General features: G+C 43.4%; 4 protein-coding genes and 1 long non-coding RNA gene across 10 annotated transcripts; 3 read left to right on the top strand and 2 right to left on the bottom strand.

The window, feature by feature from the left end:
- The first annotated feature begins 3,388 nt into the window (after positions 1 to 3,388).
- Positions 3,389 to 9,594, top strand: retreg3 (reticulophagy regulator family member 3). 3 transcript variants are annotated; one of them, XM_040189931.2, is made up of 10 exons: positions 3,389 to 3,622; positions 3,867 to 4,135; positions 5,157 to 5,263; positions 5,470 to 5,500; positions 5,600 to 5,726; positions 6,069 to 6,153; positions 6,669 to 6,806; positions 7,134 to 7,213; positions 7,367 to 7,499; positions 7,577 to 9,594. In XM_040189931.2, exons 2-10 carry the CDS (start codon positions 3,888 to 3,890, stop codon positions 8,122 to 8,124), a joined length of 1,497 nt encoding a protein of 498 aa, XP_040045865.2. In that variant the 5' UTR covers positions 3,389 to 3,622; positions 3,867 to 3,887; the 3' UTR covers positions 8,125 to 9,594. The 3 variants fall into 3 exon arrangements, with proteins under 3 accessions (XP_040045865.2, XP_040045866.2, XP_040045867.2); XM_040189932.2 differs by having other exon boundaries at positions 3,389 to 3,676; XM_040189933.2 differs by having other exon boundaries at positions 3,514 to 3,693.
- A 604-nt stretch (positions 9,595 to 10,198) lies between these two features.
- flii (FLII actin remodeling protein) lies at positions 10,199 to 22,637 on the bottom strand. 2 transcript variants are annotated; one of them, XM_040189929.2, is made up of 31 exons: positions 22,115 to 22,637; positions 20,994 to 21,104; positions 20,275 to 20,346; positions 20,032 to 20,112; positions 19,629 to 19,876; positions 19,365 to 19,468; positions 19,070 to 19,245; positions 18,780 to 18,937; positions 18,452 to 18,536; positions 17,892 to 18,039; positions 17,646 to 17,773; positions 17,427 to 17,537; positions 17,239 to 17,343; positions 16,894 to 17,073; positions 16,623 to 16,705; positions 16,331 to 16,405; positions 16,104 to 16,187; positions 15,810 to 15,981; positions 14,914 to 15,021; positions 14,637 to 14,828; positions 14,311 to 14,409; positions 14,018 to 14,107; positions 13,793 to 13,932; positions 13,337 to 13,568; positions 13,093 to 13,247; positions 12,889 to 12,949; positions 12,604 to 12,732; positions 12,327 to 12,433; positions 12,074 to 12,179; positions 11,900 to 11,965; positions 10,199 to 11,816 (listed from the first exon to the last, which is right to left on the bottom strand). In XM_040189929.2, the coding sequence occupies exons 1-31, from the start codon at positions 22,175 to 22,177 to the stop codon at positions 11,682 to 11,684; spliced, it is 3,804 nt and encodes a 1,267-aa protein (XP_040045863.2). In that variant the 5' UTR covers positions 22,178 to 22,637; the 3' UTR covers positions 10,199 to 11,681. The 2 variants fall into 2 exon arrangements, with proteins under 2 accessions (XP_040045863.2, XP_040045864.2); XM_040189930.2 differs by having other exon boundaries at positions 17,427 to 17,534; positions 22,115 to 22,593.
- A 117-nt stretch (positions 22,638 to 22,754) lies between these two features.
- Positions 22,755 to 28,190, top strand: desi1a (desumoylating isopeptidase 1a). The gene is made up of 6 exons (XM_040189934.2): positions 22,755 to 22,985; positions 23,309 to 23,330; positions 23,561 to 23,630; positions 24,395 to 24,504; positions 24,625 to 24,747; positions 25,130 to 28,190. The coding sequence occupies exons 1-6, from the start codon at positions 22,895 to 22,897 to the stop codon at positions 25,218 to 25,220; spliced, it is 507 nt and encodes a 168-aa protein (XP_040045868.1). The 5' UTR covers positions 22,755 to 22,894; the 3' UTR covers positions 25,221 to 28,190.
- Positions 28,191 to 47,730: 19,540 nt separating this feature from the next.
- On the bottom strand, positions 47,731 to 117,424 carry LOC120827762 (protein shisa-8). 3 transcript variants are annotated; one of them, XM_040190869.2, is made up of 5 exons: positions 115,760 to 117,424; positions 104,263 to 104,436; positions 90,552 to 90,667; positions 60,677 to 60,793; positions 47,731 to 53,517 (listed from the first exon to the last, which is right to left on the bottom strand). In XM_040190869.2, the coding sequence occupies exons 1-5, from the start codon at positions 116,326 to 116,328 to the stop codon at positions 53,003 to 53,005; spliced, it is 1,491 nt and encodes a 496-aa protein (XP_040046803.2). In that variant the 5' UTR covers positions 116,329 to 117,424; the 3' UTR covers positions 47,731 to 53,002. The 3 variants fall into 3 exon arrangements, with proteins under 3 accessions (XP_040046803.2, XP_077939660.1, XP_040046805.2); XM_078083534.1 differs by having other exon boundaries at positions 104,263 to 104,388; XM_040190871.2 differs by lacking the exon at positions 104,263 to 104,436.
- Positions 117,425 to 117,562: 138 nt separating this feature from the next.
- Positions 117,563 to 118,842, top strand: LOC144384508 (uncharacterized). The gene is made up of 2 exons (XR_013451290.1): positions 117,563 to 117,667; positions 117,867 to 118,842. It is a non-coding gene; the product is annotated as an uncharacterized LOC144384508 (long non-coding RNA).
- Positions 118,843 to 124,890: the final 6,048 nt, after the last annotated feature.

Here is a 124,890-nt window from a genome sequence, read left to right as displayed (position 1 = left end):
AACCGCTTATCCGGGGTCGGGTCGTGGGGGCAACAGCTCCAGCAGGGGACCCCAAACTTCCCTTTCCCGGGCCACATCTACCAGTTCTGACTGGGGGATCCCAAGGCGTTCCCAGGCCAGTGCAGAGATATAATCTCTCCACCTAGTCCTGGGTCTTCCCAGCACGAAGTCCTGGGTCTTCGCAGCACCTTCCACAGTATCTCTCGGGGGACCCGGGGCCTCTTCCCAGCTGGCCGTGCCTGAAACACCTCCCTAGGGAGGCGCCCAGGGGGCATCCTCACCAGATGCCCAAACCACCTCAAATGGCTCCTTTCGACGCAAAGGAGCAGCGGCTCTACTCCGAACTCCTCGCGAATGGCTGAACTTCTCACCCTATCCCTAAGGGAGACGCCAGCCACTCTCCTGAGGAAACCCATTTCGGCCGCTTGTACCCGTGACCTAGTTCTTACGGTCATGACCCATCCTTCATGACCATAGGTGAGGGTAGGAACGAAGATTGACCGGTAGATCGAGAGCTTTGCCTTCCGTCTCAGCTCTCTTTTCGTCACAACGGTGCGGTAAAGCGAGTGCAATACCGCCCCCGCTACTCCGATTCTCCGGCCAAACTCACACTCCATCTTCCCCTCACTCGTGAACAAGACCCCGAGGTACTTGAACTCCTTCACTTGGGGTAAGGACAGATTCCCTACCTGGAGTAGGCAATCCATCGGTTTCCTGCTGAGAACCATGGCCTCAGATTTAGAGGTGCTAATCCTCATCCCGACCGCTTCACACTCGACTGCGAAACGCTCCAGTGAGAGTTGGAGGTCACAGACGGAAGATGCCATCAGGACCACATCATCTGCAAAAAGCAGCGATGTGATCCGCAGCCCCCCGAACTGTAGACCCTCCTCCCCCCGACTACGCCTCGATATCCTGTCCATGAAAACCACAAACAAGATTGGTGACAAGGCGCAGCCCTGGCGAAGGCCAACCCCCACCGGAAACGCCTTCGACTTATTGCCGAGCACCAGAACACAGCTCTCGCTTTGGGCGTACAAGGATTGGATGGCCCTAAGCAAGGACCCCCTCACCCCGTACTCCCGCAGCACCTCCCAACAGTATCTCTCGGGGGACCCGGTCATACGCCTTCTCCAAGTCCACAAAACACATGTAGACTGGATGAGCATACTCCCAAGCCCCCTCTATGATCCTGGAAAGAGTGGAGAGCTGGTCCGTTGTTCCACGACCAGGACGAAAACCGCATTGTTCCTCTTCAATCCTTGGTTCGACTATCGGTCGAACCCTCCTTTCCAGCACCTTAGAGTAGACTTTACCCGGGAGGCTGAGTAGTGTGATACCCCTGTAATTGGCACACACTCTCTGGTCCCCCTTTTTGAAGAGGGGTACCACCACCCCGGTCTGCCACTCTTTTGGCACTGTCCCAGACTTCCACACAATGTTGAAGAGGCGTGTCATCCAAGACAACCCCCCAACACCCATTGCTTTTAGCATCTCTGGACGGATCTCATCAATCCCCGGGGCTTTGCCACTGCGGAGTTGTTTGACTACCTCAGTGACCTCCACCAGGCCAATTGACGATGATCCCTCCTCCGCCTCCAGCTCCGCCTCTACCAACGAGGGCGTAGTAGTTGGGTTCAGGAGTTCCTCAAAGTGTTCCTTCCACCGCCCGATAACCTCCTCAGTCGCGGTCAACAGGGTCCCATCCTTACTGTACACAGCTTGGATGGTTCCAAGCTGTGTACAGTAAGGTCCAAAAACACTTTGGTGCCGACCGAAAGTCCTTCTCCATAGTTACCCCGAACTCCTCCCATACTCGCTGCTTTGCCTCCATCACGGCAGAGGCTGCTGCCCTTCGAGCCTGTCGGTACACTGCAACTGCCTCTGGAGTCCCACCGGATATCATAACCCGGAAGGCCTCCTTCTTCAGTCGGACGGCTTCCCTGACCACCGGTGTCCACCACGCGGTTCGAGGGTTACCGCCCCTTGATGCACCTAAGACCTTGAGGCCACAACTCACAGTCGCGGCTTCAGCAATGGAGGTTTTGAACATAGACCTCTCTGGTTCAATGTCCCCTACCTCCACAGGAATGTGAGAGAAGCTCCGCCGGAGGTGTGAGTTGAAAATCTTTTGGACCGGGGCCTCCTCCAGACGTTCCCAGTTCACCCTCACTACACGCTTGGGTTTACTGGGTCTGTCCCGAGTCTTCCCCCATCCTCTGACCCAGCTCACAACCAGATGGTAATCAGTTGACAGCTCTGCCCCTCTTTTTAGCCGAGTGTCCAGAACATGCGGCCTCAGATCAGACGATACGATTACAAAATCGATCATTGATCTTTGGCCTAGGGTGCTCTGGTACAACGTACACTTATGAACATCCTTATGTTCGAACATGGTGTTTGTTATGGACAATCCGTGACTGGCACAGAAGTCCAGTAACAAACACCCGCTCGGGTTCAGATCAGGGAGGCCATTCCTCCAAATCACGCCTCTCCAGTTATCTCCATCGTCGCCCACGTGCGCATTGAAGTCTCCCAGTAGGACTATGGAGTCGCCTACTGGAGCCCCATGCAGGACTCCATTCAGGGTCTCTAAAAAGGCCGAATACTCTGAGCTGCTGTTTGGTGCATATGCACAGACAACAGTCAGAGTTTTCCCCCCCACCACCCGAAGGCGTAGGGAGGCGACCCTTTTGTCCACCGGGGTAAACTCCAATGTAGCAGCACTCAGCCGGGGACTTATGAGTATCCCCACACCCGCCTGGCGCCTCACACCATGGGCCACTCCGGAGTAGAATAGAGTCCACCCCCTATCCAGGAGTGTGGTTCCAGAGCCGAGGCTGTGCGTAGAGGTAAGGCCCACCAGATCCAACTGATAACGCTCCACCTCCCGCACAAGCTCTGGCTCCTTCCCCCCCAGAGAGGTTACGTTCCACGTCCCCAGAGCCAGCATCTGCTGCCCAGGTCTGTTCCGTCTAGACCCCCCACTGTCACTGCCACCCTTGTAGCAGCGCACCCGACCCTATCGGTTTCCTCCACAGGTGGTGAGCCCATGGGGAGTAGAGTGTTGGGCTGCCGCATCACTCCTTCGGGCTGTGCCCGGCCGGGCTCCGCGGTAAACCCGGCCACCAGACGCTCGTTGTCGGGCCCTCCATCTGGGCCTGGCTCACAATGGGGGCCCCGGGCTTCCTCCGGGCCAGGTAACTCCTTCCGTTTTTTCATGGGGTCTTGAACCATTCTTAGTCTGGCCCCTCGCCTGAGACCACTTTGCCAAGGGTAACCCTACCAGGAGCACAAGGCTCCCGACAACACAGCCCTCAGGTTCATAGAGACACACAAACCTCTCCACCACGATAAGGTGACGGTTCCCAGTGAAAATCTTAAAATCTAAAAACATATTTTAGATTTTAACCTAAAATATGTTTTTAGTACTGGCTTGTTGACACGTTAGTCAAACCACTTTGAAATAAATAAAAACAAACTATTCCCATTGCACCTGAACGCACCATGACGCGGACCCCTAAGCGACTCTGATTGGACGGTTAATGATTTAGAAAAACAGGTTACGCCATATTGTCAACGTCCGAGGAGAGCGCGTAATTCCTTCAAAAATGCCGAAATAGTACGTGTCATCTGACTTGCAAACATCGCCTCGCTGTCTTTGACGGCGCGCTCGGTTTGTATTACAACGAGGTGTTTGTCGTCAGACGCTATAGCAATGATACAGCTAGCCTGGCTAGCTAACAGCTAACGTCACTTCGGGGAAACCATTAGCGCAGATCTGCTAGCCGATGTTGTGAGCGGATCCGCTCCGTGGCGTCCCTCGTCTACCCGCTTCCCCACTTAATGTCTCTTCGTTTTGACAGGCAGACCGCACACTGCTTAAGATGGCGCACGTCGATGCAACGGAATACGCAGCAGCGGGCGACCGCTGTGTCCAGCGAGGGGTCTCCGTCGGCCTGCGGAGTCGACCGTGCTCCAGCGAGAGAGACGCCCGGGTGCGCGCTGTCAAAGCGGCTCTGCAGTCCCGCCTGGGGCCCTACGAGCCCGTCCTGACCTGCCTGCAGGCCGCCCTGGTGTGGGAGAGACCCGCGCAGTGCGCGCTGCTCTACGCTGCGGTCAACGTGGTGTTCTGGTGAGTTTTCAACCCGCTTTACTGCAGTGGGCGCGTGGACGGCGCGCACGTGGGTCGCCCTAGCGAGCCGCATTTAACTTCGTTAGACCCCTACGGAGACGGTTTGGTGCGACCCCCCCTATTTAGACACAATACAAGTGCTTCACCTGTCGGCTGAAGACGAGGCAGGTGGCTGGTGGTGCTATTTATAGACTCCACAGAGCCGCCGCGCGTTGATGGCGCGCGAGGCTCGTGCTTTTAGGTTAAATCTGTTACATTACATTTAACTCGCATGTGTTGTCCCTGCAGAAGTTGGAGGCGTTTAATGTTGTGGAGATGCAGCTTCCAGCACATATTATGCATAGTGACATTATGTGATAATTAGGTAAAATCCTTTAATCGTATAGGTTGAGGCTTCTCCCTCTTCCTGCACTGTGATATTATTTATCTCTATGTTTTTGTCATTTATTTGTCCAAATAAAAAAATTAACTCAATTGTCTTTGCTTTAAGATGTGCTCAGACAAAAGAAAAGACCTGTCAAAATGTGGTTAAATTAGCCAATGATCTTATTGTTTGTTAATCATCCCTGAAGGAAGAATACGCTGGCCTGGCCGGCCTGTTTTGTGGAGTTGAGGCATTCAGCATTTATTCCATTATGTCCCCGGGCCTGTGAGTCCAGCTGCTGCCCAAAGTACAATTAGTTGTGTTGTGATGTAAATTTAGGTTTTTAACTTGCTGTACTAATAGAACTGCTGCCCCAAATACCAACACACCTTAATCTACCAACAAACTCTTTGTTTTGTTAATCGGTTTATTGGCAGAATACTGTAACGTTGTTGTCAACAACACAGTTTGAACCCTGATTTCTATCCACTAACTAATGAGTTTTAACACATATCAGTGCCATAACTTCACCTTTTCTTAATTTTGGAATAAAGATAACCACTCGCAGGTCATGAATTGTATAACCTCGTGTCTCATTGCCACTGTGTGCACGGTCCAGGCTGTTCATGTGATTACCGTGTTGTCATTGCCCTCCAGGTGCTTGGCCCTGACCTCCCTGCGCCTCCTGTTCCTGCTGGCTGCTGGTCTGGCCGTGGTCGTCTGTGTTGATACCTGGAGACATAAGATCTGGCCGCTGATTGGAGGTGATAGAAGCTGCCCGTCATGGATCGCCTGCGCTGTACTTTTACTCTGCTTCCTTATTGCGTCATGTGTGCTGTAGATCATTCCTCAAGTTGCTGTCATGTTTTGTAACAAAAGATCAAACTAGAGAAAAGGCTCAACACATGCAACACAATTTGGACAATTTTTCATTGTTTGTTAAAGTGATGAATGTTCTTTCTCTACACAGTCAGGAACCTGGAGGAATCAGAAAATGAGAGGTTTGTTACTGCAACCAACCGCCTGAATCCACAATGCCAACAGTAATACAATAAGTAGACCGCAGAAAGGGTATTAACCCCCCCCCTGTCTTTTTCTAGCTGGGGTCTGGTGCAGCCTGGCATCCTTAGCGTGCCTGAACTGTGCCACCACATTGCTGAGGCCTGGGTCAGTGCAGCAGTTCTTGCATCCAGTGTGCAGCAGTACAAGCAACACAACCCTGGCAAGGTGAGGACTGCGTACACACAGCAGGAAGAAGAACAAAACTCCTATATCAATATGTGTCATATTATCTGTATTTGGTACGGTAACACATCTTTTATATTTAATGTGTTTAATGCAAAATCTCAAGTATTTGTTATATTTGCTATAGTATTAGTTTGAAAACATGATTTTTATTATCCTTACACTGTTCTCCACAATTCATCCAAGACTATGTTTCTAGGTATGGTGGTGATAATGAATGAATTTGTGAAGCTCAGCGTGCTGTCCAGCCCCGTTGGACGGCCGTAGATGGGACCGTATGTACCATAGTTGACCTGTAGTCTGTGTGTTGTTGCTCTGTCTCAGTTCTGCATCCTGACCTGTGGCGGATTCACCTGCTTGGCTGGGGTTGGAATTTACGTTCCTGGCTTGGTGCTGTCCTACTCTGCTGGTGAGTCCCCAGCAGTTCACACTACAGATCCAGGCTGCTCCACAGGCCCCCGTTGGCATGGAAACGCAGCGTGACTGATCCTATTAAAAAATACATGGCCGGCGAAACCAGATCCTTGGAGCCCCAGTACCAGGGCCGGACCTGTGTACCGGTGATTAAAGCTGTGATGAGGCACGGAAGGAAGGAGGGAGGGAGGGAGGGAGGGAGGGAAGGAAGGAGGAAATGTAACCAGACAGAAAGCTAAAGAGGTCAGACCGAGACGTCTAATCTCCTAACCTCTAATCAGTGTAGACTGGAGCTGCCAAAGCCTTCTACTCTGACGTCTGAACCAATCAACAGCTGCTCTACGTGTGGAACTCTTGGCGCTCACACAGCCGTGTCTGAAGTGCTGACCGTAATCTAGCAATCTGCATAAACGTTAACAAGCACAGCTCTTAGGATACCATTTTTGTGGGAAACAACCCCAGCAGAAGTCCTTCTTGTTTGATGATGACGTGTATGCTTTCTTCTCTCAGTGTGGGCTACTCTGCTGGCTCCTCTGGGAGCCTATCATAGGCTTTTCCAGCATGTGTGCATCAAGCTGGATCCAGTCCTGCAGAGACTGGACTTCAGTGTTTGCGGCTACATGATGTCAAAGCCGATTGATAATCAGTGTAAGTATTTTCTTTTTAATGCAAAATCCAAAACTACTGTTTGTATTTTTTTTCGTTACGTAAGTAAAACTTTCCCTTGGATTTTGGATCTTGTTGTTGTTAAGAGCGTAAGTCTTTCATTGAAGAACCACTCACCATGTTAAGCATCTTACTGCGTTAGATACCTTCAGGCTGCCCGTCCAGTTTCACTTTATTGACATATTGTTAATGCCCTTTGCTAAGTCTCTTTGTTTAGTGGCACAAAACCTTTTTGTTTTCACTTGTTGAACCGATTTACGTGGCACCGTTTGTGATCAAATGAAAACACGTCGTCGTTCCTCTGTGCAGTCCTGAGGAGGCCTCTCCGGGGTCTGGCCTCGGGGGAAGACAGTGATAGCGAGGAAGAGCTGGCTGCTTTCTGCCCCTCAGTAAGTCGCTTGAGGTTTTCTCTAATCCACTAGTTATTCTGTTAATATTTATATTAAGGAACATGTTACGATGCCCCAAAATATATTCTTTCTCCAGAAATGTAAATAACAGCTGTATAAAACATGCAACCTTTCCAATCTTGTGTCTCCTAGTTTGATGACGCTCTGAATGCTAAAGAACTTGCTCTGACCGACTCGGAGCACTCCGATGCCGAGGTGTCCTACACTGATAATGGGACATTTAACCTATCGCGAGGCCAGACCCCGCTCACAGAGGGCTCTGAGGGTAGGCGCCTGGCTATTCCCGATTACTCCCCTCCCGGTTTGTGGTCGTCCCTGACTGTGTCTCTGTTTCTGGGTCAGATCTGGACCGGCACAGTGACGCTGAGGAATCGTTTGCTCGAGACCTCCAGGGCTTCCCCTCCATAAACCCCGACGCCACCCTGATGGACGACGACGACGACGACACCAGCATCGGCCTGCCGAGTCTGGGTCTGTCTGGGCTGGCTAGCCACCGAGCCTCGGTGCTGGACGTGGACGGCCATCTGGACTCAGATCAGGACGATCTGGATGCAGAACTGTCTCTCAGTGGCCTGCCACCCGCCTCGGATTTCGCCGGAGACTTGGCCGGAGTCCTCGCCAGCAACATGATCCAGGCGGCGCTGGTCGGGGCGATGCAACCTCGTCCTCCTCGCAGCCAGCGCAGGGAAGGCCCCCCCAGGGCCGGGGCCCACCGCAGCTACCGCAAGCAGTCCAGTTCTGAGCTGGACACGGACTTGGACGGAGAGGACTTTGAGATGCTCGATCAGTCTGAACTGAACCAGATGGATCCCCTCGGAGGGGGAAGCACGAGACAGGGTGACGGCCAGGGGCCCAACTTCCTGTTCAGCCTGCTGGGTAAACCACAGTAATTTGTGTGTGTGTTTGTGTGTGTGTGTGTGTACCGAGGAGTGCAACTCCGTGGGCGGTGTTCATGTGATGAGCTTTGATCGTGTGAGGATTCCAGCAGCCCTGATTCTAATTGACATCAGATTATCACTGTGAAGAATTCTTTCATTTCTACTCTTTCCTCCTTTTCCTTTTTAAGCCTCGATCATCCAGACGTTTCCTTTTGTTGGCTGAGCAATAGAAACTACAACAACAAACGTCAAACAGTCCGACGTTACTATTAACCAGCATTATTCACCCATGTTGCAGTCTTTTTATTATGTGCATCCATAATTAACAAGGATACTTGTTAATTATTATCAACACGTTACACACAATCTTTTATACAACACAGGGCTATTTAACATGGGACCAAATATGGCTCTACTTCTAGCTGGCTGAGCCACGTCACGTCGACAAGGACACCATGGAACGGCATTCCACCGGAATAGTTGGAATGGCTAAATAACATCTCTTTTTATTAATGTTTATTATTGCTCTGCTGTAATCCTATAGATTTATTTCATAACAGGTTCACCAATTTAAATTTGTGTCATTCATGCTGTTGTCAGACAGAGACTCTCTCCCATAAAGAATGTGAAGAACACTTGCGTCAAAGTTTCAGTTCTTTCTTCCTCCTCTGCTGTTTGACATATGGGGACGTCTTCATTCAATTTGGAAACTAAAGTCCCGAGTCGTATGATATCTGATAACTCGACCTGTTGGCTGTTCATTGTGCCCCAGCTCACAGCAGGTGTTTTTCTTTTCCACGTGAGTGTGTTCAGAATATTTCCTGCATTTCCTTTTTGAAGCCGCTCAGTAGCGTATTTTGTCCTTCAATGAGGCCTCAGTTTCTTTTTCAAAAGTGATATTGAAACTAATATTTGTATTTCATGTAGTTGACCCCACTGCTGAACGTTTAACAGAAACATTGGATATCCTTCCATACGTAGATGTTTTACTACTTTAATAGGGAAACATGTTTACATCTAAATTAGGTATTAAGTCATTATATCTATAATTGTTAGTATATAAAGGTTTGGTGTTGCTTTTAAGTGCTGGTCAGCCTGGTTTCATGTAGTGGCAAATGCCACTGAGATTTATTCAACCGCAAACATGTGTTTTTATTGCTCTTTAATTATATTAAGTGATATTGAGGGGAAAGCTGTAGCAGCAAATATTATTTAATGCAATTGAATAAACAGCTGAATCCATATTAATGTGATGTAGTAGATAAAATGTGCAATGCTAGTTTGCTGGGAGTTTTAGGAAGGAAAAAAAGAGCAGGTCCTACTTTAAACAGAATGTTGCTGCTTGCTGCTGCAAGAAGAATCAGTTGCTCTGAATGATCTGTGGTCACTTTGCTGGGGTCATTTTCACAGTATCTTCTTCGCTGTAACTAGTTTTGATACGTTTGATGTGCAAATCTTATTCAATAAAATGTTTGCAAATAAGTGTCATTTACTATTATGTAAAAAAAAGATGTAGGGGTCTTATATCAAGAAATGTCAAAACAGCATGTTGGAAAAAAAGATAGTCTATTTAAAAAAAAAAAAAATTGTATGTAAAAAAAGGGGAGAAGTCAGACAAATTTATAGTATTGCATGCGAAGTATGTCCAAGCCATCAATCACCATTTTGTAGAAAAAAGGTAGACTAAGAAAAGTTCTATACAATGTTGGAAAAGATCAGTCAATAAAGTCATGCCATCAAATATGAGTAATCTACTCATAACAGATATAGTATTGAATTTTGGTGGGAGGAAACTCACACAGACATCACAACAATAAAGGATTACAAAACATGGTGTCATAAAAGTCACATTAGAAAAAAGTGACGGCTCAGAAATAGATTGCCAACTGCAGTGAGCTGCTGGTCCCAGACAGACCGATATCTGGAAGGAAAGGAAAGTGTCCCTCAGCCAGTGAGCAGAGCTGGGTTGTTATTTTTGCTTGCGTTTGGTCATCACTTTAAATAAGAGCTTCAATTAACATCTGAACACCAAATACGGCAGACGTACCGGTGAGGAGGAGCAATGAGACGACAGGTTGACTAAATATGTATTGTGACATTTTATTTGAATACAAAATACATAAATAAAGCATCTGCAGGCGGCATCAGGAGCATGTGCACATATGCATAGAGACACACACTTTATGTATCGGACTCAAACACACCATCAGACGTGTGCATGTGCATTTCAAGTATGAAAGAACTAAATGACGGTTGATGGAGCAATTTGAGAACCGTTAACGGATCTTGCTTGAACACTAAGGTCACGTGATAAGCAGCGGTTCTGTACTTAAAAGTTGACCCTGGAGGCACTGATCTAGAAGTAGTTGTCTAAACATACAATCAAATGACAGATTTGAGATCAGTGGAACCAGAAGTCACTATCTTTGCTAAGATATATCTCTCATATGGAACATAAGAACTCCCATGAAATTCAGCAGTCTCTGCGCTCTCCCTTTCAGCAACGAAGGAAATTACAAAGTCGACAACTTGAATACAGTCCCGGTCTCGTGTTGACTCCACCCATTGCATGTTCTAACACGGCTCACTAGAACTGGAACCAGCACATCTGCTCCAGATCATCTTAACCGCGGACCAGTTGGACGAGGTCAGACCGGGGACCAATCCGGCTCTGGGAAAAGGGCCAAGCCTCTTTCTCGGAAGGCGCACAGCGTAAAGACACCAACCGATGTACAAGCCGCACGCCAGGAAAATATATGTATAAACTGACATTCTTCAGGAAACTAATTATAGTGCTGTTTAGTCCCTAAATTATATATATATTAAAAAAGGAAGAACCCAAAAGCTGTAAAATCAACTTGCTTCAAACTTTCTTAAAAATGAGCAGCATAAGCAGTAACCAGCACACAGGGTCATTTTTTGGGGGGGGTCTAAGTGACTAATAGGACCAACTTTTTTCCCAAATTGATCCGGCAATACTGCTCTAACTAATCAGGACAGAGTTCAGACCAACTGCGGCCTGTGAGCGCCCGACGTCTACAGCACGTTCCATCAGTACGGGAACCGTGTCGGGGAAAACGGTCCATGTTTTGGATACCAAAGTTACCTTCTAGCCCTTCCTCCACGGGATAATATTGATCATGCAGCACAAGCCCAGTGAAAGCAGCAGCAAAGATTCATGTGTTCGGGGCATTCAGCTCCCTCGAGTGTCTTTAAAGCCTCTGTGCAGCGTAAACATTTTTATTTATCTCAAAACATTGTTCTCTTCTTTCATTTTACAACAGCCGTCAGACGAGCGGCTTACAAAGCTTGTAGAAAAAGAGTGATATTTTTGAGAAAGGAAACAACAGCAGTTTTCACTGATTGCGACGTCGTGCTAAACTTGAGCGGTTTGTTTTTTTTGTAGGCGGACTCGGATTTTAACCCGTCGGTTGAGAGGCGTTGAGAGTTAAAAAGCAGGGCTGAGCAGGAATTGGGCATATACATCATCCTCCTCCTCCTCCTCCTCCTGGTGGAAAATGGCTTGCCAGCGGATACACATGTATGAGACTTGCGTGTGCATGTTTTGTCTATGCAGGGGGGGTTTTGAACGCCCCCCAGGCGTGGAAGCAGCGATTGAAGCAGTGGGGCTCGTTCCCCTTTCGCACCAGTCTCAGCTTCCTGGGGTGTTCGGTGTCCTTGGCGCGCATGTGCTGGATGTAAACCTAAAGGAGGAGAGCGTTGGTAAGATGCACCACTCCGGGACAATTACTGACGACATGCAAACAGACTGCAGCTCCTCACTGACCTGGCAGGCTTTGAGGCTGAGTTTGATCTCCACCTGACTGGTCTGAGTACCGACCCACATGTACACCTGACGGGAGGCCAGGAAATAAGGAAAAGTATGTGTTAAAAACATCGTGAGCCCTTGAAAGGATGTAATGAAAGCAACTAGAGCGCCGGCAGTCAGACGGATTGTTACCTCCTGGCCGTTGTCCAGCAACATGATATCATCATCGGCCAGGTCGTCCTGACAGAAGTCGGAGCACTTCTCCGACACTGAAAAGTAACCCTTCTCATTTGAACACCTGAGGGGTGAGAGGGGGGGTATAAGAGATAGAGAGGGAACGTTGAGAATAGAAGTTAGTATCAGTAATCATTTTAATTTGTCCTTCTAGGCAAACTTCTAATTATGAATACTAAATCTTTTAACACTAATAATAATGTTCACCCACCTGAAAAGCCGCGCGTGTTTCATATAATCTGCATCTTCATCGTACGGCTTCTGAGAGCCAATCCCCACCCAGAAGAAGTTCTCTGGCTCCTCTCCCTCATTGATGACCTACGAGACACGCTTATTGAAATCTGACGAAATATTCTCTCACGCCAGACCTGAGACACATTAACGTAAAAATACAGAGGGGAAACTGCACAGAAGATAAAGAGTTCTTCTACTCACTTTACAGAGAGGTCAGTGTATCTTAATCTAATTTCTCACACATTTGCATGTACCTGTTTGCTGTACGTTTCATCAAACATGCAGTTCATGATGTCCTCGGCAAGTTTGGCTTCGTCGGGGTCGGCGGCTCGGCCCACCCAGGTGTAAACGATGCCCTGATTGTCTGTGCTCTCAAACGGGACCTGCAGAAAAACTACAACAGTTAATCCCCGACCTGGCAGACATTGTTGGTCTTTATTGGACTGCAAAAGTAGGAGGAGACGTCTCTGGTGGAACGAGGCAGCATTACGGTTATATTTCGATTTATTGTGATGCATAAAAACGGAAGAAATCACAACCTTGAGAATGAAGCAAAACTCTGAGTTGAGATTGCAGGAATCTGTTCCAATCTGGATGGTCCTAAAGAATAAAAACAATATGAAAATTAAAGAAAAGAAAAGCTCTTCCTCTGGGAACCCGACAACCAGAGGGACAGTGATGGCGTGCGCCAATCTGATGAATTAGAAGATGGTGGATGATGGTTAGAATATCAACGCGTCTACCTGCTGCAAAGTGCGCTGCCATTGGTGCGTATGTGGTACAGCGAGGGCTGCGCAGAATCCGTCTTCTGTTTCCTCTTCCCTTTGTGGATGATGAACTTCCTCTTGAAGTGGGACAGGAACTTGAGGTTTTCCTGCTGCTGGGTCATACGCACCACCTGAACGGCAAGAAAGGTTCAGCGTTATCAACTCATCAGAAAATAACTGTATCCAAAAAAAAGAAATGCATACAATTCTATCTAGATACCTTCAGTTTTCCAGGGAAGAGACTCTCAAACTTCTTCTGCAGGGAGAAAGTGAAGGTGAGCCAGCCCATGTTGGAGGCCTGCCTGCCTTGCCAGAAATAAACGACACACTGAAAGTCCTCCTCGGGCTGTTTGTCGTCGTCGTCCTCTGCTGTTGATCTTCGTCCTTCAACGCCGCCGCCGCCCTCTTTCTTCTCCTTCTCCTCGTCGTCGTACTCCACAGGCACCCAGTACCTACACAAGCAGTCAGATCAATGCCAGAAAATGTGCAGTTTCAAGTCGGTGGAGCAGTGTCTGTGAGGGCAAATGTAAATCCTTTTTTTATTGACAGGGCTGGACCCTGAATACTCAATTTTACGTTTTACAAAACCTATAATGAAAATACAAATAAAAAGAGACCATCTTGTAATGGCGTCACATTAAAGCCCTGTGCAGGCATGGAGCATGCACCTCCCTACCTGCAGAGGAAGACGTAGCAGTCCTGGGTGTGGAAGTGGCCAAACTCCTCCTCAGGCAGGCGAGCAAACTTCTTTCCCTCCAACACAAATCCTTCCATGCCATCCAGATCCTCGTTCCATTCCTCCATCAGTTGTTCAGCCTGCACACACAAGATGAATGTGCATGAAGTGAAGGTCAATCATGAGAACAAAAAAGGAAAACAGAAACGCTGCGTGGGTTGTTACCTCAGCAAGGGGCATGGCTGGCTGCCTGGGAAGGAAGAGCGCTGTGAGGTCAGCTTTCATCTGGTCCTTCTTCTCTGCGTCCTTCTTCACCTGAGAGGGACCGATTGCACGTATGAAGAGTGAGAAACACTCACACACAAGCAGCTCAATCTGGGTTGCAACGCACACACACCTCTTGGGTTCCTGGTCAGTGTATATTTGAAATTACTATTCTATGAGTCACTGGTGGCCACTGAGTGACTCATTGAATAGCCAAACTGACACACACACACACACACCTACAGCACACTGACCTTGCCCTGTAGGTTGTCGTTCTTATGCACCGTCTCGGCTGCTCTGGTGTAATCCACCTTCAGCACATCATCCCAGTTCTTAAACTTGGATTTAAACACCTGTGGAAAAAGAAGAAGAGCAACTAACATTAAATCATTACCACATGCCGAATGTGAGGTAAACTTAAGAACAGCCTTTCACCGATGGATTTACCATTGTACTGGAATTGACATAATAACAATAACAACGATAACCATATGCATTCGGTTCCTGGTCCCCCTCCTGTATTTTCATCACACCAGGATTGTCAAACATTCCTGAAGCATTTGAGGTGGTGCTGTATTACCTGGCACTCGGTGCCCTCCAGGTTGCGAGTGACGCACGCGTGTTTGGGCCGGTGCAACATGGAGCAGATCTCCTGACCCAGTTTTAAGGCCGCGGCTCGGACGAGACGTGGAGACTTCCTCCCGATCCAGATGAACACATCGGACCAGCAGTCCAGGATGTACACGCACTTGGTGTCCAGCAGAGTTTGCACCTAAAGACAGATGGAAAAAGTGAGGTTGGGAGAAATACATTCGGTGGCGTTTACGTTCCAGTGAATATTTGGCTGATGGACGGACCAGTCTCATCTCGGGCGAAGTGTCCAGTTTGATCTTGTGGTCTTTGTGCTCGACCGACAGCTTGTAGTTAATCTGCGGCAGCTCCAGGTAGCCCAGACCCAAGCCCACCTACAGGACAACGATAAGGGAAAGCAGAGAATTGGGTTCAGGATTAGCAGCATGCTCCTGTCCGCGTGTCGCACAGACACTTTGCTTCCGAATAACTTGAGCATAGGTCTAAAACAATAAAGGTCTGTTTTCAACTCTGTTAATTACATTACAAAAACAACAAAAAGTATAATGTACATGTATAATAAAGTACAATGAAAACATCACAATAAATGCTTAGTGATGGAATGAGGTGTATTAACCGTGCAGATTAAAAAAGTACCAAAGAAAAATGCTCTCTTTCCCCAAATTCAGCCCCTAATTCCCAATTCAATAAATTGCCAAAACAGGAGAATATTCCCGTCTGGTTCCACCACTGGATCATTTCAATTGAGTTCAGTTAAAAAGCTTGCTTAAATTCACCCAGACATAACAATAAAAGAAGAACAAAACATAACCCTAAAACCTACAGATTCTACCAGTTTACTGTGAGTTTAGTCTGTTTTTCAGACAAATGAGTCAGGGGGAGTTTCCAGTTACTGTAGTGTCTGTGACAGGGATGTTTGTGTGTGTCTGTGAGAGAGAGAGTGTGTGTGTGTGTGTGTGTGTGTGTAATTAGCCAAACAAAGGATCACTACACCCGTTTTTGGTATTTGGCCGATCCCACATACGGCACATCGTGGGCCGTCCACAAAACACACGTGACTTCAATAGACGGCAAAGCAAAAAGCTCAACAGTGAATCCTAAAACATCGACGCTCTCACTGAGCAATTAGTGCTGCTTTATTATGTGGGTTCACAAGACTTGCCTTGTATAGTTTAGGCCTAACGGGGGTGAAGTCATCTGGTACGTGCTTCTTGATCTCCTCTGGTTGTCCTCCCAGTACCTCCCAGAAAGGCGGAGGCTCCTGGCTCTGCAGGAGGGTGGTGATCTCCGCCTTCCCCTTACGCTCATTCTTATTGATCTTTTCTGCAAATAACCTGAAAGACAAACAAACAGTCCACACACAGTTAGCATCCGCGCAATGCGCGCTTCTCTTGTTAAAGTGTAACCTTTACATGGAACCCAATAAGTCGGGGTTGCTTATGGAGTTTTGTCCTACCTGGCCTTAGTGGTGCTGCTCAGAGTGGCGTTGGCTCCTCTCCAGATAAAGATGTCCAGCCCCGTGTCCGACAGGAAGACATACCTGCAAAAAGAAAGACAGGACGTAAACCACAAATTCTGTGATTGCGTACAGAGGAAGGACGCAAAATATTGCAAAGCAGGGACTTTGTGGTAAACTATACACATGTACGTCGTGTGGTGTAAAAAGGGGAGTGGGAGAGTTACCGCGGGTCGAGGGAGGAGGCCTTCACTGGGACCGACTCCAGTCGGATGTTTTTCTTGCCGTAAACTCTGTACAACCTGATGGACACATAAAGTGATTAAAACCTGATATATTTGCAGACAAACAACATCTCATTCATGTGAAAGCTGATATTAACGCAGACACACAAACTTGATTGTTGCAAACAAGTTTCTGACAAGATTGCAGTAAATGGAAGCCAAAGAAGACGTATATTATACATTTGAGAAAACTTGAAACTTGAAATAATTCTGACTAGAATCCCTTACAGCTCACCTGACAGAATAGTTTGTATCCTCCACGGTGTAGAACCCGCTGGCTGTTCCTCCCTCGATGTAGGAGATCTCATTGTTGAACACCTGCTCACGAGCCAAAAAGCATTTCATTCACACGGATGTAGATGGACCGTTTCCAATGAAAGAAAATAAGGATTTATATAGTTAATGTTTAACTATGAAGCATTGATGCTGAACTTGAATTGATCAGGAGTTTCTTGGTAGTTAGTTATTATTGTATAGCGCTGCTTGCCGGGTATATTTATACATACAGCACTGAACTCCTCGCTCTCGTCTCCCATCTCCTCCCGTATCGTCCGGCATTCCGCTCCTAGGAAGTTTCGGAGGTTGACGGCGTGGATGGCAGAGCCCGCTTTCTTGTCGAGCGTGGCTTCCTGGCCGATCCAGTAATAGATATCCCAGTTCAACGCGCCGTTGTCATCCAGGAAAGTCTGCAAAAAGCAAAGGGAGAGAAGTCTTGGGACCCACAGCCCATGAAAACGCACAGATGTTGCTAAGAAGGATCCGTCTTGTTGGATTATTCCAACGTGTATAATGACAACCAAAGTAATGGCGGTCCGTACAATCTACTGAGATCGAGTTCAGTTCATCGTTACCTTGAGGATGATGTAGCAATCGGCCTCATAGAACTTGCCCTGGAAAGCGTCGTCCACTTGCATCGGAACAAAGTTCTCTATCTGCCACACTGTTACACCTGGAACCTGTAGGACGCGGAAACAGTGACCATACGTACGCTGGTATCCGTACAATGCAAAGAGCAATTTGGCAAATTCCGACAGATTACCTGCCCCACATCCTCCATATAGAACTCAGAGTAGTCCAGTTGAGGTTTCTCTAGGCTCTTGTCCCAGCGCCGGACCTTTAAATCTCCATATTTCGAATCCTCGCTCTCCTGCTAAATTAGCATATTTCTTTGTAGATAAAATGTAAATGAATCCTATTGTGTTTGGTTGGTTTTCTTCCTTTGGACTTTGTCAAAATCCTTCTTTATCTTTTCGCTTACCTCCATGTTCTTGCCCTGTGCAACGTCACTCATGCCCTTCAGCACCTGCTTCGCCTGGTCGTCCTGAGAACTGTCCTTCCTCCTCCTCAGTCTCATCTTCCTCGCCTGGGGATCTCGTGGGCTGGCTCCTGGACACATGTACACACATAGAGATTCAAGCCATTAAGAAAAAATAAGGAATAGGGAGAAAAAAGGCACCGACACTGTACGCATTCGTACTCAGTCATATTGTGTATACACACGTACCTCCTCCAGCAGCTGCTACAGTAGCAGGTGAGGCTCCAGCAAGCCGCAGCTGGTTCTGCAGGGAGAAGTCAATGTTGTACCACTCGGCTGCCCTGTCCACTGGTTTAGGGGGCATCACCAGGTTCGGGTTCTCCCGGACATCCAGAATCTAGAGAGAAATATACGAATAGTTCAATTTTTCTTTTAATCTTCTCTTCAAACAATTAACAGTTAGTGGAGGTAATATTCAATTAAATAAATGTTTTAGACGACATTGCAGGGCCACTATGTTATGTTGCCAAATACAGGACCAGGATATAATTTCTTGTCAATTCCTAAAGAATTGATATGTACTGTGTCATGAGTGTTTAATGTTTTGTATTCATTATTGTATCTGAATTACAGTATACAGTGTTGATTAAAAATATATATATATATTACATTTAATCTAATTGTATCCTATTTATGTCTGAATATTTATTTAGTAAGTAATTAAATCCACAATAAATCATTTGAGCAACATAAATGCTGTTCAGGTACCGTATTATTTGACCACTTTACAGGTGCCTTTAGTGCTGTACCTCTAAATCAGTCAGGAAGTGGATGGCCTCAGGCAGCGTGACCAGGCGGTTTTTATTCAGCACCAGCTTCTTCAGCTTGCCGCACCTGGACAACACACAAATATTCAGTCACACGACTATATTCAATTTTGCTTATGAATTTAACTGAATGGGTCTTAATAAAAACTTAGCCTTTTAGCAAAACACATTCAAATTCAGATATTATTAATATTAAATTGAATTGTGTCAGTCAATTTTATAAAAAATATCAGTAAAACAATGCAGAAGGAAGCATTATTCAACTGGTGGTTCATTAATCACAGAAACGCAAACTTTGTGTTGAACTCACCTGCAGAGTCCCTCTGGGATTAGTTCCAGGTTGTTGTTGGCGGCCATGAACTCGGTGAGACTGGACAGTTTGCCAACGCCTGGCGGAACTCCATCAAAGTCCAGTTTGTTGGAGTTTATGTACAGCTTCTTCAGTTTGGCCAGCTTACATATTGCAGACTGGAAGAAGACACACAAGCAGACATAAACAATTAAATTGACTATTTTTTTGACGATCTACACAGCTTTTTATTCACTGGTAGTGAAAGCCACACGGCTTCTAGAGAAGTGTATAATTGTTATTGTCCTTACAGGGAGGGAGGTGAGCTGGTTGCGGCTCAGGTTAAGAGTCTCCAGTTGAGTCCACTGGTCGATGCAGAGGGACAATTCTGAGATTTGATTGCTGCTCAGGTTGAGTCTCTTCAAACTGCTCAATGAATAGAGGCACTCCGGCAACCGAGTCAGGTCGTTACATGACAGGTCAACATCTGGGGGAGACGGGAGGAACAGAGGGAACACGTGCTCGTAAACGCTACGTTTCCCACAAAAAAAGGACAAGTCCGTAAACAAGTGAAGGAAACAAGAGAGTGGCGTGAGTGTGTGATACCTGCTAGATGTGTCAGAGCCTCTAGACTGGTTGGCATGTTGCTCTGGGTCCTCTGTGTGTTCCTCAGGTGGAGAGTCTGTAATGCTACCATGGCTGGCAGCTGGCTGCTCAGACAAACAGTTTAAGAAGAGCAGCGTTAACCAAATGCATATTTCTGTTTTCTAAATACATTTACCACTAAAGATGTGCACCTAAAATGGGGCCTACGAATTTAGGCTAAGGGACAGCAGTGACCCAAATAAAACGAAATACATTTCGCCTCACCGCAATTGCGCATGCATCAAGGGGTTGTTGTTCAGTGTGAGTGTCTGCAGATGAACCAGGCGTCTCATCTGCGGGGGCAGGCTGTCCAGCTTGTTGTCGCTCAAGTCCAGATACAGCAGGTCGGTCAGGTTGATAAACAGCTGGTTGGGGATGGAGTCGATGTTGTTGTGACTCAGATTCAGCACCAGCATGTTCCTGCTGTTCTCAAGGTCTCTGGGGATCTCTGTCAACTGATTGTAACTCAGATCCTGAAGGAAATGGGATTATTTTTGTCATTAATTGACAAAGAGGGAATGTAATGTGTGTAAAGTTATGCTAGTGGACCAGAAATAAGGGAAAGTAAGAGTGATGTTGGAAGTGTTTGATGAGCAGAGAGGGGGGACTGTGAGATATTATTATGTACCAGCACAGAGAGGTCATCCAGCTGAAAGATGTCATCAGGCACACCGGAGTTTTTCAGGTTGTTAGCTCTGGCTACGACCGCCTGCACATAGAGAAAGACATTTAGGACTCGATCAAACCTACAAATTGGTACAAGTAGAAACAGGCCATAGTCAAAGATTGGCAGTGCTTTTTTTATAGCTAGTGGAAGAAATCAGCAAGTGCTTAATGCATATTTTTCGCTGCATGTGTTGGTGTTAGTTACCCGAAGGTTTGGTAGGCTGGACAGTTCTCCATGCAAAGTGGTCAGGCTGTTGTGACTCACTGAAAGATGCTCCTAAAAAAAACAATAAGCAGAAGTTTTGTTTACAGACCCGAGAGTGCACTACAAAAACAACCAAAGCATGGAAACGTTCTGCACGGTGACCCGGTCACCGCTGCGCAACAAACGTCGCCGTTGTCTCCAAATAAAATGATTTAAGAACAGGATCAAATATATATATATAAACAATACCGCAGACGCTGGGACTCCTAGCCATGATAACAGACTAATCTTGTTTACCTACACCTGGTAATATCAAGCATGTAAGCATGGATTAGCTTCTTTGGGCTTTGGGCTGTTGATTGCAGCTTTGGTGATTAAGATAAGATAATCATATCAAAGATACTGGGGATTAAATTATGGCTGAGTGTTCTTAAAGTTGGGAGAAGGTTTTGCTACTAAAATGCACCAATCTGCTGATGTGATTGCCTTTGTTGCCCTGACATCAAGTAAAAAGGGTATTTTAAAAATAATATCGTAATAAATAGCCCATCAAACCGGATAAATATAGATCGAGCCAAAAACATCTACAGTACAAATAAACTAACCTTTGACAGATAACATACACAACACTGTGACTAAAATACATATCAAGAATATATCAGTCAATCACTTTATATATTTGGAGATGTGCGGATAAGCCGATGCGACAAATGCCTCACCAGCTTCTGCAGAGAGGCCAGCTCCTCCGGGAGGTAACACAGCCCGGTCCGGTTCAGCTTCAGCCATCGTAGACTGCTCATACACTTGACATGCTCTGGGAAGTAGCCGCCCTGAGAGGAACGGAAACGGACATGAAGAGGAGCAAGAATGACGGCTGACGTCAGAAACACCGGTATGGACTGTATTTATGGATGATAAGTCTTCGTAATGTCCAACTGTGAAGGAGCTTATCATTATCCGGATGCATGAGAACAATGGACTCTTCATACAAAATGAGAACATGACATCACCCTTCTTATTGTCATTATCTTTATGGGATCTGTTATCTTCTACAGCCAAGATGAGAAAGCGGACAGTTGATGTTATCATGGGCGCAACTTGTGTGAGGAACTTATGGTATTTTACACTTCCTGAATTTAAAAGCCATTCACGAACAGATAGATACAAATACATGATTCATACAACATGTACGTATTAACGGTGCTTAGAACGGTACATAGAAGGTACTTAACATGGGGAGGTTTTAAATGTTTCAAACATATGCCAGATGATCCAAACCTTTACTCCCTCGTCTGTCTACCAAGCTGAGCACGCGAATTGTGGCCAAACCTACAACTATGACGACACTGAGTCAAAAGAGCTCTGAACACGTTGGCTGACGTTATCGTCCGATAACGCTGATAAAGACGACAGGCAGGTTAGCTTCTGATCCAGACGGCGGGTTAGCCGACATTAAAGCTAACGTTAGATTAGCTCGCTTTCGTGACGTTGGAAACGGGAGCTGTGTTATCACAAACTTACCTAGAAGTATCTACCCGCTCGCAAAGTACAGAAGTAGCGTTATGTTACCTTAAATAGACCATTCTCTTAACAGAAATATGTAAACCACAGGACGCTTGTGGCAGAAACCGGGCGGGTATTTTGTGACGTTATTATATGTCACAAATCTGACAACTGGCTAACGCCCAATGCTAGCAACGTTAGGCTAAGCAAGTCATTTTAACAAGCGCACCCGTTAGCCATTTGTCTTGAGCTAACGTTAGCTAGCTAAACGTGTTAGTTATTCAACACCAATGGCTTTAAAAAACAACAACAACACATTTGTCTTTAAGAGCCTTACTTTGAAGTCGTTACCACTGAGGTCTACCCCCCTGATGAAGGGAAGAACTCCGGTGGAAGCCATTTCTGGTTTGTGCCAGCTGCTCAGCCCTCTACTGTCTATTTTGGTCTCGTAGTGGGGTGTCTGCTGCAAAGTCTCCTTCTTCTTCGTTGGATTATTAGCGATGGTTGCCAACACCAGCTCATCGTGCGTTATCGCCCCCTGTGCTTCGGAATGTGTACCGTCGAATAAAATAAACTGTGTTCAGCGCCCTCCTGTGTTCATCGGAGGTTAACAGCATATACGGGGTCGTGTGGGTGTCCCCCATTCTGTTACACCCGCTAGCTGTTCAATACGCCATGCTATTTTAAAACCGAGACAGCAGTCTCTGTTTGAAAGAAATACGTTTTGTAAGGGCTTTTCTGTCTTAACCGGAGGGAAAGAACACTGAGTTCGCTTATTTCCTCGTCACAAGAGCGTTGGTTGTGGGATACAATGCACCAAACACCGCGGCCATCTACAATTTAAATGTTAAGTCATTTCCAAGGGGCAAGGGTGAAACCGGAAAATATACAACTTGATTTCAAAATAAAACTAGTTCCGTTAAAGCTTGCAATGTGTCTCTGAGGACGCCTCTTAAGAAAGCTTTATTTTGAAAGCGGGGGAATGGGAAGTGCTTCACATCGTCTTAAACGCGATGACATAATTCAGAAAACCTCACTGTCAGTTGTGCCAGTTCGTTTCGTGGCAAGCGAAGATAAAGATACATAATAATAAAACGGATATTTGTAGGTTTACATTATGGATAACAATGTCACGCGATACAATGTCCAACTATATATTTATGATTTATCGAAAGGAATGGCTCGCAACCTCAGCCCCATCATGTTAGGTAAGTATACAGAGACACAATCCGATGCAGCCGGGCCTTTGGGGACTAACAAGTGATAAGAACACATAGAGATGATTTGTATGGCTTGAATAGTTACGTTGATTTTATGCGGTGTAGCGGTCTTTGTTTGACTTCTCAATGTCCAACGTTAGTTATTATCAATACATTTATTTTGAAAATATATTTCAAAGCGTGAGTGATTTATGTTTAGTCGACTAAACATAAATCATCAGGGTCAAACTCCACTCTTGTAATCTACAGCTCCACGGAGCTGCTTGCAGGGAGGATCATCTACCTCACTACCTTTTCCCTCTTTGTTACAGGAAAGCAACTGGATGGTATATGGTACGCTTCTTCTTTCTCTTACTATGACAGCCGGCTTCCGATCAGAAATCCCCAAAAGATGTTCTTCTCATGTAATGGGTGGATCCACACACCAATAACCCGCTCTTTGATCCCAGAGCAGATATGCGTTAAGATCCATATATGTCTGATGATGCTCTCATTTAGATCTGAAGCTTAAAGTTGAACTGATCTGTATTTAGTCCTGTGTTCGTTTCGTGCTTTTTCACCAGGCACACAGCCATAGTGGCATACGGAGAGGAGTTCTTCTTCGGAGGGGAGGGGATCTCCAGCTGTCCGCCGGTGAGTCAGTAACAAGGGAATTAACTTTTTGTACACGTTTAGGACGGGTAGGGATTAATGAGCGTTAATATGCGTTTTCTTCTGGACTTTAAGCTCAAACATTCAAGTGTTTAATGGTTTTATCTAAAGCAATCTCCCTACCACCATACAGGTAGGCCTGCACAATGCAGTACAGCTATATTGACCGAGTACAACCACATACAGCCTAGTAAAACAATAGCGTTAATTCACTGTGGTTTCTGCCTACATATATCCATAAAAGACAAACCTTAAATGCATTATTGCCAATCAACAATTATTTTTCTTTTCTTATTTTACTCCTGTTCATCAAATGGTAATTTCCTAACCAGTCGGGCAGTGTAGTTTTTTATCGAACTGGGTGTGGATTAACATTTGGTTTCTGAGTGAATAAATATGTGGGATTGAGTAGTAAACTTCAGCTACTAAAGGATTAATTCCTTCATTAATTGTAATTCTGTCACTCAGTGTGGCAGTTTGGCTTATTGCTTTGGTTACACAGACAATACTTCTTAGTGGGATAATCCACTTGAAAGATACAGAACAAAATAAATATTAAAATAAATAAAATCTCAAACTAATCGAAAATGTCTAGCCTTATAAACCTACCCTTGATTTAATCTATATGTTAGCAATTATTCATGCATATCAGAGAAACAACTCATACACAATGTTCTTTTAACTATTGGAACCCTCTTCTTCTCATGATGTGAACCTTTTGCGTTTCCCGCCTGTGTGTTCTTCAGGGTGGGACCATGCTGGGCCCTCCAGACACTGTGGTAGAGCTGGGCGAGACAGAAGTGTCCGAGGAGATCTTCATGGACTATCTCTCTTCCCTGGGAGAAAACACATACAGGTGGAGTTTCCGTCCAACGCGTGTTTTCTACGCGTGGCTGAACTCACGAGTGTAACCGTACTTAATGAAGGAAATCTGTCAGCTGTTGGATTAACTCTCTTCCATTCTCTCCTCGTTCAGAGGTGACAGGTACCGTCTGTTTGAGCACAACTGCAACACCTTCACCAACGAGGTGGCTCAGTTCATGACGGGCAGGTCCATCCCGTCATACATCACCGACCTTCCATCGGAAGTCCTCTCCACGTGAGTCTGCAACTCAGTCCGTTTTCAACCGATCGCCGTAGCCGTCGCTGTTGTAATGGTGTCTTTCCACTTAAAACTCACTGCTAAAATGTTTATATGATGCTACTCTACCCTCAGGTACACTAAGAACGTATGAATTATTGTCATATGTGTTTTCATGTCAATCTGATGTTGTGCAATTTCAAATGAAGTTGCACAAATTTCAAATTTGTAAAACACAAATTGCATTTCTGGGAAAAGACTTGATACAGAACTCTGTTAACCAAACTGGAAACCATATTGGATTTAGTCTGTTAATATGCAGTGATGAACAGGGTTGGTGGATTGGTAGGCTTATGTTTTAGTCTAAAATAATTCCAATCTTTTTTTCCCTAATCTCCAGACCGTTTGGCCAGATACTGCGACCCATTCTGGACTCCATCCACATCGCCCCTCCAGGGGGTAACGTCATCAACGGCGGAAGAAACATGTAATCTGAGCGATCAGCCGGGTTACCGAATGCTCACCAGGTCACTTTTATAGTAGTCAGACAGTCAAACTAATCATCTTTCTTTATTCTTGCTTTCTGTAAATAAGCTACACACTAGCATTAAAGCTAAGGGCCATTTGTAAACTGATAACTGACCAGAAAATTCTAAAAAAAAAAACACTCCTTAAAACCAGGTTGGTGAGTTCTTTTCATGAGGTTTGACTGTGCATCAAAATTCAATAAACCACAAAGTACAAAACATGTGTTTAGGTCCAGCAGCATAGCCGTATATCAAAACGTGTACTTTCCAACAACAAAAGCTTATTTTTAACCATGTGGCCTTCTTATAAAAACTCGATGGAAAGTCCAATTTCCAATTAAGCTTTTTTGGAAGTGAAATGTAATGGAGTATATTTCGATTTTTGGTACTGCCATTTGGTTCAGCGATTATATTTGGGCTGCGGGATATAACATTTTCACTATAATTCACGCTAACAATATTATTCTGTTATCTACAGAACATTATAGAACTTCTACTGAAAACTAAAATGATAATAATGTAAAATTTAACTTCAACCTTGCTCATTGTTTGTGTACTTGTGTGTAAAGAGATGGAAAGAGACTATAAATTTAATTATTATTTAAGAGGTGCTGGATTAAGACAATATCATATCTATTGTTATATCAATATTTTAAATTCTAAATATTATGGTTAACTTTAATGTATGTCGCGACAACCCTAATTTACATTTCGCAATAATTTCTACTTTTACTTCTCAATACAGGCATATTGCACTTTTTACACCACTGCTGTATCTGATGGCTGTAATTTAGCCAACTACAACATTAAAATACCTCTTGCACATTAGTGCATTTAGCTTATTCATTGCTTCAGCTTTTGTACTTAGTCACAAGGCACGGATCCATTTTGGTGTTGCAATGTTTATCTAATATAGAATAGATTTCTTTATTTGAGTAACTTATGAAGGATTCTTTTGTTTTTTAAATGATTACCAATACATTAGGTTCCCCAAAAGGTTTCTGCAGTAAAACTCATCTGCTGTTAACTACAATGGAATTAACCTGAGTGTGCACTTTTAGATACGTTTTAACATATTTGGACGCTCGTTGATGGAAAATAAGAACGAGTTCTTATGTTTGGAGTTTTTTCATGTCAATCATAATTCAATTTTGCACCAATGTTTTTTTGTTTTTTTATTATTTGCTAACCTGTAGTTAAATTCCCATCAATGATCCTTTTATACCTGTAACATTTGTCTTAACTGTTTCTGACATTATCATCATTGTCACATAATTTATTGATATGACATGAGCAGGTGATTGATGCCTAACTGACTGTGTGTCTATAGCAGCACTGGGATCAGTTCATTGTAAATTCAGTTATATGAAAGTAAAACCGGTTAAAATGGTTAACTACAATAGTCTACATTTCCAAGACAATCTATATATATATATATATTATATATATGAATATATATATATATATATATATATATATATATATATATATATATATGTATATGTGTATATATATAATAAGTGAACTGCATCACAGCCCTGTTGTATGACATACGTCCTGCCTCTCGGCCGGTCGCTCCGGCTCCACAGGGAGATGCGGATCATACATTTTATTGTCGCCATGTGTTTAGACAGCCGCTCATTCATTGTTTTTATGTAGATAATTCTGAGGGAAATGTCCTGATTATCATCTTAAAAACCAACCCGCTCTTTTAACAGCCACCAGAGTGTGTTAGATACACAATACACCTCTATGTGCCTTCATTTCCCTGCTTGTCTGCAGTCACACTGTTGGTAGATGGCATAGTTATCCAATAGCGCAGATGGTAACTCCCTGTGCAGCCTGCCTTCAAATCTGCCAGTCATTTTATTGTGTGACGGTCCAAATTACACACATATGAGGTATGAGCAGTGGAAAATATATAGTTATACCATTTGAATCGAGGAACTCTCACAGCCTAAAATCTCAGTGCATAATAAACTTCGCTCTGCCACCAGAAAGAACACTTACTCCGTCTAGTTTCAATAGATGACGTTTTCCAAGTTTATCTTGTTATGACAATGTTACACACATGAACCTCACAGGCCTGAACTGAACAAAGAATCAAAGAAGCACAGAAAAACATGAAATCTCAAAGAATGAGTAAACCAGCATTCACTTTCATTGTGTTCTTCTGCAACAAATTAACTTCACATGCATTTGACTTTCAGAGCAGTCACCGTCACATTTCTCTCGTGCACCAACGCAGCACATGAATATCGTCTGTGCAATTTAAAAGTCTTTTTTTCAAACCCAATATTTTTGCTTTTTGCTATTTTTTGTTGATTTTCCCTCTTCGAGGCTGCGGGGCTCAGGTGAATCTGGGTCGTGTTATTTTTAATGTCTGATAAACAACAAAGTGACACGCTAACCCGACCAGTGAAATGTATTACTGCACGAGTCACCCTCTGCTGCTCCGATAGCTTGTGGCGATGCTGGCTGCTACATGTAATGTGAATTTGCAGGCTAGTGATGGATAGTAATACCTATTTAAGTAATCTAACTATAGTAGATATTTATGCATATTGTTTTATTGTTTGTGTAATTTTTTTTCTACTTCTAAAGCCATTGACTGAAAATTCGACAATATCTGTTGTTTTTGGCCATTTCTAATAGCAAAGTGTCATGTCATTTTAGGGACCAAATAAATGTGAAGAAGAAATAATGGTTGGGTAGTTGTGTGCACAAAATTTCAGAGAGACGGATGCTGGATGCAGACAAATCAATAAATGAAATACAAATAATACAGCCTTATATGGGATCTCCAATTGGGTACTCAAGTAAAACCCACAGAAAGATATATTACAAAACGTGATCATCCAATTATAATCATATCGTTGTTTCAAGGAAAATTGATCAATCTACACAATATTCAATAAAAATGTTAAACACTAAGTTCCATTCAGTGATACTTTGTCATAGGTAACAAGGTAAAAGGACTTTTCAGAAACTGTTTTAAGTATAAATAGATTACATTGTAAAATTAGAATATATTTCATATAAGCAGGTTGTTTTCTGTGTATACATGCAGATCCAAGGGGACACTAATAATATAATATGCATACAACTAAGGCTTAATATCAGTTCTCATTTAAACTGGTAAAAGGGATGATGGAGGGGATCCAATAAGTCTCAATGTGATCACCACCTGCTAATAATAACAGCCTTACTCATGTTCTTTGAGCATCCACAAAGAGACAGTGTTACCATGTCCGCAGCTTCAAATGCATTTTAACAGCAGCAAAGGATTCTGATCAGATGGTTGGAGTTTTAAAACCAGCCTACAGCACTAAACACTAAACTGTTTAAGCAAATTCATCTATGAGCAAATTCAGCCCTTGTATCCCTATGTTCATAAATTGTTATCAAAATCTCATTGAGGAATGCAATTAACCTGTATGTATGTCATTCAAAAAATGAGTCTTCATTTGTGTATTTACTCTTTCTGAACAAAGCCTGTATACAAACGTATATTTGAAAATACATTTTTCTTAAATATAATCCAGTAGCAAAATCCGATTGGTTTTTATTAAGGTGACGCCTGCAGATTGTCAGTCTAATAAACACGTCATCTTGGGGCGCTCTGTGTGGATGTGAAGGAAGCAACATGGCATTTGTTCTTTTATTCAATCATTTAACATCCCATCACTCGAATATACCAGATCTCGTCACCATTATTTGGTCAAAAGAATTCTTAGGTGTCGACCATGATACCAGAGAAGGCCGGTGACTTTTCCAGATGGCAGATGTGAAGCATACTTGGTCCGTGGCCTTTAATCAGCACCCGTCCTCAGAGACATTGGATAATAAATGCAGACAGACTTAGCCTGTCCTTGCGCCCTACAGCCGAGTTGCTGAATCAGCTCAGTTAGCAGCACAATAATGCGTGTGCATGTGATGTTTGACAAACGTTAACCTTCTCTACAACTGCAAGGTACTGTCAAAGTGGCCAAAGCTGTAGTTGCTGCAGATAAGCCCCAGTGAGTCACACGGACCCCCCTGCTGGGGTTACAGATCCTTCCACGGCACGTAGGTGTGACTGGACCTCCGGGGTAAAGTTCATCTTACTTTAGATGTAAACCACTTGGAATATGAGTAACCTTTACTGTCATGATCGCCGTAGATTTACAAAAGTACCGTGCAGTATTTCTGTCACAGTTAAAAATCCACAGTCAATGGCGTTGGTTTGTCACAGCGGGAGATAACTGTGATTTGTAATAGAGTTTGAATACGTTTCTCTATACCAGTTCAGAGTCGACTGTTGATTGTATGCTGGTGTTTTTGCAATGCCGATTTATACATGACGTGATCGACTGATCCTAAATGTGGAGATCAGCAAAGGAGCTGAGTAAAACTGACGATGTCGTTATTCTTTTGTCTTCATTGAACACTTAGGATTACAGACAATGTTTCATGTCGTCGGTTTCATTACATCAGGTTGCTAAAATGAATAAAGCAGGCTTTAAATTGTAAAGTTACTCACCAATTAAAAGATTTTTTGTGGAATTATAAAGCCGACCGTGAAAACCAAAGGAAAAGAACTGGTTTCCAAAGTGTGTCTCAAAGACAATGAACCGTCGGCTCACGTCGCGTAATTTGCGGCATGTAAGTCACACTTACATCTGTAAAATGTGTGTATGATTAGACATTTTTCTTCCAGATACCTCTTTTTACCACATTTGGTGTTGACGTGTGTGAGCGTGAGAGAAGAAAAGAGGTTTTCTTTGAGTTTTTCAGAAGCTGATTTTGATGGAGGTGTTCTCCCACTGCTTAATGTTTCATTCAGTACTGATATGCATAATTAAGGGATTCATGTACCGTTTTTTTGTGGATACCTTGTCACTTTGAGCACAGAATAATTAAAGTTTGCACTCTACGGTGTCAGGTTCTGGGATTTGGGATTTGTCACGTTTCCTTGATATTGCTGCAGGATATTTTTCAAATCTGCGTGCTATGTATGAACACAGACATACACACAAACATACAAATACATACACACATGCACAATTCTATATTAGCAGTATCTCATTACATGGCTGTGGTATGTTGTGCTAATGTCAAGCAGCCATGTGACAGCGTGTCAGTCACTGGTTTGGTTTTTATACGTGTGAAACAAATTAAATGTGGGTTCTATAATGGCTATGAATCAATGAGATTTCTTAATTTGTGCGACCCATTTTAGAAACCCATATTTCTTTAACAGTACTGATGTTAAAATAATGTGTTTAAAAATGCATTGGTCACAATAAATGACCACGGCAACCGTCTCCACTTTTAATTACGTCCGGTCTCATAGGAGTCTGTTTAAATGTTGTAAGCCACATCAGTAAATGTGCTAATCATTCTTGTCCAATCATGCCTGCTTGGAAAAGGTTTTTATCTCTGCTGTAGATGTCAGTTTGAATGACTGTCAATTGATCTCAGAAGCCTCTATGTACAAAAAAAAAAAAGACATCCTCCTTTGCTCTGTCCCGGGCTCCTCCACCTCCCTCTCCTACTTAACCTCATACGGTAATTTCCATCATCCTTCGGATCTTTTTCCTCATGCTACCTCCTTTGCGGCACACGTTCTGGAATAAAACATTACATACTCTCCTTTGATTCAACCATCATTTCACATCAAATCTCTGCAAATCTTTTCTTCTCTCACATCCCTAAATCCTTCCTTTGCAGCCCACCCTTTCTCAAAATCCTTAATTACCCTTTCCTGCTACTGAGACTTTCCCGACCTTTTTCCTAAACCCCTATCGTTTGTGAAAATCCATTTTGCTTTCACGTTGTCATGAGCTTAGACTCTGCAGCTATCACAAAGCACGCCATTGCGTTTTTCTTAAGATAACTAAAACAAAAATGTACTCATACAAAGTAATATTGTATAAACAACCCGTGTCACCTTTAACCCCCACAGTCACAAACCGTGAGTTCATTTCTTCACAACATGTGATTGGCTTTTAGTCGGTTTTCATCTCATATGGAAACTGATTACATAAAGTTGTCAGATGAAGACTTTAATGAAAGAATATCCAGCTTGTAGCTAGAAAAGCAAGATGACGAGGGTGTGTAATCCTTGCCTTTTCTTCCTCCTTCCTTTATTTCCCCCTCAAACCTGTCAACTCCCTCCACAGGCCGCCAACCGGGGACGGCCGACCAGCTGGACAGGTCACCGTTGTGGAATCACTTAGGTTCACAGCTGCTGTGTGCTCCTTGTCTGTGTCAAGCTCAAGTCCAAGATGACTGCCATGCCCGTGCATAATTGCATAGATGCATAAATATATGGAGAAACGTTAACCGTCCTCCAGACCTGCTGTCGCATCAGCCCCCATTTGCTGCCGTTTCAAGGAACGCCCTTGGGTTATTCCATCTGGACAATGTATCCGCATGCAGCGACAACTCATCCTCCCCGTTTGCCCATTGAAGTTTGAACTTTAAGAGGCCCCGTCGTGGGATCACTTTGGAACCGAATGACATCTTGGGAAATAAGCGTCTTTGCCTTTATTGGAGCTACACGAGGACATTGATGCCATTTGTCTGTTTAATATGAAGCTGGCAATTGGCTTTAAGAATGAAAATGGATCAGCTTCCATTGTGCCGTCCAAAAGGTAACGAAATCCACCTACCAGTACCTCTAAAGCTCATTACTGAATTATAAGCAAAGCATGAGAACATAATATGGAAGTGTTTGGCGTTAATACAACACTGCAAAACCATAGACAATTAGTTACACTTTTAGTCTGGAAAAGATCCTGTTTATTTCAAATAGTCCAAAAGCTTAAAAAGCTTATAACCATGTCGCCCTGGACAGGAAATTGCCTTCGTACACACACACACACACACACACACACACACACACACACACACACACACACACACACACACACACACACACACACACACACACACACACACACACACACACACACACACACACACACACGTACTGTCCTAACCACTATGGAGCCAATGTTACAGTTGAATTGGGGCTGCAAACTCAGTTTGTCCCTCATTAGGAGAAGTGTGTAGTTGTGGTGCTGTGGCGTCTGCGTCTACAGGAACCTGATCTGGTGCCATCAGACCTGCAGGCGGAGAGCGAGAGACGGGGGGCAGAGAAGAAGAGTTATAAAGAGTGAAAGGAGCGGGAGGCAGAGAAAAACGCATTACCCGAACACAAAGGGTTGAACGGTCCTTACTGGACACATTGGCTTTTCAACAATAAGACCTGCGTTTATATTTGATCAGAAAAAGTCTCCCTGCACACGGGGCCCCCCTCCTCAGAACACGAGCTGCACACGGAACTACGTCATACATTGAGGTTGTCTCAGTTGGCCTGGTAGAGATTCACAATGTGATGTATCTCTCTAAAATTAGAACAAGCCTGAGAGCTTTAAATTCCTCAGTAGCAACAGAGCTGGTTAGTAATCTTGCATTACTCACATTTTCCACTTGATGGCACCAGTTCTGAACACATAAGTGTTATGAAGCTGTTATGGTCAATTCAGCTGAACGCGTTTGTTTGTCTGGAACATATAATGAGCCCCAAGGATTCTTTTTTTGAATCCTTGTTTTGGTTTTCTTAACATGAAGCACAGTTCTGCATAAGAGATGAGACATCAGCAAATATTGTTTCTGTTTTTTTAATTAATAATGGAATCAAATCAAATCATTCCCACAAAATGCATTTACAAAAACATTCTAATGAGTATTCAAGTGATTTGGGGTTTCAATTGTACACACACCCTGTACCCTTATTTCACTATAATGTGGACCTTTAGTTTGTCACAATCGAAAACCAGTGTGGTGGAAATTTGTGGATTTAGCCCATGTGAGAAATCAAAAGTATCCCAAACTTGCTTTGTGATTAAGTATTTATTACTAACTAGTATATAGAAAAAAGATAAAGAATACAGAAATCATCAGCACAAGTCGTAAGCACAGACAGAAGTCAAATGACTACAATTCAGCTGAAAAGGGACAGATGTTCCTTCCCCCAAAAGGAGCAGGAAGATCTGACCAAGTTAAAGAGAAGAACAGGAGGTTTTATACACTTAGGGGGGGGTTGTGCTGCCTCAGGACAGGAGAGCCCACCCCTTAAGAGGAGTGTTGGAAAAATACCAGATGATGTAGGGGTGACCCCGTGACCCCGTGACCCTCCCTTTATGGACCCAGACAATCAACATCTAAAAGGTCAGTCAGGGCACGTATGATTTCATCTGTGTCTTATCTCACCCTGGACTGCCTTAAGTCACCGGCTCACATCAAAGGTCACATTCCTGAGAGCCTCATCCTATGCAGGCTCAACAATTTTCCCCCAACAACCAGCAGACTCATCAACAGCCGGGACACAATGTGTTCACTGATGTGGAGGCTGTGAGAGCAATCTCTCTGCACTCATGAAACCTGTAACTGGGAGATGTCACTACGGATTTTAGGCCATGTGAAAAGACGTGGCACTGCAGCGTCCACTTCAATGCCTCACATAAGTGCACACGGGAGTGTTAGCAGTGAAGACGCTTTATGTTTTAGGAGTAGAGGCACACCGACGGGAGGAAAAGGTCCGAAGTGCAGTGGAAAGAGAAAAGAAAAAGCATTTGCTGGTTAATAATGTTTGTATCATTTATTACATTAAGCACAATCCGAAGCCATCTAATAGAACAATAATGCTATTAATCATATTCTGATGAGTGCACACAAGTGTAGGACGCATAAACTGAATACACGTTCTTACAGGCATATTGTGGATATTTTTAAATCTAATCTATAAGCTAATCAGATCTCTGACAAGAAGAAGGTACCGCAGGATGGACAGAATCCTCTGGGACGTTTTAGACGAGGTTCAAGCCAGCTGGCAGTCCTTATAAAAGGCAATTTTTCACGTCCCACAAATGTCTCCAAAGAGAATCAGAATCCACAACGGCACTCTTTTGTCCTGTGAGATCAACAAGGAGCACTGGCTACCAAAACGATCCAATTGTGAGAGCTGCCAGGTCTGCTAGTGGTAATTATAACACTTTATTGGGTGAGAGGAGACAGCAGGAGCCCACCGGGGAAACAGCACGCAACCGTTTTAATCCTTTTTTACGTTGGATCGTATTCTGATGGCCAATGATAATCCTTCCGTTTTGGTATCAGTTGTCAAGATACAGACCATTACAAAGATCTTGTTCGTTGGAATGCAGCTCTTCTTCAAAATTAGGTCACAGAATCAAAGTAGGCCAAATACACCATAACACAGAGAATAATAATTTTAAAAAAAGGATACAGCAGCACATCTGTTGATAGATAGCACATCTGTTGATAAATGGAGCATGTTTGCTTATTTTTCTTCCACATCTGGCAGGGACAGAGTCATTTTTTAAGGTGCACATACGCACATTCGCTCATAAGCTTTGTGTGTCGTCATGGACAGAAAAAATGTGCATTTCGAACTGAATCTGGCTCATATCTGTTAGTTCATTTCATATAATTAACTGTCAAACAATTACACAGACAGTTTTTAATAATGGGAAACAACCACTTCAACACTGAGGATACTCGGACACACTTATCGCTGCATTCTTTATATTAACAAACAACAAATTGGGATGTGATGATCAAAAAGCATTGGCACCAAGGCCAACACTGGCTGGCTTGGTGTATGAACACTAATACCTAACCTAAGTTATTTTTGATGTTAGTACTGAAGTCCCTCTGACTACACATCAATGCTTGTTTTAAATTATTTGAATCTGTTACATTAAGCTGTATGCAGGAATCCTATTTAATAAGGTAAAGAATGTGTGCACAAGTCTATACTTGTGAGGATAATTGTGTAATCCATTGCCTCTTACCCTAACATAATAATTGATCTTTTCCTAAATTCTAATCTCAACCCTAAAACAGTTTGACGTTTGGGAAAGGAATTCCTTCCAAAACAAAAGCGCAACTTGTTTTTACCCTTCGTGTTTTGTTTATATAATATAACATTTTTAAGAATAAATTGGAGGTGTTAGGCAGATTTTGTGGCCTCTCTCTCTGACACCCTCCCACGGGCCTGCATGGTCAGGTGTGCACTGGAGCGTTGTGGAGTCTGCCCATCGGCGAGACGAGGGTGGGACACACAACAGCATCCTGACAGACTTGGTTTCACCTGGTTAGTAGCGAAACCTGCGGCAACGATGCCCAGCATGAGGTCAAGGTGAGATGTTCATCAGTTGCTCACGTGTCCTACCTACAAAGTTCATTGTTTGAATGCCCTAACATGCATTGTTAGCCTTTGAAATGTGATTATCTGAGTAAATGTGGTTGTCGCGCTGAAATGGTTCAAGCCTTTGGATACAAAATCTGAGTTATACCTCAAGGAGACAGAAGCGACAAAGTGCAGAAACAAACTATGAGGAGCACCAGGTGTCACACATGGGGACATTCACACATTACTTTTACAAAGAAGTAGACAGTCAGTTGAACATAAATAAAAAACAACTTTAAAAAAAAATGCATTCGTTGAATGTCAGATGTGATTAAGGAGCAAAGAACTAAAAAACAACATGAAAAGCAAAAGGAAGAAACAGAGAAGCTTTAGCTTGCAGTGGGAGGGTCTGCAGGAACGAGCAACACAAACAAGGTATGTTAAACTACTTGTGAACATCTGTCCTCTTTGATAGTCAACACTCTGAATTATTCTAATGAAATACAGATCATTTATCCAAAAGACATTATTTTTAATTAGTCTCAAAAACACTTGAATGAGTGATCATCTCACAGAAGTACAGAGACAAAGACACAGAGAGACAGACGGAGACACATAGAAAACATTCTGACAACTGATCTTTCTGGAGATATCTTCTTTCACCTCTGAGGAACAGTCTTCCACGCACCCAGAGGTACAACACCCTTTTAAACTCATAACAGAAACCTTTTACTGTGCAACTAAACGGTTCCGTGCACAAGCCAGATAATTAACCCTTCACCAATGCCTTGCATTTTACCGTGATACTCTGTTGGATACTGTCACAATACCACAAGGACTATTAACAAACCATTGGGACGGAAACCACCACAACTGCTATGATGTCGCTTTTCCTTTGTTGTGCCTGCTTTGAAATAAGAACGCAGTGCATTTACACAATGCTACGTAATTCTGCACCGATGGCTCAACATTAGATGTTTCCTTTCTAGTATCCGATAGTTGAGAATGCGTGTGTTCTTTGGGTAGAACATTTCACCTGTCAGGTCACTTTTATTGCCACTTGTCCAATCGCTTGTGCGGGACAACTACCGCAACGACCAACTGGCACATCCTGCATACATGCAAGAATAATTCAAATAAACATTCAAATTAGGGCTGTCAACATTAATGCATTAATCTATGCGATTAATGTGGCCTAGATTAATGCAACAAAATATTTTAACGTAGTTGAGGGTCGTTTGTTTACGCTTGGTCTACTTCCGGTTCTGGAATTACGGTTTCAAAACTTGCGGGTCACCTACAAGACCCCCTCATGTGTTTGGACAATTACTTTTCAGGGAGGAGATTTGTCTAAAGGGACAATTGAAGATTTTAAAAAAGACATTGTGCGTGAAATCGTTCAAACTGTTTTGCAGCTGCTCAGGGTGGACCCAATTAGAAGGTGGGTGTATAGCTCGGATGTTTGTTGGCATTTGAGTAAAGAGGCGGAGCGCTGCGGGCAGCTGAGCCCTACACTGTATGGTCGACTTTACTGATGAGCTGGAACAAGTAGCCCTGAGCAACCAAGTGACGGCGGAACGAACAAAAGATATGAAGCCACAAAGAAAAAAAACAAGGAGACAACAACAACAACAACAACAGAGGGCTGAGTCAAGAGAACGAGGGGAAGGGGACACAAACAGAATTAGATAGAGGAGACACAAAGAAACAGACCTGAGGGGAGGGACACACATGAATAAACACAGCCAGTATTGCAAAGATTAACATCTTTACACTGTTATGCAAACTATCTGTCTGCATTCATGCTGCCATACACACATTCTACGGTGTGCTTTTTATTATTGCAAAATTTCACATTGCCTCGTCAAATTGATCTACTTCTTTTTGCCGTTTGTCACACCTTCACGAGGCCGAGCTTAGCCCCCCTTTGCATATTTCAGATTTCACACAGTGTAAAAATTCATACCGTTCTTTTATTTATACGAATCTTGCTTTCACTTGTTCTTTGTAGCCATGTGCTACTGGGTGCTGCTATGTGGCATTTTCTCCCAACACACATCATGAAAGATTGATCTCATCACAGCAAGACAGAGCGGCGGGAAAAAAAGGAGAAGTATACAGGCCACTGAGCTGCAGTATCTCTCACTTTGTTTTGTGCCGCTGTCAAGTGTTGTCGTTTTAATTGGAGCCAAACTCAGCACCACACAGCAGTCAACCACAGATACTCACACAGAGGCACACAGCGACAGACAGGCAGGACAGCAGAGAAGTACAAAGAGAAATCACGAGAATCAATGTAACATACGGTGATTAGTTCAATTTAATCATAACCATTCAACGGACCTATAGTATGTCCACTTTGATTAGAGAACTGACAAGATGGTGTCTGATTTACATTGTGTGTTACCTCCACTCCATATTACTGTCAATCTCAATTGATAAAGAACATGTTATTTATTTAGTGGTTTCAAACATTGGAGTGATACGGAGTCCAAATACTCTGCATGATTACATTCCTTAATCTTTAATCCTCCAGAGAGGAAATGGCATTAATTTCTCCTCTAAAACAATGTTGATTATGTGCTAATTTGCCTTGGCATTGTTGTTTCTAATTCAGCAACGACAAAGGTCGTTTGAGTTAAACTGAGTGGGATCAAAATGCCCATTGTGGCACAGAAGTGGGGGCAGCCCAATTAACCGCGAGCTTGAGTGGAATACATTCATTCAGCTGCTTACAAATGTATTGCCAAGTGTGGCTGATTAAAAAGGTGGGGCATGCATGAGGAATCAGAAGAATGGAGCTTTTCAAATCTAAATGTTGATCTAATCTGACATATATTTAAATAAAAGAGACCATTTTGAATGAAAAATAGTTCACTATGGGGCATGCCGAAAATAATTTTTAACTAGTGTTTTGTAATCTCACTGCAAATACAGTATTCCCTGTTGTATTTCCAATTTCTTAATTTAATGTTACTGTACCACTTGATCTAAGTAGCCAAAGCTACTGTGCCAACTTAGTGAAGTGAGCAACAGAGAAAGGAACAGCACCTTCTTCCACGTGAAGAGAGCTTTCACATACCAGTAAATTAATCCTCATGCATGAAACATATTAGCTCTATGCATACTTATTTTGAGTAAAAATAGATTCGTAAGGCCTCAGAAAACTTCCAACACAAGCTCTACACAGCAGTCCGCCTAAAAAGTTTTTACTATTTGTTTGGTTCCGTACTGTTCAGCTCTTTACATGAAGAGAGCTGCTTGACTGAACTGCAATGGGAGAAAGGTTAGTTATTGTAGCAACATAAAAGCTTTACATGAAGATTAACACAGTATTCAGTATAAAAATGTGACTTTATGTAATCATAAGAGACTGTCGTCGTGCTGAAATGGATTAGTATAAAGTGTCAAAGAGATTATTGATGGAAAATGAGTGGATTCAATTATAACCACTGTTTGATTGCTTGATGATTTGTACTGTATATAGATTCTACGACTGTGTGGAGGAGGAAGTAGGATTCTGGATACAATACACTTGTTTTTCTTTATTAAATTACTTAATTTTCTTTTCTCCTTGAGGCAAATGTTGAACTGAAAATTCACTGGAATCTTAACAAAGTAATGTTAGTTCAGCCAAATATTCACTTGTTCATCAATTGCTATGAGCTCTGAATGTAATCAGCTCTTTGGGTATTTTACAATGACAAAAACACAAGGCAATGGAGGCACATGCACTCCCTCACTCAGGCAGTCTGGAGGGGCAGCAACATTGCCAACTTTGACAATCTGGCAGGACACCAAAAGAAATCGGCGGATTATATAACTGATTAGTTAGTGGGCACAGGTAAGCAGGTGGGTATGGTCATGTGACTATGATTGTAGAGAAAGAGTTTACTAAGCGCGGGAAGGAAATGCATAAGGGAAGCACGGGCCGGATTGGAATTGTCAAATTTGTAAGGAAGGTTCCTAACTGAGTGAAATGACCCGGATGTGGTGTAAGTGGCCGCCATGATAAGAGCTGTTGATCAAATGATCCAAATGTTAAGGAAAGGAGATACAACGCTTCCGTACTTAGCGCTTTAGCATAGGAGCCACCGGACCATCTTTTACGAAAGAAAAAGGAGATAATTCAGTCGCAGCGGCAATATTTAAATAGTGACGTGTCATTCGGCTGTTTTACGAGAACTAATGACATGACCGAGAAACGCAGATCATGTACGTAACTGTTACTCATTTATATCGCAGCCTTCTTAATAAAGTAATGCTTGGAACCTGGATGTTCATGTCATCTGCATGACTCAGCACTGTATAACAACACTTAGAAGGCATCTAAGACGCTTTTTTGTTGTAGTTGTAGTTGTAGTGTTGCCGCTGCACACTGACGTCACCAATAATGCGTCTCACGTCGCATCAGAACGACGCAGTTTCATGAACTTGGAGTTAGAAATAAATCCTCATGAATTCTCTTAACCATCTTTCCTTGACCCCGGGACGTTTTCCACAGAGGTCAACGAATAGTGGTTACAATTAGATGCTAGATATATTTTTTCCAAATCCAGCCTTTGAGCCAATGATGGAACACAAACATCATGGCCACTCGGATTCGCAACTTGGAAGTTTGTGTATCTCTCTCTCTGCAATTAGGATGATTACTTCCTGAAGCAGCACGCTGACCTCAAAGCCGGTCAGCGGGCAACCGCAGCTAGCGGCACAGAAAGGCTTTGAAGGAAGATGCTGCTGCAGGAGCAAACTCAGCAGATCTGTACTGGAGGAACATTTGGGCGGCAACGTTCCCGGAAAACACTCACTGATTCATTGTGATGGATTTCTGGTCAGAAGGATTACTGTCTGATTCGCCTGCTACCTGATGAATGACTGATTTGCTCGATAGAACGATGAGGTACTGCACTTCCAAGTAGTTCATTTAAAAGTGCAAACACAAACACACTCTACGACATTTCATTTTCCTATACACCAGAACCCCTACTCTGTATCTGTGACAAGGCCTCCATCAACACACACACACACACACACTCACTCACAAGATCAAGCCAGAGTAATTATAGATGTGTCCAATCACCATGAATTTCCTTAAGTTTAATTAATTTTGTGCAGTGGATCTTGGCTTTATCTATCCATCAGGTTTTATGTGCTGTGCGCCGCCCACCTCTCCATCTCGCATCGCTTCCCCTTCAAAGCGGATGTATTGATTGAGCCTCGTCGTTGCTTTCTGAAGTGGCCTTGAGTGCTCTTCTCTGTTTTTCTTGTCTTTATATCCCAGTTGTTATGGTGCTGAGAGAAAGTGCCATTTGACTCGCCGCAGTAATAAAAACGGCGTTCCCTTGACATCAACTGTCAAATGTAGCAGTTTTTTCATCAAAGCGCTGCGATGATGTTGAAGATTCAAGGATCAAACAGTGCTGCATCTTCAAGTCATCAAAAATGAGGAAAGGAAAAGGTGGAAATGATCAATAAACAGAAGTGATATTTAATCACGTTTTATTGACTGTGACACCCGAGGCACGGTGTCCTGCTGTTCAGGGAAGGGGGGTAGAATTACTGGTAGAAACTGGCAGATTTCCGTCAGATTAGAGGGGCAGCGATGGAGGGTGAGATACGGATAGATGGAGAAGGAGACTTCTCCTCCTCAGGAGGGATGCAGTTTAATTGAGTTTATGAAGCACTGGACTAATCAGATTGATGGAGCATATCCATCTAATAGCATCTTCTTTCTCGCTCTGCATCTTTCACCTGAGCTTTTTACTCACACGCACACACACACACACACACACACACACACACACACACGCACACACACACACACACACACACACACACACACACACACACACACACACACACACACACACACACACACACACACACACACACACAAACCATCACACAGTATGGCCAGATGCTTCCCACAAACATCTCCCAATCTCAATTGATTATCTTATCTTCAACCTTTCCTTTCTTCATTTACATCTTTCTTTTTCCGTCTCTGCTTTTGCCTGTATTGTCATTAGGTCTCTCTACACATTCCTTTATTTAATTTCATTATAAGAGTACAGAGAAATTCAAGAAATTCACACTATGAAAAACTATCGATCCTATCAGAGGTGAACTATTGTTTCGAACACAGGACTACATTTCTTCCTTGCACTTCAGATATATTTGCGTTTACATAATATGTTTGTATTTAATTATGTTACTCACATCAGGCAGAATTAGCTTGAGCGACAATAATTCCAATCGCAGCCGCTCTTTTCGTAGGCAGCAGAGTTTTATGAGTATGTAGCTCAGAGGAGCCCCGGAGTTCCTCAGATTGTAAATGTATGGGAAGCATGGAGTTGGAGACACTCTGATGTCAATCCTTCACTTCATGTGCAAAGTTCTAACTGAAGATCATTACATTTTAAGATATATGGTCTCTACATGATAGGAATATTAATATGTAAACATATTTTGGATGCAGAGCAACGTGAAAGAGGTGAAATTATGATGCTAATGAATACACATGAATAAAAGGGCAGAGCGTAAGTATGAGTTTGTGAGTGTGCACCAGTGTGTACTCGTCTTTCCATATACACATGAATTGAATAGTCTCTTTTAGTCCCTGATGACACCTTTGATTATAATCATACACATCTTAATGCCTCAATGGTTTTCATTTAACTCCAATCTAACCACTTCAGTTCCATCGACTGACTTCCTGCTTCTGCAATTTATTAACTAATTAAGGCTGCTTAGGCACGATTGGACAGAAGATAACAATAATAAATTAGTAAAGACAACAGGAAATGTGTTTTTCAACCTTTCATGAGCCGTGGTAGATTAAGTCTTAATTTGTTGCTGAGATGTTTTTTCTTATAAAAGGTTTGTTTGCTCTCCGTTTGTGTACGCAGGCAAACAAAATAGGCTTTGTTGTCATTTTTTTTGTAGGGAGATGGTGTTTAAGCAAGCTTGGGACCGTGATACTGTTGAATAGCTTCTGCCAACACACCAAGAAAAACAGAATTGGATTTACTTGTCGGGGAAAGTAAACCCAAACAAAAAATAACTTTTGCTGCAGTGTCGAGCTCACCGATTTTAATTTATTATGTTCGCCACCAATTCTGCATTTTTTTTGTCTGAGTAGGAACTCTGTCCTGCGTCAGTTTAGGGTCTGCAATTTTCCTTTTCAAATATTTCTCCATCGCCGTTCGTCTTGCCACTGAAACGTCTCCTGTGCATCATGTAATTCCCCCGTCTCAAATGAACAAGGTCAGTATTATGCGACCTACTGCAACACACTGGCATATACTGAATTGAATTACTTAGCCAGCCACTATATTGACGCTCAACAATGGCAAATTATTTGCAGCAACTAAATGTATTTTTTTGGACCGATTAAGTTATATTTGGACATTTTCTCACGGCACAGTGGTCTAAAATCACTGCATTGGGGCAATCGGAATGTTCAACCAAAGTAATGGACAGATTTGACCAGATGGTGACGCTACATGAAAAGTCAAAAGTGCACCAACTCATCCTGAGGAGGCTCCAACGTCCGTAGCAAATTTCTGTGCAAATCCAATCAGCTGTTAGTGGGACGACTTATCCTCTGGGGACCATGAAAGCCAATGCCAAATTTCACAGGAACCCATCCGAGTCTAGACCAAATTCAGTCAGGACATTGCCACCCCTAAAGCATTTAGCACGGCTAACACCAACGAAAAGTAAGGCTTGTAGTGGTGTGTATTGGCTTAGTCGACTGGCCTCCCGTTGGAAATGGAAACCAGTAAAACCCGCATGCTTTTAGTCCTCCTTGTCACTTAGCCCATTAAACCATCGGGCTAAGCACTTCCTCGGCGCTCCGTGGCCCAGTTTGCAGCAGCGAACTCTCCAGTCAACTGCTGCATTAGTTGGATTAACCTCCAGGCTGGCTCTGGTTGTCTGTCTTTCTCCTGCAGCAGACGTGAAGCTGTCCTTTGTCGCTTTCTGCCTCTGCCCATCTAGTGCTCTTTTTCTCTGCACAGCTTATGTTAAATTCTGTTACACGCTCTCTGCTGGTGGAAATGTCATCTCCCTTTTCTCTCGGATTTCCTTTGTTCCTCCTTTCTTCTCCTGGTATTTTCTATCTCAGAGTAATTGTTACGATCATTCTCCCTTTGACAATATTTCTTTAGAGAGGGGATTCCTCCTCCCATTTTTTGGCTTTTTTTGGGGTATTTTTTTGTTTGTTCCTCGTCCATTTGAATCTCTGCCGTGTCATTATCTACTGCCAGTGAGTCTTTGTGTGGCAGTTCCTGTCTTATCTGGTTCTGCCAGGTGTCGGTTGAAATCCATTCATGGCAATGAGGCACAGAGGTGGGCTGGGAAAAGGCCATTGATGCTTCCAAACTGCAATGGGAAGGACGTTTTTCAGCTGCACACTGCATGGCCCTAATGCGGTGTTCTCAAATTGGGGGGGAGTAGTGGAGTAGTGGTGTTACAGGCTGGGCACATGAGGAGATTCTGAATTCAAGAACTTTATTGAGAACGTCCCAAAGTACAGAAGTACAAGGTACAGACTCCTCACAAAACAAAATACAGATCCAAGCAAGTTAGAGTCTTTATCAAGTCTGTAACCCTGTTTTGAAAATATTTGTAGTGCAAAGCAGGCTTATTGCAGCCACTAATACTGATAAAACGTGTTTAATCAGTATCAGATGGCTCATACGTATTTATTTCTTGTTATGCACAGGCAGCACATTATTGTTGTTTTGAAAAGATATGCATTATAAAACTACTTTCTACTCCTCTATGCACCAACCTACTTTTTTTTTTTTTCTTGGGGAGGGGTTGGGGGGGAATTATTACTATTAACATCATATTGTTTTTTCTCTACTTACCTAATTCTATTTACCTTACTTACATTTTATGTTATTTAACCTAATTTGTTGTCATTTTCTGTAATGATTAATGTATTAATAATGCCCTGCAGGTTATATTTGTAGTAAAATATATTTAAAAACACTTTTTTTGTCAAATATTATTCTTTATATTCAATGTTCTAACAAGATGGTTGGACAATTTAATTCTTTTTTATGATGTAGTAACCTGGTTGACTAGAAAGTGATTGCACTTTTTTTTATTCCATTATTTGAAAAAGCCTGGAGGAGTCACAAAATGTTATTTCAGTAAGAAATGTGTTGGGCCGTGAAAATTTTTCTTCCTCCAAAATATATTTGTGAGAGAAAGGTAAGCCAAGGTCCCGAGTCTGCCCTCCAAACACCTGCTGATTAAATTGAAGGAGTTCAACCCCGGGGCTATTGACTAAAAATGCTCGGGTTGTCTTAATGCCAGCTGAACTTTAAAGTGGACCAGCTCCTGTCCTTAAATTTGAGCTTGTTCCTGTTTTAAAAGTATCCTTGTTAACAATTACTTAGCTTTTCCGATGGTTTGATTTAATTTTGCCACTAGAATGCAGAGTTTCTGCATTAGTATTAGCAAGACGGCTTAGTAATGGTAACGCAATATTACAGTATCCTCTGACCTGAATAACAACATTTATACACTGGTACTGAGCTCCAGGATGCTCGCCATGAGCGGGAGAGAGAGAGAGAGAGGGGGAGAAAGGGAGAGAGGGGGAGAGCGTTTATTTTGTTGCTCTCTGTGATGGATTTGGTCCAAACCCTTGAGACACACAAATGAACTGTGACATTTATGACAGCTGGAGATGATGCCCACTGCCCTGCCTGCTCTCACACTCCCAAGCACACACACACACACACACACACACACACACACACACACACACACACACACACACACACACACACACACACACACACACACAAACCCCAGTGTGTTGCAACCTCGGACAGCTGTTTCCAGTCTAATGAAGCAAATTCTCTCTATTATATTTAATAGATGTGCCATGTTTTCTATTATAATTTATATTATTGTATTGACCGTTTCCAGCAATAATAAAAAAAACAATTGTTTCAATGAAACAAGGCACTTGCATGACTACTGGCGTGAGGGAAGGGTTTTGGAGGCTAAAGTCAAGGTCAAATACACAACCTGCTTGACCTCTTAGCTCGGTTTGTTTATTGAAACAACACTTTTTCCTTCGTAGTTCTGCTGCAATGTGTGTTCATGTATGAACATCTGTCACCTCTCTGTCTCTTACACATTACTTACTGTGTGCACATTATATATGCTTGTTTTTCTTTTTTGTCTCTCAGCCATGTGCATAAAGGAGAGCATAAGCTATTCAAATGCTTGTGCGTACAATATAAAAACAACACAATAACATTTGTCTGACTCGGCCTAAGTTGTTACCATTGTGCAACCTTTATTAAAACCACTTTTATTAAAACCCCCTGACATTTTAATGTAATCAATAACCTACTCCTTCCACTCTCACCCACTAGGGAAAACTTGATTTATGGATGGTTCCAAGTTCCAATTTTGCATTCCAAACAGCTCTCTTTATTCTCTTTGTCTTGCTGCCACTCTGAGCAGTCAGAGTAGCAATACGATTTCTAATTCACAGCATGTCTTCGTTGCAGGACAAATGGGCAATCATATTAGTAATGTCAGAACCAATTAACTATCCCATCCTAAAGATGTTAAACGTAAGCTGCAGGTGGAAGATGAATGGAGTCAGATTGCTGTGCAGACATTTAGAACTGAATTAGTCTATTGATCCAACCGTGAGGACGTCGCAGCAGTAGGCAAGAAATAATGACTTACAGTCGGTCAATTAGACACGACGCCGCCTGATAAAATGTGTATCTCTCACCAACAGTATTAAAAAAACGATTAAACTCTGTTATGCTTTCAAAGGCTATTGGTCGTTTTAACAGGCTTTCGGATGACATCACACACTCCAAAACACACGCAGCCAGAAAAACCCAAAGGGAAAGACATCTAGTCAAAACCTGATTATGTCAGAACAAATTAAGAGGACACACGACTCTTTGGGAAGATCCAGACTTTCAGCTCAGTGCTACAAGGACATAGGAGGAGAAAAAAAAAGCAGAGAACTAAAGAGAGTAATATTTCCCCTGTCCATCTGAATAAAAGTGATGTTAGAAGATGAGGTATTCCCTTCTCTCAGTTCCTCTTATTCCGATCTTTTAGTATTTCTTAAATGTGGTGCCTTTCAGTACTTTCTGTTCCACTCTTCAACACTTCACAGTAAACCTGGAAGCATGCTGTGTGGGGCGTCGGGCTTCGACACTCTCTAACTGGGTCAAAGTTAAGCTTAAAGCAGATGTTTTGGGCTGCATTTTGTGGGAGGTGGCATATCCCAATTCAGCACTACCACGGATATTCTTGTCACAACCAATAATCGATTAAACGAAATGATTATTGGGGAAGCCTTTATTCATGGATGAACCTGTGCTTGTTTGTAACATCAGTCATAGCTTTTGTGTAGAAGTGTCAACATTTACCCTGCTGGCGAACCCACTCCTGTGAGATATGGATTTTTCCGTATTTCCCTGGATGTTTTTTGACAAGCTCCATGAAGCCTGAACTTGGTGAATTTCAGATCAAGCTTTTACCTGAAATGTCAACAAGGTATTTGTTCGCGCTACTGTTGGCATAATATTTAAAAGTGTTACGTTTTGTTGAAAAGAGTCTCAACAGCGGCAGCTGACTGGAATAAAGGGTCTTTGCGGTCACAATAAATTTGCCGGCACACAGCTGCATACTTAGCTCGCTGTAATAATTTATTTGAACACATGTGAGTTCATTTGTTTTCAACAAAAGTCAACATGCGAACAGGATTCAGAGGACTTTGTGGCCGCAGGTGCTCTCTGGCTGCACTTCACCGCGGAACCCAGCTCAAAGTAGCGGCCACAGCTTCCCGTGGACGTTGCACGGCAGCTCGCCACGGGCCGCACTTCCCTTCTGCTCTGGTGAGTTTCTTCGGCACATAGTGTCTAGTGCTGGATCTCAATGTTGTGTACACACTTGGTTAAGCTTGCCATTGTGAGTGCATAAGTGCGTTCACACTGCCGTGTAAAGGCAAGATGCGGTCCACAACGAGTACCTGCAGGGTGTAGTTTTAAGAAAGAGATAAGTGTGGACTCCTCTCACCCTACTGGCGGCCATCTTGGCTTTCAATTTCCATCAGAAATAAGAAGCAGAATCTGTGAACAATCATATCGACCCAAAATGTCAGATTTGACTTTTTAATGATTTACTTAAGAGTCACAAAGAGTTCTTTATGTTATGTTTCTTAAACTATTGCTCCTCCTAGAACAGAAAAACACACTATTAACAAATGAATGCTATATTTCTCGAAATATTTATTCAAACAGGACACATGGGCCAACATTGCATGTTTGCCTATAGACAGTTTAGCTAGTTTGTCAGTCAAAACTTTATTTATTAGCATTTTGTATGCATGGAAATTCTGTTCATATCCCGCCATCCCTAAAAAAAAAAAAGAACTCTTGAGTTTGTCTTGAGTTACAGAGAGTGATTGCCCTGTCTGTTTTTATATCTATAAAAAGCCCTTATATAAGCTGAGTAGTCAACAAATTTCACAGCAGACAAGTGGTACAGCATACATATATACACAAGTAGTACATAGCAATCCAAGGCAGCCTATTGCTGCCAATTACAAATTATCATGAAACATTGCATGACTTTTTTTTTTTTGTCGTTTTTTTGCAGAAGCAAAAGCTGTACAAGAAATCACTGACGCTTCCTTTCACCTTTCAGCTAATGTGTTGGCAAAGCACTTGAATACAATGCAATATCTTTTAACATTAATACATGAGTGCATGTATACCATACGATGTAACTCAAAAGATCACAAGCTTCAAGCATTACACCCTCTGCTGGTAAAGGAAGGTGAGCAGGAGCAGGGTTGAAGGGTGCGCGGCCGTCTAACACCTGGAAGCACTTTTGACCTTCCGTTGGTAAAATTAACTTATTTTTTTTTGTTTTTGACAGGAGTTTAATCCTTGAAAAAACACATTACAAAAAAAAGAAACTGACAGAGTACAAAGAAACGATTGAACCATACACCATAATCTATATATTGCTAGGGATCATGGAGCCCAAGTATGTCTACCAGGTTGCATTCGGATAACCCTTGGTAGAATACTTGCATTGCGTTTCTTTTATAGAGAGAAAGTTTTACAAACAACAGTCAGTTAGCTCTGCGATGAGCCAGTGACGCCATAGTCTGTCGTTAATCGGGAGAAATTGAGTATGTTCACTCTAAACTGATGGTCCAAACAGTCTCGTCTCATCGTCACCGTTGTGGACGTTAAAGCATCACTTAGGTGTACTCAGTTTCCCCTGATTCAAGGCTTTTGGTCCTGTTGCGTACCACACGAGTTGTGGACATTGTACAGAAGATATATAATTACTGTGGCTCTTGTGTCTCGTTTTGTGTGCGTGTATGTGCGTGTATGTTTTGCACGTGTTCCAGTATTTACATTGTCTACAACAGAGGCAAAACTGCGGCTCGTCAAAAAGCTATTTCAGTCGAATTTATTCAGCTTTACCAACTGCTTTTCCTGGCAGTCCTTTGTCCGTTCAGCATCGAGAAAAAAACAAACAACCACATGGTTCCTGGATGCCTGGCAACCGGGAGGTGAACATTAAAAAGTGTTATTCCGCACATCAGCGACATTGTTCCTTGGGATTGTGGCATGTCCGATGCGCATCTCCCAAAGAGCAAGAAGATATTGAAGAATCTGCCATTCATAGTGCGTGTTGTTTAGGAGAATCGTTGTGAGCAATGTCAGCCAACAAAACTGTGAGGAAAGCTGAAAAAGAAGTTGTCAGAAGTTTGCTGGTAGCCTGTCCTCAGGCTCTGTTTGTCCTCAAGGACTCACTGTACACTCCTGTCGTTGGAAATCCTGGAGCAAGTTGTTGCCATCGTGTTGAACCTCCACGGCTGTTTGTTAAGTCGGAGCATCTTCCGAGACCCAAACGGCAACTATGGCTGTGATGTTGAAATTGTGCAAGTCAGTATACGTAAAAGACCGACATCCCATTTCAGCTACGGTCACAGCATGCTTTTGTAAGCTGGCTGCTTGAATGCATCAGAGAGATGAATCTCAGAAATAACTCTATTTTTGGGAGGATCCGAACAAATCAGAATCAGCCGTGTCCAGTGTTTTGCTCAGGTCTCCACTCACTCGGGTCGAACACCCAAACCCTCATAAGCAACCCAACCATTAAACTTCGAGGAGGAGGAGGTCTCCAGACATACAGACCGGGAGAGATAAGGACAGGGGGGAGGACGGTTGGACGCTTATTGCTTTACCGACCGTAACCGACTCATATTGCTTGTTTACTCATTCCTCGTTTGATCTCCACATCTAATGCATTTTGAATGATCATGGACAGACACCTTATATTTATGGTAATATGACAATATAATTTGGTCGGGCTGTTGGAGGCCAGAATACTTTTCTCATGGAGCGACCCACTGTAAGTGTGGCGCCCGATAAAAGTAAGAGTGAAATGGAAGCCAAGCAGGAGGGACCTGCTGCAACATGGTTGATTACGTACAGTGCTGGCGAGAGTATAAGCGCAGACGCGTTTGATGCGTATTCACAACATGCGTATTCATGCTTTTGTATTTGTGATCCAAACTCTGCGCTGATCCCTTATTACAAAAGCATGGCAGTCGCTTTGATTTACAGGTTTTTCACATCTTGGAGCGGTAAAGTGGAGAAGCCGTCGCAGTATTACAAGCGATCGCTGTATTGCTAATTTATTCTTCCCTGGTTAAAGCTCTATTCCGTCGCTCGCTTTATTTTCTTGTTAGATTGAGACGCAAAATGAGGAATTTTCCTGACAGACAATTCTGCTTGAAAGAAAATGGAATAAAAAAAAAACAACTTAGTGAGGTCATTTGTGTCGTAGTTCGTGGATGCCGGCGTGTGAGCGTTTTATTTGGCCGGCGAGAGCTTGAGTCTCACCTGTGCACGTGAGCACGAGGTTGCATAAGGGAGTAAATGTGAGGACCCAGTGAGAATACCGTGCTTTACAGCAGCTCGGAGCACTGGATGGCAAACGGCAGACAGGCGCTTGCTTATCCATCGCTCAACTTTCCATGGACGTGGCTGCACAGAGGGAGGCTGTGGGGGAGTAGAAAACAGTCTGTCAGGAGGCTGGCAGGAAATGGAAAGAGAGAGAGAGAGAGCGACGGAAGAGAGAGCAAAAGGGAGTCGGAGCTGGAGAAGTTGCTAAATAATGTGTGACTTCTGGTGAGTGCTGCCGTTTGATTGGGTTCCACCACCTGTCTGATGTGCTGTGGCATGCGGCGGGCATATGCAGTGCGGCGTAGCTGGTGTCCTCACGATAACAAATGAAGGTGTTTTCAATCAGTGAGTCCGGCTGCCTGTTGGGCTGTTCTGAATGGTGGAGGAGGAGAGGAGGAAATGTGGTGCGGCGGTACGAGATATTAAAGGCTGAAAAGCCGCTGCAGCCAGAAATGACCAGTATGCAACGAGTTGCTTGAAACACGTGATGTAATGTCATGTATTACTGACTGGAAAGCTAATTCCGTTGCTAATTACTCAACAGCAAGTAAACAGTTACATTACTCAGTGAGTCACTGTGCAGTTGAAATATAACAAAATTGTATGACGGAAATGTAACTATTTCTTTATTTAACCTGGCAGAAATAGAAGGATAGATGTTCAACAAAGAGCCCGCATAGAGTTTGGATTTATTTGCTAGCTTAGCGTTAGCTCCAGTGACATCATACAGCTCTCCAGAAGTACACACAATGAAGCTTTGGGGTTCATACGGCCTTTAACCTTATAACAAAAATGCTGAACGTTAGCGAGGCAGCAATGAAGACACAATATATGTAAATAGCATAAAAGCAAGAAACTAGATGCTTTTACTGTGTTTGACTGGATTAAAAGCAGGAACTTAATGACCTGTTGTTCACTGAATTTCAAAGGGTGGCAGTGGAAAGACTGAAGTGAAATGCGGGACACTTAAACGTGCTTTCTGCCACTCAGAATATGTCAGCGTTGCAGTAGGAAACGCATGCATCAAACAGCTGCGTTTAGGAACAGCCACACGGCGACAAATAACGCATCATTGCTTTTTTTCCTCCTACATCCATAAACACTTCATGATGTTAACCATGACGTGTTTGATTATCAACTCATGCTCCTCTGTCCGCTAAATCGTGCGAAAAGTAAAAATGGGTGTACGTGATCTATATTCAGAGACCGTAGTTTCACTTTTTGGTACAACTCGCAGCACTGGCTGACATTTCTCAAAAAACAACAACTAGAGTGTAGAAGGCGAAAAGGAGAGAAGGCAATGACTTTACACAGACCTCTCTCTAGGTTCCTTTCCAGGTTAATATCCACAGCCACACAAGAAATGTTGACTGAAGTGAATCAGCTCAAAGAAATACTAACAGAGCGCTAAATCATTCGCTCAGCTCTGAAGGACCAGTGTGTGGAGACACAAGTGTGTTTGACTGTCATTGGGAGTAGTCTGTAGTTTTTATGTGTGTGTGTGTGTACGTGGTTCAGATCCTTCTCCTCTCATTTGCCCCTCAAAATGAGATGAATAACCGACCCCCCGCCCCTCCCCCGCTGGTGTGAATGGCCAGGCTGATATCTCACTCCCTGGAGGTGCCGGAGGGCATTGGGAGACGACAACACAATCGCATTGTCTCTGCTCCCCCCCCGACAGCCTCTCTGACAGTTTCCGGGAAACAGCAGGCGATCTTAGGGGGAGTGGGGGGGACGCCTCCCCCCTCTGTTGGCCAAAATGCATCGCTCTTGTTGACCTGACATCCCACCGCTCCATCTCTTAGTAGCGGAGCGGGTGCAGGGGGCACGGAGGGGTGGTCAAGTTGAATATGTTTGTCTCGTTTGCCCTCGACTCTTGATCCTTCATCTCACTGAGGTTGTGTGCAAGTTAGAATCCGCGGCTTCGACGTTATGGCTCTGAAGTGTATCTGTGGCCTCCATCGGGCGCAGCAGCACCCCATTCCAGCTGTGCCGAAGGCCGATTTCGCCCACCGTAGACTCGATCCCATTTAATGAATCGACCAGACCAGCCTCAGTGGGTTTGAAACGATAAATCCAGGGCGCTGTCCTTGGTGCTGGAGCAGCAGACGGGTGGAGTGCGTCTGGACTGGTTTGTGGGCTAAATAGTGGGTGTACGTGGCATCTGAACGTTTGTGCTGCCGAGCCGTTCCGAGTGTCATTGAGGTGCACGGGGTTTGCAGAAGAAGGGGTGAGCCGTGCCAACACACTGAGAGGCCACTCAATTATTTAGGGGAGCGGCCAGGTTCAAAGAGTCACAGCCCGCCGATCCACCACCTTTCAAGGCTAATCATCTACCACTCACATTATTATTATAATTATTATTATTGTCAACAACGATGAGGAAAATGTAAAAAACAAAACAAATCATGATCCGATTATACACGATATTTGCTTTCTCTCCTCTCGCCGTTACGGCTGTGGATATAAAATATATCTGAGCACTTCTTTCAAAGCTGCTTTCAACTCCACTTGGTTTCCTCTTCTGTCCATTCGCCCGTTCGTCCCCATGTTCAGACGGTGACCTCCGTCTTGCTGTTGGTGGGAAGTCCCTTGTGCTTGGGGTGCACGTGCGGCGAGCGGCTGTAGCCCAGCGGCTGCGAGAAGAGCTCGGGCAGCGTCTCGATGCTGAACTGCCTTTTGTTGGAGTAGGCCAGGCGCCGGCTGTTCTGCTGGTGCAGCGGCTGGTGGTGCTGCTGCTGCTGCTGCTGCTGCTGGATGGGGTGGTGCTGCTGCTGCCCCTGGAGGACCATATGAGTGGCCACCGGGTGCTGGATGTGGCTCTTACTGGGGTCCCACGCTTTAAAGGCCGAGCTAGAGGTCAGAGGGTGGGTGTTTGTCTTGGAGATCTTGGGCTTGGGGATCTGGGAGGCGTTGATTGTGATGGCCAGCGGCGCGTGGATGTCGGGCGGCGGGAGGAAGGGCTTGTCCTTGGGGTGGAAGTTGATTGGCTGGAAGGTGGGAGGGGACTGGCGGTGGGTGTAATCCACCATCGGGTAGCTCTTGTAGTAGTCCCTTGCGGTCGTGTCTGGGAGACAGCAGGAGAGGAAAATGGAAGGCAGAGACATGGTTAAATTTATAACGATGACAACTTATGTAATAGAAGAAACTGGTGGTGAACGTCACCTTCACCTCTCGTCAATGTCTTGTGTATTTGTCATCGGAATTTGTGTATTTTAATCCCATTCTGACCCTCAACATATTTGGACAGCTCATTTGGTTAAAGTCACACAGATAGATATTGCACATCTAGACACACACACACAGTGTCAGGTGAGCACATAACAAATAATCCAGGGCAAACACAATAAATCCAGCAGGGTGTACAGTGTGTGTGAGTGAGAGATATTATGTATTTGAGCTCTGAACCCTCTACGCACAGAAAGGACAGGGGGGAGGAGGGGAGGGAGGGGGTCAAAAACCCCGAGAGCGCCAGGGAGAAAGGAATAGTGGGAGCGAGACTGAGAATCAAGAAAATAGTCCACAAGACAGGAAAAAGGGAGGACGAGGGAGTGAGCGTCGGACAAAAGCGTAGATTTGTTGGGGGTAAAAATAGAGCGGGTTCGGCGTGTCGAGTCGGATTAGTGTGATCTCCCTGAGAGGAACTCGACTCTGCTGTTCATCCCCCCCCTCCAACCACACACTGCCCTAAAGACACTAACAACCTTGTTGCTCAGTTCTGCTTTATTGGTCCGTTTTTTCCTTTAGAGGAATTAACATTAACATTAGTTTCATTTCTTTTTTGGAGGGGAGGGATTTTCGTACATGCGAACACTTGAATAATACTGGTATCTCGCAATATCTTGCAATTTCTCAACATCTGTCTTCCTCATGAGATAACAGGACGCAGCTGCTATCAGCTTGTACTACACGTTTATGACAAAGTGCATCTGTCGTTTTTTTTTAAATCTGTGTGCCTGTGTGTCTGATCTTATCATTATTACACTCCATACAAGAACATAATAATACCAGTGTGTCAGTTGTCTGTTCTGACGATTTACGACCTGTTGAGTTCAATTTTTTGTTATGAATGTCAATGATTGTTGATTATTATGCCTGGATATTAATGCATGCATGAGAGAGAGAGAGAGAGAGAAAGAGAGCATGAGCATATTTGAGGTGCTGTATATTTGCACCACTGAATTGCTTGAGCTCTGAGTCTTCTGCTTGCAGTTCCAGACAAACAGAGCTTTGCACGCAGAGTCTTTGGACAATATTAATTTAAACAAAAGCCATCCATTGGCTTACTGAAGCGGATTGCAAATTTATGTTTTCAGGCATCTACTGTATTTTGTTAGAAAACAAGGGTTTAGCAGCTCCTAAATCATTACTAATAATTTACATTAGCAAGAGGAAACTGAGATCATTGATCCATATATTTGTAGTTACAGAAAACACCTTGAGGATTAATCTTACATTCCCTCGAGTAAAGAAACGGTCCAGTGATCTGTCTGGTAATGGTTTATCAAACACTTAAAATGTGGGTCCATTGTGTAACTCCAGGGCAACACAACGGCTGCTGTTGAGTCACCAGTAATCATTTAGGAAAAATTAGTGCTATTACAACTATTTGTTGTTTATCTCAAAGGATGAATGATATTTTCTCATGACATCACTTTAGGTACTATTTTTGGTGAGTATTCTCATATCAGATACAGATTCAGAGCGAAAGAAGGTTGGATGATCGTATGGAATGGATGAAAATAGCACATTACTAATTGTTTGCTGTATGAGGAGAATAAACAGCTTTGATTTAAATTTAGCAAAACAGGGATGAACGTGTTCGGGATTACTGTCTTTGTGGATTCCTCTATTTACATACATGTGTGTGCAAATGTTTGCCAGTCAACAGAGAATCCATTTACGTACATTCTTTGCACCCTAATACGCGGTTTCATGTGTATGCGTCTGTGCAGTAATGTGCATGATACGGTTTTGGCAGCCTTTACCAGCTGCCTGTTTGTCACGACGCCGTGAAGATATTTGTGTGACGTCGGTGCTTTTGCTATATGCAGAGTGTGGCCCAACGCTTGTATGTGCACAGATATGTTTCATGGACTTTAATTGTCTCTCAGTTTTGCGTCAGGTATGAGACTCGGGGACTCTTTTGGGTGACTGCAGAAGAAAGAGAAAATTTTAAAGTTTTAAATCACTGGACGGGGCAGGAGACTTTGGGACGGCACAAAAACATGAATTAAACACAGCCGTTCTTCCCACAACAACTGCTGCTGCTTTCCATTAGAGTGGTTCCACACATGTTGCCAGGACGAGCACCTGACAGCAAGGTCCGCTGTGACAGAGTTGTGCGCTTTTCCTCCATCTGTTCATTCTTTCTCTCACTCTCTTGTTATCCAATCTTTATTTCATTTATTTTGTACTCTTCAAAAACATCAGCTTCTCCTCTCCATCCAGCAGCCAGCCTGAAGCGAGGCCCGTGGGCGCAATCTGGGCGACCGCATTACGACTACAGATGGAGTTTGACAACAAATTGTAATGTATTTTCTTCGGACGGATCCCATCAATCCTCAAGGTTTTGCCTTAGCGGAGTTGTTTGACTGTACAAAGTAAATGTAATTGTAATTAAAGCAGTCATATGAAGTATTGCAATATTTAAACCCAAGATGCCAATGTTCTTCTGACTGGCCCACAACCTCAAATAGAAACATTCTATGCCACTCATTGCAGATTTCTATATAATTCAAACTGACACACTTGGGACTTTAGTTTGAGATCTGCAGCCCATCTCAAAAAATATAGTGAAGATAATTAAAACGTTTCCTGATTGGTTCGTACAGGTACTCCACTGATCATTACTTGTAAAGACTGAAACGTTACTTTAAACCTTCAACTTCAGAACTATCTTTCAGGGATATGAGATCAGTCCAGTTCATGTAGTCATAAAAGAAAGTGTTTTGACCACTTATATGATGCATTTAAGTCATCAATTGGATCTATACTTTACACAGTTTACAGTCTTGGCCAAACGTCCTCTTTGAGAATATCCCTCTGCCGTCTTGTGTTTTCCTTTCTCCTTCGTGGAGCCTTCACAGTCAACTAAATGGACCCACATGCATCACACGTACAGTATTTGCTCATATTCATTAGCGCTTCCTCAAGGCCAAACCAGAGCATCTGTAAGTGTGTCTCTTTCTCCTCTCGCTTTACTCTGCTGCTGTCCTCTCACTCTCTAACCAATCACATCTTCACCCAACATGTTTCTCCATCTTGCAGTCCACCTGTTCTGCTTCAATCAAGACGGATAAATAAGAGCTGCATGAGCCAGAGTCCTGCTGCTACAGCTGGCACAGAACTGCTGTCAAAGACCTCTTCTGCCCTTCTCCTTTTTTATCATCCACTTTTGTTCTTACTGCTTCCTTTTGTCACATTTCACCTCTTGCGTCTTGCTTGTGTTTTAAAAAACAAAGGCGTCAACAGCTGCATTAAGCGGCAACGGGTTAATAAAGGTTTGAAAGCAGCGTGGTCAAGGTGCCTTCTATTTCAGCTGGCAAATGCTCAGCTATCCCACCAATAGTTGTGTGTCCTAGCCATGACTTTGTGCGCTCAGCCAGGATCTCTGGACCTGGTTCCTGGTTTATTGCTCATCAAGGGAACGGAGAAGCATGAGTGAAAAAAAAGATTGGACTGGGTGTGAATTACTGTTTTTCTCCATGAAAATGCATTTTAAGGACTCAGGAAAAATCATTTTCATTCTCTTTCTGTAAATAATTTGATTGATAATCAAATATTTATTTTCAGAGATGCCAAAGTAACTGAAAACTATATATATAACTAAAACTTCTGAATTTGTTTTTACTCAAATTCAAGACAAAACCCAATGTAGTGTCTGCAGGCCTCAACTCGGGCCGCAAACAACGTGCCCCCAAAACCTCATGCAGACATGCATCAAATACACAGCGTATGAGACGGGCCTCTTTGTGTATCCAATGCATAACAATGCCGGAAGTGTGTGTGCGTTGTACGCGTTCTGTGTTTGCTGTGAGGTAAGTCATTCAGCGCATGTGGACCCACAGATCCAGAGGATCATTTTTCTGATAGCAGACAACACAACACGCAAGAACTGTGGGTGTAGAGAGAGAGAAAGAGAGCAAACTGAATCCAGAAATGTCAAGAGACGGGGTGGAAAGGAGCATTGCACCTCAGCGTGTGAGGGATTAGTTATTCAGCGTAGTTTTTTGTGAAATGTCGCTGACATCACTGAGTGGTTGGGACGGAGCTGCTGCTGCAATCGGCCTTTGTTTCTCACTCACTGAGCAGAATAATGAGATGACATTTTCCCTATTCTGCTTTTCTCTTCTTTTCCATCACTTTCCACATTATTTTTCTTCCCCACTGTCTTGACTAATTGGACAGCACAGGTTTATTGTGAAGAAGAATGAAAAGAGAGGATATTCTTCATTAAAAATAGTACTTTAAGATGTAACTGGCTTTAAAGTGGCCCTCAAAAAAGAAATCTTATAATATAAGCAGAATTGGAAGGAAAAATAACAACTAGATAATTAAACAGAATTAAGTGTAACGAAAAACAATTGAATTAGATAATAAAACATGATATCATAATCTGACCACAGCAAATGGATCATTCTTTCTTCGTTATTAAGTCATGAAACATAATTATAAAGGCTTGAAACCAATGATATAATAGAGACGGGGCATGAATGAATGTGGAAAGATAATATGGATCAAACTGGAGCTTAAAACATAAAGGCATTCCTTAGAGATTGACTAAGAGAATATGAAAAACAAACCAAAAGGCAGCCGGAAGTGTTTTGATTGGTAAATGGAGGAAAAGGGCACCATACACTGATTGACTGCCGCCAATGTAGCTTTCTTCTTAAAATGTGGACGAGCACATTAAGAATTACCTGGGGAAGTAAAAAAATGAACAAATCAATTTTGTTTATTAAAAGACTGAGCATCCTGTTGAACCAACACAACTAATGTCACGGGACTCATGCTTCATGCCCTGCAGCTCTCTGCTCCCTCCAGACAGTCAAGTTGCAGTTTCTATCCAAATCAAAAATACCATCACTTCCTCATGATAGCCTTATTAGAGATGTGTTTAGAATTGTCATAATTAGCATATTAAGTATTGGTCAAAAACATGTTTTGTGACTTCCCACCGACCTTGAGCTTTGAACCTCCAAAATATAAACAGTTCATCCTGGAGTGCAAGTGGATGTTTGCGGCAAATAAGAAGTCCTTCCTTCCCTTCAGGCGTTCCTGAGGCATAAAAAGCCCTGTTTATCACTGCTCATCTGTAGTTGCTGGTTATAAATCAGAAGCCTGCTCTGTGCACCACTGTGGGAAGTCAAGGAAAAGGATTGTTTCATATGTTTTTTTACAAGGCAAATACTGCTATTTGCCTTGTAAAAAAAAAAAAAGCGGCAAAGGGTGGTTTGAATTAGCATCGGTTCAGTGCTTCTACACGTTAATGTGGCTGCTTTCAAGTAAAATTACTTCAAATATTAAAATGGAGGTTGGGAACAATGCAAAAATTTATATTTTCACACTCAATGGGAGGTTTTTCTAAACTATTCTTGTCTTTCTAATGCTGCGTGTCTCGCTATCTCCATCTCTCTCCCCCTTTTTCTCTCCCCCTCTTTGCTGCGCTCGTCGGCTTGTAACCTGAGCTGCTGTGGGGTTCCAACACAATGCACGTCAAGTCCTCATCGGTCTTGCTTTGGTTTGTTTTTTTAATTTGCGGGCAGGAACCATTGACACAGACAATACGAGAAAAATTACATTTTGTTTTTTGACATCAAAGCATGCGAACGATTAACGTGGAAACCCTAAATACGAGCATGAGTCTTAATACTCTTCATAATATGCCTCCTTTAAAAGCGCTCAATGTGTCACGCTCTTTGCTTGCTGTCTCTGACACTCTTCAGCGATGACGGGCGGCCGCGTCTCTCTTTGCATATTGTGTCAATGAACATGACATGTACACGTGCCAAACTGCCGTTCCACATCATCATCACAGGGCAGGGACACGATGAACGAGGCCCTGTATTTGTGTGTGTGTGCGTTGGTTGGTTGCGGTTTACATGATGTACACACACATGTGCGTTTTCTTTGCGCCCTCCAGTTTTGGAACAACGGCTTTATATCAGCAGTGAATTTATACCATCATCACAAGGTTTTTTTCCATTTTCACAGTGACCATCCACAGGAAGGCGAGTTGTCGTTAACTATCAGCCTCACAGCGGCTGCGCTTTAGGCAGATGACCAACCAGCCAATAACAAACAGCAGACACAAGGGGTTTCTGTAATGAAATACATTTTTTGCTTCGCTCAATTAAAGGGATTCCCCAGTTGCTTTAAATATTATAAAACGGATTATTCACTCAGTTAGAAATAAACCACATGCAACAATCATTTAGATATACTGTGCATACATATTGTACATTGAGCACTGCACATATACAACACACATTATATGTAGTTGTGTCTATTGGTTTATGCAGTCCATTGGTTTTAGTGCAAAAAGGCACAGCTGCCATGTTTTAAATCGACCTGCTCATCTGCTGTTCCGCAGTGAGAGCTTCTCAGTGAGCTGTGTGATGTTCAGCTGCAGAAGACAGGATAAGAGGTTGCATCGATTCGGTGCTTCACCACCGTGCTTTAATTAAATTTCTCCACATGTACGTGTTTATTTCACCAAAAAAAGGTTCCTTCCATTTACATAATGTGTACCTGTTCTGGCAGATATTCAAGATATTAAATATATTCTCATTGTTTGCAGCAAACACATTTGTTAAAGTGACACTATTGGAATGAGGTTGTGGTGGTTTCATGTGTCTGTGACCGTGATACCGGTGGCCCAATTACCACGTACGTGTGCAGCTAATGAAATTATCGTGCAAACTATTTGCCAACTGCCCATTGTGCATGCTGCAGGTTTGTTTAAGACAAGGGAATGGATGCCGTCATTTAATAAAACATGCAGCCAGAAAACTCAGCTATGAGTCATGCGTCAGCAAACATGGGAGTGAGATTACAAAACCACCAGCTTAATTAGCGCTTTCCCTTCCTTAACCACTTTGCCACTGAGCGTGTCCACCGCTTCAGGTCATTGACCTCTTGTCCTTCTAGATACACACCACTAGTTTTGTCCATTGTTTCCCCATGTAGCTTTTGTGTGTTTGTGTGCGTGTGGTCCTACTCACCCACGGCCTTGAGCGAGGCGTACTTGTTGAAGCCGATTCCCAGGTTGTTGTGAGGGTGAGACAACGCCATGGCCGGGCCCAGGGGAGACAAGGCTGCGTTGTTCAAATGGTTATGATCTGAGTGGGAGAGGAAGAGCAAATCCTTTAATGCTTCCATCAACTAGTGAGAATATTCTCAAGAACTCTGGTACATTGAAGGCTTTTTAGGATTGATTCACAATGTTGGCACACAGTATCTCAAATGTAACATGAATGCCTTTTTTTCAGGAGGACGCAATGGTTAGCTGAGGGTGGACGAACATTTGCGCATTCTATCAAACTTCATTACACACTGTTTCTGCATTCATGTATACAGGTTTTAATGAACCCTTTAGCTGTGCAGGTTCCACAGGACAGAGTTTATAGAAGCATATTGTTGCAATACACACGCAGCTGACAGGCAAATGAAAAACCTGTGATGTAAACAGAATGTCTCCTTTGTGTGCTTTTGTTATTTTCAGTCAGGTTATGAATGTGTTCCCATTGCCGCCCCTGTACACGCATACAGGTTCAGCACTGTGTTCTGCAAGCTAAACCTAACTTAACATTTTTTCCTAAATACTTAATAAAAACAAAACACACATGTTGACGTTTACGGACAAAACATTGAATTAAATCCATTGCTTCCATCACCAAAGTGCATTTGCTCTATCAAGTAAAATTTTATTTTATTTTTGTGTGACAAACAAGCAGATTTTTAAATTATTTTTATTTGTGTGAAGTTCATTAATGAGTAATTAAATGAATCTTTTTTTATTAGATTTTTTAATTTTGCTGTGGTTTATGTGACCACTGGAGTTTTTATGCCGCACGTAAGATGTGAAAAAGTAAAAATGTGTTTTAGATCATTGTTTTGGTTTGAAAACTTTACATTCAGTTTCACTCTTCTAAAAATGTGCCACATGCCGAGCACAGACAGAGTTAGTCACTAGATTGTTAATATTGAGGAGCATTTAGAAGCATAAGAGCCTGATTCCCCACAATCGGTGGAGACCAAAACAGAGCTAAAAGTAAAAAAGTAAAGTGACCATTGGTGATAATTTCATTTCATACAAAACTTCAGAAAGCTGTGTGTGCGTACACATGCAATAGAGCGGGATGTTGACACTCCAACTCTTTCCCACTGGCTTTGAAACCCCCCCTCTAGCATGCGCACAAACAAACCCACAAACATGACTCCCAAGCCCACCGGCCCCATGATGACGGAGACGCAGCACGGAGAATAGAGCGAGGGGGGGTTTTGGGGAGAGGAGAGAGCGGCGAGGGAGCAAGCGAGGCGGCGAGAAAGCCAGGGAGCGAGGGATGTGACACCAGCGCTGACTGATTGAATTAGGAATAGATCTTCACTTCCCCGTGTAATTGATACGGAGTGATGATGCGCTTTGTGCGGCATTGTGCGCGGTCATGCATGACTGTGTATTGTAATTTAATGCGTGTGTAGCTGTTAGTGTGTGTGTAAAAAATGAGTTGTTATAGTCTTTTGTGAACTGCTGGTACCACATGCTCTCCTCACTCACTCACCTGCCAACTCTTTGAAATAAAATGAAATGTAAAGGTCAAGTAATCAAACGCAAACACAAGCCATGTAAACAAAAAGAAATAGCAAAAAAAGCTACATTTTTAGAATCATTTGAGGTCACCACTCAAAAGGGATGAATTCCAAGAGTTTTCCCAATACTTAGGGGTATGGCTGCCAACAGGTGAGCTGGCGGCTATCAGCAAACGCTGCAAACGGCACAAACACCAGTATTGATTGAGCAAACCGTGTTACCTTTGGTGCTAAACGCCAGGCGGGAATAAGTTTCTGTGAAGACGCCGCGGGCTGTGCGGGCGTTATCGGAGCTACCTGCATGTGAGCTCAGAGTGACTACTGGTACTCCCATGCACTCAGATTAATTCACTATGTCTTTAATAAGACTATAGTTGTTTCCAGCTGGATCAGTAATGCACAATTGCAGTGATGCACCTTGGAAGGCAGAATTGTAATGTCTAATATAGTGGGTTGTTTCTTCACATCCACGTCTTTAGACATTGTGACCACGTTCGAGATTGCACGCACACGTGTCAATGGAGGCTACATACATGGTGCTTATGTCATTTAACCCCCCCCAATAACGGCAAGTTTAAAACATTTTAAAAAACAGGTGTCCTACTGTGTTTTTTAAGCGTCCTTGCACCAAGTCAACAACAGTGGAAATAATAAGTGAGAGAGAGAGCGAGAGAGAGAGAGAGAGAGAGTTGAAGGCAAATAAAATCAACTAATTGATGGAAAGCTCCCTGGCCGGTCTCCAGTTTGACCACAGGGCTGTTCCTGGCATTGTGTGTGTCTGTGTGTGTGTGTGTGTGTGTGTGTCTGCGTGTGTGCTGGAGAGAGAGAAAGAGAGAGAGAAATGTAGAGAGGTCTCATTATAAATCTTGTTCAGCCTGCTTTGACAATACTGTACAAAATAACTGCCATGCGTATACGGCATGAGATGTGTACATTTGACACAGAAGTGCATTTTTCTCAAAAACAAAATACAACAAATATCACAAATACAATTTTACCAAACTGTTGCTTTAGGAGTGACACTCATGAATTAGTAACACTTGCTACAGTATTTCTAATTCAAATCAGGGACGTATTTCAAATGAGTCTGCATACATTTATTTTTGTCGCTTGGGTGCAGCCAAATTAGCAGTAAACACAACATCAGCTGATTATGTTTTATATGTTAGCAAACAGTGGCCTACTTACCAGAAGCTATAGAGAAAAATGAGCATTCATTTGAAGTCGTTTTCCTATCCACCTGATGAACATTAATCTCATTTTCTTTTAGCTCTATTTCTGATCTCCTCCAGCTTATCATAGAAATATCGTGTTAATATCAACTATCAGCAGCCTGTTTAGAGCGATGCCTGTCTATTGTTCGAGGCGGTTAAAATACTGCTGATTTCTCAAGTGGTGAATAGTTCAGTATCGGACCGTCAAAATGTAAGCAATGAACTTTGGCTTTTGTCGCAATTATCTATGTCCAATATGAATATTAATGACACCAGCTTTGGTACTTGAATTAGGTTCAGTAGACATGAGGAGCTCATTCAGGCCTGGAAAATGTTTTACTTTATATGCTTGGGATACTGCGTGATCCCAAAATCCCATCATTTTGCAACAGAATTAAATGTGTCTTTGTGAACAGTGTATTTCCATTTTAACACATGATATACGTACATTTTATGACATGTCAGGGCAGCTGCCATTTTTTATGTGTAATTACGTAGGAAATCCTACTACATTCACTTTTCTACTATTCAAACGACCGTACTGAAACAGCAAGAGAGAGCATATTGAAAGGGAATAAATTCTTCCCTGTACTCCGTATTCTTGAATAAATTCTCCCTGAATGTCCTACATTCTCCCTGTGTGTGTGTGTGTGTGTGTGTGTTCATGACTGTGTGCATTCTTTGATGTACTATGGTATGGAGGCCTCAAAGGGGAATCACTCATAAGAATTTAAATTTATGTTTATTAAAGAAAACCAGAGAAGGAAATGAGGATGTAGTTTATATATATATATATATATATATATATATATATATATGTATATGTATATATATGAATGCAGCTCACACTGTGCGTAAGAATAATAACATTTTGATATGGTTTGGAGCATATTATTAAGGAATTATGAGACCTGCACGGCTTGTGCTTGTGCTATTGCGGGGCTTTCTTGCATGCGCATGCATGCTACCGGCATCCATTTTTGTTGCGTGTTTGCGTGGGTGTGGGCGCGTGGTGTGTGCAGCAGGCAGCACAGCACCGCTGGGTGATGGCCTAATTCAGCAGGGCTCAACATCAAAGAGGCAGACTGCTGCAAGGGCTTCAGCCAGCCTTACTCTGACATGACTACTGTCACACACAGAAAGAGGGAGAGACGGAGGGAAAGAGGAGCAGGGGAACATAGATGGAGGGAGTGGCACGGGTAGCGAGAATGGGAGAAAGGGACGAGACTCCCGCGTTTTTCAACGCATTGTGCACAAAACTCACAGGGTGGGAGTTTGACGAGCGCACTTATAGTAGGGTAGAGCACACTGGATGAACAGCCAAGTGGCGTATATGTCACATCAATTCACGTAAGTGTACCAGAGAAGGAGAGGGACCGAGAAAAATAAGGAATGAGAGGGCCGACGGGTCGAAGGAGGCTGTGTAGGACGACTTCTCTTGAAATATTTCTCCATGGGATGCACAGACGACGGCACATTTCATGTATGAGTGTGCAGCAAATAACACAAAGAATGTTCCTAGAGTAATGAACCTGCTGTTTAAGGGACCGGCCTCCATCTCGGGCGACGTGCATGGGAAGTTATTAGAGCAGAAACTACAAAGTCACACACGAGCCCCCTTCACTGCATTACTCTCATACATTTAAACGCATCATTTGTAGCAAATCTAAAGGTCTTCTCTAAAGGAATCGTTCAACAATGTGGGCATTTAACTTTTTTGCAGCTTGTCTGATGAGAAAATAAATGACTCGGTGTGTTAAACATGAGGAAACATATGGTTTGGTTAGCTTAGCATGAAAGTTAATGCATATGTATCCATTGCAACTATAATCTACAAAAAACATACACGTATAATACAGATATTAAAATATTAATATAAGAGCACAAATTGCAAATTCTTTACCGACAACATATGGAAAGATTAATAAATACATGGTGGATGCTGTTCAACTTGCAGTGCAACCTTTTATACGAACTTCAATGGTAAAATAAACTAGAATAGAATAGAATTGGATTGTTTATGGAGGCGACCTAGCCGTTTGGCCAGTGAGCCCAGTGCTGGAACGCGCTCTCATGACGTGACAGTGTTGGTAAAGACGCGGTCGGATGGCCTTTAAAACCTTGATGGATTTTTTTGACAGTCCACCACTAATGCGATGGCATACATGCCGACATGCCAAATGGTCAGTGCACCACTGTATTCATGAGAGTGAATGGTGCAATGATCCTCTAACCCTCAACTAAAATGCCAATGTGTTTCTTTAAATAGAGGGATTGTGTTTTGTCTCTGAATGTGAACATCAAATGTCTCTACTTTGCTTCATGATCGCACACCTCAGCAAATTCAAAAATTTACACCAAGTTTAGCTTTTAGTTATTAGGGGATAAAGTGTACATGAATCAATAGCAGATCTAGAATTACTTCCACAACGTTTAAAACCGTAACTGTGTATAATATACAATCTATATATATATATATATATATATATATATATATATATATATATATATATATATATATATATATATGCTGTATATTGTCACTGTTTATATTGACATATAATGACATCAACTATTTCATTTTAAATGGTGTCAGATACTACAATATGTAAAAACAATGCAAGGTGCATGTAAAATAACTGTGCTCTTTGCATGGGGACGCTGCCATTGAGTGGCATGTGTGTGTTATACGGGCCTCCGTCAGTAATGTTTTTCCAGTATGCTGTAAAAATACACGTATAACGTATGTCGTGCTGCAGTTACTTTGAAGCAGGCAAACCAAACGTCCATAGCGGATGAGCAGATGCTGCTAAGCTGAGTGCTCTTCCTGTCTTCTCCCCTTTGTTCCTCCTATTCTCTCTCCGTGCATCTTTTTATTTTCATCTCTCTCTCTCTATTGCTGTGCATCAGCTAGTGTTTCTGTTTCCTGTCACATGCCTCTTCCGCTCATGTCTCTTCCTCCCTGCACGCTCGTGCCTTACACTCACTGGTTAATTCCATAACTCTTCTCGTCTTGCTCTTTTATTCCCTCTCCCCGGCCATCTGTTGTCTTGCAATGAAGCGATGAAGGCTTTGTGTGGGGAGCACTCATCCACCTGTAATTTTTAAAACCTCTACCATCATTTTTATCGTAATTAAAAGACGGGCAAACAAGCGTGAAAGGGGTTATTTTTGATTCGGTTGTGTTTGCGCTGTATTTCTCAGAAATCCGCCGCGAGAGACTGACATTCTATTTTCCTCAATTGCCACATTTGACGAGCAGTGGAATTTGCCGTGCTGGCCGTCTTTGGTGGCGAAGTCTTTGAGCTGCACGATGACAAATGGCACATCAAGACAGGGACGAAATAACTAGAAAGAGTTGTTGCACGCTACTGCTTACACACTCGTCCGATGCGTCTCTCCCACTTTCTTTCTTTCGTCTCACTTGTGTGTGTGAAATGGAGTAAATGGGTCTAATGAGGAAGTCTCTCACCCCCCCGGCCTTCTCCTTCCATCTCACACTCTATTTGCAGGGTAAACAAGGGCTTATCCCAGGATAACGCCATTATTATCTGACTTCAGCCCTCACAGTGGATGCATTGAACTCTGACTGTCAGTCTGCTCGGCACTTAGTTACGCAATGTAGTGGACCGCTTTATACCTACACACACACACACACACACACACACACACACACACACACACACACACACACACACACACACGCACGCACACACACACACAATGGAGGGGTCATAAACATCGGGAAGTACTTTGAACACCCTAGTTGGAGGGCAAATCAGAGCTAGGATGAATGAAGTATGGCAGAAATGAACACTTACTGAACTTACTACTATTAGTGGTAAGAAGCACATTACGAATGAAACAGGCATTGAAATGAGAGTTTGATATTTACAAATACATTAGCATGTATTTGGTTGGTCATATTTCTGGGCACCTGATGAACGTATTCAGAATATTCACTCTAGAGGACGACAGTGGTGAAACTAACCCAAAAGAAAGCTATTGAAACCATTCGCCGGTTATGTAGTGCAGAGTGTTATATATTATTATTATTGTTGCTTTATACACTGTTCATTCAAAAATATTGATTAGTACAGCATTGAATATATTTATTCCTACAAAAAAAGAAGAAAGATACATTTGGTAGATTGGAGTAAATAGTGATAAATCACAAAAGCAGGAAAGACATAAAAGCTGATGAAGGGAGATGAGGGGGCCAGAGGAGAGACGCCCGAAGGAGAAAGAAAGAGGAGACAAAAGAGCTGTGAGTGTCCATCTTGGTTTTAATCATTGCCAGAATATAGATTAGATGTTTCTAACAGGGGAGAGCAATCAAGTGTCCCACTGAGATCTGGACGGGTTCCTTTCAGCACCATGGACAGCAGTATTAGCCTGAGCACCAAGCCACACCCCACTCATCACTCCTGGGACTTGGATTGGACGGTACAAAGCGACACCAAACGCGGGTGATTTTTTTTTGTGTTGTTTCTATCCTTGTTCCTCCCTCTAGTCCCTCACCTTTTTCCTGTGTCTCAGATGATTTCTCAAGTTGCAGCACATCTAGATTCACAGTCGGGAATATCTAAAACCTTGTATATCAAGTTTCTTATTACAGGCAAACTCTTTGTAGCTGTATGATAATGTGTGTTTGATAATGATCGCATGGAGGTGTTTGCATTATTTTGTTTTTAACAGTAAAGTCAAATGTGTGAGTAAATCTCTTTCATTATCTACACAGAGCTTCAGAGCTTGTGAGGACAGGCGTCTGAAGCCCCACAGCCCCCCCACCCCTCTCTCAAAGTCACTATGACTCATTCCCCTTATCTCTCTCTCTCTCTCTCTCTCTCTCTCTCTCTCCCCTGTTTTCTCTATAATTGTTCTTCAAGGAACAACAAAGCTAACTGCTGGCCGCCGCCTCTTAACTTCTGAGGATTCAATTATTCAAACGAGGTAATTGTACTGCACAGTCATCTCAAACTCACTCGCTGACCCACAGACGCCAACTGATGTTCTTGTTTCATTTTTTTCTGTCTGTGTTTGTAGGCAATCTTGTAACCTTGTGTGTGCATCAAATATACTGTGTGTGTGTGTGTACTTGTGTATTGTCACATGCTCTGTGTGCATGGAGGTGTATATGTTCGTTTTAGCATCATCATCTCAAGCAGCTGCAGATGTTTGAAGAGGTAAAACAATCTTAGTCATGAAACAGAATTCGGGACTCCTTTGAGCTTATTAGCTTGAACTAATGGATCATGAAAACATTTCTCGTCAATTTCCTCGGACTCTGCAGGGTTGTTGCACTGCAGAGGTCAAGTGAGGGTCATTTGTATCTCTCAGCTAACTCATGACATATCTAGAGCAGCCATTGTCCCTTTCTCATTTTCTTACACGTCTGGGGGTGTGACCTGTTTAACCCTCTAATAGCATGATGGAAAAGTGGGCAGCGTGAGCGATTTGGTCCTTTATCTTTGCCTGTTGGGAATTGTAAAACTGAATATGTCATTCCGTCTTCAACAGTTATTTTAGCATTATCTGATTTTATTTTAGCAAAGTATTTTTGGAATCAGAAGCCCATTAACTTGCTTCATTGTGGGCGAAACTAACTAATGAATTAATGATCATAACCCATCTGGTAGATCCGTGTTTGTGCGTTCCACTGCAGTGGGTGCAAACGGGTACCCTCTTTCCTGCTGTACTTAGAGAACCTGTGAATCATCAAGTTAATCTCTGTGATGAACATGCCCTTTCATCACAGAGACCCAGCCGCCCCCGCGGCTTCACTTTACACTCACAAACCTCTGAAAGTCAAAGACGTGCTTGAAGAGGGTCGGCCCATTTCACGTCACAAGAGACGTTCCTTCTGCATGGGTTCTCATTGGAATGAACAAGCACAAACATTGCACTGTTTAACCTTATGGCCTTGCAGCGCACTTGTTTGATATGGTTTTAGCTTCAAAAGCCTTGTAAAAAAAAACGTTCTTAGATACTTGGATCAAATATTTTTTTCATTAAATGATTACTCCTCTCAGTAGTAATTGTATCCTCTCACACCAACACCTGAGGGTGTTGAGTCTGCCCTCCTTTTACTCTAATCACCAACTGGAACGTGAACCTGTCCACTTAAACGCACATTATGTTCTTTCCTTCTGAGCCAACCTGTTACCTGTTGTGTTTTTGTATTGTATAGTTTTTATGAGATACCATGACCAGAAACCATCTGTTTATTCCTTATTATGGTTATTCAGGATTGCATTGCGTAATTTGAAACTAACTCAAAGAAGGTAGAAATTGGGCTTTTGTTGATATAAATCCCTGACATGTATCAATATTATTAACCCATAAAAAACTAATGATTATGTCTCCCTTGCGATAGCTGCAAGCTTGTGTATGTTTCCAAGAAATACATATAAAGATTCTGTTGATTTATAATAAACATTTTTCTGGCAGGTTTAAAAAACAAAAAATGGTTCTGTACCTTTTTTTCACACCTTTATAATTTATTTTATGTGTTCTTTTGTACCAGAATAAACTTAAAGTCTGGAGATTTGCCATTTAGGTCGTGATCATGGGCACATTTTGTACCTAAAAAAGAAGAAAATAATCAATATACATTTTTCTTCCAATAGAATTCATTTTGAGTGTCTGTCATTTTGTCATTTCTTTTTTAACTGATTTTCTAGCTGTCCAAGGTCCGTAATCACTGTTAAAACTTAAGCTGTAGGTGGGAAACCAACATTTGCAGCAATGGGAGGTGTAACCAGTGCAATAAAAACATGTAAACCCAGCAGGTGAGAATAATGAATCAGTCAAAATACAGGCTGTTCGGCTTTGTTTAAAGAATAATTTGTTTTCACTTATTGTTTAAAGAGAGCAAAGAATGAATACTTGATGAATGCCGGCAGCAAGAAACAACAAATACTATATCAGGATGCTAAATCTTCGCTGGTGAGTGTGTGTCAAACAGGCATGCAAAAAAAAGACTTGTAAACGAAAATTGAAAAATCCAACCCAGATGGTCAAGGTAATGTATAAAACAAGACATGGACGAATTCTCTCACCTTCCTCCCCAATTGTTGCCAAGTTGTGTGAAAGAAGATCATCAAACATGGGCTTCATTATGTATGCATGCATCCAGACAGGGAGAAAGGGCACGGTGTGGGCATATCAGTCACCGCATGAAATATTACTGAATCGATCTTTAATGCAGCCAAAGGGAGGTAATAAAAGGTGAGAGCAGAGGCCATGCAGAGGAAGATGGAGGAGAAAATGGAGGAGAAAGAGAGCAGGGAAGGAAAGACTAAGTCAGCGATATGATGAATAGTCCCGAAAGTTTGCTGGAAAAAAAAAGTGAGGAAAGCTTAAGAGAGAGTAAAGTGAAAGAAAAGGAAAAGCATTTCTGACGTGGTTGTGAGGAATTGGGAGCTGCGGGGGAACACGTGTGAGTGTGCGTGGATGCTGTACGTGCTACGAGGCTACATCATTACGGAAGAGCTGCCCTCCACTAGCGTCACTTTAATAGTTCGGCTTCTGAATTGGGCCCAATCTCCTGTGTTGTAATTTGACGTATAATGGGGGACGACAGGGATACCCGATGTGTGTGTTTGCGGCTATGTGAGAGTTCGTAAGCTCCTCAGCACGTTAGCGGGATTCTCCCGATTTACTGGACAACCATCCAAATGGATTCATTCACCCACAGCTACATGGCCACATACATGGGAGCCTGATATACAAATGTGCACAACTCCATCAGTCACCCACCCAATTACACACTTTGAATGATTTGTTAATGATTCATGATAACATAAAGTGCAGATTCAGCACCAAGATTAGCAGTATTTTATGTGAACTTTCACAGAAAAAGAGAAAGACAGAGTGAGAAAGAAAAGATCGAACATGAACGCTGTCAAAACACTAAGGTACTGGGGGGGGGGGGGGGGGAATGTGTAAAGGTGTAATGTATAACTACACTCTGCTTTTGATAATAAACATAACTTACACAAAAAAAAATACAAAGGTACTTTAAATATATTTCAAATGACATTCTACTAAGTGGGTAAATTCCACTTAAATGGATGAACTGAGACAATTATCCACGGTGTCATTTAGTTGACAGAAGACAATACAAAAATAAACAACCCCTTTCAATAAATAATTGAAATTCTCTTCTGCCGTGTTTAGGATGAGGTGGCGTCCAGCAGTGAGGTAGCAAATTGCGAGCAACTAAAACTGCTCATGTGTGCCAAGTGTGGAAGAACTACGACTGCCGAAGCAAAGAACGTGAAAAGGCCGATGGCCCTGTTGGGTTTTTAGTCTCTTGGTGGAAACTTGGGGATAAACTCCATCCTCAGATGGATGTGGACAGCTCATTTTCTGACAAATGTAAATACATTTCCCATTTCATATCCTGCTTTTTAAACTAAATATCTTTTAAATTGTTGGTTGGACCAAACTAGAATCTAGAGACGTCCCTTTCAGCTCGGTAAACATACTGTATGATTACTGTCTTTTTGACTGATTTAAGATTCATTAATAAAAAATATATATAAAATGGACAATTTGATATCAAATATATTCCACAGTGCCACACAATGAGCCTCTCTACTCTCTCGTGTTATTTCCCGCCCATGTGTTTGTGTGTTTTTCCATGTGGAGACACCAGTCTGAAGCCCCTTCGTTTGGGCAGGTTCAGTCTTTTCATGAGTAGTGTGTGTGTGTCAGTAGAGCTTGTCCTTTATTCTAGGGCTCCCACTACAATACCCGGCAAAGGGCGACTGATCAAGAATATTAACTGCAAACCTGCGGTGGAGGAAAAAGCTCATGCAGCCTCTTAGAATTATACCCATGAAGGTCACACCAAATGAAAAGAGACAGATTTTCATCTTTTCATGTAGCGCTAAATCATGTGAATAGATTTTAAAAAATCCTGCAGGCAATCGTCAGAGTACAGCCGTACCCAACATCCATGCTGCACGCATGTTCCTGCAGCATTTGACCTTGGCAGTTATAGACCTCGACGCACTTCACCTAATTAAAACACCCATGTACCATTTTCCCAAAGGCCTCCCAAGAGCTTATAGGGGCGGCTAATAGGGGAGTAAACACTGCCTCACAAAAGCCAACAAACAAAAACCATGGAATGGTTTGTGTATGTGAGATAATTTACCATTGCCGGGTAGACCATTTATTCTCCGCTGTCTCTTTTTCCCCTCGCTTTGAAACCACCTCCCCCCTCCTCCCCCCCTATGGCTCCTCTGTACAAACACACACTCACAGGAACCCTACAAGCAGACGGCACCTGCGCAAACACAGCAACGCCACCAGATCTGACATTTGCTTTTCTTTTTGGTCCTAATAAACCTGTAATTTCATCCAAGGTATTAAGTTCTGTTCTGTCCAGAATAAAGGATAGAGGTAACATTACAAAACAACAGTATCTCGTGAATAATATTACAAACAATTTGAAACTAAAACCTGAGAGCAGGAATCAACACAATGCAGACAGCTGAACTGTTTTGAGAGATGCTTTGCGCTTCAATGGGCTCCTTCTCATGCGGCGGGTTTTTACCCTTCTGCCACTTCCTTCACAAGAAACACACACACACAAACACCTCGGTCACGTGGACTGCCCGTGGGGGCCGCGTACAAACACACAATGTGCACTACAGCAAACACGTACCATGTGGTCACTCAGAAACGCGCACACACATGTGTTGCGCCGGCCCTTCCCTCTGTCGCTTTGTCCTGTCGGATCAGGAGCCAGCTCCTCTCTGTCTTTCCTACAGCGTGACTCTCCTGCTAGTGTGCCCACCCGCCATGTCTAACACTGATGGATGCTCCAAAGACACTCAGACAGGAGCTGTGTGTGCGTGTGTGTGTGTGTGTGTGTGTGTGTGTGTGCACGTGCATGCCTATTCTTTGACCTTCAAATCACCTTCCATCCCGACAACCCACCAGCACCACTTCCCAGCCTCCCTATTGGTGCTCACATCTTGGTATGTTCTGTCCGATTTACATGGAAGACTGGTTCAGTGCTGCAAAGGCCACCTGAGGGTGGGGGAGGGGAGTGCGGGGGGGACGAGGCGGGGGGGGGTTGGGGAGGCAGAGGCATGTTTGCCTATCCTGCACTGACTGCTAATTGGCTGCCATATACCCTGCGGAGGGGGAGGAACCAAGGATGGAAGACGTAGGAGGACATGATGGGCAGCAGCAAAGAGTAGAAGAAGAGAGAGAAAAAGTGAGGGAGCACGTGACACGTCTTGGGATATAGAGGTGTGCTGGGATGGGTTGGGGGGAGACGGAAAAGATGGAGGGGAAGAGAAGCGTCTCCTGTGGAGAAACGGAAGGAGCAGATGGCTTCCGAAGAGAAACGGATGATGTGAGAGTGACAAAAGGAGCAGAATGCCGTATGACTCCATCCAGCGGCGGCGGCTGCGGCGTCGTCTCTGCCCACTTTGTAATGTTGTACGCATGTTTTTCAGGAGCGTCACAAACTCCATCACTCGTCTCTGCGGAAAGTTAGGAACCGGTCCACGGATGATCATCACTCCAACCGCTCTGACGCGGTTCGGACATTCTTCTATCTTTTTTTATAAATACTCCCCTATCACTGCCCAATCTGCCCGTACATCCCGACCTCCTCCCCCTGCCACCGCCCCGCTTTCTGCTCCCCCCCAAGGCAGTGATTTGTGGATCCTGTCATACTCTGGCAGCTGGATCTCCTGCCTGTGCCCCCGTAGAGAAAAATGAGAAGGAGACAGAGACAGAGAGAACGGGGGAGGATGAGAGGAAGTGAGGATCTAGCCACCTCCGAATAATTACATGTCCCCTCTCTCCACTGTCATCCTTTAAACATGGTGAAATGTAGTCTACTGGACTAAAAATAATCTGGGCTGTTGAGATGGTTTAATCTCAATGACTCCCCCATTCTTAAAAAATGAGTAGATTCACTTCCAAACTCCCACACGGGGGAGTTGCTGATAAGTCCTCCTCTTAGGATGACGGTCCGCGGGGCCGTGCGCTGTTTGCTGCGTTATTGTGTTGCAGTTTTGGATTCGGCAGATGACGGATTGACTTGTTTACTCGTACCAAGGCTGCAGATGTGGCAGTAACGAAATCTGAAATAACATCGACGCCCGACGATTGATTCGAATTTACAATAAGTAAATCACAAGCTCACAATGCCTCTCATAAACTCGCTGCCAAATCGCTTTTTTCATAGAGGATGTTTTAACGTGTCACTGCAGAAAAAACTGAAAGGGTCTTGGTATTGTGAATGCAGGTCACATAGGCCCCTCTGAATTGTGCTGTTTCTGCTTTTCTGATTTTGAGCTTTGGTGACCAAAGAAATCCTGACAAGAAATTGGAAAATATGTCACAATCGTGTAGGTCATTTAGGAAGAAATTCTCACAGTGGTACCGGTGCAATGAACCAAGTCTAAGAACCAATGCATCCGAATACAACATGAAATGCCAGCAGTACGTAGGTGTGATATTGATGACGACTCGGATCCTTTAAGGCCCTCGTAATGTGCACGCCGACTCACAGGAATGGATGTGGCACACTTAATACAGAATGGCACCAGAATTAATGTGTGCAATTACATGTCAAAAAAAGGGCCTGCAATGACTGAGGTGACGTTTATTTGAAGCTAGTTTTGATTAAAGTTCAGAGTTTTTATCAAGCGGTCTCAAAGCTCATTTACCGCAGCTGTTCATACTATTTATGGATATTTTCTTTTTCGCCAGTAAGCAGTGCTAAGGAGCCAGTGTGCACATAATAACACGTGGCAATTACACACCTTAAAGGATTGCTCCCATTTTAATGTTAATAATCAAACCTGTGCGTTTCCTGCTATGTCAAAAAGTCCAAAAAAAGGTCATCCCATCTCCTAAAATTGGATCCGTCTGTGCACCTGCTAAAAATAATTAACCTTCATAATGAATTTTCCTTATTAATTAAATTTATATTGGTCGCTCTGGTGCACCAGCAGATAAAACAGGTACACTCCGGCGTCAGAGCCCATGGATCCCACAGCGGATGAGGCACTACGACGGGTAGCTGTACTTCAGGGGTTCGGTTCCAGTCCAGATATCTGGGCCGGAACTTCCTTCTCCATCCGCTGCTCGTTTCTTACTGTCCGATAAGCGACTTCAGATGCGAGAATGTTAGTGACTAGTTTACAAGCAAGTCGTCCGGCGATCACCGTCACCCCGCAGAGCTGCACAACACACACCGTGTGGCTGGAGATCAGCTCCACTGGAAGAAGCAGAGGTTAAGTGACCCGCTTTTCTCCACAACGTTGACTCGAGGTTCCCGATTCCCATCTTCTCTTAGCTTCGTCCCTCCTACATGTTTCATTTTATTGTTCCGTCAAACAAGAAACAAACACAATCACAATGAGTCAACGGGGAACAGTTGTGACTGCATGTGCCTTTGAAATGTGCAACCTGTGATCCAGCTTATTATTGATGGAGACAGGCTGGGTGACGTGTACCACCTCAGGGTGTGTTGTGAAAAACTCGCTCGCACTGAGGTTCCTGGCCGAGCGCTCACGCTTACTCACGCTTGCTCACATGCAAACACAATAATATGTACATCAAAGGGATACTGACTGATATCGAAACCTTTAAACAAGTAATGTTAGTATCATGTCCTCTGTAGTCCGTTTTCAATACCCAAGGCCTGTATTTCACAGACAAGCTTCCAGTCTTCCAGCACAATTAATTATACACTGACACACACTTTATATAGAACACACACATATACGTGAGAGGTTTTACTATGCTTGACATTTGTGCAGACGGCATATGCAAGCGGTCCTGTCGCATTTGGCACACCGGGCGGAAGGGTTGGACAGAGACAGAGGACCAGATAAAGAGGTAAACAAGGAGATGAATGAGTGCAACAAAGGGAAACGGGAGAATGTTTTTGAAAAGGTTGAAACTGGTTTTATTACCAGGCACACAAACATGCTATTCCTCACTGGATGAAGTCCTTCTTACCTCCCGTCATCCTTCTCACTTTCTCTTTCTAGTTTCACTCCCCAAGTCCCACCGTGTTTCCCACCTAATTGTCACCCTATTGCCTCCATCTGTCACGCATGCACGCACAAGCTGCCACGTTGCACTTTCGCTCCAATTTCTCTTCATTTTTTGCCATCTTGGCTGAGCCTTCCTCTCTGGAGCTCTAATTTTCTCCTGTAAATTTCCTCATGCTTTCGCCCTTGCCTCCCCCTCCCCCCCCTCTCCCCCTCCTCTCCTCTCCTCCACCTGAATCGACCCTCCTCCTTTGTCTCTCCCGTGTGACGGTGAACGATTGAGATGCCGGAGCAAAAGACGGGCCGTGATTGGAAATCCTGTTTAGCGCAGTGTGTTTCCTTCCCTTCTGTTTCTCCTCTCACGCCACCCCTCTTTTCTCCTCCTCCTCCTCCTCCTCCTCCTCCTCTCTCTCCTGCCCCTTAGGCGTGCGTATGTTCCAGCATGGTGGCCAGCACTGGCCTCCCTTTGATGCCCCATGATACATTGTGATGGCAGCGCTCAGCCTGATCTCAGCCTGAGTCCAAGCAACAAGCGAGGATCAATAGCGCCGTCTCACCGGGCAGGAGGGAGGGGGTGGGGCGGGGGACGTTGTCTCTGTTGGTCTCTTTGCCCTCTCAGCCTGTCTGATTATCTCATTCTCTCACCGTCCCTTCTATTTTTCTAAATGTTATCTCTTCTCACAACCTTTTCCACCCCGCGCAGCTCTGCTATCTCGACAACCCTCCTTTCTGTGATTTATTTATTGTCTTTTTCTTTCTGCTGCCCACGCGTTCCTGCCCCACACGCAGGAATGCCTCACTGCACATTAAATGTGGTTGTTTTATAATAAGTTAACAAATCCCCCCTCAGCGGAAGGTTTTCACAGTCAAATTTGCCCTCTGCGCTTGTGTTTGCAGGTATCTCCCCTAAAAGATACCACGACCACTACAAATGGCAATTACTTCAAAAATGTTATGCTCACAAAAATGACATGAAACACTTTCTGCAACCATGCAATAATACATTTACACTGAGTGCCAGGACAAGAAATAGGCAAATGTTATATTGCCTTTTGCCTTTACTGGCTCCTCATTGCAAAACATCGGTCGGGCCTGTCTTGACTTAAAATGCAAATAAGCAAGGATAAAAAGGACAGACATTTCAGTTTGAATGGTAAAAATCTATTTAGCCACGGATAAGCACTTAACAATGTCTTCATTTGAGGCTGCTGGAACAATCATTCATTTAGAATTACAATTCATCCTGAGGGGGGCATGGAAATCAGTATTTAAAGTTGTGCCGATTCAGTCAATTCGGTTTTTACAAAACTACATAAAATTGGGGCATAGAGCACGAAGCTGCAGGACAAAGACAGCACTATGTTTTCTTAATCAGTTAGCCAGACATTTATCCGTTTTAAACTTACATCAGATACTGTGCATAAGGAATGCACACACTTGCTTATAACTTTACATAAAGCAATAATCCATGGACGTTCATCTAAACATGTCCTTTCACGAAGCACCTTAATGAAGAGAATGAAAGAATCCTTTCCCTTTTCTATTTCAAGAGGATACAACGTGTTTGTGTTTTGATGTCCAGGGTGAAGGTCAAGTCTACTGAAATGACATCACCAAAAGTTTAAAAGACAGTAAAAGAAAATCACAATTCCTGTCCGTGGATCCTAAGAAAGGAGCCTGATGATCGATAGCAGCGTCTGGGATGAGAGTGACAGTTTCATGGTATTACAGTAATGGATCCACAGCATGGATAGAGTGGCTACATTACAGTGTGTGCATAAATACCTGGCACTGTCGAATTACTGATTTTCCGGATACAGTTCACAGTTTAACGTGAGTTATAGGTGGTGTGTGGATGACGAATCAACACAAATTTCCTCTCTGTTGAAGACTGATAATTGGCAGCCAGGGATCGCAGCAGTATGTTTAGACATATGGTGAGAGGGTTGGGACCAGGATGTACACCATGAGAGAGGGACCGTCATTGGGAGGAGGAGAGAGGGGGGGGGTTGCATGGCATCTAATGTGGCAATAAATAAATGTGTGGAGATTAATAAGTCAATTAAGAAAGATATTTGTTTTCAAAGATGGCGAAACTGTTAAGTGTGAGTGTGAAAAGGAGAGAGAGACAGAGAGAGAGAGAGAGAGAGAGAGAGAGCACTTCTCTTGTAGCACAGCTGGTAGATAAATAATACCTGTCACTCGCACAGTATTATCCTGGCAGTGGTATATGGCTTCACTGTTTTACGATGGGATCACCTTGTCTGTCATACGCGCTCACGCACCCACACGGTCAAGGTTTGTTTGTGTTGCTTGCAGTGATGGACGGGGGTCTGTAAAGCCCAAATTGTATTCCTTTCATACTGATTATTAAACAGACCCTATTGCAACAGTTGCCTGCCCTTTATGTTTGGACAATCTAAAAGGGGAAAACAGTTTCTTCAAATAAATAATTTCCTCTTCAGCTCCCTTGGTAAATAAATACATTTTTAACTAAATCACCTCATGACACAACTTCCTACTAGCAAGGTGGTCCGCTATCAGCATGGCCAATTCATCAGGTGCAGCTAATCCGAGGTTTAACTGTGCTAAATAAGATTTTAATTTATAATTTTATTTGCTGTTTTTAATTGTCTTTTAATTCCTGCATTTTATTTCACTTTATTGTATGAAATGTTATGATGTGAAGCACTTTGAGTCTGCCTTGTGTATGAAAAGCTCTATACAAATAAACTTGCCTTGCCTTGCCTATATTTGTATTTATATAAATAGAGGAAGCAGTTCTCTTTTTAATTGATCCTTAAAGCGGCTTCTCATTGGTTGTGGTCATGACCTCATACCCGTCACCCTGTATTAACAATCTAACCAGTAATATAGATGTGCCAGAGATTTGCACCAAATTCCATCGATCCACCTTCAAACCGCTTATCCGTCATACAGGGTCACTTTGGGCTGTGGGAGGAGGCCGGAGCACCCGGAGAGAAGCCACGCCCTTCTCGCTGTGAGGCGACAACGGCCACACCACCGAGAATAAAGAACTTCACCACAGAACCCTTTTTAGTTTCCAATTATTGGACATTTGGCAACCTTTGGAGAATAAAGGAGGCTCTGAGCTACTGTCAGAATCTGTTTCTTAATCAAACTGTAACAGCGATGACTGTACTCTGTCATTCAGACTCTCCTACTCACGCATCAGTTTGTTGTCCCGTCACCATTATCTCTCCACAGGTGAGCGCTGAATCACAGCCACCACGTTACAGCGAATCACACAACCACAGCCCCTCATTCCGCCCTTCAGTCTTGTTCATTGCGTCTCAGTCCGTCCACGTGTGTCTGCCTCTGCTGACGTCCCCTCGCGGGGTCTAAAGTGCGCGTGAGTGTCGAGAAGTCAGTGCCCTCTGAACCCGTGTGGCCGTCACACAGCACATCCACTGTCACAACAGACCTGACCCCCCCTCTGAGGATCACGCATGGTTGAGTGTGATTAGGTTAAACATGCCGCCTGAAATGACATGATTTGATGAGGCATTGGCAGCTGTGTGTGTGTGTGTGTGTGTGTGTGTGTGTTAGAGAGAAAGAGAGAGAGAGATTTTTCATCTGCTCTCATTTTTATATCCAGTAATCAAATGTATGTTTTGAGATTCTTAAGGTGGGTCTGCTTCTCTTTGTAGTTCCTCGTTCTTTTTCATCTGTGTGTGCGTGTGTCTTTGTGTGCGTGTGTGTGTGTGTGTGTGTGTGTGTGTGTGTGTGTGCCAAGGGCTCCCGGGCTGTTTACCCGGAGCTTGGACTTGTGGCCGATGTGCAACTGATTTCAGTGAGACAATGTTACAGCATCGTTTGACTTTAGCTCAGAGACACACATACGGTACATTTACACACACTCACACACACACTCACACACATATGCAAGCAGGGCTCAGCACAGCCACTGTTTCTTTTGTAATAACAGCATCAATTTAAGCTCACAGTAGGAGCAACCTTCACAGAGAGGTTATATACATATATATATATGTATCATTACCAAGGACATTTCCTCCACTCGTGTTGGTGTTACACATAAAATGTGTCTGTGAGTCAGATATGTCCTGTAAATTTCCTGTTGTGACTTCAGTCCTCTCATGGAAATTCAAGGCTTTGGACACTTCATCTGATGTGATGTTTGCGTTTCTAATCGCAGGATTGAGCTTGAACCAGATTGCTGGTTTGATGGCAGAGAATCACTCTAGGTGAGCGTGACACATCACATGTAGTAAAAAAAAACCAAGTCAAGGTGTTGTTCTCACCTATTGTTATGGTTTTTATTACATAACACCTGGGACTGTTATAATATACCCAAGTTCCTTCTACACTGACATTTCACAATTTGTTACGGATCGTGAAAAGGTGCCATTTAATAAACTCGAAGGCTTCTGAGCGGCAGCGTTGCAGCGCTGAGTCGGTAGTTTTCAGTTCCCGGTGCCAACAGGTCCGACAGTGTCCTCAACTGTAACAAAGGGGAGCAGATCTAATGGGCAACTGAAGGGTTGCAACTAACAATTCATTTATATCCATTTTTAGGTTCAACTTAAGCTTCTTTTCTGAGTCACAGTCAAAATAAACCCCTTGGTACTGTAAAGTTGACTCATTTATTTGAATAATGGGCACTGAATTTTAGAGATAAAATTGTACATTTCAATACCGATTACTATACCAATAACTTCAAATAACTCAACTATTAGCAAGCAGTCGCTCTTTGTAGAAATGAAATGCTAATGAAAAATCGGTTTCGTTCTGTAAATGTTCTTTTCTGCTGACAGATGTTCTCCGTCGCGTCTCTCTCTCTCTCTCACACGCCCACCTCCTTCATCTCCCTGCCTGCTAGTCAGCACAAGTCCTTTCCCTTGGTCTGATGCATTAACCAGGAAACCATTGAGCCCGCTACGAGAGGGGTTATGCCTCATTATGACAGAATAACAGAGTCAAAATGGAGCCCGATCCCTCCCAGCTGCTCCATAACAGTAATACTATCAGTGAGCCTGCAGCAGTGGAGGCTAATCCGGGCCATTTAATGTATAGCCACGCACTGCACCTCACTCAGGGGCTCATATCAGTATCCAACAGACACACACACACACACACACACACACACACACACACACACACACACACACACATATACATATTCGCACACTTCACATCCATAGAAATTTCAAAGTTCTCCCTTTGAACTGCCACTCATTACACAGAAAAATGTGTTCACCCTCTTCTTGTACATACAGTGCAGCTTTTGCATGCACGGATAGTGGATTCCCCTTCAATGTGTCATAGAACTACCAAACAGGAATAACAGATCGGTGCCTCTTTTGCTTTATGTCGTCTATTCGGATATATTTAATATCGGATTGTTCAGGCATAAAAACAGATTAACAAAAAACAAAACTCGCAAAAAAAAATACACAAAACATTTGTGAATTTTGTTTTTACCTTGTGGATGTTTGGAGGCAGAGGAGGTGACAACTACACACAGCGTCCCTCAGTACCGCTTGCCAACTCCAAGGCACATAAAATGAACACATGCATTTATGTGCGTGATGCACAACCCCAATGAATCAAGGTACCACAATGACAACGTGCGGCGTCATTTGTCTCCATTGAGCGCTAATTTATCAAGTAGTCTGTCTGTGCTGTCCCTAATTGTCGTCATTGCCGTGTATCGTTGTGTGTGTGTGCGTGCGTGTGTCTAAGGGGCCATCATGACCGCTTGGCGCGTTGTCGTGCTGAGTCTGACGTCCTTCAAATGACTGAGAGGAAACATCCCGCGCTCCTCATTGGATCAATTCACACACACAAGCATCTTTTTTCTTCATGCACTTCTAAATATAATGGCAGATCAGATATGCCTGAAGATACTCTGTTGTCCCTCATGCATGCTGTATGCACTATACATGCTGAATGAACCAGAAATGAATTAAATCTAAATCCATAAATGAACTAAATCAATATAAAAGTTATTTGACAAACTTCCTGATGCTCGATATTGATGATCGATATTTCTCTGTATCTGCAATTTGAATTTTTCTTGAATACTCCTTATGCAAAAAAATAAAATAAATAAAAGCCTCCGGCATGTTTCCACGTGTGAAGGAAGATAGTGTAACGCTTGTATCCATGATACAAAAGAAGATGTACACGCGCTGGTGATCAGCTAATATGTCACGTTACTCACTGACCTTCTGTCTGTCCGACTGTGTCTGTTTGTCAGCCGAAGCCATTCTTTTGGAAGCTAAAGCCGTAATCTGTCGCCGCCCTGGTTTATTAATAAGCCTATTCTGGATATTCCCCCTCTGTGAGTTGGTTGACTTTCAGCAGTGGCATCAGATTTTCAAAGAACTAGAATACATAGAGCGGCACCATCTGTGTCCACTTCAGCTTTTCCCTTTCTACTGCAATATGATATTTATTTTCATTTCATTTAAATGTACATCAGCCTGTTAATATTTCTCTTTTCATTTTCACATTATATAAGCTTGTATTTTCAACCAGCTCTTAATTCTTTATTTCTTTGTGTTTTTAGTCGCCTCTAGATGTTCTTCCTGCAACCCTGAAAGTTTGCTTTCAACTCAGTTCAATTCAACTCTTGAACTCCTAAAAACACCAAAAGGAACATCGGGTCTATTTATTGTAGCTCTGTGATCATTTTGTGGCGACTTCAGAGTTCAGTCAGAAAATGAGGCATCAGACGGCTCAGTCTGCAGACACTTGGGCTCTGAGGGGGGGAGACAGAGAGGGAGAGAGACAGGGAGAGAGACCTCAAAGGAAGCAAGGCTGTGAGCAGAAATAATGCAGAGGATGAGAGGAGGTTGGCGGTTAATGAGATGGGAAAAGAGATAGTGGGAGCGCAAAGCAAGTGATGCACCAGAAGATTATCAGCCAGATTTACACCTGATCTACCAACACGGAAGGCGGCTTCATGGGTCGTATCTTTACTGCCCCAAATACGTCTGAGACAGATATATAACACTAGGCATTCAAGATCCGAATGGCACCATCCAAATAGGAAATTAAAGGCAAATTAATTAATAAAAAAAACCCTGCAAGTGAGAGAAATATCTAATTGGCAAAAATGTAAAAAGAGTGTTTTTTGAATATGCTGGGCTTTTTTTGCTGCGTCAGTATGGTTTTGGTGGAAGGAGGGATATATTTAGTTTGGCCTGAGGGGGGAGAAAAAGTGTGAGAGAGATAGCGAGAAGTTAGTTGGTGTACAGAAGAGGAAGAGAAGATTGAAAGGAAAGATCCAGGCGACGTCATTCAAGAGCCAAAAAGGGGAATGACACACAAAGGTCAAGTAAGATCGGGAGAAGAGGATTGTGGCTGTTACGCAACTTCATTTCAACATATTTACAGTGTGCTTGTCTTACCAAATACATCAACTGCTGTCTTCAACAATCTGAGTTGTTGAAAACTCTTATTTACAAATGGATCATTTAGTATGAAGGATTTGTTGTGTGTGCATTTGTATTCGTATAGAACATTTCAACAACACGGCAAGTGCTTCACGTAAAACCATTAAAAACATAAAGCAAGGAGATTTGAAAACTGTTGAGAATATTGATTGAAAGATGAAGGGAAAAGATACACATTTGCAGTGTATAGTAAATTAACCAAAAGTCGGAAATGCAGAAATGGTCGATTAAAGGCAGCAGTAGACAGAAAAGTGTTAGGAAGGATTTTAAGCAGCTGAGGGACTCAGCAGACCTGCAAGCGTATGTAGAACAAAACTCTGCACAATGTTTTCAACCTGACTGACAACTAAAAGGGCAGAAAAAGAAAACGATCCCTCTGAAATACAGTCTGATAAGAATAGACTTAATCCGCAATCATTGGTTAAAGAAACAAGAAGGAACATTTGAACAGCTTCTTTTTTTTGGCAATGCACACGACATTGTTAAAATCATGTGAGTCTGAACCAAAGTGGTGCATCTACTGCTTCTAAAAAAACATTTGACATCTGTTAGTTGTGGTTTTCTGGTTGTTTACGGTTGTATTGAGGAACGTATCCACATCTGTCTGGTTGTTTTCAGCCACTATACATGGTCAGCATGGTCGGGATCATTCACTTCTTGCTGACAAGCGCATCCCTTCAGATGCTAATTAGGACTAAAAACACCCACAGAGCAGCAAACAGATTGGTAGGGAGACCTGGGGTCCTACAACCATTACGCCATTCAGACATAATGGTGGGAATGTAACTGGATTAGAACACAAGTTGGCCACCTGATGGGCAAACTGTATGATACGTTCATGCATGAGAGCATGTTCTCATGCTTGAATGGACACACATATACTCACATATTCTTAAAGCATATTTGCTCTGTTTGACTCCCTTCCCTCCGTCTCTCTGTCTCTCTGGTGGGGGGTCGTTGACGAGCTCAGTGCGGATATAATTGGCACTGGCCCCATGTGGCACTGTAGTGAAGAAATCAAGGGCGCACAGATGTAAACAAACACGCTCTCCCTTTCGCACAGATGCTGGCACACACACACACACACACACACACACACACACACAGCCCTCTGCCTATAGTACCTATTTTCACTCAGCACCCATCCTGCAGGCTCCCATGGTACTCATTTACGTGTTTTGATTTCAATGTCACACCGATCCTATCGCCCCCCCCTCCCCCGGTCTCTCCATCACTTCCTGCATCAAACAAACACCGTTTCTCTCGCCTTCTTCCCCCTTGCTCTCCCTCCCCTCCCTCCCTCCATCTCCACCTCCCTCTCACTCATGTTTATATTTCCCTCTCTCGCAGGCCAGCAACATGCAAATTATGCCCCACAAATGCAAATCCTTCCCTATCTCAGATGAAACCTCCGCCCGGCTCAGATGTGCCCCACTGAAGTCTTTCCTTCCATAACCGAGGGGCGTCTTTAGTTTGAAGCCTGCTCACCACAACTCCTAAATGAAGCAGCTCGTGTGTGCAGCGCATGTGCATCATTGAGGCGGTCCGTGGCATCTTTCCTCAATGTGTTTAGAATGTAAACTCGTCCAGGCTCTTATTATTCTATATGTTTCTGTGTGACTATGTGGTTCTCAAAGACGTTTCTGTGTGGTTGTGCTAAGAAAAGGAGCAAGACAGCTAGCGTTTGATTAGTTTTTTTGGGAGGAACAGTCTCAAACAACATGGAGGTCTGCATCTCAAAACCAAAGCAGGTTCCCACAGCGGCGTGAGCTTCAAGGATGCTACGTCATTGAATTCCAGCAAAGGATTGTTCAAATGTCTACCATCCTTTCATTATAACAGAGGAAACTCTTTGGAGGATTTTCAAAAGAGATGCCTGTGAATTTTCAGCGGCTCATAAAACGCCCACAATCCTACGTGCCTTTCCTGTCCCCCCAATTCGGAAACATTTATATACCCTCGTAAACTTGTTTTCTAAGCAAAAGGCATCAGAGAAGTTAGAACAAATAAGTTCAGACCAGACCTCATGTCAGCACATTAGTTGTGAACGTTATGGGGGTCTTTGGTGGAAAGTCAGTGTATCACTCAAGTCATTAGAAGGGTCAGAACTTAGAAAAAGCTGAGGCCCAAGAACTAAAGTTATTTGGTAGTGGAATCGGCCGGTGAAACGCCCCCTTTGCACTGTACTTCATTCATTGTTTACGCATTGTTCTGTGCTCTTTGCTGCAGTCAGAGCTGCGATTAGAGGCCATGCTGGCAAGGCTGACATTAGCTTAAGTGATCTGAGAGTGTTCTCGCGTTCTTCCTTCCCGCCATCTGTTCTCCTCTTCCCTCGCCACGCTTTCTTATTTACATCCCACATGCCTCGTACCCGCTCCATCTCTCACGCTCGTTTCTGTGTAATAAACCACGGCGTCACTTATGTTGTTATGCTTATGTTGCTTATGTTTTTTTTAACTCCCTTCTCATGACGCGTAGTCCTCTGCTCTCGGCTGCTCTCCCCCTCCGTCTCTTCATTCCATCTCTTCCTTCTTTCACACCTTGATTTTTTATCTCGCCCATAATTTCTTTACCGTCTTCCACAGCTCTTGTCCCGGCTCATTGGACCCGCTCAGATCTCTGCACAGTGGAACACAGCTAAATGTGCGTTGGACTGTGTGACCCAGCCTGTGTGTAATTTGTTTATATGTACACATGCAACCTTCTGCATGTGAGTGTGTGTGTGTGTGTGTGTGTGCAGAGCAGGGTGACTGTCCCCAGGGCAGCTCTCCACACCAGAACAGAGCAGAGCAGCAGCTGACCAGCTGTCGCCCCCTCGCAGCTATCAGCATGTCGTCTCCTCCATCTATTCTCTCCATCGCTCTCTCCGGTCCCCCCTCCCTGCCTCACCTTCTCTTTTTTTTATTGTGTCCAACTCTTTCTCACGCACACTCTTCCCCCCCGGTTGTCCCTTTGGACCCGAGCTCCGTCACACACCTCTCTCTCACTCTCGCCCCGGCGCTTCTTTTTTGAAGTTTTCACCTCCCTGTCACCCCCCCGCCGCCATCCTTCCCCTCACCGCACACTCTCCTCCCTTCCTTCTTAAGCTGTTTTTCCCCAGCTGTTGATATGTTGATTATAACCGTAGCAGGTTCTTTGACTTTCAAAAACTTGTCAACCCTTTTTGTCATCGGACTTTGGAACCACACAAAACAATCCTCCGTTTTCCTCTGTAATTGTAACCACTGCCTGACCTCGATTCTTCTCCTCCTTGTGTTTTCCTGTTCCCGGCTCCTCTCTGTCTGTCCGATATTTCAGTGTTAGGCTTTATATCCTGACGCTTTTAGCCCGTTGTTCATCCCTTACATGGTATTAAAATATATTTTCCTTGAAAATGAGCAGGGGTGAGCAGGAGAAGAGTTAAAGTCAGATAAGGAGATCATTCTTTTCTTAAGAGAGGAAACACGAGGATTTTATTGCTGTCTTCATTAGGGAAAGAGCTCAGGACGTGTTCAATGTATTTTAATCCTATTTTCCTATTTGCACTCCTGCTGGTTCAGGGAAGTACTATTGCGAGCCACAGATGCACCGATGCACAGAGTACTGTGTTGTGTACATGCAGAGCGATAAGAATAGAAAACTGGTCAATCTTCTACATCGTTCCCTGCAGTATGTTTTACTTTTATTCTTGATGAGAATTGCTTGCTTTTGTTAATGTTAATTCTAATTAATAAGAAGAAGATAAATAAACAAATGGGAACGACAGATGTACAGGTCCATGGTGCGATATGTGAATAACTATCATTAAAATGAATAAATCATTAAAACTACATATGAAAGTATATCTGCGAGAATGCACTTCAGATCAGCAATACTTGAAATAGATAGATGAAAAAATAAAACACTTGTTTGGCAGGTATAGTATTTACCTGTGTAAAGCATGCTAACTAACTAGGAGTAAACACAAAGTAAGCAGATGGGAATTTCATTAGTCGTCGAGATATTACTGACATTTAAAATATAAACTACAGCAGAATCCATTTCAAGATACTATTGAAAGTGCTGCAGACGTCCTTTTGCCATTGAAAGGCAATAACGTTGTCATTATAAGTGTTGTCATTTCACAGAGGGTCCTTTAAAAAGTGGTACATTTTTTTATACTGCCATAAGTGTTGTGTATCACGTCATGAAAAGGGAGAGCAGCTTTGTTCCATCGCCAAATCCCTTTGAAGTCCTTTTCCTCCGACCTATGAAGGGAGATGCATTTTATCTACACATACCTACTGCACTCTCTCCCTTTCTCTCATTTCCTCACGTTTCTCCATTTCTCTCTCTCTCTCTCTCTCTCTCTCGAAGTGGCCTCAAGGATTAAATGTGTCTAATTAAGAAGTGATTATGTGAAGGCAGCAACAAAAGGGATTGCATGTCTCTATTCCATCGGCCTACCGTCATCAGCCTGTGCCCTCATTCCACCTTTAAATCACACACACACACTCTGTATCCCACCTATTACACCTCTCACCTCTAGATTTTCTTTTCTTTACTTTTGTTAAAACCATTTTTTTTAATCTGCAGAATTACTTAATCTTTTGGTACTTTGCTGCCCAGAGTGGTGTAGTACTTATGAATAATTATTTCCTCTTTTGTTTTGTAAGTACTGGCATTTTACAGGGGCGGAGAGATGAGAAAATAATAATATTTAAAATGTTGATGAGCACAACAACAAGCTGTTTGAGAACTACATATAGTAGATTTTATTATAAAACGGAACTCCAGTTTTTTCAATGTGTGATTCCCCCCTGAACCATCAGAGATAATAAGCAATATTTAAAGGATAACTAACTATCAGACCGATAAATCACAAGTCAAACAAAATTACAAATTACAGCAGATACTGTAGTAGACTACCTGCTGTAGGTACTAAATCGCCTAAAGGCTGAATAAACTATGATGTTGAAGACTACACAAATGACCACGGCAACATAATGTGAGAAAGCAGCGTTAAAAAAAGGGGGATTTAATAGCAGGGGGAGAAAGCAATTGAAGAAGTGAGCCGACAGAAGAAAGCACAGTGCTAATAAGCGCAGTGTGGGGTGAAAAAGAGGACAAAACCATGTTTATTGCAATGGTGGGAAGATGAAAGTTAGGGAGAAGCCTCTGCATTTTTCTTTTGGTTCGCGTGAAAATACCGCCTGTGCATTTGTGATAATGTGAAACAAGAAAACCGTTCAGATATAAACCCGAGCATAGGAAACATCTCGTATCGCTGAATTGATCTGTGCATGCATTTCTTGTTTATGGATGTTATGCGGCGTCATCTGCGAGTGCAGATTTCTTCCAGACTTCAGGGCTGTACAATAAAAACATCCACCTCATTAAAAAAGGTCAGCCTGGAAAACACTCGCACCAAAGAACGTCTCACATTGGCTCTGCGGCGCCTGATGACGAGGACGAAATAGTGAGGCAGCGGGGACCTTTGTCCTTTAAAACGTGCCATCACTCTTGTCACAAATGAGCCCCCAGGAAGGGCTGCCACTTATTTGAGTCTCAATGCACTAAAGAAGCGCGTGCGTGTGTGAGTGTGTGGTCAAAACACAAAGAGGGAGGCAGATGGGTCACACGGTGCTCCCTCTGTGGGGGCCGGAGCTGGAACACAGCTAATTACATCTTAATTAAAAACCTCTGTCCCTGCTGCTTGCCCACGGAAGACGCATGTGTGCTCATGCTTAACTGGATGTGTGCTTCGATACAAACGGGTGCGAGGTGCGAGGTGCGAGGTGCTCGTGGATGTTGAGGCTTTGTCCCAGTTCTCTCGATGAATCCGTCCCCTTGTTTCTGAATCGCTCCCGGCTTTGAAGGTCGCTCTAACGGAACACATTCCTTGCTGAAACTATACAGTAAATGAGCAAAGCCGGTTTATCACAGCGGTGCAAAACCAAAATAAACAGTTTGACATGACTGCAAGAAGGACGACCGAGAACTACATAATAATTTATATATATATCTTTTTTTAAAGTACATAAAGAAGTAAAGGCAAAGATACAAGTGACTTATTTGCAGTAGCGTATTTGCAAAGCGAGAAACGTGCAGGACTGTTGAATCAGGAAGGGAGAGAGAAACTACTGCAGCTCTCTGTGTGCATGCAGAGCACACTACACCACACGCTGTACAGAGAACACACATGACTCTGTCAATGAATATATGTGGAGCGTCACCAGTAACATCGCTGCCGCATTTTGTGGCTGGATGACGTTGTTTTGACGGGTGATGAGGCAGCGATAATGTGAAATGCCCTCATCGATCCACACTCAGTTCAACAACCAAGCATCATAAAAAGAGATTGCTTGTTGTCCTGAACACAAACCGGACGCAGCAGGAACTTTCCCTTCAGCTCAATTCAGGGGGGCCGAGATCCCACCAAAACATTATAAACGGATGAACGTGTGTAAACAAACGCCGTGGTGGAGGGATTTTATGCAAGCGCTTGCTTCCATGGAAACGATGGGTATTGATCCAAGTACAAAAACGAGGTATCAAATAACATAATTTTAACGGTACTCAGCCCCGATGCAAACGCACACGGAATGACGGACACACACGTGAAGCACTGACCGTTGTTGGAGCGCAGAGATCGGGCGGAGATGCCGTTGGTGCCTATAGGATGATGAACCCCTGTTCCATCCACCAATCCCGCCTCGCCCGGCTGCTTCATGAGCTCGGTCAGAGTCCTGGAGGGAGGAAGAGAAAACACACCTTTACGCACCGACAAAATCATCCTGCGCAACAGTACAACAGTACAAAAAGAAAAAGAATAAGAAAGATGTTAAAAGGTTGAAATGAATAAACACACGCGTTCATGGGACATAACGTAAAAATGATTAAAAATACAACCAAACAGCTTAATAGCTCTACCAGACAATTTGAGGCAGATTGTTCACATCTATGAAAACAAACCCAAACAGAAAACACTCAGTATGAAATACAAGAAAGTGGAATCGAGGATGAAAAGCACGAGTCTCTGGATGTTTGCCAACTGGGAGCATCAATCATTTATATATATATAAAAAAAAAATCAAACAACTTGCCATCTTTTATTGTTTGATGCCTTTGAACAAGTTCTGTTGCGTCCTCAAAACTGGAGCAGAGGCAGGAAACAGACTTCCTACATGCAGATTTAACTCCTTCTGTGCACGCGGAACCCGCAGCTTGCACAGCGCCTCCTTCACCAGGCAGAGAGCGGTTGGACGATTTTGTTCTGGAAAGACATTATCTTGTCTATTTTGTTCAAAATGCAAGAGGAGACGGGTTTTCTGATTTGTCAGAGTGCGTCTCGTACAAAGCCTCATCACTACCACATGTGTGATTTCAGCTTAATTGCTTCAGTGAACAACCCCGGTGGAAAATAAAAGGTTATTACTTGCCCCATTAGAGAGGCATTTGTTTATTATTAAAGAAAAAAAAAAGCTGGCGTTATTCGGTTGTTGTTATAAAAAGCTGTATTCCGTTTCCACTTATTTAACCTCAATAATTAGTTTTTAAAACTTTCCAGTATTTGCTCACATTAACGAGGTCTAAGAGGGGAAGACAGCGCTCAACGTGTCGCCATTGACCAGGAAATTAAAGCGACATACTCGACGAATCAGCTGTGACCAGAGAGCTGCTATCAAGGGACCCAGAAGTATTTTCTCACTTTTAATTGCACTGTTGTAACCTCCAACACAGCCTCCTACAATGCAGCAGAGCGTCTTGTCATTAGGCTGCTGCGAGATGATTGCCTGTGGTCATGGCAGCAGTGTGCATAAACACTCCCACTCCTGCACTGTGTAATTCAACACAGCGCGCTTGAAATAGGACCTTAGCAGAAGGTGCCAGAGTGAAGATGTTTGTGTAATTTGATCCCAGATTAAAGACACAAGGATAATCCGGGTCATGATTGAGTTCACGGCAGATCTTGTTTGAACGGGGAGAAAAATGCAATCAGCTTTTTGTGGGGATGTTTTTCCACAAAATATGAGAAGAAATCAAATCAAAAGCATCAGGCAGGACAAATCAACATTTAAATATGTATTTCATTCCCACTGCTAAGGTGCCATTAAGTAATCCTCGGCTGCTCCAGTGGACTGTAGCTGTACTGGGAGGGAATTTCCCGTTGCTCATGGGAAAATGTCTGGTTCAGCAAGGAAGTTGCTGATGTAACTCTTCTAGTAAATATTCTGGCAAATACTCTGTATATATATATATATATATATATATATATATATATATATATATATATATATATATTTGAGGTTTAAAGGATACATTTTGACTTCCATAGGGAAAGTTGCGCCTTAACAGGACAGGCGAGGGTGATAAATAGTCATAAAATGTGCACTCATACTGTTTAAGATGGGCAGTATGTGCCACAGCAACACATATGCTGCATTTACACATTCATCTCAATTGCTCGTTGCAGTTTCTGCTTGCCAGCCAATCCATTTTCTCCCCTCCATCTCATTAATATCTGTCCACTTGCATTGCATTACTTCATGAAATGTTCAGGCTGCACCTCGCGTCACTCTCTCACCACCCCGGCCGCTCGCTTTCGTCCCCTGGAGAAGGCTTGAGAGCGCTATTGTTCAGTGCTTGTTGTTCTGTAGACCCTCGATCTCCCTGGAAACATCGTTCTTTTTCTCCTTCTACTAATCCCGTCTGCTTTATCTTCTCAACCTCCTGCGTCGGACTCCATTTCCCTCCTCTTATCTCTGCTGCTGCCCACCTTCTTCATCTTCGTTCGCACCTAAGAGCCTTTCTACCCCCCCCGGTATTGCCTCCTTGACCCTGCGTCTCTCTTTCATCTTCTCTTAGCTCTCAGATTCGGACCCGTGGCCTAATTTCTATTTCCTCTCTGTCTCCGTCTCTTACCCATCCGTGTTCCCAGCCCCTTCGTCCCTCATCGACCCCCCGCTCCCACACACACACACACACACACACCACCCTCGAGGAAACTCACATAAACTATTCTAACTTGCAATATTAGCGCTCATGAAATAATACACAGCGGGATGAGGACATCAAAGGCCCCGTGTTGGTGCACACACACACACACAATCAATAAATGACTCCAGCTCGTAGCTTTTCGGCACATCGTTCTGACAGCCAATCTGTACGGCTTAAGTACAGAGTAAGAGATTCAAACGCTTTTCCAACCAGACCAGAACAGCATCCAGCAGGTCCATGTGCAGAAGATGCCCGTCCCTTCTATGAGCGCGACATGCAGCACTTCACATAGGACTCACACACAACAATGCGTTCAGTGCATAACAACACAGGCCTTCTACATTCCGGAAGAACTTGTATTCAGATGCTGAGTTTCTTGCAGGAAGCTGTGCATGCAATAAGTTCCCCTTCCTGGGGAAGAGTAACTGTAGTTTAAGTAGAGCTGGTGTTACTGGCGTTTTAGGCTTTGAAAACAGCTCTGGAGGAGCTTTGTCATTGCTTTTGAGAATAATCCTGGAGATGCATCAGCCATTTCTGGTGGTTTTCAGACGTGGGTTTGGAAACAAAAAAATATATAACCCCAAAAATGTGTTACAGAGAGCTTATGGGGAAATTAAGGATTTATCCTCTTGCAGGTTGGCCATTTAATGCTGCGGATTTTAATGTGTTTTTTTGTCGTTATTTGATGGTGAGGAGATTCTGCTGCAACAATGTATCGCACACATTATATATTAGTTATATTACAGTTATTATTATTAGTCTGACTGATTCATGGAGATTGTGTACTGATTGATCTTGTGTCATTTTGCTCACCACATGTGTACTTTTAGTATACGGAATTACTACAATTTCATTTTGACCCACTTCAGGGTCCACGCTGCCCCTCACCCCCCCTAACCCTAACCCCACCCCTAACCCTGGGATTGTAGTTTCACATCCCAAAGTCAAACTACATTAATGTAACATTCGTAGGAGTCGGTGTGTCAAGTTAGTTTTCATTATAAAACGCCTGCTTTTACCTTCTGTTCTCTATACTTTTTTTAATTACAGTACAGCACACGTACTTTATTCACTTAAGATATCTTTCATATACAGCAGGGAAGTGTCCTGTTAAATGACTTCAATCGTTCTCTGTAACGCGCGCCAGGATATGAGTTGAGTAATGAACAGATGTACAGTTTTTTTCAAAACTTGTAAACAAAAATAATTAAGCCAAAGGCTGAAACAATCCACCACAGAGGGTTTTAACTTCTGGAAAACTCCAGTGAAACATATCCGGGCCTTTGGAGGGAGTTTGCATGTTTTCTGTAGAAACAGTAGTGAGGATCTCACCGTGGAACAAGAGGCAGACCTCCATCGTCCCACACAGCATCACTGGTTTAAAATCACGTGATAGACAGCAGTCTTCGTACATGTCATTAAAGTTAATTAGTTACTTTACACTTGAACTAATGCGATTGAATAATACATGATGGGTTAGAAAAGCGATATGTTAAACTGCTTCATTACATACCGTTATCAAAAGAACTGACAATCAAATTGTCTGACAGCGCATGTAAATGTGGTCGGTTCTCTCCTCGTGGTTGTGAACGTACCTTTGAACACTGTTCTGTCTTTGTAAACTCAAAAGGGGGACGAAAGGTCCGGGATGAGTCAGATCCGCTGCATGCAAATCTGCGATTCCTTTTCAATCGAGTGAGTGGACTTTGAAATTCAATTCACAAGTAATAAAGAACCAAATTTCACGATTGGGGCCGGAACACATTTTGCCAGCTCCAGACGGGGTTTCTTTCCACGGTCAAATCGTAGATCAATGCGGCCAAATCCCCTCGCAAACACGCCGCCTGCGTTTGTCTGCGTACGTTGTCCTGCCCCGTCCTGGTGGCGTGGATCTAAATGTGCACCGTTGCTTTCAATCCTCAAAGTGTGTTTGTTCTAAAAATAGAGTGAAAGAAACACCCCACGGTCATGTAATAAGACATTCGGTATTGTTCTGCACACAAACACATTTACTCCCCTGGGTTTGTAACACGGCATTTTGTGGCTGAATCACTCCTCACTGTCACAGCAGGTTAGTTTATATTACAAGGCCCCCCTGCAGATGAATCCAGGGCCCCGAAACCGAGCACGGGGCCGAGCGAGGAGATACAACGGGGGGGGGGGCGGTGTGCGCTCGCTTGTGAGGCCGCTCCCCAGCCGACGCACAAACACCAGATCGCGCTCAGGGAGTTCATGGATCGTAGGACACCTTTTGTTCTCACCTGGGGTGAACTTACAGTGGGAGGCAGTGGTTTTACTATGCGTGTTTGCGTCGGTCAACGATGACTTAGTGTTTTATCCTCCCTGGCCGTGCGAGGGAATTATAGAATTAGCGAATGAGCATGTGTGGGAGTTTATGACCGCGCGGGGGCTGTTGTTTCCTTATTCCTGTAGCTCGTGTTTCATTATTAATTAGATTTGTGAGGCCCCATAAACACGAATAAACAAAACAAATAAGGCCCCGGTTGTTGTGACCGAGTGATTTAATTTTCCACCTACTTGCATATTTCTCACTGCGTCTGTTTTGTGTTTCTACTTCAACAATAATACAATGAAGTTGGTTTTCATTCTCCTCCATGTTGTTTGCAATCAGCCGTCTTTTTAACGGTGTGTTTGTTATGCAAAATGAAAAAAGTTAAAGTTCATCGTCATGTTCCAAAACTGTTGCCTCTGAATGGGCGGTTTGAACCAGAATGACAAATGAAGCCTTTTGTCGGTAAGAGGAGAGGCAGATATTCAAATGTAGCGCAGTGTGTGTGTGTGTGTCTGTTTGTCTTTCATCTGTCTCTTTGTCTTATGTTGTCATGAAGTGATGGAGCAAACTCTCATCAGTAATTCACTGCAATTTATTCCACCACTGCTGTCAGAGGGAAACAACACACACACACTCACAAATAGCGGCACAAGTGGAAGCATGTATTATCTCAAAGGGGGTCTGTTACACCAGTACCTCTAACACATGTATGTGCACACACACGCACAGTAGGACACACACACATGCAGTGGCTGCCAGATAGTGCGCCCTTGTAGGCTTGGTGCAGAGCCTGAATCCGTCTCCCACCCCGATACACCCCTATTAGAGCTGACAGCTGCCAAATAATGTCCCTTGGCATGGCTGAGCGCCTGCAATGCCAGCGCCAGTTTGTCTTTATGCATTCGAGCCTTTCATCCACTTTCATGGGTGTGTTTACGTGTGCACAACCTTACTATCGGAAGAGCCTTTGAACCACAAGTGGTGCATTAATATTAAATAAACGGGAAGTACAGGAAATAGGGCTACTAAATCAGAGTTAAGGCAAAGCGTTGAATTCAGCTGTAGTACGGAGGAATCACTTTCAACAGATCAGCAAAGGAACAGAAAACACTATTTTTATTGGACCAGTCAATCGAAACTAGGATGAAAGCAGTAGCTTTTAAGACAGAGAATTATCACTATTACCGAAGGACATGGAACGTTCTACACAAAAGCAGTTTTCACCTTGTTCATCATGTCGGACAAAGAGAAGCCTGAATTAAGGTCATCGTATGTTGTCTCGATCAAAGAATGATGAGAGATGCTACAAAGCTTCTGGGCAACTTTGATTAACAGGAATGTCGCTACATCCATTTCTTGACCATGTTGCTGGGACCGAGTACTAAAATAATAATGAATAAACAAATCCGGAGCCAACATGCTGGAAGCTGCATGAACCAGTAGCTGGCAGGAGCTCAGTGCAGAGGCTGTAGTGCTGCTGACGATGATGTCACAGAAAATACCATATGTCAACCTCTGAGTCACTGCCTGCACTCATTATTTTTGGGCCGTCTTTATTTTAGAAACAACAAAACACACACACACACACACACACACACGCACACAGAAATATTCACCCTCCTCGAGGGATTTGTTCTCAAACATTCATCGGTGTGACGCACACGTAACCTACGCATGAATACACCTACACACAGACACACATTTGTCAGCAGAATGTGTATCATCCTGTGCAGGATGGCATTGGTGGCACGCAGGTACTGTGTGCGCTGTGATGCCGCCCTCATCCATCATCACACTGCGATAGACAAAATGTTATCCATCTGTTTTATCGGATATCAGATAACGTGAAAGCCCATAGAGGACGTCATTACATTAAATATATTTCTTTTTTAGAATGACTAACTAATTCATCATTTCAACCAGAATGTCTGTTTCGACATTTTCTTTGTCACTTTCATGAGTGAAATTTTACTCAGCCTCTTGAGTTACACTCAGTGTAATGGCTGAATATACCAGCACCACATTTGTAGCCATCCGTCCTTTACACACGGACGATGGGATCAAGTCGCCCTATCGTGCCTGAAAAGAACACATAACATATAACCTGTACAAACTGTTAATGGGGTGTTGTGGTCAGAGCGGCATTGACGAATTAGCAGCACCACCACACTTTGTCATCGCTGCACTTTGTCACGGGCTGCAGTAAATGGTGTTAGCGGTGCGTGAACTGCACAGTTAAGTGACCTTGGATTACGACCGCGGGGAGCAGGCATGGCCTGAGCCGTGCGTCGCTCCCTCCGGGAGCTCTTTGCTCGGTTCAGGGAGGTGAAACACACATGTGCACACACACACTTCTAAAAGAAGCTACAGGACGGACGAGTGGGAGAGTTTAAACTCATTTTGGATGCAGCTTACGTGAGCATTAGCAGCTCGGCGTCTCCCTGGCGGCTGCTATTAATGGACGAGTGGATGCAGCTGGTCGGCCTGCGATCGAATGGAGTGCAAACAGGACACGGAGCGAAAAATATTTAACAGCAGTCCCGTGATGCATTCAGAGACCAGTGGGTGACCACTTTTCTTTGGGGGGGGGTGGGGGGGGGGGCTGTCCTGTCGGCCATAGTTACACAGTCTGCGGTTAAGACGCTGCCTTGTCTTGTCTTCATTGTCGCCCTTAATCTCCTAAAGACTAAACTGTAGCTGCGTTGTTCACGCAGTGAAAAAAAACAAAGCGACTCGGTGCGAATCCTTTTGACGCAGTACAATAAAATTGATGCAACGCAATGTAACAGAACGCCACACTGTAAAAGCTTCGCCATGCAGCGCAGCAGGCGCGTGAGCCAGGAGTCGACCTGTGTTTAGCTCATAACGCACACTCGCCCCAGCACAGATATTCCCTTCACACTGCATTCAGCTCAAAGTTCAGCCTTGACATCAAAGCTATGCACAATATGTAGTTTGTCACACACACACACACACACACACACACACACACACGCAGACACATACACAGACACGCACAGACACATTCTAACAGAGAGTGCAAGGACACTGACAATGCGGTATAATACACTAATGGATAAGCAAGTCAAATAGCCAATTCTTAAATTCGTCATTTAATCAAACACACTCACACAATGAGTTTGATGTGGGCTTTTCCCCTTGACATGAGTGAGTGTGTACCTACTTAGTGGGGGGGGGGCATATCAATGACTGCAATCTATCAACCCTTCCGACTCGACTGCTTCTAATACCTACCAGACACGTCTCTCTCTCTCTCTCTCTCTCTCTCCTTAACTCCATCCAAGCTTTCTCTGACCTGCTGTCTTCTTCTGCACAATCTTTTAGATGATCATTTTCCAGAATGGTTGAAGTGGTCCATTCTGCTTGTTCTGCTTTCATTTTTTTTAACTGTCTACATTCACCCTACGAACTATTATTTCTCACTTTATTCAACAAATTTAAAAACTTTCCAGGACAGGCTTTTGTTTTTTCTCTTGCTTCGCTTTCATGAGATCACTTAACATCGCCTCTTCTGGGCTTGAGATAATTTACGAAACGTCGTTGCAAAGGACACAAAGGAAATCAATTCATTTTTGATTTGTGCTTGGTGGTTGTTTTTTTGATCACCTTTCTTTCTTATTTTTCCTCTCTTGCTCCCCAATTGCTACATATACACCGTTAGCAGACAATAACGATTTAAAGAAAATGCTGAAAAAAAACTTAAATTATTTTCCATGTACTAACAAATACTCATTCCCGGGGAATCAAAGAGAAGGAAATGTGAAGCCAGGGAAGGATAGATTAATGTGGTGGAAAAAAAGAACAACTCGCTTAGTGCACTCTTTTGATAAAACGTCAATTAAATAATCTATTTCCCCGGTTAGTCTCAATCTCTTTTCCATCGCTTCCTATTTTGCTCAAATTCCCTCCCCGTCCCGCTTGTGCTCCTCTGTATTCTGCTCGTTTCTCTTTGTAATGGCTATCTAACTGTGACGACTATCTCCCATCCCTTTACATTTATTCCATGTCCATTGCTTTCCTGCTCCCCCATCCTTCCCTTTCTCCATTCCTTTTTTTTTGTCTCTCCTTGTCTCCGGTGCCTCCTGACTCTCTCTCTCTCTCTCTCTGCCTCGTCCTCTCTGTTACGTGTGCTGTTTAGCTGCGCTTAGCTTCACCTGTCAGCTCGGATCAAGGCTGTGGAGCAGCAACATGACAAACTGCCCTCTGATTCACTCACACTCACACACACACACACACACACACACACTCACACACACACACACACACACAGGAGCGCACACACGTATAGGAGCGCACACACTTGTAGCGTCTTTGGGACGCTAAAAAAAAAACACCCCCTCTTTCCCCCCCAATCTCTGTGTCTTTCACTGGCGTATTGCTTTGAGTTGATACACACAGGCCAAAGTAAAAGAAATATAGTGTGTATTTGTATTTGCCCATTTGGCCTATTGGTCAATTTTTGTAGGTGTGAAAAAAGAGACTCCTGGATGGTGTGAACACAATGTTCAACCAGAAAGGGCAGACGATGTAGCTTGTGGGGACAGTGAGCGCTTCGTCTCTCATGATAGGTTGCAAATCCAGTTGCAACTTTAAAAAAGAGATTTTAATTGGATTTAAATCGTTGTTGGGTTGGGATTGAAAAGCTCATGAATTCACCTGGCAGGACGACGGGTCTAATGAAAGATGCTGACAGTGATTACGGAAACTGTGGCGCCAAGTGTTTGTTTTGTTGGTTGACACAATATGAGTCAGGATATCGGAGCGGCTGCTGCTGTGAATTTGTTTTAAAACTGCGAGCGACTGCAGCCTACCGGAACACTCCTTGTGTCCGCTCACCACTACAAGTCATGAGCACAATAAAGGAGCATGTGGCGCCCAAGAAACTGTCCAAAAAACTGAGCAGTTCATTCTTCTTTCAGTCAATAACACACACACTCACAGACACACAGACACCTACACGCACCATAATCACCACTTCTTTAAGTAAATAACACATGCCTGCTGTCCTGGGGCCTCGGGGGCGCTGAGGTCATTCTCTGCTATGGGCTGATATTTGAAGCTTATTAAAGTGAAAAATGCTCATGTATAAGCAGTTAGGTTATTATTGTTTTATTGTTATTATTATTTTATTTTGTAAGGCTTAGAATTAGCACCAAACAGCAGCCCATACCTCAGGTTTCTGTTTTAAAGCTGAAAAGTTGGTGTACTGTGGATTATTGTGTCTATATCCTTTCCCTCTCACACAAAACATGCTGAATGGCCAAATGCAGAATAGACTTCAGCTCATTTTGCGACAATACAGACACAAGTAATTTAAAAAATATTGTTTCTAGAGTAGCTCTGTTTTACAGTTTGACGCACAATGGCGAAAAGAGACACTAAATAACAGAGGTACCGGTGTTGAGATGAGGGGCATCGGAGCGTGGCTGCTGCGCTTCCGTGAAGACACCGTTTAGTCAGGGCGGTTGCCGGGTAAGCATAGTGCAGAGCAGAGGTAGTCTGGTAGGCGGTAGGGAAGGGCTCATGCACGCTCACATGCACGCTCACATGCACTAACATGCATTAGCAGGCACCCAGCATTTTTCCAACTACGTCAACAAAGCACGGGGAAGCTTACGTTAACGGCACGTCGCTTTACGGAGGTAAACATTACTCCAATACAACTTCATTTTTTGCGATAATGATGCTCTCAATTTTCCACAAAGCCTCTTAATTTAATGTGGATGAGAATCTAGACTATGTAGGTGTGTGTTGGCACAAACAAAACATGAAACAGGGAGCTATCCAAGTAGAGAGAGAGAGAGAGAGAGCAATGTGGGTCCTAGTGGTCTCGCAGGAAAGAAGGCTCATAAATCCACTTAATGGCTGAGAATATTAGCATGAGATGAGCTGGTGGGGCAGTCATCACTAAGAGGAAAGAGGAAAAATGAGACGGATGGCGGGAGATAGTCGAAATAAGAGGGGATGAGAAGATCGTAAAGTGGTTTATTATGTGTTGAGCGGTTATGTGCATGTAAATGAAGGCCCGGCTACATGTGTACACACACGGAAACGCACACACACACACACACGACAATACAGACATGCAGAGAGAAGACTACGTTCATACAACTACATGTTAGTCCCCGACAAATTAATATCCAGTTGTGCCATTGGCAGTAAAACCTTCTGCTTATTGAATAATAGACTGTTATTACTAAACAATATCTGTGGTTATAACTAAATGTATGGGTTGCAAGTACACAAGCGAAAACATTGAGGTGAAAATACATTATTTTCAATATGACGTGTGAACAAATTTGTTCACGTTTGTGTTTGAAAAAACCTTCCACATAAAAATTTATTCATGGTTGATTTCATTTTAAATAATTTGTGTTTCTCTGAAAGAAACCATTTGTTGACGCATTACTACGTTACCGGGCACGTTACCAGCGGCAACAGTCAATCGGTGTGTGAGTACGTGTGTTTGCAGAGACAGGTGCGCGTATCAGGTGCATCAACTTGAACTTGTGATGCACATGACACATGCATACAAACAGACACGCACGCTTAAAAACACGCGGCCTCCACTCCTCGTGATGGAAGAAAGACGACAGAATGTCAAAAAGCAAGCAAACGACGAGAAGGGGGGAAATAACCTAGAAAGCAGTTTGTATTATGGGATGTCGGGCTGTGCAATGACAAATTCCATTTGCTCATGGTTAACATAATCAAAACACTGACCAGGTATCAATTACTGACATAATATAAATGCTTGCTTAAACAGCATGCTTTGTTTCTATTTATCACATCAGGATGTCTATTGATTTCCCATTTAACCAAATAAGATTTTGCTACATTCTGACAAACTTGTATGATTACTCCGATTTTCTTTCGGCATTTTTCACATTTTCAGACATCCTCTTTCACGTCTTGTCACAGCGTGATCATGAACATCAGACTCTCGTCACCGTGAGTTGTGTTTGCGCGAGGTGGCGATCTCATATGTCGGTGTTTTCTACCGTTTTCTAACTGAAACCAGCGACCATCTGCTTTGCCAACCGCGTGTCTTTCTGCCACAATATGTATGCAGCAAACGTGGCCAAATCCTCCCCCCTGAAGATTGATCACGTCATTTGAACCAAAGCAGAGGAAACGGAAGCTGGTGGCTGGAATGTAAATTTCCTTTAACATTCCACAGGAGGTTCTCACAACACAGAGAGGAGGTGAGAAGGACGGATTGATGAATAAGTGGACAAGGGAATGGATCGAGGAGGTACAAAGGAAGTTGGCTGAGGAGAAAAGAAGGTTGTAAAAGAGGAAATGAGAGGAAAGGAGAGAGGGAGACACGCGGATGGCTGGAAGAGAGTAACAGAGTGAAGCAAAGGACGCATGAGGTCTGCCTGCTCATCAAAAATAATGAGAGAACCGGAAGAGGAGGTCCCCGCTCTGTTATTTTATTATTCTCTTTCATTCTATTCCTAATGTATAGGAAAGACATTTATGGAAAAAGGATTTCTTATACATGTTTCAACTCTCACTTAATGCCTGAAATGTGCAAGTGAAGCTAATAGGAGTTAAAATCTGTCACTAGGGTAATTATGGCTTCGTGTTTGTCAAAAGTAAAAAGAATCCTGGCATAAGTGGGTTGCGTCTTTCATCATTTCCATCTTATAATCAATTTCCATCTGCACAAAAGAGCAAATAACAGGAAGATTCCGCAGAGATCCAGCTGGCTGCATAAACAACATACGCATTATTTGCATCTTTGTAGGTTGATTTGACCTTTAAATTGACTCAACTATAAACGGCCCATATGGCAAATGGATATGGAGGTAAAACACACTAGAAATAGATGGTGACAGGACTCTGAATGTATCCAAGAGATGCGTATGCGTCAATTCACAACCTGTCTTGTTTACTGCAAAAAAATAGTAGTTAAGGCACGATGGTTCTTTTTTCGTCTGAGGATCCTGGTGACAAAGTGTTGTCCCCATCTGGTTGTCACTGCTCGCTGTGCCTTAATGTGGATTTAAGAATGAGGCTCCATTAAAATTACAGATGATATCTTTATCAGCATCTATTTAATATTGCAGAATCTATTCAACGCAAAAATTAAAACATTATCCTACTTTCCTTTTTTCACTTATATTTGACAAATCTACCCCCTTTTTCCTCACATTCCCTTTTGTATGTTATGAATTCCACTTTGAAGCTTTCTGCCTCTATTCTCACAAAGTGTCTCACCTGTTTGCCCGTGTTATGTCACCATGTTTCTGGGCCTCAGTGCTCCACTTTGGGAAGGAATGCAAGGACCATGTATGTTTGAACACTGCAGCTGAGCACTGGGACGGAGTGCTGGGTTTATTGGTTTTTAAGTATTTTCATTTTTTCGTTGAGGACAGAGCAGGAACGAACAGCGTACACAAAGTGACTTTGTTTCCTAGAGCAATGGATGAACTCTTGCGTAATTGTTTCACATCAGCCACTGTGCAACTTGACTGAACAGAACATTAATGGCTCTTTTGATGCCATTATTACCTGAGTGAGCCTTCTTTAATGTGGTTACCACTGACAACGCTCCCATAATCAGTGCAGCGTGTACTCGGGGGCTGAATCCTGACTAATGCATTGCTGCGTTGTGTTGTAGTTACTAGTAATTCATTTATAAAGGTTATACATGAGGTCATGACTTGCATTGTTTTTTGGGGGCCTTCATGGGGCAAAACAACAATGTAAAAACAACATTGACACATCGTCGCCTCATGAAGTTGCTCAGATGTGTTGCGTTGTGCTAACTGGGTCAATGATAGTACCAAACATCATCTCATCGAAACACAAGGCAACCTTAAGCTTACTGGGGGGCGGAGGGGGCGACCTCCGGGTGTTTCCGACATATCCCATTTACGGATGGACAGACGGAAACATTGATGATATAAATAGGCTCTTTGCAAAAAGCGGATTAATACAAGATGATAAGCATGATAAGTATCAACAGGAGAGTAGGCTGTTCCCACACATGCACATGCAAAAAAACGTTCCCATTCTCACCAAGTATTCTCAAATGGCCTAACACAGGGCTGACTCCATCCGAGATACGCCGGGTTTTTTCTGGAATTTTCTCCCTGTTTACTCTGTCCTCCAGTGTTGGCCTTTGGGATGTTAGCGGGACAGGATCTGCAGTAGAGAGAGCCTTTAATATCTCTTCCCGCGCCTACCAGCAACCTGCCAGAGAGCATGAAGGCAACACAGTCGGACAATCACACGTTGAGCGGTGGTCTCTCTGATGACCCCGGTCATCAGTTACGTCAGCCGCATACATCGGCTTGGACCATTTCGTTTTAGCTTTAGACACGCACAGGCTGTATATTTTGTACAACACAATTGACGTAAAAGGCAGCAGAAATGTTGGGCTGGAAGATATGAGACATGAGGAGGATAAAGGAGAAAAGAGCAGGGAAAGAAGAGTAAAACGCGGATGAAGATGATGGATTGAAAGTGAGATAACCGAAGAAAAGGGAAGGGGGTGACGGATAAGATGAGTTGTATTTTTACCATCATTGCTGTCATGTAGAGAGGAGAAATCTCACCACCTCTGTCATTTTCTGTCGACTGTGTTATTTCACAGCGGCCTGTTGGGGATACTGTATTGTTTTCCCTGCAGCTCAAGGAGAGGAAATCAAAATCTATTTTCCTCTCTTGCTCTCCTGTCCACCTATTGGGCTGTTATTCTCTCCTTCTGCCACTCAATGTTTGTGAGTTTTGCCTCACAAAGACATTTAAAATGTTGACACAGCATCGGTATAATTAGAATACATATTGACTGCGTGACTGCTGCCAAATGCGCTTGTGCGTATGTGTGTGTTTGGGCATGTGTTTGCAGTGCGACTCAAATTCAAGCTAATTATTGAGCTAATATTTTGAGGATCTCAGATGTATTTACCACTGCATCTGTCGAGCATATTGTCTCACTTGTATGTGTTGCTTTTAGAATTTAGTGCAATTATTACACTACAAAATTGCATGATTCACTGGTATACAAAAAAAACAACTATAAATGAAGATAGGACTTGGCCCCCCAACAGTTATCATTGTGAGCGGCTGAAAGAAATACAAACATTGGAAACGGTTTGGAGAGTATTAGAAAACTGGGCATATCTCCAGTGATGATGGGAGGCTTTGAAAGATGCAGGTAAAATACTGAATGGAATATTTGCTGTTGACCCTACAGACGGCATCGTGGCTCTGGTGTACTATGATGACCGAGTAATCACGCGTTGGAACCGCAGGCCTGAATCATGATTGATTTTCATTATAGCTCAGGCACTGTGTTATTAATCCCTCCTGCAGAGAGCGAACGCTTTCCTGCTCAGTACACAGCAGATGTAAACCGTGCTTCCGTAAAAACCCACAGGCTTCAGTGGCATGTTTTAATATAAAAATAAATACTTTTAGGTTGAATACGGTACAAATCTGTCCTAGTTTAATACGCGACATAATTAGGTGGAAAAAGTGAAATGCAAGAAGGATAAAAGTTAAGGAAAGAGCATGTTTTCATGTCTGCGACAGGGGAACTACAAGGAGGGCGAGTAAGTGTAATATGAAACATAATTTCTCATGTTTTAGTCTGACTTGAACGATCTGCTGCCTCGTGTGCAACAGAAAACGTCTACCTTGAGTGAGCTAATGCTAAGCACAGCTGTGGGTTGTTACTCTGGGTGTGATTGTGCATGTTAGCATTAGAATGTGCATGGGTACAAAGTGGCTGTTTCAAGGGAGAATCTCGTTTAGACGAGAAAATGATGTATCGGTGGTATCGACTGCAGACCCTGAACCCGCCGAGGTCTCATCCATCATGTGACGCGTTACACACACACCAAACTAACAAAGTAAACCACAATTAGCTACCGTGGAACACCAGCAACATTTTGTATGAAGGATTTCCAGCCTGATATGTCGATATGTAGGCATCAACAGTTACTGTAAATTAGCTATTTATTAATTGGTAAATTGGGGAAAAGGCAGGATGCTTTGTGGGACACTCGCACTGTAACACATTCAGCCGTTCACATTTATTTTCCGTTTTGGATTACAGCAACTACAGTGTCATGTTCTGATATTTCTCTGAAACCAAGTTAAAATATTTAAACAAATATATAAGGAACGGCAGTGGAGGAAGTACTAGTATTTTTTGGTACTTAAGTAAAGGAGCAGTACCACAGTTTGGAGTAAAGTACACTCTTTAGTAAAAGCCATGCATATACGATTTAATTAAAAGGGCATGAAAGTATTAGCATCAAAATGATGGCTATTGATTTGTGGGTATGTCCCCATAACGTTACAGCTGGTAAATGTGATCGTATTTTCATTTTACATACGCTGCAGAGTAGCTTGTCAATTTTCCTACTAAAACCACTTGATAAATTGTGAAGGAGACTTCGACAAGGGACACATTGTTGCTGAATGAGCGGTGTCCTTCACAAAGTTCACCTCAAAGTTGAAGTTAACTTTAGAACTTCCGAATCCGAAAACCTCACAATTCTATCCGTTCTGTCAGAGATAGATGAACCCTTCTTAATTTGAGACAAAGTGCATCACAACTGAGAGGAGAAAACACCTGGAGAAACATGGAAGGATTGTTGTTTCAACTTAATTTACTACTTTGACTTTGTGTCCTTTTCCCTCAGTCTTTCCGGCGGGTATGAGAGGAGGATGAATAACTCGGCTTTACGGCTTGAAAGGTGAGAAATGACTGCTGAGATTGGTCTGAACGTAGATAGGCACTGCGCTCCGCAGCCTGTCGCTAAAGGTTTGTGTGTATTAACTTGAGTATAGATGCATTTATTGTGTAGGAGTGCTTGCTGGTGCAAAAAGCAGAAGAGTTACGAGGACCAGGCCACGCAGGGACATTTCAAAACTCATTTATCTTATTATCAGACGATGGCTGCATCAATGTTTCAGTGCATCTTACTTGCCGCATGCCGCACCATAAAACTTTGAAAAAGAAAACGGGGGTTTAAGGGGCGGAGATAAAGAATGGTGAGACAGCGAGAGCGAGACAAGAGAGAAACAGACCAAGGGGGAATGACACCAGCACAAGTACACAAATCCGAAACGCAAACAGAACATGAACGAGGATGATGGTAAGAGATGAAAGCAGAGAGCAAAGTAAAGAAGTGAAATCCTCCTCGCTGCGCCATTCTGTTCCCATTTTCTGACTCCCCCCCCCCCCCCATCCTCTTGTTTCATCTCTGTTCCTGCACAATGCTGAAGCCTTACGGCGGTTCTGGGCGCTTTTAGCGAGCAGGTAATTATTTTTGGGACTGTAAAAGGAAAGAAATGGGTGCAGATGGGAGGACAGGGACGGTTGGTGAAGGGGCGAGTTGGATGTCCAAGGGGATGGATCTCTTTCTCCTGTTTAATCTCTGTGTTTAAGTTCAAGCCTTCCTGTGGGCGCGATGGTGTTTAGAGATTAGAGCCGAGATGTGATCACTAAGGCAAAGAGCCCCGGTGGCTCGAGGATGAGAGGAAAAGGATGGAAAAGAGAGCAAGAGGGAGGACAACAACAACACAGGCTTACTGTCACATGCAACAAAGCACATTGGTTTGGGTCCATTACTAATAACAACCTGTGTGAAAGCACTGTGTACACTGTATTGAATGAGAGCTGCACGATCTGCAGATATTTGATGACAAAATCGATAGAAAGTGTTACACGATTCTACACAGGCTTTATGATAGTGATCTTCATCAGTTTTGAAGGCATCGACTTTTAATTGATTGATGTTTTGCATCAAAATCCGTTTATATCAACGGATGAGCGCAAATCCGTCTATTTTTCTATGTGATAAATCTAATATATCATTTTTCACATCAGGTTCTAACCTTCGGGAACCTCAACATCTGCGTCACTGACCGTTGTTGAGGAAGCTGATGAGTGTCCCACCATCCATTTAATGCAACCTCGTCTCTACGAAATGCTTCTAAAAGACACTTATGAGTCAAGCGCTTTGACCAAGATGCAACATGCTGTCAGTTTGGAAGTTCTTCAGCCAGCGGATGTGTGCATGCATTTACAAATCATTTCTAATTGACACATTCTAAACCGGCATGAGCTAATTAAACACATTCATATGCAATCTAGACACAATCGTTATAAATTCTTTTATCCATACACAACTTTAAACTTTTATACTTCAGCTAACAGGACTTCTACCTGAGAGAAATGGTTCAGTATTCTTCTCTCCTCTGACTGAAAGATATTAAAAGATGAGAAAGAGACAGAAGGTTGAAGGGCAGAAGCAAAGAAATGAAGATATGCGTAATATCTGAGAAAAGGGGATTGGCGACGAATGGAAATGACACGAACGGAGGGACAGACAGACAGACATGGGGAGAGATCTGAGTCATTGGTGAGACGGGGGGGAAGGAGAAAGAGAGACGACCAGCTACAGAACGCAGGGAGCGATAAGCCTGCTACTACGCGCGCTTCAGCAAACCGCTACACGTAAGCAGTTGATTTTCTGTCAAGGCGACTCGGAGCCAGCGTCAATTCACAATGGGACGAGGCCATTACCAGGATCACTGGAGTGAAAATGGAGCCCATGTTGGACGGCCTGTTCCCAAACTCCATGTAGACTCGACACACTAATGTACACAGTCCCAGAGAGGCTCACAGCAACACACACACACACACACATACACACACACGGCCTCCGCTTCTGAGGGGATGGCGAAACATTGTTAGACTGAATATAGACGCGAGAGTAAAAAAAGGACACAGATCCTTATCAACCTCCCCACGGCCCTGATGAAAAATATACATTCCCCAGCATACGACAATATGAAATGATCATACTTTGTTAATCTAATACGTAGTTAAACTATGTAACAGATGGTCGATATCCGCTAAGCTAATTTGGGTGGTTTGGCTTTGGTTTGGAAGAAGTGGAACGGTTGCAAGTACTTTGATGGACGGACGTTAACTGTGGATTTTCCCCAAGTGATTAATATCGCGGCCCGTTTAACGACGTTTCTGCAGTGTACTTGGTCAATACCAGAGCAATTCAAAAAGTATTAGGTATATGAATTTTAAGGATATTTTGTCCCAATTTCATATCAATTCTCAATGCCTTCCTTTCGGCATCTGAATGCACAGTTTGCTGCATCATGCCGGCGACATGTTTAATACATGAGGACCTGGGAGAGAAAGAGAGAAAGGAGAAAACAAGGTTACGGAAAAATAAAAGGGTCCAGGATTTTAAAATTGGTTGACTGGAGGATGGGAGGGGCGTGAGGGGGTGGGGGGGTGAACCATTTGCCCAGCAATGGGACAGAAAACGAGCTGTTTTCACTGCAGCAACAGTTGAGCCGAGGAACTTTAGGGCTCTGCAGCACTCTGTCTCCCTGAGCTCTGCTGCACTGAGGTGTGGTGTGGAGTTACAATCGCCACGCAGCTGACACAGCAGCGCCTATTGGACATGCGTGTGAGGCAACAGCTCGCAGAGGCGCCCGTAGTAGGCGCACATCTGCTGGTGGAGGCAGTATGGAGAGGGAGACGTACAAGTCTTGCATTCACAATTTGACGTAGTGGAAGTACAGGCGAATAAGCCGTTAGAGGTCCAGTGGAATTATGGTCATTAGTTATGTTGGCTAATTATAACTACCTTTTATACTGTTGGGTAATTAATGAACGTACATCAAACTCTATAAGGTAATTATAGTGGCTGTCAGATAAGTACAGTTTTACAGTAACAGTATAAATTTACATAAAATACCTCTTCACACAGTTAATGCTTACCGTACCTTTAATTAGTTACTTTCCACCACATACTGAGATGACTTAATAGTACGATACTAAAAAACTGCAAAACACTCATTAACAAGGTTTTCTTAATTCTCTTTCAATATAATAATCTGACCATCGCTAAACGAATAAAAAAGGTCTCCATGACACTGTAAGAAGACAAAACAGGAGCCAATCGGCCGGCGCGCACACAGTGGACACGCGACCCAAACGGGCAACGCACTGCTGCACAGTCCTGTGTAGTGTGAATAAAATATGTAGGTCAAGACTACAACAAACTAACCGTTTATCTGTGGAGACGAAAAACGCACCGTTGGGATGAAACAATTGAGCTTGGCCGGATGTTTAAAACACACCACACTTTCATCCTCCCGCCCAGCGCTGCTTCTCTGCGGGTATCACCTCGGCTTTGCGTATTCAAACGGTTAAACCCTTTATTCAGAGGAAGAAGCCACAACAAAATGCATCAAAGAAAACTGGACAGAGCTAAGAGTGGGTTTTAGTGTTGAAAATAGTGTGTATGTTCAATCGCTTTTAAACTGCCAAAGATCTCTCGGGCCTGTGCACACAAGGAAGGCAGTAAGGAAATGTTCTGTTGGACTGTATATTCACTATTTTCTTCCCTGTGCTATTTCCTTATCTATTTTATTTCATTTTGGTTGGGTTGAAGTTTGTACTTTGTACTTCTGCTGCCTGAAAGAAGTCATTTTGCGTCCAGATTAGGAGGAGGAGGAGGAGGGCGAGAGCTTAACAGGCCTCACTGCATCAGCCAAAGAAAAAATAAAACCAGCTCTTTTTAATGCAGGGCGAGTAAATCGCTCGGACAACAGAGGTGATGTGAGCACCGAAGCCTGAAGACTCGCTTTCCATTAACAACTAGTTTCGCTGTGAAGTCGCTGAGAAGAAGCGTACACGATCCGTTTCATATCGTTTTCTACTTTATTGTATAAAGGTGCGTTCATCCCGCCTCTCAGGCCGCTTAAAGATTCATTTTGGGGCGGCACACCTGACTGTAAACTGCTGGGATCACCTGACCCTCACCTCGCTGTAACCGCTCCAGAGAAGCAGAGGCGTGCGCACGTGTTAATCTTTGGGCTCTAAACGCCCGTCAAAGCCGATGATGGAAAGCGCCGCTGCGGCTGAACAATAAAAGAAAGAGAAAAGCGCTGCTGGTGAAACACGATTCAGCAGAGGAATAGAACGGCCGACGGGAGCGACCGTCGGGATCCCCGGTGGGCCGTTCGGTCGCTCGTGCCCTCGAACACGCAGCTTTCCAGCGGAAAAGCTCATGACAAGTAGTGCAAAATGTTATTAACGGGAGTTAGTGTGTCTGTGCGTCGGGACGAATATTTCTGCATTAACAGTTTCAATTGTTCTCACAAAAACACAAGAGGCAATTCATTGTTTTCGCCACGATCGCTGTGACATTCTAGACTCGATCGGCTGCGTTAACGAGGTCACCGATGGAGCTAACAAATGCAACGCTTGTTATGAGGAATCCTTCCTCCTCAGCATTTGTCAGTACATGACACATGCTCAGTGTTACTCGATGGATTATTCATGTGAATTCATAAGGGTTTGTTCAATTAAGCAGAGTAGTTTTCTAGATTCAACATTTACCGTGATCCTGTGGTAAATACTTTTGTTTACATTGATGACAGACATGCATCGCCATGGAGACAGGATGACCTAGTGGTCAATAGTAAAACATATATTCACTCAAGCATTGGAGATCAATGCTGATTTTAAGTACTTTTACATGACATTACATGTATTTCTATTTAAGGCAACTTCATGCTTTTACTACTATCTTATTGCCAAATATTGTACCTTTTACTCTTAAAAGGACTTAATTCATGTTTTTCACATCCTTCTTGTCCACGTCTGTGACTCATTCAAATTGACCAGACAGAATCAGCTAAACCAACATGAACATATTGCTCTAGTAATGAAATGACATCATTGGCTTCAGAATAACTTTCCAAATCCTGCTAATAGTCCATAAAGCTCCTAATGGATCGGCTACTTAGTCCATTTGTGACTTGCTCACCGATTAAAACCCAATCGGACGTTTCAGGTCACCAGGCAGAGGTCTTTCAGCTAAACCCAGTTTAGTTATTCCTCCTCTTCTTCTGAAGAAGGATGATTTCACAGAATATCACTAATTGACTTTGATAGTCAAGTGTAATTTGCTCAATCATTTCCACGTAGTTTTAGGCAAGTTCATTTTATTGGCAGACTTTTCTTGTTGTGGAGTATTTTCCCAGTGTATTGAGTAAGAAATGACTTGTTCCACCACTGCCTAAATACTGTATGTGATGGTTGTATGTATTTTGAACGTGCACCAGACAGTCCATTTGGTGCTTGTAACACTTGGATTTATTTATGCAGTTAGCATTTCAGTGTTTTATTGTCTTTGAAGGGCTTAATGCACCAGATGTTGGATTTTATGAAGGTTTTGTGCCACATAGTTATCGGCCGACGCTTTATTTCCACTGGAATTCTTTATTACAGCTGGAGATTACATGTTGGTCTCACAGCAGGACATTACTGTTCTGGGCTTTTTGGCAACTTGTTAAAATGTTAGCTGAGCTTATTCCTCAATGGTACAGTGTCAGCTTTAAACATGTGTCGTCATATTAACCCGTTTACTACTTGAAAGGTTCTTGTGTCCTCATTTTTCCCTCCTCAGTATTATTCACTCTTCACCGTCAATGAAGCAACAGTTCATAATATAATGAACTGATCTGTGGTTACTTTGAAACAGCTTGATCTGGCCTATTAAATCCCACAGCAGAATCAAGTATCAAAGGATATGATTCATTTTTAATTTTGCTTTGCAGCAGCAGACTGAGAGAAAAACAAAAACACAAACAGCCGCTTGGGAGGAGAAGCTGTGGGGGGGCAGTATTCTTATAATGAGAGGTTTGTGTGAGTGTGTGTGTGTGCGTAAGACGGAGTGTGCAGATGTGTGCATGCGTGTTTGGGGCAATACATCACTGCACTGCTGCCTGTTGTGATTTCCTGACCTACAGGGTTTCAGCGCATTACCACCTTAACAGCTTTGTGACTAGATTTATTCGTTGAGTGCACACAGGGCACATTCACAAACACACAAACGCACACATAACACACTTACATAAGTTTACACACAGAGGCACAACACTCTCTCGCTCATATGTGAGTGAGTCTCTCGCATTATAATTCATTTAAAAAAAAGAGAATTTAACTGGTGAGAGACAGAAAGTGGCCTCACCGTGTTTGTGTGTATAAGGAGGACACAGAGTCTCTATCCAAAAATGCAACTTCATTTTTCCTAATTGGGGTCTCTAACAGAATTCCATTTACGGGATAATCTACATTTCGGTGAGAACAGTCTGCGGTTTCTGCTTCCGATCCTTTTTTTTCTTGCAACACCATCTGATGTCCTTCTTGTCTCGGTGCTCAGGACTCATCAGCTTGTCTTTTGTAACCTTCTCCTTTCTGCACGCTCTAGTGGACTTTAACAGGCTCCGGTTCCTCCCCCCCACCGCCGTTATCTTTGTCCTCGGTGTCATTGTTTTCCCAACATGGCCTTCTCAACTGGACCGTATTTTCTGTTCTTTTAGAAGAGGTTTTCTCCTCAGAGTGTCAGACTGTTATTTATGATGTGCTTTTTGACCCCGATGAAGGCTACTGTGCAAAAAGCCTTGATCTGACAATACAGTTGTTCTTTATAGTACAACAGTGTGTCAGAATTTCAGCCAATAACATGCAATAACATGCATGATTGTTACTCAACCAAAAGCTTGATTTTAAGGAATGGAATTTCAATCAGCTTATTTTCTTAAGGGAAAAAGCTGTTTCCATCCCGGAAGGTCATGGTGAACAGTCGCCCGCTCCAGGAAGCTTCAGCAACATCTGTCCTGCTGATTGGAGGCATTCACGTGTCACCTCTGAGGAAGATGCTGAATATATATTTTTTGACAGACAGTCAAACGGATTCATAAAATATCTCACAAACAATCCCTTCTTTCAAGTACAGAGCGCCGCACGTAGTTGTTTGATTCAAGAGATGCCAGCCTCCATTGTGTTAAGGGGGGCTCAGTGAAGTAAAACACTAATGGGCGCTGATATCAACCACTGTCCTCCTCTTCCTCCTCCTCCTTTTCCCTTTGTCATCCTCCCCTGGAAGGTTGAGAGGAGGTCTGGTGATGACAGGGTTTTAAAGGAGCCCCCGTGGCCCGACTCTTAACACTCGATGGGCGGCTCGCTCACACCAAGCACACGCTCCTTTTCTCCATTTCTTCCTCCCCCTCCCCCACATCAAAACACACACAAACACAAACACACACACCAGCCCCTGTTGTCTACACTAGAATTAGCCGTTGGGTGCACTCCAGTCAGATCCGCTCAATATTCCACCCTTCCAAAAAAACACCCTCTCGCATCTCATTGTTCACTGGAGGCCACACATTGCCACAGTCATAGTTGTGTCACAGCAATCAATCACCCATCAATGTGACACCGCTACACTGATACAGAGAAAACACCACACAACCGCACGGCAGATTTCCCCAAACTGCTGCCACACTATTTGCTCACATTATTCCATAGGAATCTATAGACTAATGTCTTTGCATGACCTCCAGACGGTGCTCTGTCTCTCTCTCTCTTCTCCATCCCTCCCTCACGGCTGCATAAAGACATCACACCTTTATTATCACCTCTTTGTGATTCAGTCCCTGGATTCATTAGCCGGCTGGTGACCTCTTCACACATATGCAGAAACACAAGGGCCGAGGCCCAGATGTCCAGTCACACATGCAGGGACTTACTAATGGGCAACATACAGATGAGATTAACTCATATGCAACTGACGGTGATGCGTCACTCTTTGTTCAACTTTGTTCATTAACTACTGTACCTTTACTTATCGCGTTCCAGTTGTATTAAAATAATGCGGCAGCTTTTCATCATCTTACTGGGAGTTTAGCGCAGAGTGAATATCTGTTTTGGTCCCTGGATCAGCGTTGTCCGATGTCCGATAGTTATTGAATTTGTAGGATGATTTTGCCCTCTTTCAGTGAGGCCCAAAAAGGCCGTCGTGTGTAATAATTTGACAGCTGTGCGATGCTTACAATTGATGGTTGGTTTTAGTCTCAAAGCGTCTCATTGGAGAAGCTTGGTGCAGAGGCTGTACTAAAAGAGGTGTCAGTGAATAGCTCCTCAGGTAGGCTGTCTGCTAGCGACAACACATTATCTCACTTCCTTTGTCCATTTCTCCCGTTGGCTAATAACTAATCGCATTGCTTTGTCCAGAAGTAATATGTTACACGCACACTGTAGCTCGACCAGAGAGAATTCACCAGGTTACTTTTGCTGGACCACTGAAAGCCAATCAGCTAGGTAGCCCGTTGGTGAAGTTCCCGGTTCCACTTATGCCCTGTCCAATCCTCAAGATCTGTGGGTAATGGGGCCTTTACTCCACCGTGCATGGGTGACCAATGATACCAGGTGCTACCTCAAAATTGTATCCCTTCATCCCAACAATGGGAAGCTGGAAAATATGAATATATTGAGCAATTATGCAAAATAAAATATGATTCTAGAAATGTAAAAGATATGTGTTTGTATTGAGTGAATATAAACATTCAGAAATTTACAAAAATTGAAAGCTTATCACACGTATTTATAAATGAGCTGATTGACAGTTTGCCCTCCTAACAATGCCACATCTGTCATCTACACATGAAGACATACCTTGAGTTGGTCATGTCCGTCTGTCCTCCCTGACTCTTCTCCAGGCCGAGCTTGGTGAAAATCCCGACCAACACCATGATAGCCACCACGCCGCAGATAATGTACACAATCATGTGGGTCCGATCCTTGTCCGGTTCCCCTTGGATCTCTGTGACGGGTATGGCCGGCTTCCCGGTGTTTGCCCATACCGGTGTGTCGTAGTTAGAACAGGACGTCTGGTCCAAACTGTGGATTTTGAACTGACAGCAGAAGCGGTAGAAGCAGGAGCCACAGCAGAACAGGTAGATACCCACGTTACAGTTGAAAGGAGGGTCCCACTGGCCCATGACGTCATAGTAACCCCAGCAACGGTTACCATTCATGGGGGCCGTTTTGTCCTCCGCGTCCGGTGTGGTCGGGGTAGCCAGCGCGGCCTCTGGTACTATGGAAGGTTCTGTCGTCTGGTTGTCGGCAGGAACCTGGGCGGAAGCCTGACCTGACGGCCAAGAGTTGAGTCCACCCAGCGAAGTCAAACCCAGCAGGAGGGCCAGCGAGAAGCTAACCAAGAGCGGATGCACGGATACGGCCATCTTGGACTTGCTTCAGTAGCTTGTGGTTGCTCAATGCCGAACTGTAAAGCTTCTTGATTAAAAAATAATTCCAATCTCCAAATTATAGTCACTGAATGAAAATGTGAGATTTTTCAGTATAAGAAACCATTAAAGCAATTTCTATCTCACATCTCAACAACAGTTCACTGGCTGTTTACAGTAAGTGTGTGTTAATCAAAGCCAAAAAATTATCCAAAATTCAGGAAACGTCACCTTTCACAAAGCCATACGTCATCAGCAGGGGCGCTAGTAGTGAAATCCAAATCCGGAAGGTTTGGAGGGAATCTTGTTTGGGGTTTATTACCCGTTTCCTGCACTAAACTCCACCGCTGGAGAGGTTGAATAATCCGCGAGAAGTGAGAACTCCTCGTTCCTGACGGCGACTGCAGGCGGATTCCTTCTCAAACTAACGGGCTCCCAACATGAAAGGCTTTTTCCTCTGGAGACGGAATCCTATTCCTGAGTGGATAACAACTGTGATGCTTAACGCTGGAGTCAAATCACTTCTGATGTCCTGGAAATACTCTGGAGGGAAGCGCGGGCTTTTCCTCTTTAATTGTCGGTGCCTCTCGGAGCTTAACTCGCGTCTATCATTCCCCTACTTTCAATGTCACTGTTCAAAGGGAGCTTTTTTATCTTTGTGGTGGGCATCTTTTTTGACTGCCACCTCGCTCCACTCTAGTAAACGTTGCTCCCTCCTCCAGATGTGCAGATGCACGCTTTTTTGAGCTTTTATTTTGTAGAGGTCGCGCGGGGTATTTCCTTTCCTATTTTCTCGCCAAGGACCCAACAGGTAACGACAGCTGAGCGGTGTTCTTTAAAGCATAGCTGCGGGCTCGCGTCAAGCTGAGATCCTCTGATGATTACGGTCCAAAAAGCTTTTGCACCTGAGGTGTGTTTTCTCACACACAGACGCACAAACTGCACGCATACACACGCTCTCTCTCTCTCTCTCTCTCTCTCTCTCTCTCGCACACACACACACACACGCTTTCACAAAGGGCTGGAGTCCCCGTGGTGACAGTGCTCTGTCAGTGTCAGTCTGTCACACAGAATGAGTCCAAAGGCTTTTTGTCCTCGCCGCGTGCGGGGCTCCTGTTGCTGCTGCTGCTGCGCGCGCGCGCGCGCCACTGGGACCCCTCCTCTGCGCGGAGATCAGGGTCTCTCACAGACCCGGGACACCAGCCGGGCGCTGAGAGTAAAAAGCGAGAGGGGGGGGGTCTGATGTTGTGAAAGTGAACCTCTGATCCAAGTGTTTTAGGGTCGCTGCATCCACGGAGAAGCTGTAGAGAGAGACAGATGCTGGGATGGCGCAATGGTTCGTGGATTGGATCGTTTTGTCTCCCTTTCCTTTGATTTTGCTTTTGGCTCAGTTGGGGTTTTTTTTGTTTGTTTACTCTCTGATCATAATCTCCCTCCAAGCTGCGAGTGATAATCCTGCATTTTTCTCTCTTTCTCCCTCACAATTTACCTCCCCTCCCCTTTTTTGGTTTTTGTCGTTGCTGGGGAAATACCAGCGTGGGGTCAGAGAGCCCCCCGGACTGCCCTCTGCACTTTCAGTGTCGCACTTGTGAACGCCCCGCCGGAGTGACGCTCCCGCGGCCCCGTCGGAAGACAGAGACAAGTGGAGACGCGACGGCCAAACAGCCGTGTGGCAACGAAAAAATATCCTGTTTTCAAAAGAAGCCCGCTTAGAAATGTAGGTCTGCCTGCAGCAGCAGACGCTCTTTGTTGCTCAACAACTCAGTTGCCTATTTTCAAAAATGTTCCGTTTGCATCAATGTGTTTTTTGTCCCCTTCCACCCCCAACTCTGAGCAAAAAACCGACAAAAAAAAATAATCTCAAAGCATTAATATGCAACAGTTTTTAGGCATTTCCCAATTTCTCATGCAATGGATTTTTTTCTATCGATTCAGTCCTTGTCCGGCTTCAGCTTCTTTGAAAACAGTCATAATTTGATATATATGTATAGGAATTTTATATATATATCATATGTATGTGTTTTCACTGGTGCTCTGCTTGTGGGATGCTCCAAACAGACGTGGGACGAGAAAGGAGCAGCAATAAAATGCTTCCTTTTTTGTTGTTGTTTTTTTATTCCATCCTCTCCCTTTGTTGTTGCTTCTTCGTCAGCGTGTATTCCTTGTGTCCTCGCCGCCTCGGTCCGCTCGGTGCGTCTTTATCCCGTCCGCTGGTGATATTCGTGCTGCTGCTCTCTGCCAGGACTGGATGACAATGTACACACACGCTCTTTCTCTCACTCCTCCCTCTCCAACTCACTCCTCCCCTCCCTCCCTCGCTCTCTCTCTCTCTTTCCCTCTCACACACACACACACACACATATGTCTTTGTGGGTAAATGAGCTCAGCTCGAGCCTGCTGACTCTCCCGTTCGCTCTCCTCCTCTGTCTTTCATCATGTGTCACTGTGCACTTTTCTCACAGTTTTGTCCCACGTTTTTTTGGTTCCCGACTATTAAACACATGAGTTCCTCCATTTCTGGCATCTGATCTTTCTTTATCCGTTCATGTCACTTACCTGGTTTCTGTCCAACCTTCTTTTAGTTTGCATGTGTGATGCATATTTTTGTGTGTATCTTCGTGTGTGTGTGTGTGTCAGCGTGTAGCATTTGTGTGTTCTGATACCTTTGCACAGTCTTTGTGGGAGCGTGCATGGAACGCGCCTCGTGCTGCAGTCTGTAAGGGCTGATTTAGCGAAGGAGAGAGAGAGGAAAAAAGGGGGTAGGGGAGGGGGATGGAGGGTGAGAAACAGGGAGAGAGGAAGGGGGGGAGGCAGGAAGAGAGGGAGGGGAGGGGAGAGGGAGGGGAGCAGAGCTGCAGAGCTGCTGCCAAACAGAGGGCTTGACAGAGAGGAGCTGGGGAAGGAAAGAGGAGAGGAATTATCGCAGGGAAGGGAGGAGGATTAAAAAACACGGGGAAAGCGACTGGAATAGGAAGTGACAGAGGAGTAGTGGGAGAAAGAGAAGGGAGAGGAAGAGGAGGCAGACAGGTAGGAGGCGGGGAAAAAAACATTATCTTGAGGGAAAGCGACCCGGATAGAAAGAGAGAGGGAATCATTTTCAGTCAACGCTCCAGAAAATTCCCGGGAAATCAACTGAAGAGAAAGATGGGGAAGCAAATGTTATGAATTTTGAATAATCCCCCATAATATTTTTGAAGGTGAACTAGATTTGAAGATGCAGACAAAGCAGTGCCCGTGGGTCTGACAGTAAACCGAGAGGGGGAAAAAAGTACCAAAGAAAATGCTGCTTAATATTTTATTCTGGTTTTAAGTGGCGAACATTATATTCATCTTACATATTCATTCTTTCAAACTTATTTTTTTGCATAATAGCTCGAGGTCTTTCCTTTTATTTCCCTGCAACACTTTGCTTTTTATCTTTTTTGACACACAATGTCCGGCGATTCACGCATTTGAGCCACTCTCTCTTTTTGTTGCTGTGTTTGCTGCGAGTACCCCCGGCTCATCTCCCCTTGCTGTTTGTACTCCATCCAACCCTCTCAGCCTACATTTGCTTAAAATCATTGGCTGAGTCCATCAGGAGTTGTGTCAAGAAATGCACGTACACACTTGGAAAGTGCACACAAACATTCCATGCCAACACGCCGCCGTGACTTCACACTCGGTGATGAGCCACAAATCAGCTAATCCTTCTCCTTCCGGCGGTCTGACATTAAAGTGTCCTCAGCACATTTCCCCTAATGGAAAGCAGGTCATTAATTAAGAGGTTGAAAACAACAAGTTGTGGTTAATAAAGACTGGTTCACCACCATCTGAAAAAGGCAGGACGCCGCCCGTTAATTCTCCGAGAAAGCAGCGAGACGGGGGGAGCAAAGGGTGTTGGCTGAAAATCAAGAGGGAGGAGATGGATGGAGAGGAGGAATCCTGGGGGAGAGATGGAGGGCAGAGAGCGCAGATTGATGATCGGTCTTAAATTCTCTCTCTCCCGCTGTCTAATAGCACATGTTCTCCATTGTATTCTCTGAACATGTACTATTCTTACAGGTGTAAATACTCAACAATTAAACAAAACTTGTTTCTTGTTAATGGATTTGTGGTTTGGGGGAGTCAGCAGACGTTACTGCAAAGATTGTAGTATTTGTTTAAAGTCACAAAATATATATTTTGATACTTTCACTTCTGTTTAAAACAAGGTGCCTGTACGCAGTACATTTTCATACTCTGCTCTAAATAATTTATTTCGACTCCATGTGTCACCTCTGCTCTTTCCCTGTTACTCGTCTCCTTGCTTTTGATCCATGTCCTTCTTTTCTCCTCTACTTTCGTCTCATCTTCACCTCCCCTCATTCATTAAATCTTAAACTTGAGGATGAGAATGTTCATGTTGGGTCTCCCTCAAATTCAACCTCAATCTGCCTCTTAATCTTACTCAGCCGCCGCCTCCATTGCCACTCAAACCTTTCCCCTCTCTACCTTCCCTTAGCTGTTTTATCAGTCTCTCACTATCTCGCCACGCTCTCATCTAACTGTCTGCCATTGTCTCTCAAATGCCAGTGTAGGTGTAGTGCCACGCCATTCCTGTCACTCCCACTCTTTTTGTCTCGCTCTGTGTCACTTCCGCTCATCCCTCCAGTCCTCCGTGACCGTCCCTCAGTGTAGATTAGTTCAGCGTGGAGATCAGCACAAAGAATTGATTTATGGGACTGTTGAGTTATGGGAAATTCTGGGTCATTTTCTCATAGATCTACATACGGGAATCCGGGACAATGCAAGTTAATGGCAGTTTAGCATTGGCTTCCCTTTTTTTAGAATCAGAGGATTCTGCTTGGCTGTAGCTTCATATTTAAGTTTTTTACAGTGGTATCAAACCTCTTTGTTAATTAATTACTTACTAAATAAGGTCACTGAAGGTTACGTTACAAAGGGTTTTCTGCCTGCTCTTTACATCTTGGGTAGGAATTAACTGACAATGACTGGCAGTGTGGAATACAGATTTTTGTCTAATATTATCTAGAAAGGTTAAAGTTAAAACAACTAAAAGGTCATTGAAAGTAACGTCGTCGCATAGGATGTTTAAAGCTGCTCCGCGGCTCTCATCATTGCAGCTCTCTTAAAAATAAAGGTCTAATTTGCAGATGGATCCCTCCCTCCCCATGTGGGCCAGCTGGGTCTAATTCCCATCTGTGGCACTTTTTGTACTGCGATCCCTCTTTGTCTGCAACCCTCTCAGCTTTCCCTCTTTTTCCATCAAAGGAAAAGCACACAAAGATCTCAACCTGTCTGTTCCTTGTGTCAGAGAGACACAAGTCCTGCAGTGAAAGAAGAGCTCTGCTCTAACCTTTCTGTGAGACAATGTGGGTCAGCCGGATATAAGGAGAAAACAACCAATAGGGTTTGTATTTTATTATCTAACGCGTAACCTTTGAGTGATCCAGCATAATGTTTTGCCTGTATTTTAATATTATGTCACTCTTCTTCCTTTTCCTTTGTATTTTACTGGACTGAGAAAGGGTACCACTACATGCCGTTCCATGGGCGGATCAATGACCCCGCTGCTAATGTATTTAAAGTATTGATGATCCTTGCTATCCATTTGTCAACCAGTCTATCCACTCCTGTCAGTCAGCCATCCAAGCAGCCATTTAGTTTGATGATGGCCATGTCTATCAGCCAAAATGTCACCTTAACCCATCAGCAATGTTGGCAAACTGTCAACGGGCCTGACGACGCCGCATGATGATCCATTCATTATCCATCACACCCCCAAAGAAAGTTGCTCCTTGTCATCATCTGCAGTATTCTACTCTCACTTCTCTGATGTCCGTCATGGGAAAAGTCATCAGTTTGTATGTGTTGGCCCAGTTTATAAGTGTTGGCCCAACACATGCTGGCACCGCTCTTTCCCCCATGCAACCATGCACAGGATAAGAGAGCATAGATGGATGGATAAAAATCATTCAAGTCAGCCAAGAGCTGCCAATTAGCTAACCATCGCACCGAGAGGCAACTAGTTGAGTAGTCAGCCAGCAATAGAATACCAATAGAAGATGCCAATAGAAGATTATCCGACTGTGCACCAGCGGGAGGTCCACTTCAATATTCACTGTCAGCCTGCATTTCATGCTAATGTGGTCTTGGTCCCCTGCAAAGCCGTTCGCTGTGTGTCTGCGTGTGTGTGTCAACAGCAACAGCCGCAGTAACCCAATCAGCCCTTCAGAGAGGAGATCGGCCGTTCGAAAGAGGAGGGATGTAGAAAGGTCCTGTGTGAAACAGGAGAAAGGTCAGCTAAAAGGTGAGCAAAGAACCATGGAGGTGGAACAATTAGACAGGAAAAGAGATGAAGGACAGAGCAAAATAATGGCTGGACGGATTGTGATGCCGTCGGCCGCTGGCAAGAGATGTGTAAAAGTCCCCCAACATCTGTCAAGAGAACAGCAGGACACCCAGACTAAAAACATTTGTCGAATTCTGTGTCCCTTTGTTGTCATTTGGGCTGTACTTGTTGTCATTCTGCACCTCTTAATAATGTGTTTTAAATCTAATCCTTGTGTCCTGGTGTCCTTTCCAACAATAAAAATGAAGGTACACCTGAATGTTGCCTTCCCATTGACGCTCTGACCCAGGAGCCTCCTGACCTTCTCACCTCCAGGCCTGTGCTTTAAAGGCTCGCTGAATAATCTGTGATGTCAGGATACGTTAAGAAGAAACCAATGGAGCAAATGATCAAATCCAAACAGAAAATGAGAGTTGGATAGAGTTGCAATAAGGAGACCTCATTAATGCAGAGACACTAACTTGCCCTCACTCGCTCCTTCTCTCTTCTTCTCCTAAAGTTTTGTGACACAAAGCGGATTTGTAAAATCCAGAAGGCTCTTATTGCAGCTCAGTGATCGGCGCATGCATGCGCATACACGGGAGTGTAAAGCCTTTGAATTTACATGTTTCATAGCTTTACAGCTTACGATCAATAATTCACACATGTTTAAGCACATGTAGTATTCCATTATTCATCTTTGGTTCATCTAAAGTCATCCATGCAGGCACCGCTGTAACGTATAACGTGGCTCTGCTTGTGTGTGCGCGGTTTGAATTTCTGGATTTCAGTGGATTATCCCATTTTACGGTTGATGTTTGTATCATTGAAAACTGCTAAACTTGCAGATGACTAATATTTGGTCCAGTCCGCTAATGTCCTCACTGTATAGAGTTTATCTAACTCTACATTGGTCGTCTTGTGGTACCGTTCGAGCAGAAAAGCACACCTAGCGGTAGAAATGATGACATGTGGGAATATGACGAGCAATGGAATTAAAGTGTCTTTTTAGATATTATATAATCATGTTAGAATCATTTCTTGCATGTGTGCGGTGAAAAGCTCCAGCTGGCCGAGGCGTTCTGGAGAGATGGACCCTACAGTACTCACAGAAGCGCTCACATGCCTGAAAGAACCCAGGCGCACCACCACGTTTTTGTGAAGGACTAAAAACTCAAGAAAATTCCATATTCTTTGCAGTGTGTAAAACGTGACGTATATTGGAAAGCAAATGTCCTCTGGGAGGATATTTTTCCTGATCTAATCAAAACTGTTTATGCTGAGACGGCAGTATCAGGCAAGCCTTTCTCTAATTTGACTCGTTAAACTACTTCAAAGGAAAAGTTAGGTCAAGGAGGAGGGTGGCAAGGCCCGAGTTACTGAATCTTTCTTTTTTTATTGTAGAAGACTGAAACTATGAGAATGTTTAATGGTTGATTTTATAGCCTGAATACTGAAATATTTTAAAAAAAATCCACCAAAATTATTCATTTTATCCATTCAAATATTTATCCAGAGAAGTCTGCCGTTCATAATTAAGTTAGACAGTCCTGATTTAGTCCCCACATGTGTGTAATTACCACATTTTGGACTCCTAATTTGAGCAACGAGCATCAGGAACGGAAGCATGTCTGTTTATAGAGCATTTCTGTAGTCTCCTGTTTAACACAGTCAGCTACTCTTTTTATTGTTTTTTTATTGGCTTAAAAGCGCTTACCCGAGATTCTCCGGTAGTTATCAGTAGTAGTCCTTGCGTACCGAGCTGAGAACAGATCGGGTCCAGTCTACATTCAGGACACTGTCAAACCTCACGTCCCTCCCTGCCCACTCTGTCCTGCAGATTCTTTATTCTTGTTGCAGTGGGTCTTTATTTTATTTATTTTATTTTATTTATTTATAGATTTATTAGAACCACAAGGGATTTTGTAGTCCCAGTGAATCCCTGATGTTGATCCCATACTGTACCTTTTCCCCCCCTTATAGATCTGGAGTGAAACCACCTCGGGTCTAACTGAGTTAAACTCCTACATGCTCCAACCTCCTTTCCTTTTTGCACATTCCAAACTTGTTTGCCCGCAGAGCTCGCTTTGCACAAAAGGAAGGAAGAACGGCAGAAAGGTTTTATTGGCTCTCATCAAAGCCTGCTGCAGTGACCTCATTATACCTTTCAGAACTTCAAAGCAGCACTGAAATGGATTCATCACAAAATCTGTCTCCACCAACCATAAACAATCTAAATCAAAATG

The sequence above is a fragment of the Gasterosteus aculeatus genome, chromosome 11 (assembly GCF_964276395.1).
Source record: "Gasterosteus aculeatus chromosome 11, fGasAcu3.hap1.1, whole genome shotgun sequence".
In the NCBI taxonomy this organism is placed as follows: Eukaryota; Metazoa; Chordata; class Actinopteri; order Perciformes; family Gasterosteidae; genus Gasterosteus; species Gasterosteus aculeatus.
Note: the sequence above shows the minus strand (reverse complement) of the source record. Positions and strands in the feature narration are given on the sequence as shown.

What these genes read in the sequence shown, in the direction of transcription:
- retreg3 (XM_040189931.2), top strand. Translation starts at nt 3,888, where the DNA reads ATGGCGCACGTCGATGCAACGGAATACGCAGCAGCGGGCGACCGCTGT. An exon ending in GCGGTCAACGTGGTGTTCTG is followed by an intron (nt 4,136 to 5,156) that starts GTGAGTTTTCAA and finishes ATTGCCCTCCAG; the next exon opens with GTGCTTGGCCCTGACCTCCC. An exon ending in AAAGCCGATTGATAATCAGT is followed by an intron (nt 6,807 to 7,133) that starts GTAAGTATTTTC and finishes TCCTCTGTGCAG; the next exon opens with TCCTGAGGAGGCCTCTCCGG.
- flii (XM_040189929.2), bottom strand. Translation starts at nt 22,177, where the DNA reads ATGGCTTCCACCGGAGTTCTTCCCTTCATCAGGGGGGTAGACCTCAGT. An exon ending in ATTGCTACATCATCCTCAAG is followed by an intron (nt 17,074 to 17,238) that starts GTAACGATGAAC and finishes TGCTTTTTGCAG; the next exon opens with ACTTTCCTGGATGACAACGG. An exon ending in GCCTCCTCCCTCGACCCGCG is followed by an intron (nt 16,188 to 16,330) that starts GTAACTCTCCCA and finishes TTCTTTTTGCAG; the next exon opens with GTATGTCTTCCTGTCGGACA.
- desi1a (XM_040189934.2), top strand. Translation starts at nt 22,895, where the DNA reads ATGGATAACAATGTCACGCGATACAATGTCCAACTATATATTTATGAT. An exon ending in CCTCAGCCCCATCATGTTAG is followed by an intron (nt 22,986 to 23,308) that starts GTAAGTATACAG and finishes TCTTTGTTACAG; the next exon opens with GAAAGCAACTGGATGGTATA. An exon ending in CTGGGAGAAAACACATACAG is followed by an intron (nt 24,505 to 24,624) that starts GTGGAGTTTCCG and finishes CTCCTCGTTCAG; the next exon opens with AGGTGACAGGTACCGTCTGT.
- LOC120827762 (XM_040190869.2), bottom strand. Translation starts at nt 116,328, where the DNA reads ATGGCCGTATCCGTGCATCCGCTCTTGGTTAGCTTCTCGCTGGCCCTC. An exon ending in ACGGACATGACCAACTCAAG is followed by an intron (nt 104,437 to 115,759) that starts GTATGTCTTCAT and finishes GCTCTCTGGCAG; the next exon opens with GTTGCTGGTAGGCGCGGGAA. An exon ending in AGGCCATTTGAGAATACTTG is followed by an intron (nt 90,668 to 104,262) that starts GTGAGAATGGGA and finishes TCCTCCCTCCAG; the next exon opens with GACTCTGACCGAGCTCATGA.